General features: G+C 43.4%; 3 protein-coding genes across 7 annotated transcripts; all 3 read right to left on the reverse strand.

Annotated features, from left to right (window-relative positions):
• Positions 1-15783: 15783 nt before the first annotated feature.
• On the reverse strand, positions 15784-69481 carry LPCAT2 (lysophosphatidylcholine acyltransferase 2). 3 transcript variants are annotated; one of them, XM_075281876.1, is made up of 16 exons: positions 69261-69481; positions 66821-66859; positions 63822-63944; positions 62149-62291; positions 61431-61648; positions 60278-60390; positions 58029-58089; positions 56119-56177; positions 51726-51760; positions 48025-48079; positions 47818-47900; positions 33694-33819; positions 31134-31287; positions 29239-29337; positions 20098-20239; positions 15784-16074 (listed from the first exon to the last, which is right to left on the reverse strand). In XM_075281876.1, the coding sequence occupies exons 2-16, from the start codon at positions 66854-66856 to the stop codon at positions 15872-15874; spliced, it is 1650 nt and encodes a 549-aa protein (XP_075137977.1). In that variant the 5' UTR covers positions 66857-66859; positions 69261-69481; the 3' UTR covers positions 15784-15871. The 3 variants fall into 3 exon arrangements, with proteins under 3 accessions (XP_075137977.1, XP_075137978.1, XP_075137976.1); XM_075281877.1 differs by having other exon boundaries at positions 63822-63941; positions 66821-66877; positions 69257-69481; XM_075281875.1 differs by having other exon boundaries at positions 66821-66877; positions 69257-69481.
• Positions 69482-73820: 4339 nt separating this feature from the next.
• Positions 73821-108934, reverse strand: MMP2 (matrix metallopeptidase 2). Its single transcript, XM_075281871.1, has 13 exons — positions 108633-108934; positions 104918-105141; positions 103268-103416; positions 103060-103188; positions 101772-101945; positions 96618-96791; positions 93344-93517; positions 93006-93161; positions 90348-90501; positions 88600-88736; positions 76783-76942; positions 76043-76152; positions 73821-74143 (listed from the first exon to the last, which is right to left on the reverse strand). The coding sequence occupies exons 1-13, from the start codon at positions 108771-108773 to the stop codon at positions 74040-74042; spliced, it is 1986 nt and encodes a 661-aa protein (XP_075137972.1). The 5' UTR covers positions 108774-108934; the 3' UTR covers positions 73821-74039.
• A 7725-nt stretch (positions 108935-116659) lies between these two features.
• NUTF2 (nuclear transport factor 2) lies at positions 116660-133765 on the reverse strand. Of its 3 annotated transcripts, none has more exons than XR_012717234.1 (6): positions 133664-133765; positions 128034-128156; positions 126587-126658; positions 124928-125026; positions 120250-120379; positions 117011-117133 (listed from the first exon to the last, which is right to left on the reverse strand). XR_012717234.1 is itself a non-coding variant. In XM_075281847.1 (6 exons), the coding sequence occupies exons 2-5, from the start codon at positions 128130-128132 to the stop codon at positions 120273-120275; spliced, it is 381 nt and encodes a 126-aa protein (XP_075137948.1). In that variant the 5' UTR covers positions 128133-128156; positions 133664-133765; the 3' UTR covers positions 117011-117133; positions 120250-120272. The 3 variants fall into 3 exon arrangements, 2 of the variants coding, with proteins under 2 accessions (XP_075137947.1, XP_075137948.1); XM_075281847.1 differs by having other exon boundaries at positions 120250-120383; XM_075281846.1 differs by lacking the exon at positions 120250-120379 and having other exon boundaries at positions 116660-117133.
• Between the last annotated feature and the right edge of the window lie 10414 nt (positions 133766-144179).

Here is a 144179-nt window from a genome sequence, read left to right on the forward strand (position 1 = left end):
TTCATGTCCCCCCATCTCTGCCTCCAGATTCATTTCCCCCATCTGTGCCCCCAGTTTCATGTCCCCCCATCTCTGCCCCCAGATTCATGTCCCCCCATCTCTGCCCTAGTCTCATGTCCCCCATTTCTGCCCCTAGATTCATGTCCCCCTTCTCTGCCCCAGATTCATGTCCCCCCATATCTTCTTCCAGATTCATGTTCCCCATCTCTGCCCCCAGATTCATGTCCCCCCATCTCTGCTCCTAGATTCATGTCCCCCCATCTCTGCCCCCAGATTCATGTCCACCATCTTTACCCCCGGATTCATGCCTCCTATCTCTGCCCCAGTATCATGTCCCCCCAGCTCTGCCCCCAGATTCATGCCACCCATCTCTGCCCCAGCATCATGTCTCCCCATCTCTGCCCCCAGAATAATGTACCCCCATCTTTTCCCCAGATTAATGCCCCCATCTCTGCGCCAGATTCATGTCCCCCATCTCTGCTCCCAGATTTATGTTCCCCCAGATTCATGTTCCCCTATCTCTTCCCCCAGATTCATGTTCCCCCATCTCTGCCCCAGATTCATGTTACCCCATCTCTGCTCCAGATTCATGTTCCCCCATCTCTGCCCCCAGATTCATGTCCACCATCTTTACCCCCGGATTCATGCCTCCTATCTCTGCCCCAGTATCATGTCCCCCCAGCTCTGCCCCCAGATTCATGCCACCCATCTCTGCCCCAGTATCATGTCTCCCCATCTCTTCCCCCAGAATAATGTACCCCCATCTTTTCCCCAGATTAATGCCCCCATCTCTGCGCCAGATTCATGTCCCCCATCTCTGCTCCCAGATTCATGTTCCCCCAGATTCATGTTCCCCTATCTCTTCCCCCAGATTCATGTTCCCCCATCTCTGCCCCAGATTCATGTTACCCCCATCTCTGCTCCAGATTCATGTTCCCCCATCTCTGCCCCAGATTCATGTCCCCCAATCTCTACCCCCAGATTCATGTCCCCCCAGCTCTGCCCCAGTTTCATGTCCCCCCATCTCTGCCCCCAGTTTCATGTCCACTCCATCTCTGCCCCAGTATCATGTCCCCTATCTCTACCCCCAGATTCATGTTCCCCCATCTCTTCCCCCAGATTCATGTTCCCCCATCTCTTCCCCCAGATTCATGTTCCCCTATCTCTTCCCCCAGAATCATGTTCCCCCATCTCTGCCCCAGATTCATGTTACCCCATCTCTGCTCCAGATTCATGTTCCCCCATCTCTGCCCCCAGATTCATGTCCCCCCAGCTCTGTCCCAGATTCATGTCCCCCATCTCTTCCCCCAGATTCATGCAACCCATCTCTGCCCCAGTATCATGTCCCCTATCTCTACCCCCAGATTAATGCACCCCCATCTCTGCGCCGGAATAATGCCTCCCATCTCTTCACCCAGATTAATGCCCCCCATCTCTGCCCCAAGTTTCATGCCACAGATCTCTGACCCAGCATCATGTCCCCCCATCTCTGCCCCCAGCATCATGTCCCCCCATCTCTGCCCCCAGATTCATGTCCCCCCATCTCTTCCCTCAGATTCATGTCCCCCCATCTCTTCCCTCAGATTCATGTCCCCCAACCTCTGCCCCCAGATTCATATCCCCCCATCTCTTCCCCCAGATTCATGTTCAACCATCTCTACCCCCAGTTGCATGTCCCCCCATCTCTTCCCCCAGATTCATGCTCCTCCATCTCTGCCCTAGTTTCATGTCCCCATCTCTATCCCCAGATTCATGCCACCCATCTCTGCCCCAGCATCATTTCCCCCATCTCTAACCCCAGATTCATGTCCCTCATCTATATCCCCAGACTCATGTCCCCCATCTCTGCCCCAGATTAATGCCCCCTCATCTCTGCCCCAGATGAATGCCCCCATCTCTTCCCCCAGTTTCATGCACCCCCATCTCAGCCCCAGATTCATGTCCCCCATCTCTGTCCCCAGATTCATGTCCCCCATCTCTTCCCCCAGATTCATGTTCCCCCATCTCTGCCCCAGATTCATGTTCCCCCATCTCTGCCCAAGATTCATGTCCCCAACTCTTCGCCAGATTCATGTCCCCCCATCTCTTCCCCCAGATTCATGTCCCCCCATCTCTTCCCCCAGATTCATGTCCCCCCTATCTCTGCCCCCAGATTCATGTCCCCCCATCTCTGCCCCCAGATTCATGTCCCCCCATCTCTGCCCCCAGATTCATGTCCCCCCCATCTCTGCCCCCAGATTCATGTCCCCTCATTTCTGCCCCAGATTAATGGCCCCCCATCTCCGCCCCAGATTAATGCCCGCCCATCTCTTCACCCAGATTAATGCCCCCCATCTCTTCCCCCAGATTCATGTCCACTGCATCTCTGTCCCAGATTCATGTCCCCCTTCTCTGCCCCCAGATTCATGTCCCCCCATCTCTGCCCCCAGATTCATGTCCCCCCATCTCTTCCCCCAGATTCATGTCCCCCCATCTCTGCCCCCAGATTCATGTCCCCTCATCTCTGCCCCAGATTAATGCCCCCCAGCTCCGCCCCTGATTAATGCCCGCCCATCTCTTCACCCAGATTAATGCCCCCCATCTCTGCCCCCAGATTCATGTCCACTGAATCTCTGTCCCAGATTCATGTCCCCCTTCTCTGCCCCCAGATTCATGTCCCCCCATATCTTCCTCCAGATTCATGTTCCCTCATCTCTGCCCCCAGATTCATGTCCCCTCATCTCTGCCCCCAGATTCATGTCCCCCCATCTCTGCCCCCAGATTCATGCCACCCATCTCTGCCCCAGTTTCATGTCCCCCTATCTCTGCCCCAGATTAATTCCCCCATCTCTGCCACTGATTAATGCCCCCCATCTCTACCCCCAGATTCATGTTCCCCCATATCTTCCCTAGTTTCATGTCCCCATCTCTATCCCCAGATTCATGCCACCCATCTCTGCCCCAGCATCATTTCCCCCATCTCTAACCCCAGATTCATGTCCCTCATCTATATCCCTAGATTCATGTCCCCCATCTCTGCTCCCAGTTTCATGTCCCACCAATCTCTGCTCCCAGATTCATGTCCCCCCATCTCTGCCCCCAGATTAATGCCATCCATCTCTGCCCCAGATTTATGCCCCCTCATCTCTTCCCCTAGATTCATGTCCCCCCATCTCTTCCCCTAGATTCATGTCCCCCCATCTCTTCCCCCAGATTCATGCCCCCCCATCTCTGCCCCCAAATTCATGTCCCCCCATCTCTTCCCCCAGGATCATGTCCCCCCCATCTCTGCCCCAGATTCATATCCCCCATCTCTACCCCCAGATTCATGCCACCCATCTCTTCCCCAGTATCATATCCCCTATCTCTGCCCCCAGATTCATGTCCGCCATCTCTGCCCCAGATTATTGCCCCCTCATCTCTGCCCCAGATGAATGTCCCCATCTCTGCCCCCAGTTTCATGCACCCCCATCTCTGCCCCAGATTCATGTCCCCCATCTCTGCCCCCAGATTCATGTCCCCCATCTCTTCCCCCAGATTCATGTTCCCCCATCTCTGCCCCAGATTCATGTTCCCCCATCTCTGCCCCAGATTCATGTCCCCCATCTCTTCCCCAGATTCATGTCCCCCCATCTCTTCCCCCAGATTCATGTCCCCCCAGATTCAAGTCCCCCCTATCTCTTCCCCCAGATTCATGTCCCTCCATCTCTGCCCCCAGATTCATGTCCCCCCCATCTCTGCCCCCAGATTCATGTCCCCTCATCTCTGCCCCAGATTAATGCCCCCCATCTCCGCCCCAGATTAATGCCCGCCCATCTCTTCACCCAGAGTAATGCCCCCCATTTCTGCCCCCAGATTCATGTCCACTGCATCTCTGTCCCAGATTCATGTCCCCCTTCTCTGCCCCCAGATTCATGTCCCCCCATATCTTCCTCCAGATTCATGTTCCCTCATCTCTGCCCCCAGATTCATGTCCCCTCATCTCTGCCCCCAGATTCATGTCCCCCCATCTCTGCCCCCAGATTCATGCCACCCATCTCTGCCCCAGCTTCATGTCCCCCTATCTCTGACCCAGATTAATTCCCCCATCTCTGCCACTGATTAATGCCCCCCATATCTTCCCCCAGATTAATGCCCCCATCTCTGCCCCCAAATTCATGTCCCCCCATCTCTGCTCCCAGATTCATGTCCCCCCATCTCTGCCCCCAGATTCATGTCCACCATCTTTACCCCCGGATTCATGCCACCTATCTCTGCCCCAGTATCATATCCCCCCATCTCTGTCCCCAGATTCATGTCCCCCCATCTCTGCCCCCAGAATAATGTACCCCCATCTATTCCCCAGATTAATGCCCCCATCTCTGCCCCCAGATTCATGTTCAACCATCTCTACCCCCAGTTGCATGTCCCCCCATCTCTTCCCCCAGATTCATGCTCCTCCATCTCTGCCCCCAGATTCATGTCCCCCATCTCTGCCCCAGATTAATGTCACCCCATATCTGCCCCCAGATACATGTCCGCCCATATCTGCCCCCAGATAAATGTCCCCCCATCTCTACCCCCAGATTCATGTTCCCCCATATCTTCCCCCAGATCCATGTTCTCCCATCTCTGCCCTAGTTTCATGTCCCCATCTCTATCCCCAGATTCATGCCACCCATCTCTGCCCCAGCATCATTTCCCTCATCTCTAACCCCAGATTCATGTCCCTCATCTATATCCCCAGATTCATGTCCCCCATCTCTGCTCCCAGTTTCATGTCCCCCCATCTCTGCTCCCAGTTTCATGTCCCCCCAATCTCTGCTCCCAGATTCATATCCCCCCATCTCTGCCCCCTGTTTCATGTCCTCCCCCATCTCTGCCCCCAGATTCATGTCCCCCCTATCTCTGCCCCCAGATTCATGTCCCCCCATCTCTGCCCCCAGATTCACTTCCCCCCATCTCTGCGCCGTTTCATGTCCTCCCCCATCTCTGCCCCCAGATTCATGTCCCCCATCTCTGCCCCCAGATTCAAGTCCCCCATCTCTGCCCCCAGATTCTTGTCCCCCATCTCTGCCCCCAGATTCATGTCCCCCCATCTCTGCCTCCAGATTCATGTCCCCCCATCTCTGCCTCCAGATTCATTTCCCCCATCTGTGCCCCCAGTTTCATGTCCCCCCATCTCTGCCCTAGTCTCATGTCCCCCCATCTCTGCCCCGAGATTCATGTCCCCATCTCTGACCGCAGATTCATGTCCCCCCATCTCTGCCCCAGTATCATGTCCCCCCATCTCTGCCCCCAGATACATGTCCCCCCTCCTCTGCCCCCATATTCATGTCCCCCCATATCTTCCTCCAGATTCATGTTCCCCATCTCTGCCCCCAGATTCATGTCCCCTCATCTCTGCCCCCAGATTCATGTCCCCCCATCTCTGCCCCCAGATTCATGCCACCCATCTCTGCCCCAGTTTCATGTCCCCCTATCTCTGCCCCAGATTAATACCCCCATCTCTGCCACTGATTAATGCCCCCATCTCTTCTCCCAGATTCATGTCCCCCATCTCTACCCCCAGATTCATGTCCCCCCAGCTCTGCCCCCAGATTCATGCCACCCATCTCTGCCCCAGTTTCATGTCCCCCCATCTCTGCCCCCAGTTTCATGTCCACTCCATCTCTGTCCCAGATTCATGTCCCCCATCTCTACCCACAGATTCATGTCCCCCCAGCTCTTCCCCCAGATTCATGTCACCCATCTCTGCCCCAGCATCATGTCCCCCCATCTCTTTCCCCAGATTCATGTCCCCCCATCTCTGCCCCCAGAATAATGTACCCCCATCTTTTCCCCAGATTAATGCCCCCATCTCTGCGCCAGATTCATGTCCCCCATCTCTGCCCCCAGATTCATGTTCCCCCATCTCTTCCCCCAGATTCATGTTCCCCTATCTCTTCCCCCAGATTCATGTTCCCTCATCTCTGCCCCAGATTCATGTTCCCCCATCTCTGCCCCAGATTCATGTTCCCCCATCTCTGCCCCAGATTCATGTTCCCCCATCTCTGCCCCAGATTCATGTTCCCCCATCTCTGCCCCAGATTCCTGTTCCCCCATCTCTGCCCCAGATTCATGTCCCCCAATCTCTACCCCCAGATTCATGTCCCCCCATCTCTGCCCCCAGATTCATGCCACCCATCTCTGCCCCAGTTTCATGTCCCCCATCTCTGCCCCCAGTTTCATGTCCACTCCATCTCTGTCCCAGATTCATGTTCCCCCATCTCTACCCCCAGATTCATGTTCCCCCATCTCTGCCCCAGATTCATGTCCCCCAATCTCTACCCCCAGATTCATGTCCCCCCAGCTCTGGCCCCAGATTCATGCAACCCATCTCTGCCCCAGTATCATGTCCCCTATTTCTGCCCCCAGATTAATGCACCCCCATCTCTGCGCCGGATTAATGCCTCCCATCTCTGCCCCAAGTTTCATGCCACCCATCTCTGACCCAGCATCATGTCCCCCCATCTCTGACCCAGCATCAAGTCCCCCCATCTCTGCCCCCAGCATCATGTCCCCCCATCTCTGCCCCCAGATTCATGTCCCCCCATCTCTTCCCTCAGATTCATGTCCCCCCATTTCTTCCCCCAGATTCATGTCCCCCCACCTCTGCCCCCAGATTCATGTCCCCCATCTCTTCCCCCAGATTCATGTTCAACCATCTCTACCCCCAGTTGAATGTCCCCCCATCTCTTCCCCCAGATTCATGCTCCTCCATCTCTGCCCCCAGATTCATGTCCCCCATCTCTGCCCCAGATTAATGTCACCCCATATCTGCCCCCAGATACATGTCCCCCCATCTCTACCCCCAGATTCATGTTCCCCCATATCTTCCCCCAGATCCATGTTCTCCTATCTCTGCCCTAGTTTCATGTCCCCATCTCTATCCCCAGATTCATGCCACCCATCTCTGCTCCCAGATTCATGTCCCCCATCTCTGCCCCCAGATTCATGTCCCCCATCTCTTACCCCAGATTCATGTTCCCCCATCTCTGCCCCAGATTCATGTTCCCCCATCTCTGCCCCAAATTCATGTCCCCCCATCTCTTCCCCAGATTCATGTCCCCCCATCTCTTCCCCCAGATTCATGTCCCCCCTATCTCTTCCCCCAGATTCATGTCCCCCCATCTCTGCCCCCAGATTCATGTCCCCCCATCTCTGCCCCCTGTTTCATGTCCTCCCCCATCTCTGCCCCCAGATTCATGTCCCCTCATCTCTGCCCCAGATTAATACCCCCCCATCTCCGCCCCAGATTAATGCCCGCCCATCTCTTCACCCAGATTAATGCCCCCCATCTCTGCCCCCAGATTCATGTCCACTGCATCTCTGTCCCAGATTCATGTCCCCCATCTCTGCCCCCTGTTTCATGTCCTCCCCCATCTCTGCCCCCAGATTCATGTCCCCCATATCTGCCCCCAGATTCATGTCCCCCCATCTGTGCCTCCAGATTCATGTCCCCCCATCTCTGCCTCCAGATTCATGTCCCCCCATCTGTGCCCAGAGTTTCATGTCCCCCCATCTCTGCCCCCAGATTCATGTCCCCCATCTCTGCCCTAGTCTCATGTCCCCCCATCTCTGCCCCAGATTCATGTCCCCATCTCTGACCGCAGATTCATGTCCCCCCATCTCTGCCCCAGTATCATGTCCCCCCATCTCTGCCCCCAGTATCATGTCCCCCCATCTCTGCCCCCAGATTCATGTTCCCCATCTCTGCCCCCAGATTCATGTCCCCTCATCTCTTCCCCCAGATTCATGTCCCCCCATCTCTGCCCCCAGATTCATGCCACCCATCTCTGCCCCAGTTTCATGTCCCCCTATCTCTGCCCCAGATTAATACCCCCATCTCTACCACTGATTAATGCCCCCCATCTCTTCTCCCAGATTAATGCCCCCCATCTCTGCCCCCAGATTCATGTCCCCCCATCTCTGCCCCCAGATTCATGTCCCCCCATCTCTGCCCCCAGATTCATGTCCCCCCATCTCTACTCCCAGATTCATGCCACCCATCTCTTCCCCAGTATCATATCCCCTATCTTCCCCCCAGATTCATGTCCCCCATCTCTGCCCCAGATTAATGCCCCCTCATCTCTGCCCCAGATGAATGCCCCCATCTCTGCCCCCAGTTTCATGCACCCCCATCTCTGCCCCAGATTCATGTCCCCCATCTCTGCCCCCAGATTCATGTCCCCCATCTCTTCCCCCAGATTCATGTTCCCCCATCTCTGCCCCAGATTCATGTTCCCCCATCTCTGCCCCAGATTCATGTCCCCCATCTCTTCCCCATATTCATGTCCCCCCATCTCTTCCCCCAGATTCATGTCCCCCCATCTCTTCCCCCAGATTCATGCCCCCCCTATCTCTGCCCCCAGATTCATGTCCCCCCATCTCTGCCCCAGATTCATGTCCCCCCATCTCTGCCCCCTGTTTCATGTCCTCCCCCATCTCTGCCCCCAGATTAATGCCCCCCCCATCTCCGCCCTAGATTAATGCCCCCCATCTCTGCCCCCAGATTCATGTCCACTGCATCTCTGTCCCAAATTCATGTCCCCCCTATCTCTGCCCCCAGATTCATGTCCCCCCCATCTCTGCCCCCTCTTTCATGTCCTCCCCCATCTCTGCCCCCAGATTCATGTCCCCCCATCTCTGCCCCCAGATTCATGTCCTCCCCCATCTCTGCCCCCAGAATCATGTCCCCTCATCTCTGCCCCAGATTAATGCCCCCCCATCTCTGCCCCAGATTCATGCCCCCCCATCTCTGCCCCAAGTTTCATGCCACCCATCTCTGCCCCATTTTCATGTTCCCCCATCCCTGCCCCCAGATTCATGTCCCCCCCATCTTTGCCCCCAGATTCATGTCCCTCCATCTCTTTCCCCAGATTCATGTCCCCTATCTCTGCCCCCAGATTCATGTCCCTCCATCTCTTCCCCCAGATTCATGTCCCCCATCACTGCTCCCAGATTCCTGTCCCCACATCTCTGCCCCAGATTCATATCCCCCCATTTCTGCCCCCAGATTCATGTCCCCCATTTCTGCCCCAGATTCATGTCCCCCACCTCTGCCCCCAGATTCATGTCCCTCCATCTCTTCCCCCAGATTCATGTCCCCTATCTCTGCCCCCAGATTAATGTCCCTCCATCTCTTCCCCCAGATTCATGCCCCCCATCTCTTCCCCCAGATTCCTGTCCCCACATCTCTGCCCCAGATTCATATCCCCCCATTTCTGCCCCCAGATTCATGTCCCCCATTTCTGCCCCAGATTCATGTCCCCCCATCTCAGCCCCCAGATTCATGTCCCTTCATGTCCTCCCATCTCAGCCACCAGATTCATGTCCCCATCTCTTCCCCCAGATTCATGTCCCTTCATGTTCCCCCATCTCTGCCTCCAGATTCATTTCCCCCATTTCTGCCCCCAGATTCATGTCCCCATCTCTGCCCCCAGATTCATGTCCCCTCATCTCTGCCCCAGTCTCATGTCGCCCCATCTCTGCCCCCAGATTCATGTCCCCCATCTCTTCCTCCAGATTCATTTTCCCCATCTCTGCCCCCAGATTCATGTCCCCCAATATCTGCCCCCAGATTCATGTCCCCCCATCTCTACCCCCAGATTGATGACACCCATCTCTGCCCCAGTTTCATGTCCCCCCAACTCTGCCCCAGGTTAATGCCCCCCCATCTCTGCCCCAGATTAATGCCCCCCATCTCTTCCCCCAGATTAATGCCCCCCATCTCTGACCCCAGATTCATGTCCCCCCATCTCTGCCCCCAGATTCATGTTCACTCCATCTCTGCCCCCAGATTCATGTTTCCTCCATCTCTGCCCCAAGATTCATTTCCCCCATCTCTGCCCCCAATTTCATATCCACTCCAGATGTATTCCACCTATCTCTGCCCCAGCATCATGTCCCCCCATCTCTGTGCCAGATTCATGTCCGCCATCTCTGCCCCCAGATTCATGCCTCCCCATCTCTGCCCCCAGATTCCTGTCCCCCATCTCTGCCCCAGATTAATGCCCCCTCATCACTGCCCATAGATTTATGTTCCCCCATCTCTGCCTCCAGATTCATGTTCCCCCATCTCTGCCCCCAGATTCTTGTCCCCCATCTCTGCCCCCAGATTCTTGTCCCCATCTCTTCCCCCAGATTCATGTCCCCCCCATCTCTGCCCCCAGATTCATGTCCCCCCCATCTCTGCCCCCAGATTCATGTCCCCCATCTCTACCCCAAGATTCATGCCACCCATCTCTGCCCCAGTTTCATGTCCCCCCATCTCTGCCCCCAGTTTCATGTCCACTCCATCTCTGTCCCAGTTTCATGTCCCCCATCTCTACCCCAAGATTCATGCCTCCCATCTCTGCCCCAGTTTCATGTTCCCCCATCTCTGCCCCCAGATTCATGTCCCCCCATCTCTTCCCCCAGATTCATGTCCCCCATCTCTACCCCCAGATTCATGCCACCCATCTCTGCCCCAGTATCATGTCCCCTATCTCTACCCCCAGATTAATGCCTCCCATCTCTGCCCCAAGTTTCACGCCACCCATCTCTGCCCCAGTTTCATGTTCCCCCATCTCTGCCCCCAGATTCATGTCCCCCATCTCTACCCCCAGATTCATGCCACCCATCTCTGCCCCAGTATCATGTCCCCTATCTCTGCCCCTGATTAATGCCCCTCATCTCTGCCCTCAGATTTAATGCCCCTCATCTCTGCCCTCAGATTCATGTCCCCCATCTCTGCCCCAGATTCATGTTCCCCCATCTCTGCCCCAGATTCATGTCCCCCATCTCTTCCCCCAGATTTATGTCCCCCATCTCTTCCCGCAGATTCATGTTCCCCCATCTCTGCCCCAGATTCATGTCCCCCATCTCTGCCCCAGATTCATGTCCCCCATCTCTGCCCCAGATTCATGTCCCCCATCTCTTCCCCCAGATTCATGTCCTCCCATCTCTTACCCCAAATTATTGTCCCCCCATATCTTACCCCAGATTATTGTCCCCCCTTCTCTGCCCCCAGATTCATGTCCCCCCATCTCTGCCCCCTGATTCCTGTCCCCCCATCTATAACCCCAGATTCATGCCACCCATCTCTGCCCCAGTTTCATGTCCCCCCATCTCTGCCCCCAGATTAATGCGCCCCATCTCTGCCCCAAGATTCATGCCACCCATCTCTGCCCCAGTTTCATGTCCCCCCATCTCTGCCCCCAGTTTCATGTCCACTTCATCTCTGTCCCAGATTCATGTCCCCCCGCATCTCTGCCCCCAGGATCATGTCCCCCCCATCTCTGCCCCAGATTCATGTCCCCCATCTCTACCCCCAGATTCATGCCACCCATCTCTGCCCCAGTATCATGTCCCCTATCTCTGCCCCCAGATTCATGTCCCCATCTCTGCCCCAGATTAATGCCCCCATCTCTTCACCCAGATTAATGCCCCCATCTCTTCACCCAGATTAATGCCCCCATCTCTGCCCCCATTCATGTCCCCCCATCTCTGCCCCCAGATTCATGTCCCCCATCTCTTCCCCCAGATTAATGCCCCCCATCTCTGCCCCCAGATTCATGTCCCCCATCTCTGCCCCCAGATTCATGTCCCTCGATCTCTTCCCCCAGATTCATGTCCCCCATCTCCGCCCCAGATTCATGTCCCTTCATGTCCCCCCATCTCTGCCCCCAGATTCATGTCCCTTCATGTCCTCCCATCTCAGCCACCTGATTCATGTCCCCCATCTCTTCCCCCAGATTCATGTCCCCCCATCTCTTCCCCCGTATCATGTCCCCTATCTCTGCCTCCAGATTCATATCCCCATCTCTGACTGCAGATTCATGTCTCCCCATCTCTGCCCCCAGATTCATGTCCCCCCATCTCTTCCTCCAGATTCATGTTCCCCATCTCTGCCCCCAGATTCATGTCCCCTCATCTCTGCCCCCAGATTCATCCCCCCATCTCTGCCCCCAGATTCATCCCCCCAGCTCTGCCCCCAGATTCATGCCTATCCATCTCTGCCCCCAGATTCATGTCCCCCCATCTCTGCCCCCAGATTCATGTCCCCCCAGATTCATGTCCCCCCCATCTCTGCCCCCAGATTCATGTCCCCCCATCTCTGCCCCCAGATTCATGTCCCCCCATCTCTGCCCCCAGATTCATGTCCCCCCATCTCTGCCCCCAGTTTCATGTCCACTCCATCTCTGTCCCAGATTAATGTCCCCCCATTTCTGCCCCCAGATTCATGTCCCTCCCATCTCTGCCCCCAGATTCATGTTCCCCCATCTCTGCCTCCAGATTCATGTCCCCACATCTCTGCCCCCAGTGTCATGCCGTCCCTTCTTTCATCTGCCCCCACTTAAACTCACCTTTTCCTCGCTACCCCGCCGCTCTCTCCACAGTCTCGCTAACACAGATGTAGGTGCGATTTGACGTCATCACATCGCGCCTACACAGCCACTAGCTGGAGTGCAGCGGCAAAGCAAGGAGCTGAGCTGTGACAGCTCCTTTCTTTAGTCACGTATGTATTCAACTCAGATCTGCATCCTGCAGACGCAGATCTGAGTTGAAATTGGGACATACCTCCCTCCAACTGGGACCGCGGGACATGTCACCGAAATCATGAATGTCCCACTGAAATAGGGACGGTTGGGAGGTATGGGTGTGTATACACTCCTTTCTACCCAGAGGGCAGTAGGGCTACAGTTTGCCACTTCTGAGACTGTAGACTATAAAACACCTGCTCCCTCTATAACCTTTCTCTCATAGACTGTCAGCCTTGACGGGCAGGACTTTGTATTCCACTTTACTATTTGGTCACTGATAGTATTGTACTTCTTTTGTGTATTTTGTATATAAACCCTCAAATGTACAGTGTTATGGAATTATATAATAATGTACATCACCATGGAATGATATAATTGCAGCAATATGGAATTATGTACAGCACTATGGAATTATATAATAATGTGTAGCACTGTTGAATTATATAATAATGTACAGCACCATGGAACCATATAATAATGTGCAGCACCATGAAATTATGTAATAACGTGCAGAACCATGAACTTAAATTATAATGTACAGTACCATGAAATTATATAATAATGTACAGCTCCATGGAATGACATTATATAATTCCATGATGCTATACATTATCATGTCATTCCATGGAGCTGTACATTATCATATTAATTCCATGGTACTGTACATTATTATATAATTCCATGATGCTATACATTATTATAACTAGCTTCTGCCCACGACTGGGTGTTATTGGGGTTGATGATCAACCTATATTCAGCAAATTGCTGCCGTCAATGGATCACCTTCTCTGGCGTTACGGCAGCACACAAGCTGGCCTGCCGCTGAACTTGTTCCTCGCTCCATGCCTGTGATTCTTCCGGCATCTCAGCAGCTCGCTGGGACGCCATATAATGAGCTTGAGTTGTTGGTGTCGGTGATCTGTCTGCTCCAGCATTTTGGCAGCAGGTGGATCTGCTCTCACTCATATCTAGTACCTGTATCCATGTCTTAAACATGTAACCATGTTTAGTTCCTATGTCTGCAAAACACTGGAGCTAATACTAAAATGGAACATCCAGGACCTTATACTGTGAGAATAATGTCACTAAGGTCCTGCACCAACTCCTGCAGATAACACTTGGAAAAGTAATAGGGGCATGGTGACTTGAATATGGGGGGCAATGTACAGTAAATGAGTGAGGGGGGGCTATAGGTGGCAGCTTATGTGAGAAACAGAAGAGGCATTTTGACAAAGAAATAGACTGACAACTGAAAAATCTGCCCTTATATTATTCCATTCTATGTTAAGATAGACACTTAGTTTATCCCAGGCATGCTTAAAGAGGACCTTTCACCACTTTTGGGCACATGCAGTGTTATATACTGCTGGAAAGCTTACAGTGCGCTGAATTCAGCGCACTGTCGGCTTTCCCGATCCGTGCCCGGTTTAAAGAGCTTACGGTGCCGGTACCGTAGTGCTCTATGGTCAGAAGGGCGTTTCTGACCATTAGCCAGAGACGTCCTTCTGCCTCGCGGCGCCTATCGCGCTGTACTGTGGAGCGGGGAGGAACTCCCCCCTCCCTCTCCTGATAATGCTCGTCTATGGACGAGCGCTGTGAGCAGAGGGAGGGGGCGTTCCTCCCGGCGCTCACAGTACAGCTGCATGTGCCCAAAAGTGGTGAAAGGTCCTCTTTAAATTCGCTTAGTGTAGATTTCCCAACTATATCTGCCTGAAGGTTGTTTGAAGTCTCACCTACTCTTTGTACAGTAATATTTCCTGACATTGCTTCACTATAAGCAGAGTAGTGGTAGTGGTGTGGGGATGGTCTTTCGAACAATATAATTTGGAATTTTCATATGCCATTCTTTATTAATTACCCAACCGGTGCAAAATGTGTCTGAACTACTGAGAGGCTCCGACATTAATAATTTCAGAATTGAAATCTAAGCCAATCAAGGACTGCCGTAGATCTTAGGTCTAATTCACAAGTTTTTTGGCATAAGTTAAAATATATAGTAAAATTGAAAAATATACAGAACAAATTAGAATACAAAAATGTAAAGTATTTTTATTGGTACACACTGCAAATAGTTATATAAAAAACCAAACAAGGATATATAAAATAAAAAGACGCAATAAACATATTAGCATTACAGCAACGGGGAAGATAAGAGGGCGTGTGCTAGTTGTCAGTCAATGAAATTGCTGGTGTAGATCATTGGTTTTACATGTAAATATATTTGCATGGTTTGTAAAGATGATGATGATGATCACAGCTATGTAGGCAAATGTGGTAGAAACTGAAAGAGGGTATGCCACAAAAAGTATTTATCCTCTATCCATAGAATAGAGAACAAATAGCTGATCGACAGGGGATCGCTGAAACCCCCACCATTCCTGAGAACAAGAGGTATTCTCCTTCCATTGTGAATTCAGTTTCACTATAGTCTGGCTGAATGTAGGCATGTCCATGTAGAAGGGGCTGCATCCAAGATCACAAGAGCATAGGAGATAACCAAGTGCTCTACTTCAGCTATATAGCATAACCCCATGTAAAGGAACACTTTAAACAATAGATTTTATTGTCTGGTCCATTACAAAGATACATGATGTAAACTGAAGTGAAGGTCACTTTCTTACTGATGAAATCTACTTTATTGTGTCATTGACACTCTGACTCCCTAACTGATACCATTGGAGAGATGTATCAGGCCTCACAGTCAATAGCTACCATAGCATAAAAGGAGTTTAGCAGCAGGAGGTTGGTTATCATGGCAGTCGGTAGTCTCTAAAAGGATTCTGTAACTGATAGCTGTATTTGCCTGTTGGAACGGCCACATTAATTCATTGCATGTGAATGGTCCGTTGTCATGTACTAACTTTGTCCGTTTTAACAAATCCCTCCATACACTTCAATATATGAGGGATCCGTTTTTCAAGGCCGTTTGGAACGCGGTTGTGTGAATGTAGCCATAGACTGATGCCAGTCCCAGAAGCTGTTGGTATTCGTATGTCTCTCCTGCAGGTTGTTCAAATGAGCAGACATTCATATGAAGGCTCCCTGTGGGGCAACCATAATCTATAAAAGGGCTAGTCTTGATAAGAAAAACCTTTTATGGTCCCGTTCACTTAGTCCGATTTTAGTCTAATTCTTGTTTTTGGGACAGGAGGGGACATAAAGATTCACACCTTAAGGGAATGTTTTGGAAAAATCTAACGCAGATTTCCAGTCTTTTAAAGACCCAACATGCCTGTAAATGATGTCCAATAATAGTTTACTGCAAAGGCAAAAAATAGTTAAACCCAATGCATCTTCATACATAAAAAACCTAAACATTAAAAAAAAGTTATGCTATTCAGTTTTATTCAGTCTTCTTTTTTGTCTGACGAACTAAGAGCTTCCTCTGTGCTGCTGTTGGCATCATGGTTTACAGCTAGGAAGGGTTCTAAATTCTTGTCTTCCTCCTCCTCCTGCTGCAGTACATGCAAGTAGTATTTCTGGTGGTCCAGGTAAGTGGTAAACAATTTTGCATATTCTGGATGTTTGAGAAAAAAGTTTTTGAACTCCTCTGCAAGAAATAAAAATAAAATATAAATGTGTTATCAAGAATTTTGGTACGCATCCATATACATAGCACTGCTCAATCTTATATACATGTAATAAAAAAAAGTGTTTTTTCACTGAATTCAAAAATATATATGACTAGAGGGAAGACCCGTTTTCGCACGGGTATATTACAATTTATGTTTGTGTACTGACCCCATAAGAATTGTCCAATTTTGCACTGGTGTATTTTGTAATGTGGTTTGTGTGTATGTCCATAAGCGTCATGTGATTATGTGTATCTCATTTTGGATGTCAGTGAAAAACCTGTGATCAGTTGTTATGGATACCTGGAGTAAAGCTGTATCTAATCCTTCCCCGTGTAGTACTGTGTTTAGATGCACATATCTAATCCTCCCCATGTGATATTGTGTGAAGAGGCGCGTATCTAATCCTCCAGTAAGTGAAACTGTGTGCAGACGCGCGTATCTAATGACTCTGGCGTGTGGTACTGTGTGCAGATGCGCATATCTAATCCTCCCCCATGTGGAACTGTGTGCTGAGACGCGTATCTAATTCTCTGGCATGTGGTACTGTATGCAGAGGCCTGTATCTAATCCTCCCCTGTGTGGTATTGTGTGAAGAGGCGCGTATCTAATCCTACGGCGTGTGGAACTGTGTGTAGACGCGCGTGTCCAATCCCCCGGCATGTGGTACTGTGTGTAGACGCGCGTATCTAATCCTCCCCCGTGTGATACTGTGTGCTGAGACGCGTATCTAATTCTCTGGCTTGTGGTACTGTGTGCAGAGGCATGTATCTAATCCTCCAAAGTGTGATACTGTGTGCACACACATATCTAATCCTCCCCCGTGTGGTACTGTGTGAAGAGGCGCGTATCTAATCCTACTGCATGTGGTACTGTGTGCAGACGCGTGTATCTAATTCTATGGCGTGTGGAACTGTGTGTAGACGTGTGTATCTAATCCTACGGCATGTGGTACTCTGTGCAGACGTGTGTATCTAATCCTATGGCGTGTACAACTGTGTGCAGACGCGCGTATCTAATCCTCTGGAGTGTGGAACTGTGTGTAGACGCGCGTATCTAATTCTACGGCATGTGGTACTGTGTGCAGACGCGCGTATCTAATCCTCCCCCATGTGGTACTGTGTGCTGAGACGCATATCTAATTCTCTGGCTTGTGGTACTGTGTGCAGAGGCATGTATCTAATCCTCCAAAGTGTGGTACTGTGTGCACACACACATATCTAATCCTCCCCTGTGTGGTATTGTGTGAAGAGGCGCGTATCTAATCCTTCGGCGTGTGGAACTGTGTAGACGCGCGTATCTAATCCTACTGCATGTGGTACTGTGTGAAGACGCGTGTATCTAATCCTATGGCGTGTACAAATGTGTGCAGACGCGCGTATCTAATCCTCTGGAGTGTGGAACTGTGTGTAGACGCCTGTATCTAATCCTTCGGTATGTGGAACCGTGTGCAGACGTACGTATCAAATCCTTCAGTGTGTGGAACTGTGTGCAGAAGCGTGTATTTAATTCTCTGGTTTGTGGGACTGTGTGCAGACCCATGTATCTAATCCTCTGGTGTGTGATACTGTGTGCTGATCTGTGTATCTAATCCTCTGATGCGTGTATCTCAGTTTGGATATCAGTGTTGGGTTGTGCATGTGGAGTGACCGTGTGTATTGCAGTTGGAATATGAGTGAAAGTCTTGCAGGTTTGTATTGGCTAAGGGGGGGGGGCACTGTGTTTGAAATGCTGTATCTCAGCAACGGTACGTGCGAGCGAGTTGGAGTCTCGTCTTAAACCTTCCCGGGTATCTGAAGTATCTCTGTACCAAATTTGGTGAAGATCGGTCCAGTTTGGTTCGCATTAGAGTACAGACAGACAGACAGAAATTCATTTTTATAATATAGGGAGATATTTTACCTATGGCTTCTTCTTCCAAGCATATCTGTGCTACCTTTAATTTTTTTATAGCAAAGTTGCATACCTATAAAATATTATATGGCAAATATATAATCAATCTAACATTTAAAGGGGCTCTATCACTGGATTTCCGCTATTTTAGATAAACATATGTCTGAGCAGCCTTTAAAAGGCTATTCAAGTCCTGCTAATCGTTTGTTGAAAGACCCCCCGATTTAATGAACTACCTTTTAAACGTATATGTAAATGAGTCATCCGTGCACAGTGGGCGTTCCCGTGCACCCCTCACATCATACTCTGTGCATGCCCTCCTTTCTTGGTTCTTCTATGTAATTCCCTCTTCCTGCTTCAATTGACCTGCTCCAACTGTCTCTTCCCTGCTTCTGGAAAAGGACCTGTGATGACGTCACTACTGCTCTGTGATTGGCTTGTCCCTGTGATGACTTTTAATAAATGATTAGCAGGACTTGAATAGCATATGTTTATCTAAAATAGTGAAAGTCCAGTGATAGAGCCCCATTAAGGCTTAACATTTATGGCAATTTATGGACATCTATGAATCAAAGTAACATAACAAGGTGGACTATATATAATAATATTACAGCAGCAGAATAGGAAGTCACAAATTCAACAAACTCTGTATAAATCAATAATACAAGTGAACTTACAAAATGTTATGCAAGCTTTTGTTCGGGGCCCCCTCCCTGTACTGTATTCTTGATAGTTTAGATACTTGCAAGGGAGACAACTTTAGAACCCACAACTGCAGTTATCAAGAATATTGTGAGTGAGCAGCGCAGCACCTGACATGTAAAGAATAATGGGATCTGTATGCTGTGGGAAATATCTGATCTGCAGGGTTCTAACAGTCTAAGAGATGTAAGAGATCAGTGTGGGTGCCCTGCTGATCAACTGTTTGAAGGTACTGTGGTGCTTTTGTGAGTGCCGTGACTCCTATACTATTTACATTGCACAGGATCTGTTTTATAATCACCATGCAATGTTACTACAGTCTTTGATAATAGTGCACATCTATAAAACAAATGGCATGTGATGTGAATAGTGAAGGGTCCCCACAAGTGTAATATGCTCCACAGTAGCCCCCACACAGCATAAAATGTTCCCAAGAGCATATTTAGATGAATTCCATGGAATTCGGGGAAGGGGAAGTGATTACAAATAGCAAACACTTATGTTAACGTCTCTTGGGCATCCTCACTCGTTCTGGCTGTCTTCAGCACCTGGCTCTTTTCTTCAGTCCTCTTCTGTCTATGATTGAGGTGATGCTCCCCAGATGTCACTTCATGGGCCTATGATTGGGCCTCATTGGTCATGTGACTGCTGAGGCCCAATCACAGGGCCAAGTAGTGATGTCTGGAGTGGTTGTTACCTCTGTCAAAAGCCAGAAGAACCACAGAGTGGATGCTGAGGACTGTCAGAAGCCCAGGAGAGGTGATTATAAGTATTTCTTCTTTTTAGTAACCTCTCCTGGACTGGCATCTATTGGAAACAGGCCCAGAAACATGCCAGGCCCCTTCCATTAACAATATTTACAGCAGTTGGGATATCAAGCTGTCCCCAACTGCTATCATGGTTGCCCGGTGCCCCAGTTATCTCCAGCTGGCCCCATAGCTCATAAATGTGGAATACGGATGATTTTCCACATTTATCCGCTGTGACACACTTATCGATTACGACCTTTTTTTACGTTGGAATTCTGGAGGGCAGTGATTGTTAAATTGCCTGTACTGAACTGATTTATGCAACATGGGGAAGATTTATGTAGACTGGTGATACTCAAGGAAAACTGAGCATCTGGAGGGAAAAAAGACAGACAAATTTCTGGCATAAATGATTAAAAAAAAATTGATGCGGTGGCCCATGCACCTTGGCCACACCCCCTTTTCAGGAAACCGCCAAAGGCGGCGGAAATTTCAATCACCACATTCATCAAAACCACATTTTATGATTTTCACGGCACAAAACTGACATGCAGTGCATAATAATTCTGGGCCATAGTATTGAAATGTTAGATACACTTGACTTCATATGTTATTGCATGAGTTGTTCACTACTTATAGATTTTTGGGGCTTCTTACCATAAGAGATCTTATCTGATTTATCAGCGTCCATATCCTGGAAAAGTTTGGAAACATCAAGGTCTGGAACACCCAATGAAGATCGTAATAGGGAACTAAATTCATTCTCTGTGATGCTTCCATCTCCATCAATATCGAATAACTAGGGTACAGAAATATTATTATAAAGTTTTATGACAAGATAATAGCAAACAGCATAACTGAAAGGAATTATAATTATATCTCATAGAAACAGAAAAAATATTTTAAAAAACTGCAGAACTGCAATAACCGGTGATTCATATAAAATTAATTGGATCCAAAATTTGGTCCCCTTTATGATGGACCACATGCAGGGGTGAACCTGCTCCTTTCGCCGCCTGAGCGAAGTACAGAAAGCCGCCCCCCTCCCTGCGGGGAGGAGGGGGCGGAGCGGGGGCGTAGCTTAGCGGAGGGGCGTGGAACCTCAAAAGGGGTGGGGCTTAGCGCTGTTCGCCGGCAGAGAGCAGGCCCGGAGACTGCCTGCGCTCTGCCTGAGCGTGAGGGGAGGCTGCTGGAGCAGCGCTGCTCCAGTGGCCTCCCCAAACCACCGCTCCGTGCTAAGCCAGTCCAGGACAGCTTGTCTTGGACTGGCTTAGGTTAGCAAAAATGCCGCCCTCCCTGAGGCCCTGGCATAGTGCCGCCTGAAGCGCTCGCTTCAGATCGCCTCATGGGAGGTGCGGCACTGACCACATGTATGTGTTATATTTAATATGTGTAATGTGTAAGCATAGCAGTAATGTGTCTGATCTTTAAAAATGTTATCCGAAAATTATTTTAAGTAGCTCCACCTTTGGTTCGCCCTAAACATTCCAAAATTATGAGCGAATTTTGAATGAACGTAAACTGGATAAAATGGTGGCTACCATGGGAAAGTACGAAATAAGCAGGAAAGAAGAATCACATGTCTTCAAGGAATGGGCAAGCTTCCACCATAATGCCATGGTATGGAACAGCCAGTCGTGATGGACTGCGTGTGATGTGTTACTGCCATCAATTTCTGAATAAGTAAAATTTTTCGAATTAATTGAAAATTGGCCACCGTTCTACTTCGGATAGGTGTTCTGTATTCTACTGTCGATAAAATAGAGTTACAGGAAATTTCCAAACCATTGCATTCTTGTTTTATTCACAGCTTATACAGTGTCCTACCTATTTTGGAACTAGGGTTGTATACTATGTTTTCAAATTAATTATTTTTCATAAAGCGTTACTGTAAAATGTGTCCTTTTTTGCCAAGCACAAAAAACCCAATGAAATTTTAAAAAACACAAAATATTTATAGTTTAGAGTGTTTTTTAAACAGGCTCTGTGTTACCACTGGTTATCAACATTTGGTTATCAACCTTTTAGCTATAGCTAAACCACGTTCCAAATTATTACACAAATTATATTTTACTCTGATTTTATTAAAGAGGACCTTTCATGTCTTCGGACACATGCGGTGTAATACATCGGCTTTCCTGTTCTGTGCCCCCACTGCAGAGTGTCAGAAGGGCGTTTCTGACAGTCTAGCGATGATGCTGAGCAGTGAGGAACGCACCCCCAGTACTAGTCTATGGACGAGTAGTATCAGGAGTAGGGGAGGCGTTCCTCTCCGCTCAGCATCATGGCTGGTCGGTAAGGAACACCCCCTCGCACAATAGACGCTACCATGAGGAGGGGCATTCAGTAAGCGGAGATATGCACCAAAACCAGTGGACATCCAGGGCATGGGCATTGAGATAATCAACTCATATAAGTATCTGGGTGTGCTCCTCAATAATAAGCTGGACTGGGCTGATCACATGGATGTGCTGCACAGAAAGGGTCACAGCAGGCTCTACCCTTCTTAGGGCCTTTTTTCAACTCTGTGGTAGCATCAGCATACCAGCCAGGGATAGAAATAGACTTGACAGGCTGATTAGAAGGGCCAGCTCTGTCCTGAGGAGCCCCCTGGACCCAGTACAGGTGGTGGGTGATAGAAAGATACTGTCTGTGGTGAGCTTCATGCTGGAGAACTACTCCCATTCAAGGTATGAAACCGTGACAGCACTTAAGTCAGTGACCGACTGCTTCACCCAAAGTGTGAGAGAGCACTATCAGAGATCCTTCCTCCCAACCGCGATCAGGCTGTATAATCAACATCAGACTAAGTGGAGATCACTACCCACATAGAACTAAATGATCCTGAGTCCAGTTTGGGCCCTTTCCATTAACAATATGTATAGTGGCCGGGGAACAAGGATTTCCCTGATCATTGTGTACCGGGGCCACAACCATTTCCAACTGGCCGCGGGCCCCATACCTGTCTGGGCCTGGTCACAGTCGCACTCCCTGCAATCATGATTGTTACGCCACTAATCCAAAGGTTCTCAATAGAGTGGAGTGGAGTGACATGGTGGCCTTTCACGAACCATTCGCTGCTCCATCTATTTGGACTATCTAGGGTTACATGGTGGTCATGGTGATCAAGGTAGTCAACAACACTGTTTCAAAATTAGTCTTCATGTATGTCTGGGCCCACTGCAACCACTTATGAGCACCATCCACATTATTCCTTTATCTGCACAAACCCATCTGTGCTCTGAATCTCTTCACAGTATAATGATCATGCTTAAACTTTCATGACATATAAAATGTTTTTATACCTTGTCCAAAGCATTGCACTATTTCATGCTGCTATGGGACATTATACTGTGTGGGGCCCTAAGGGACATTATACTGGGTCGGAGGAATGCTATGAGAAAATATTCTATCACAGGGACTTTTGCCATGAACAGGAGGGGGGCCAGGACCTTCTGAACAGCCCAGAGACTATGGTACTCTTAATCAGGCCCTGAAAATATTGCAACTACAGCCATTGACCCTTTATTAGATTATAGAGGCAAAAAAAAATAGTTTTGGCCTACATCAGGGTGGCATGCTTTAGTATCTATATCACACAGTGTACTAACCAATAACTGATATGTGAGAGACATGTCAGAGGGAACAGTCCAAACAAATACCTCCAAAGTATACAAATATTGTTACAGTATGTGAACAGAACCTGAATGACAATGAATGCATTGCAGCGTTGATTCTGCTTCCGCATTATCTATAGGGCTGAAGCATGCAAACTAATGGCCACATACAAGTACAAAAGTATAAGTAAGAGAGAATCGCCACCTAGTGTTACCACAAGAAAAATCACTTTTGGCTATACACGAACTTGAATGGCAGATATCTAGACTATCTTACTTTTTGGAGTAACAGCAACATCTCACATCTGTCCCAATGCTCTACTATACTGCTTGATAAGTACCCCTTCATAGCCTAAAAGCCCCATCAGAACTGATTTGGTTCCTTAAAAAATACTGGGTTTTGGAAATATTCTTGGTCTAACGTCCTAAAAAAAATAAAAGGACATTAAAAAAAAAAAAATCTGTCAGTATAAATAAAAATATAGTAAAGAATTTTTAGTAACTAAGGGGTCGTTCACACTTGCGCTCGTTGTCCAGTTTGTACATTCCGACGAGTTTCCGTCTTCAGTCCCCGCGAAACTGGACAGGGGACAGAAACCCAGCGGTCAGTTTTCAAACCCATTCACTTGAATGGGTTTGCAAAGGCGACCACCCGTGTGTGTCTTCTGCCTGTCCACAGGGAAATCGTTTTTTTTTTTACCCAGACAAAAAGTCCTGCATGTCTGCCTGTGCCCGGGACCGTGAAAGGTCCTTTTTAAATACTCGCATGACTTCTCAAGATGCATTTGCCTACAAGAGAGCCACTACAAGCTCCTATCACAGTGGTACTGTACCCCAGAATGGCTATTTCAAAAAAAGATTGGCACCACGGATAGATGCTGGAGATGCCTACAATCTACTGGCTCCTACCTACACATATGGTGGTCATGCCCACGTATTAAAGAGGACCTTTCACCACTTTTGGGCACAGGCAATTCTATATACTGCCAGAAAGCTGACAATGCGCTGAATTCAGCGCACTGTCGGCTTTCCCGATCTGTGCCCGGTGTAAAGAGCTTACGGCCCGGTACCGTAGCTCTTCTATGGTCAGAAGGGCGTTTCTGACCATTAGCCAGGAACGTCCTTCTGCCTCGCTGCGCCAATCGCGCTGTGCTGTGGAGCGGGGAGGAACGCCCCCTCCCTCTGCTCACACAGCTTGTCCGTAGACGAGTATTATCAGGAGAGGGAGGGGGCGTTCCTCCCCGCTCCACAGCACAGCGCGATTGGCGCCGCGAGGCAGAAGGACGTTCCTGGCTAATGGTCAGAAACGCCCTTCTGACTGTAAAGCGCTACGGTACCGGGACTGATAGCGCTTTACACAGGGCACGGATCGGGAAAGCCGACAGTGCGCTGAATTCAGCGCACTGTCAGCTTTCTGGCAGTATATAACACTGTCTGTGCCCAGATATGGTGAAAGGTCCTCTTTAAACCTTACTAGAGCAATGTCTAATCCTTTATCAGTTCCTTAGGGTTTTCGGAATTCAAGATCACTACCACAGTTTTGTTCCTCTCAAGGCCTTCAGCAGTCTACAAACCATCTAGGCATTTCTTTGGTCTCTCATCTTCTGTCAGCAGCAAAGTCTTTGATTCCTTAATTTTGGCTTCAAAAGGATGCTCCCTCACTCGCTCTTTGGAAAGAGAAAGTCAATGAGTTGGCGAGGTTTGAGGAACTTTTGAGCTGGGCTGGAAGATCTTCATGAAGATTTGGTCTCCTTGGATCCGTAACTCCGCGAGATAAGCTGATTCTGAGTGTCTGCTCTCATCCCCTCAACTGTGACACCTCTTCTTTCTATTTTGTTAACTTTGCACTCAACTCTCTATCTTATCTTATTGCATGAAGGCCAGTAAATATGAGAAATCCTGCCCTATAAAGTGAATACCCGTGCGATATTACCATAGTGTTACACAGTATGTCTCTATGTCTACATTGCATTAAAGAAAGGGAAAACCACATTACCTGGAAGGAAGAAAATATCTCTGAGCATTACCCATCAGACGCTACAAGTGAGGTGATGTGCGGAGAGCGCTTGAATTGCCTACCTGCCTGCAGGCCTAAAGCAATGTATGAAGGTTGCCCAGACAACAGATGGAAGGTCCACATTAGCCAGGTATTAACACATTAGTGCATTAGAAACAAAGGTCGCCAAAACCTTCAGGTTATCATTAGGGATATTATATGGAAAATGCAGCTGGATTCTCCGCTAATAAAAAGCCACATTGCTCTTAATAAAACAAAGGTCCAATGGATTAAGGCAAGGTGGTGATGGGCAGAAAGACTGAACATGGACTTTCAGTAAAGACAGACCATAGCCATGAACACATACTATATAAAATAATCCTATTGCAAATATGTGAAAGAGAAGAACAATGGCTACAAAATCCAACCTATATTTTTCCTATGATGGATTTGTGTCTGCTTAATTCGTTTATGAGTATTGAACTTTTCCAACCTTGGCAGGAAGTTTGTGCCATTGTGCTGAAAGATGGCGTAGAAACAAACCTTAGCACACAGCCTGATGTATGTGAGGGGTTAAACCCCTGTCCTGACTGTAAATCCAGAGACAGCATCACCAGTATTGATAAGGGAGCCAGCCCCAGGATACAAGGCAGGCAAAAAGAAAAAGTAGGCAGCGCTCCAAAAAATAGGGAAAAACTGTTATTAGCTTTTATTGCCCCATACAAACACACAATATTTCAGTGCTGCTCGGACCATGTAATAAAGCGGTCATGTGGGTTTGTTGATGATCACATGACATCAGCTAGATCGTGTGGGATATGTTCGGTTAGTGGTGCCGTTACCATTTTGGCTCCTTTATATGTTTTGTTTATATAACATACATTGATTTTTTCAACAATGTGAATCTTATAGTAGTATTTATATCTATATACTCTTCATTGTTGTTGATGCTGTCAATGTGTTTTGGCATTTATGTACTTTAATCATTAGAGTGTTTTGATGACGCGATATTGTTATCGCCGATTATAACACTCTTATTTTCTAGGTTGGTCATTTCTTTCATCCGATCCAGGTTCATTTCACTTATATGAGTATCATTGCATGGATTCAAGTCTTTTATGGTGCTTTATATTGGATCTAGTTCATATTCAGCAATTGTTCTGCATACGCATCAGTTTTTGTGCAGTATTTATATGTATTTTTTCGTTCACAACCCTATACTTATACCTATTATTATCATAGTTAATGTGATTATGTAGTAAAATGTGCATATGTGTATGTATCAATATTTATGATCTTGTTGGTTAATGGATATTATTTATGGGGTTAAATCTTTTGTTAGGAGGCGGGACCTTGTCTGTTGTTTTTAAGCACCTGTGTCAGTGCATTGAGCTGAGCCGAGACGAAGGAACGTGTAGTTCCGAAACGCGTCGCCTTGTATACAGCAGGCCAGACTCCAAGTTACTATGTAACTGTTTTAACCTATGGACGAAAATAAAAGTTAAATTTTAAAGCTACAGATATTTGTTTTCCATTGAAGTCTCTTCGGCAGTAGCTGGCAAGTTTTATCTTGGATTTTTTGGAAATCATTACCAGCAGGGTTGTGTCCACCTGCAAGCCGTGCTCCCCGGAGGACTCTATATGATCAAGTTTTCTATACGGTGAGCTGATACATACTTTTTTTCTTTTTGTAAAAAGAAAAAGTAGGCAGCGCTCCAAAAAATAGGGAAAAACTGTTATTAGCTTTTATTGCCCCATACAAACACACAATATTTCAGAGCTTGAAAAAGGCTCAAGCATGAGCTGACACGCTGTGTGTTTGTATGGGGCAATAAAAACCCTTCCTGGTCTCTGTTTTAGTACTTTCTGGAAGATATATCATACAATGACTCCTTACAGACAGAACATAGTTGCACCTATGAGTTGCATTGTAGGAAAAGTTGTCTGTTACTTATCCATGGTCTGACTTACTGATGTCAGGAGTTGCCCAGGACACCCAGGGCAGGAATGGTTCCCTATTTAAGGGCTAGTTTGTGCACCCCAAGTTGGGGAACAGCTTGGAAGGAGAAACACTTTTTGAAACATAGTTAGCTTGAAGTGTGACCAACTTGGGAGAGCTTTATACAGCTTAAGAAGGAAGCCTACTTCTTGCAAGATGACAGGTCCTCCGATGATGGGCAGTGACAGAGGAAGGATACTGATCATTGATATAACTGCCATCTTTTTCAGTAAAGAGGACTTCAGTTTGAAAATATTGCCCATGTGCTTCAGGTACCTGCAGGATTGGGTGTCTGGGCAGCAGCTCAGAAGGAAAAGGCTAGCACATTGGCTACAGAGGAGTGTGGAGCCGGTTTCTGCCATACTACCAGGCAGGTGCTTTGTGATGATGTCATTATGGCTACTACTTCAAGTAAGTGGCAACACAGACCAGAGGAACCAGCTCTGGGGAACCAGTCGAGCTAGGCAAAGCTTCTGTGTGCAGACACTAAGGAGGCATTTTAGGGAGGATACTGAGGGAGTATTATACTGTTTGGGGCCTATAAAGAGAGCATTATACTGTGGGGAGCCACTAAGGCAGCATTGAACTGTGTGTGGGTTACTAAGGGAGTATTATACTGTGTGTGGATCATAAGGAGACATCACGCTGTGTTGGGGCATCTAAACAGATAGTATACTATGTGGCATACATGGAATAGCCTTATTACTGTGAGACAGCACAAAAAGACTGGACGGGGCCAAATGGGAAATGAGTGGGGTTAGGTGTTTTGCTGAACACAAACAAATTTGTCACAGTCTGAACATGTCACGGTTATTTAGATTCTGCCTTCTTTCTTTTGCACTTCAACCTACTTTGGAAAGTGTCAAGTTTTGTTTGTTTCTTAATGGGGTTGTCTTACGAGGTTCGGGACACAGACCATCTATCTTCATACTGTATGTCCTATTAGGGCATATAGACATCAAAGAGAGCATAGAGAGGGATCCTTCAATTAGAAATTCATGAAAAGGAACGCAGAGAGCAGATGTGGACTACGGCCACCATGTAATACTACAGAGAGGACTGATAGGGTGTCCTCAACTTCCTCCAGCAATAACAGCTGACCTGTAGTGATCTGATCACTATACCATCTTCATTGCCAGATAGAGTTGACAGGGTCAACCAACCCATTTATCATTATTAATATTTTTAATGTTTAACATATACACATGTTACATTAAAAAATGTACCAAAAATATCACATCAAAACTGCATAGTTTTTCAAGTGCAGTTTTAAATGCACTGTGTGAATGCATCCTTAAAGCTGCAAAATCCTATACAATCCAGAGCATATCAAAATTCAACTTCCACTCCATTGCGTCACATTCACCATTTCACATCCCCCCTTCTAGCACATTCACTTTTTTCTCCACCTTGATACAAAATCAACATTTTTCTCTCCCTTGATGCAAACTGACCTTTTTCCACCTCAAAGTACATGAACAAGGGTGAAAAAAAAAATAAATCATCGCTGTCTGTTCTCTCCCTCCAAACTGGCCCAATACTCATAGATTGTAAGCCCTCGTGAGCAGGGCCCCCCTACCCCACTGTGCCAGTCGGTCATTGTTAGTATTATATCTACCTGTATATTTTGTGTATTGTATGTAAACCCCAGATGTAAAGCACCATGGAATTAATGGTGCTGCATAAATAAATAAATAAATAATAATAATGCATGAACAGCAGTTAATTCCTTCCCCCTGCAATAAGCACACTGTATTGACGCTGCCATGCAAATGAGCTGTTCGATATGCGGGGGCGGGGCCTCATCTGCTGGAGTATCCATCAGCTTTTGTGGTCGCCACCCTATACCACCATCAAAACAGAAAGTATGACATGTCCTATGGACAACGTCTTCAGCAACTACAAAAGAAAATAGAGCTCCATCAGATGTGGCCCAAGACCCCTGAACAGCTCATTTGCATATGAAGTCAAATCTGAATTTCTCAGCAGAAAGATTGCACATTGACACAAGTAAGGTATGTGCAGTAATGTGAATAACCAGCCTTACAACAGCACGTACATGGGTTATAAGTGATTTTAGCAGCAGAAGACTCTCTATATGTTTTATGGCTTTAATCATTTTAACAAGTATTGGGAAAAACTATTCTAATAATAAATGTAAAGTTTTACACAAGAAAACTCTGTACCTTAAATGCCATTTGGATAGTTTCCTCAGAATTGGCAGGATTGCAAAGAATTGCTATACCAATGACATACTCTCTGAAGTCTATGGTGCCATCTTTGTCCTAGAAGAAAGAAAAGAATAAACACAGGGCTTGTATTGGGAATTAAACATATTCCATAGTCCTTGCAGAATGTAGCAGTGGTCGTGTATTCGGGACTGCAAATAAGGAGATGAATGGAGTACATATGCATAAGTGCTGCTTCATCCAAATGGGGCGCCCCAGTAGTTAGACCCCTACCATTAGGACACTTATCCCCTAACACGTCTCTAAATCAAACTATTCACATCATTTTTTGTGAAAACATTTTCAATACTTGATAGTCTTCACTATTTTCAGGATTTCTGCCTGCTATCCATCCATCAAATTAGCCCCATCCCCAGGCTCTAAACCCTAGCTCTTACCTCAGCATACCTTGCTGACAAGACTGTCCTCGATGGTTGGGCTTTAATGAAACAGTCAATGGGGTCCTCTGAGCTCCGCGTGGTTTTGCTGTGTTAACGAACCGCCTCTCCGTCGTTCAGACGAAGATTTGAATGACAGAGGGGCGAAGCTCTAAATGCAAACTTAGATTTAGAGTCAGGAGGGTTTAGAGAGAGTCATAGGTCCTAGAGGTATGACCCGCATCTATAACACCAGGGGCATAGCTATAGGATCATGAACGTTCAGTTTGGGACCCCACCCCCCTCACAATGTCATACATTTTTGACACACCCATCTGTGACTTTCAACTGCCTCACTGGGTCTTCAGGTACGTTCACACTGCAGCATTTATGCAGCAGAATTTGCCAAATAAATTCCACCTCCCATTCATTTCAATGAGAAGCAAAATTTAATTTACCGCTTGCTGAAAAAAAAAATCAGAAAACAAGTGTCCAGCCCTATCTTTGGGCGAACCGTCTATTGAAGGGCAAAAGGGTAGGAAATCGTTCTGCCGCTGGATGGAACATTCCCACAGTAGATTTTGTATTGCATCCTCTGCAAAAAAAAGTTCAGCCTCCAATTCTCTTCAGTGGGAAGGACATGCTTCTTTTTTCACCGGCTGAAAAAAATTTGTGGATATAGAAGGGTCCGGACTGATCTTTCAGCAGATTCTGTCCAAGCTTCCCACTGAAAGTGAAGAGGAGTATAATTCCTGCAGAAAGGTTTCCAAGATAGATTTTATGTGGTGATTCCCTCTGCAAAATCCTCTGAGTGAACTTCTCCTAAGTGACCCATTGATGCAGCACTATCCAGAGACCTTAACCCATGTGCAAGGTAACAGTGACCTCCATGTGCCCCCAATAAATTAATGACAACTTCCTTGTGGCCTCGGCAAGATAAGAGTTCCCTGTGTGCTCTACATGGAAATAGTGCACCCCACATATGTAATAGTGCTTGCTTGTAACCCTCATGTACTTACACACACATAACAATGGCCCCCACACACATAACTATGAGTGCCCCCACACATACTTAACTAATAATGACACGCAACATAGATAACAATGCCCACACACGTGTTTACTGTCCAGACCCCATATACCACACTGCTGCTGTTGGCTACTAATAAAGTCTACTATCCTGTAGATATACCATAAATGTCCTTAATGGACCTGTGTGTCTCCGTAATACCTGACTTCAATAAAGCCTGCTTAGTCTAATCTTATAAACATACTTCCTTCCATCTGTCCCATACATCTTGCTAACCTATGGAATATATTTGGGTTGGCTGCAAGCTTAGAGAATATAAAGTTTGGTTGTAATATTTTATCATGGAGCCACCATACTAAGCTTACTTCATGCTGTTGATATTCTGAAATGTACAATTGATAGTACACAGTATACTCCTAAGCTCTCCCTTTATAGGTCTTACATACCCTGTCGAAGAGTGCAAACAGCTCTTTCAGTAAATCGGACACTGGTAGTTTTAGGTGACTGGCAAACTCTTCAATCCCAATTCTTCCTCCTTTTGACAAGTCAGCAATAGATGCGTACCGTTCTAGCTGCTTCTGGAAATTGTCCCATTTTAGGCTGAAATTGAAATGGTAAAAAACACAGCAATAAATACACAAAAAGATACTGGGGCACATTTCCAGAAACAGACCTGTTTTGAGCCATATATAGGGAGCTAAAAACAATGCAAGCTTGTACCATAATTACAAAAAGTGATCTATTTGTTTGTAAAATGTATCAATATAAACATATTAAAGGGGATCTTTCATCACCAATTCCAACTCTTTGCATCCTTCAATAGGTGCTGCCTCCATGGCCAACTGCATCTAGTCTTGTATCCTTGTTAGAGGTGTCCTAATAGAGCACTAGAACCTCCTTTCAGTCGGGTCCATTCACACGGAGTAACGCGAGGCGTTTTTTGTGCTTATTTTGTGCTTATTTTTACGGCCGTAAAAAGACGTTTCCATTGAGTTCTATAGTAAAATACACCTGTATTTTTACGGACGTAAAATTACGGACGTAAAAATACAGGCGTATTTTACTATAGAACTCAATGGAAACGTCTTTTTACGGCCGTAAAAATAAGCACAAAATAAGCACAAAAAACACCTCGCGTTACTCCGTGTGAATGGACCCCTGTTGTAATCAATTCCATATATCATCATAACAGTCACACAAGTTCTTTGCAGATTGAAGTGAAAATAGCTGGCCATCTTGTGTTTATTGCATCAGGTAATTGAATTATGCCATGTTATGATTTTGACCTCTGGTCCAATATAAGTAAGCGCTGCCCATGATCATGGCACTTATAATGCCCAATAGCCTTACTCCAATGCTGAATATCAGGATCCGAAGCCCAAGTTGTGAAGTTGTGCATTCTCATACAACCTAGTGACAGTCCATTCAAGTCACTTAGAGAGTGCCTGCCAGGGTGTAGAGAATGTACTAGTACCTGAATGAGAGGACAGTGGAGTAATGTACCCACTTGTTCAGGTAACACATGGCCTTGCAAGAGTCCTGCAAGCACATAGGAATATAACAGTACTAACAATGAAGAAGGAAGGGACGCTGGGAGGGTTCTGCTTTCTATCCCTGTCTGTCCTCTTGTTCCACCCGCACAACTCTGCTTGCAAAGTGGAGGGGCAGATAAGGATGGATATCAACCATTCCTGAGTCCTGCTTCACAGACAACAGAAGGGTAGACAGGGATGGGAATCTCCTGCTGTTGATTCCTGCTTCACAGACAGATGGTGTCAACGGTCATAGTCAGTATGAGTGACGAGCAGGTTGAACTAACTGGCTATAGTGGAGGGCGGTAAATGGATGTGGCTAATCCTTCTTCTCGTTCTCCTGCTATCTGCAACTAGAAAAGGTGGTGGTGACAGTGCCGGATGCTCAGTGTCTCTACAATCTGCCGCCTGAAGCAAGATGCTCATTTCGCCTCACAATGGATTCGGCCCTGCTTACATATTATCAGCCTGACGGACAGACTGCCAGTCAGGTAGTTGGCCTTGATTTCCTTTGCTTACGCAAGAAGAGAGTATTCTTTTTCGGTATTGTGCATGTTCACAAGCTTAGCAAACTTATCCTGGATGAGATCAATATAATGTCCAAGTAATTGATTGCTAATTTGCATGAGGACAGAAGTTTTAATAGTTCGCAACCACTGTTTTATCTCTTGATATACAGTATCTCAAAACTGATGATGAAACTTCAATAACTTTTACATCTTACAATTCATCCTATCATCCTTTCATGTCCTCGGGCCTATGCAGTGTAATACACCACTAGAAAACTGACAGTGCGCCATTAGCGTAGCTCTTCAGTGTGTAGCTCTGTACTGTAAGGGGGCGTTCCTTACCACCCAGCCATGATGCTGAGAAGTGATGAATGCCCCCCCCCCAGTACTGGTCTATGGGCGAGTACTGTCAGGAGGGGGCATTCCTCACTGCTCAGTGTCATGGCTGGGTGGTAAGGAAAGCCCCAGCACAGTACAGAGCTACACACAGTACCGTGAGGAGGGGCATTCTTGACAGACTGTCAGAAACGCCCCTCTGACACTGATGAGCTACAGTAACAGCACCTATAGCTCTTCCTTAGGGGCATAGAACGAGAAAGCCAGCAATGCGCTGAATTCAGCGCACTGTCAACTTTCTAGCGGTGTATTACAAGGCATGTGCCCAAGGACATGAAAGGTTCTCTTTAAGCCAATCAATGATTCTATAGCTTAGCAAAGCCACAGTGTTGATCGCTGTGATCATATTCTGTGGTTTCAGTTCTGTTCTGAGGATCAGGAAGAGCCAATAACATTTCAATACAATCTTCGTCTTCATCCTTGTGTACTTAAAGGGGTTGTGTAGGACTTGTGAAAACATGGCTGCACATGAGTTTTAGCTGTAGTAGTTTCTCTAAATGGATAATTAATGGCAAGGTTCTAATGTAACTTTTAGGCAGAACAAAATAAATAATACATCTATATCTCACTTTAACTTTCTGCTGATCTTTGTGAACTCCACGAGGCCGGCCTCCATGGGTAATGTCAGATCTCTAGCTGTTAACATTAGTCTGCAGTCTTCATAGGTATGATCAGTGACTGGTACTCCAAGAGACCTGTAAGACATGAATTGTACTTATAACTCAACACAGTTATGGCAGGCTCAGGACACTGGCAGACCTCACTATACGTCTATGAGGTTTGTCTCACACTGTGTAAATGAGAATATAGCTTGATGTAGTCTAAAATTGTCGTGGAAAAAAAAAATGGCAGTATAGAACCATTGCACGGGGGGGGGGGTCATAAAAATATTTAAAAGTGTCCACGCTATTGGACCTAAAAAAATGACTAAAGTTTAATGCATACATATTTTTATTAGAGATGAGCGAACAGTGTTCTATCGAACTCATGTTCGATCGGATATTAGGCTGTTCGGCATGTTCGAATCGAATCGAACACCGCGTGGTAAAGTGCGCCATTACTCGATTCCCCTCCCACCTTCCCTGGCGCCTTTTTTGCTCCAATAACAGCGCAGGGTAGGTGGGACAGGAACTACGACACCGGTGACGTTGAGAAAAGTAGGCAAAACCCATTGGCTGCCGAAAACATGTGACCTCTAATTTAAAAGAACAGCGCCGCCCAGGTTCGCGTCATTCTGAGCTTGCAATTCACCGAGGACGGAGGTTTCCGTCCAGCTAGCTAGGGCTTAGATTCTGGGTAGGCAGGGACAGGCTAGGATAGGAAGGAGAAGACAACCAACAGCTCTTGTAAGAGCTAAATTCCAGGGAGAAGCTTGTCAGTGTAACGTGGCACTGACGGGCTCAATCGCCGCAACCCAGCTTTCCCAGGATCCTGAATGGAATACACTGTCAGTGTATTCCCGTATACCCGATATATACCCCGATACCCGTTCCAACGGTGTGCCCCCCCACCTTCACCCCAGAAATACCCTGCAAGTCCCCTAGCAATAGAATTGGGGCTATATACACCCACAATTTTTACTACTGGTATACAGTGCCATTGTCTGACTGGGAATTCAAAGAATATATTGGGAATACAAATACCCTCATTTCTTGCTACTGCCATATAGTACCAGTGTCTGACTGGGAATTCAAAGAATATATTGGGGTTACGTGCACCCACAATTTTTACTACTGGTATACAGTGCCATTGTCTGACTGGGAATTCAAAGAATATATTGGGGTTATAAATACCCTCATTTCTTGCTACTGCCATATAGTGCCAGTTTCTGACTGGTAATTCAAAGAATATATTGGGGTTACGTGCACCCACAATTTTTACTACTGGTATACAGTGCCATTGTCTGACTGGGAATTCAAAGAGTATATTGGGAATACAAATACCCTCATTTCTTGCTACTGCCATATAGTGCCAGTGTCTGACTGGGAATTCAAAGAATATATTGGGGTTACGTGCACCCACAATTTTTACTACTGGTATACAGTGCCATTGTCTGACTGGGAATTCAAAGAATATATTGGGGTTATAAATACCCTCATTTCTTGCTACTGCCATATAGTGCCAGTTTCTGACTGGTAATTCAAAGAATAAATTGTGGTTACGTGCACCCACAATTTTTACTACTGGTATACAGTGCCATTGTCTGACTGGGAATTCAAAGAATATATTGGGAATACAAATACCCTCATTTCTTGCTACTGCCATATAGTGCCAGTGTCTGACTGGGAATTCAAAGAATATATTGGGGTTACGTGCACCCACAATTTTTACTACTGGTATACAGTGCCATTGTCTGACTGGGAATTCAAAGAATATATTGGGAATACAAATACCCTCATTTCTTGCTACTGCCATATAGTGCCAGTGTCTGACTGGGAATTCAAAGAATATATTGGGGTTACGTGCACCCACAATTTTTACTACTGGTATACAGTGCCATTGTCTGACTGGGAATTCAAAGAATATATTGGGAATACAAATACCCTCATTTCTTGCTACTGCCATATAGTGCCAGTGTCTGACTGGGAATTCAAAGAATATATTGGGGTTACGTGCACCCACAATTTTTACTACTGGTATACAGTGCCATTGTCTGACTGGGAATTCAAAGAATATATTGGGGTTATAAATACCCTCATTTCTTGCTACTGCCATATAGTGCCAGTTTCTGACTGGTAATTCAAAGAATAAATTGTGGTTACGTGCACCCACAATTTTTACTACTGGTATACAGTGCCATTGTCTGACTGGGAATTCAAAGAATATATTGGGAATACAAATACCCTCATTTCTTGCTACTGCCATATAGTGCCAGTGTCTGACTGGGAATTCAAAGAATATATTGGGGTTACGTGCACCCACAATTTTTACTACTGGTATACAGTGCCATTGTCTGACTGGGAATTCAAAGAATATATTGGGAATACAAATACCCTCATTTCTTGCTACTGCCATATAGTGCCAGTGTCTGACTGGGAATTCAAAGAATATATTGGGGTTACGTGCACCCACAATTTTTACTACTGGTATACAGTGCCATTGTCTGACTGGGAATTCAAAGAATATATTGGGAATACAAATACCCTCATTTCTTGCTACTGCCATATAGTGCCAGTGTCTGACTGGGAATTCAAAGAATATATTGGGGTTACGTGCACCCACAATTTTTACTACTGGTATACAGTGCCATTGTCTGACTGGGAATTCAAAGAATATATTGGGGTTATAAATACCCTCATTTCTTGCTACTGCCATATAGTGCCAGTTTCTGACTGGTAATTCAAAGAATATATTGTGGTTACGTGCACCCACAATTTTTACTACTGGTATACAGTGCCATTGTCTGACTGGGAATTCAAAGAGTATATTGGGAATACAAATACCCTCATTTCTTGCTACTGCCATATAGTGCCAGTGTCTGACTGGGAATTCAAAGAATATATTGGGGTTACGTGCACCCACAATTTTTACTACTGGTATACAGTGCCATTGTCTGACTGGGAATTCAAAAAATATATTGGGGTTATAAATACCCTCATTTCTTGCTACTGCCATATAGTGCCAGTTTCTGACTGGTAATTCAAAGAATATATTGGGGTTACGTGCACCCACAATTTTTACTACTGGTATACAGTGCCATTGTCTGACTGGGAATTCAAAGAATATATTGGGAATACAAATACCCTCATTTCTTGCTACTGCCATATAGTGCCAGTGTCTGACTGGGAATTCAAAGAATATATTGGGGTTACGTGCACCCACAATTTTTACTACTGGTATACAGTGCCATTGTCTGACTGGGAATTCAAAGAATATATTGGGAATACAAATACCCTCATTTCTTGCTACTGCCATATAGTGCCAGTGTCTGACTGGGAATTCAAAGAATATATTGGGGTTACGTGCACCCACAATTTTTACTACTGGTATACAGTGCCATTGTCTGACTGGGAATTCAAAGAATATATTGGGAATACAAATACCCTCATTTCTTGCTACTGCCATATAGTGCCAGTGTCTGACTGGGAATTCAAAGAATATATTGGGGTTACGTGCACCCACAATTTTTACTACTGGTATACAGTGCCATTGTCTGACTGGGAATTCAAAGAATATATTGGGAATACAAATACCCTCATTTCTTGCTACTGCCATATAGTACCAGTGTCTGACTGGGAATTCAAAGAATATATTGGGGTTACGTGCACCCACAATTTTTACTACTGGTATACAGTGCCATTGTCTGACTGGGAATTCAAAGAATATATTGGGGTTATAAATACCCTCATTTCTTGCTACTGCCATATAGTGCCAGTTTCTGACTGGTAATTCAAAGAATATATTGGGGTTACGTGCACCCACAATTTTTACTACTGGTATACAGTGCCATTGTCTGACTGGGAATTCAAAGAGTATATTGGGAATACAAATACCCTCATTTCTTGCTACTGCCATATAGTGCCAGTGTCTGACTGGGAATTCAAAGAATATATTGGGGTTACGTGCACCCACAATTTTTACTACTGGTATACAGTGCCATTGTCTGACTGGGAATTCAAAGAATATATTGGGGTTATAAATACCCTCATTTCTTGCTACTGCCATATAGTGCCAGTTTCTGACTGGTAATTCAAAGAATAAATTGTGGTTACGTGCACCCACAATTTTTACTACTGGTATACAGTGCCATTGTCTGACTGGGAATTCAAAGAATATATTGGGAATACAAATACCCTCATTTCTTGCTACTGCCATATAGTGCCAGTGTCTGACTGGGAATTCAAAGAATATATTGGGGTTACGTGCACCCACAATTTTTACTACTGGTATACAGTGCCATTGTCTGACTGGGAATTCAAAGAATATATTGGGAATACAAATACCCTCATTTCTTGCTACTGCCATATAGTGCCAGTGTCTGACTGGGAATTCAAAGAATATATTGGGGTTACGTGCACCCACAATTTTTACTACTGGTATACAGTGCCATTGTCTGACTGGGAATTCAAAGAATATATTGGGAATACAAATACCCTCATTTCTTGCTACTGCCATATAGTGCCAGTGTCTGACTGGGAATTCAAAGAATATATTGGGGTTACGTGCACCCACAATTTTTACTACTGGTATACAGTGCCATTGTCTGACTGGGAATTCAAAGAATATATTGGGGTTATAAATACCCTCATTTCTTGCTACTGCCATATAGTGCCAGTTTCTGACTGGTAATTCAAAGAATAAATTGTGGTTACGTGCACCCACAATTTTTACTACTGGTATACAGTGCCATTGTCTGACTGGGAATTCAAAGAATATATTGGGAATACAAATACCCTCATTTCTTGCTACTGCCATATAGTGCCAGTGTCTGACTGGGAATTCAAAGAATATATTGGGGTTACGTGCACCCACAATTTTTACTACTGGTATACAGTGCCATTGTCTGACTGGGAATTCAAAGAATATATTGGGAATACAAATACCCTCATTTCTTGCTACTGCCATATAGTGCCAGTGTCTGACTGGGAATTCAAAGAATATATTGGGGTTACGTGCACCCACAATTTTTACTACTGGTATACAGTGCCATTGTCTGACTGGGAATTCAAAGAATATATTGGGAATACAAATACCCTCATTTCTTGCTACTGCCATATAGTGCCAGTGTCTGACTGGGAATTCAAAGAATATATTGGGGTTACGTGCACCCACAATTTTTACTACTGGTATACAGTGCCATTGTCTGACTGGGAATTCAAAGAATATATTGGGGTTATAAATACCCTCATTTCTTGCTACTGCCATATAGTGCCAGTTTCTGACTGGTAATTCAAAGAATATATTGTGGTTACGTGCACCCACAATTTTTACTACTGGTATACAGTGCCATTGTCTGACTGGGAATTCAAAGAGTATATTGGGAATACAAATACCCTCATTTCTTGCTACTGCCATATAGTGCCAGTGTCTGACTGGGAATTCAAAGAATATATTGGGGTTACGTGCACCCACAATTTTTACTACTGGTATACAGTGCCATTGTCTGACTGGGAATTCAAAAAATATATTGGGGTTATAAATACCCTCATTTCTTGCTACTGCCATATAGTGCCAGTTTCTGACTGGTAATTCAAAGAATATATTGGGGTTACGTGCACCCACAATTTTTACTACTGGTATACAGTGCCATTGTCTGACTGGGAATTCAAAGAATATATTGGGAATACAAATACCCTCATTTCTTGCTACTGCCATATAGTGCCAGTGTCTGACTGGGAATTCAAAGAATATATTGGGGTTACGTGCACCCACAATTTTTACTACTGGTATACAGTGCCATTGTCTGACTGGGAATTCAAAGAATATATTGGGAATACAAATACCCTCATTTCTTGCTACTGCCATATAGTGCCAGTGTCTGACTGGGAATTCAAAGAATATATTGGGGTTACGTGCACCCACAATTTTTACTACTGGTATACAGTGCCATTGTCTGACTGGGAATTCAAAGAATATATTGGGAATACAAATACCCTCATTTCTTGCTACTGCCATATAGTGCCAGTGTCTGACTGGGAATTCAAAGAATATATTGGGGTTACGTGCACCCACAATTTTTACTACTGGTATACAGTGCCATTGTCTGACTGGGAATTCAAAGAATATATTGGGAATACAAATACCCTCATTTCTTGCTACTGCCATATAGTGCCAGTGTCTGACTGGGAATTCAAAGAATATATTGGGGTTACGTGCACCCACAATTTTTACTACTGGTATACAGTGCCATTGTCTGACTGGGAATTCAAAGAATATATTGGGAATACAAATACCCTCATTTCTTGCTACTGCCATATAGTGCCAGTGTCTGACTGGGAATTCAAAGAATATATTGGGGTTACGTGCACCCACAATTTTTACTACTGGTATACAGTGCCATTGTCTGACTGGGAATTCAAAGAATATATTGGGGTTATAAATACCCTCATTTCTTGCTACTGCCATATAGTGCCAGTTTCTGACTGGTAATTCAAAGAATATATTGGGGTTACGTGCACCCACAATTTTTACTACTGGTATACAGTGCCATTGTCTGACTGGGAATTCAAAGAATATATTGGGAATACAAATACCCTCATTTCTTGCTACTGCCATATAGTGCCAGTTTCTGACTGGTAATTCAAAGAATATATTGGGGTTACGTGCACTCACAATTTTTACTACTGGTATACAGTGCCATTGTCTGACTGGGAATTCAAAGAATATATTGGGAATACAAATACCCTCATTTCTTGCTACTGCCATATAGTGCCAGTTTCTGACTGGTAATTCAAAGAATATATTGGGGTTACGTGCACCCACAATTTTTACTACTGGTATACAGTGCCATTGTCTGACTGGGAATTCAAAGAATATATTGGGGTTATAAATACCCTCATTTCTTGCTACTGCCATATAGTGCCAGTGTCTGACTGGTAATTCAAAGAATATATTGTGGTTACGTGCACCCACAATTTTTACTACTGGTATACAGTGCCATTGTCTGACTGGGAATTCAAAGAGTATATTGGGAATACAAATACCCTCATTTCTTGCTACTGCCATATAGTGCCAGTGTCTGACTGGGAATTCAAAGAATATATTGGGGTTACGTGCACCCACAATTTTTACTACTGGTATACAGTGCCATTGTCTGACTGGGAATTCAAAGAATATATTGGGGTTATAAATACCCTCATTTCTTGCTACTGCCATATAGTGCCAGTTTCTGACTGGTAATTCAAAGAATATATTGGGGTTACGTGCACCCACAATTTTTACTACTGGTATACAGTGCCATTGTCTGACTGGGAATTCAAAGAATATATTGGGAATACAAATACCCTCATTTCTTGCTACTGCCATATAGTGCCAGTGTCTGACTGGGAATTCAAAGAATATATTGGGGTTACGTGCACCCACAATTTTTACTACTGGTATACAGTGCCAATTTCTAACTAGGAATTCAAAATGCGCAAGGCTCCCGGAAAGGGACGTGGACGAGGCCGTGGGCGAGGTCGGGGGAATGGTTCTGGGGAGCAAGGTAGCAGTGAAGCCACAGGGCGTCCCGTGCCTACTCCTGTGGGGCAGCAAGCATTGCGCCACTCCACAGTGCCAGGGTTGCTTGCCACATTAACTAAACTGCAGGGTACAAACCTTAGTAGGCCCGAGAACCAGGAACAGGTCTTGCAATGGCTGTCAGAGAACGCTTACAGCACATTGTCCAGCAGCCAGTCAGACTCTGCCTCCTCTCCTCCTATTACCCAACAGTCTTGTCTTCCTTCCTCCCAAAATTCTGAAGCTTTACAGAACAATAACCCAAACTGTCCCTGCTCCCCAGAGCTGTTCTCCGCTCCTTTCATTGTCCCTCAACCTGCCTCTCCACGTCACGATTCCACGAACCTAACAGAGGAGCATCTGTGTCCAGATGCTCAAACACTAGAGTCTCCTCCATCTCCGTTCGATTTGGTGGTGGATGACCAGCAACCCACCCTCATCGACGATGATGTGACGCAGTTGCCGTCAGGGCATCCAGTTGACCGGCGCATTGTGCGGGAGGAGGAGATGAGACAGGAGTTGGAAGAGGAAGTGGTGGATGATGAGGACACTGACCCGACCTGGACAGGGGGGATGTCAAGCGGGGAAAGTAGTGTGGATGTTGAGGCAGGTGCAGCACCAAAAAGGGTAGCTAGAGGCAGAGGCAGAGGTCAGCAGCTTAGGCGAAGCCAGGCCACACCCGGAATCTCCCAAGATGTTCCAGTTCGTACCCAGCCCCGAAAAACTCCCACCTCGAGGGCACGTTTCTCGAAGGTGTGGAGTTTTTTCAAGGAATGCGCCGAGGACAGATATAGTGTTGTCTGCACAATTTGCCTCTCGAAATTGATTAGGGGCTCTGAGAAGAGCAACCTGTCCACCACTTCAATGCGCCGTCATTTGGAATCCAAGCACTGGAATCAGTGGCAGGCAGCAACGGCAGGACAAAGGCCGCCTGCCTTTCACGCCACTGCCACTGCCTCTGCCACTGCCTCTGCCTCTGCCACTGCCACTGCTGACTGTGCTGGCGATGCACTCCAGAGGACGAGCCAGGACACCACTTCATCTGCCTCCGCCACTTTGTTGACTTCTACCTCATCCTCCCCTGGTCCTGTCTTATCTCCTTCTCCTGCACCATCAAAGGCACCATCAGGCGTTTCTTTACAACAACCCACCATCTCTCAGACATTGGAGCGGCGGCAGAAATACACTGCTAACCACCCACACGCGCAAGCCTTGAACGCCAACATCGCTAAACTGCTGGCCCAGGAGATGTTGGCGTTCCGGCTTGTTGAAACTCCCGCCTTCCTGGACCTGATGGCAACTGCGGCACCTCGCTATGCCGTCCCTAGCCGTCACTACTTCTCCCGGTGTGCCGTCCCCGCCTTGCACCAGCACGTGTCACTCAACATCAGGCGGGCCCTTAGTTCCGCGCTTTGCACAAAGGTCCACTTGACCACCGACGCGTGGACAAGTGCATGCGGACAGGGACGCTACATTTCACTGACGGCACACTGGGTGAATGTAGTTGAGGCTGGGACTGCTTCCCAAACTGGCCCGGTGTACCTCGTCTCCCCGCCTAACATTCCTGGCAGGGACACGAGAAGAACACCCCCCTCCTCCTCCTCCTCTACCGCCTCCTCCTCCGCCACCGCCTCCTCCTCCGCCACCGCCTCCTCCTCCGCTGTTAGATTGACCCCAGCTACGAGTTGGAAACGTTGCAGCACTGGCGTTGGTAGACGTCAGCAGGCTGTGCTGAAGCTGATCAGCTTGGGGGACAGACAGCACACTGCCTCCGAGGTGAGGGATGCCCTCTTCGATGAGACGGCAATATGGTTTGAGCCGCTGCACCTGGGCCCAGGCATGGTCGTTTGTGATAACGGCCGGAACCTGGTAGCAGCTCTGGAGCTTGCCGGACTCCAACATGTTCCATGCCTGGCCCACGTCTTCAACCTAGTGGTGCAACGTTTCCTAAAGAGCTACCCCAATGTTCCAGAGCTACTGGTGAAAGTGCGGCGCATGTGCGCCCACTTTCGCAAGTCGACAGTAGCCGCTGCTAGCTTAAAATCTCTCCAGCAACGCCTGCATGTGCCACAACACCGGCTTTTGTGCGACGTCCCCACACGCTGGAACTCAACGTTTCAGATGTTGAATAGAGTGGTTGAGCAGCAGAGACCTTTGATGGAATACCAGCTACAAAACCCTAGGGTGCCACAAAGTCAGCTGCCTCAGTTTCACATCCATGAGTGGCCATGGATGAGAGACCTTTGTGACATCCTACGGGTCTTTGAGGAGTCCACAAGGAGGGTGAGCTCTGAGGATGCGATGGTGAGCCTTACAATCCCGCTCTTGTGTGTTCTGAGAGAATCCCTGATTGACATCAGGGATAACTCAGATCACACAGAGGAGTTAGGGATAGCATCCGATCCATCACAGCTGGAGAGTAGGTCCACACATCTGTCCGCTTCACTGCGTTTAATGGAGGAGGAGGAGGAGGAGGAGGAAGAAGAGTTGTCCGATGATGTGATGGTGATACAGGAGGCTTCCGGGCAACTTCGAATCGTCCCATTGTTGCAGCGCGGATGGGTAGACATGGAGGATGAGCAGGAAATGGAGATTGAACTTTCCGGTGGGGCCAGAGGAGTCATGCCAACTAACACTGTGGCAGACATGGCTGAGTTCATGTTGGGGTGCTTTACAACCGACAAGCGTATTGTCAAAATCATGGAGGACAACCAGTACTGGATCTTTGCTATCCTTGACCCCCGGTATAAAAACAACATCTCGTCTTTTATTCCGGTAGAGGGGAGGGCCAATCGCATCAATGCTTGCCACAGGCAATTGGTGCAGAATATGATGGAGATGTTTCCAGCATGTGACGTTGGCGGCAGGGAGGGCAGTTCCTCCAGTAGGCAACCAAGTTCTCACCGGTCCACACAAACGAGGGGCACACTGTCTAAGGTCTGGGACACCTTGATGGCACCCCCTCGCCAAAGTGCCGCCACGGAGGGTCCTAGTGTCACCAGGCGTGAGAAGTATAGGCGCATGTTGCGGGAATACCTTTCCGACCACAGCCCTGTCCTCTCCGACCCCTCTGCGCCCTACACGTATTGGGTGTCGAAGTTGGACCTGTGGCTTGAACTTGCCCTATATGCCTTGGAGGTGCTGTCCTGTCCTGCCGCCAGCGTCCTATCTGAGAGGGTGTTCAGTGCAGCCGGTGGCATCATCACTGACAAGCGCACCCGTCTGTCAGCTGAGAGTGCCGACCGGCTCACTTTGATAAAAATGAACCACCACTGGATAGAGCCTTCATTTTTGTGCCCACCTGTGTAAAGCACCCCAACATGAAACTCCATGTCTGTACTCAACCTCTCCAATTCCTCCGCATCCTCATACTCATCCACCATAAGCGTTGCACAATTCTGCTAATACTAGGCTCCCTCCAACATGATTTCCCCCAACTCTGCTGGTTAGAGGCTCCCTCCACCCTGATTTCCACCAACTCTGCTGGTTAGAGGCTCCCTCCACCCTGCTTTCCCACAACTCTGCTGGTTAGAGGCTCCCTCCACCATGAATTTGCCCAAACTGGGCTGTTTAGAGGCTCCCTCCACCATGAATTGGTCCAAACTGGGTTTTTTAGAGGCTCCCTCCACCATGAATTGGTCCAAACTGGGCTGTTTAGAGGCTCCCTCCACCATGAATTTGCCCAAACTGGGCTGTTTAGCGGCTCCCTCCACCATTAATTGGTCCAAACTGGGCTGGTTAGAGGCTCCCTCCACCATGAATTTGCCCAAACTGGGCTGTTTAGAGGCTCCCTCCACCATGAATTTGCCCAAACTGGGCTGGTTAGAGGCTCCCTCCACCATGAATTGGTCCAAACTGGGTTTTTTAGAGGCTCCCTCCACCATGAATTTGCCCAAACTGGGCTGTTTAGAGGCTCCCTCCACCATGAATTGGTCCAAACTGGGCTGTTTAGAGGCTCCCTCCACCATTAATTGGTCCAAACTGGGCTGGTTAGAGGCTCCCTCCACCATGAATTTCCCAAAACTTGGCTGTTTAGAGGCTCCCTCCACCATTAATTGGTCCAAACTGGGCTGGTTAGAGGCTCCCTCCACCATGAATTTGCCCAAACTGGGCTGTTTAGAGGCTCCCTCCACCATGAATTGGTCCAAACTGGGTTTTTTAGAGGCTCCCTCCACCATGAATTGGTCCAAACTGGGCTGTTTAGAGGCTCCCTCCACCATGAATTTGCCCAAACTGGGGTTTTTAGAGGCTCCCTCCACCATGAATTTGCCCAAACTGGGCTGGTTAGAGGCTCCCTCCACCATGAATTGGTCCAAACTGGGGTTTTTAGAGGCTCCCTCCACCATGAATTGGTCCAAACTTGGCTGTTTAGAGGCTCCCTCCACCATGAATTGGTCCAAACTGGGGTGGTTAGAGGCTCCCTCCACCATTAATTGGTCCAAACTGGGCTGGTTAGAGGCTCCCTCCACCATTAATTGGTCCAAACTGGGCTGGTTAGAGGCTCCCTCCACCATGAATTGGTTCAAACTGGGGTTTTTAGAGGCTCCCTCCACCATGAATTGGTCCAAACTTGGCTGTTTAGAGGCTCCCTCCACCATTAATTGGTCCAAACTGGGCTGGTTAGAGGCTCCCTCCACCATGAATTGGTCCAAACTGGGTTTTTTAGAGGCTCCCTCCACCATGAATTGGTCCAAACTGGGGTTTTTAGAGGCTCCCTCCACCATGAATTGGTCCAAACTGGGCTGTTTAGCGGCTCCCTCCACCATTAATTGGTCCAAACTGGGCTGGTTAGAGGCTCCCTCCACCATGAATTTGCCCAAACTGGGCTGTTTAGAGGCTCCCTCCACCATGAATTTGCCCAAACTGGGCTGGTTAGAGGCTCCCTCCACCATGAATTGGTCCAAACTGGGGTTTTTAGAGGCTCCCTCCACCATGAATTGGTCCAAACTTGGCTGTTTAGAGGCTCCCTCCACCATTAATTGGTCCAAACTGGGCTGGTTAGAGGCTCCCTCCACCATGAATTGGTCCAAACTGGGTTTTTTAGAGGCTCCCTCCACCATGAATTTGCCCAAACTGGGCTGTTTAGAGGCTCCCTCCACCATGAATTGGTCCAAACTGGGCTGGTTAGAGGCTCCCTCCACCATGAATTTCCCAAAACTTGGCTGTTTAGAGGCTCCCTCCACCATTAATTGGTCCAAACTGGGCTGGTTAGAGGCTCCCTCCACCATGAATTTGCCCAAACTGGGCTGTTTAGAGGCTCCCTCCACCATGAATTTGCCCAAACTGGGCTGTTTAGAGGCTCCCTCCACCATGAATTGGTCCAAACTGGGTTTTTTAGAGGCTCCCTCCACCATGAATTGGTCCAAACTGGGCTGTTTAGAGGCTCCCTCCACCATGAATTTGCCCAAACTGGGCTGTTTAGCGGCTCCCTCCACCATTAATTGGTCCAAACTGGGCTGGTTAGAGGCTCCCTCCACCATGAATTTGCCCAAACTGGGCTGTTTAGAGGCTCCCTCCACCATGAATTTGCCCAAACTGGGCTGGTTAGAGGCTCCCTCCACCATGAATTGGTCCAAACTGGGGTTTTTAGAGGCTCCCTCCACCATGAATTGGTCCAAACTTGGCTGTTTAGAGGCTCCCTCCACCATGAATTGGTCCAAACTGGGGTGGTTAGAGGCTCCCTCCACCATTAATTGGTCCAAACTGGGCTGGTTAGAGGCTCCCTCCACCATTAATTGGTCCAAACTGGGCTGGTTAGAGGCTCCCTCCACCATTAATTGGTCCAAACTGGGCTGGTTAGAGGCTCCCTCCACCATTAATTGGTCCAAACTGGGCTGGTTAGAGGCTCCCTCCACCATGAATTTGCCCAAACTGGGCTGGTTAGAGGCTCCCTCCACCATGAATTGGTCCAAACTGGGGTTTTTAGAGGCTCCCTCCACCATGAATTTGCCCAAACTGGGGTGTTTAGAGGCTCCCTCCACCATGAATTTGCCCAAACTCTGCTGGTTAGAGGCTCAATCCACCCTGATTTTCAAAACAAATGTTGGTGCCAACCTCAACTTACTACAAGGGCCAAATTCACTGCTGGTGACAAGCTCTCCTCACTGCAAGTGCCAAATACACATGTTTCAAGGTGTTTTCCTACTGTCAGAGAGGTGGTATTGAGTGTGTAAAGTGTGTAGTTGTTAGGCTGTGATGTTGGGGTAATAGAGGGTCTTTGGTGTGTTAGATGCCCCCAGACATGCTTCCCCTGCTGTCCCAGTGTCATTCCAGAGGTGTTGGCATCATTTCCTGGGGTGTCATAGTGGACTTGGTGACCCTCCAGACACGGATTTGGGTTTCCCCCTTAACGAGTATCTGTTCCCCATAGACTATAATGGGGTTCGAAACCCGTTCGAACACACGAACATTGAGCGGCTGTTCGAATCGAATTTCGAACCTCGAACATTTTAGTGTTCGCTCATCTCTAATTTTTATACATTTCATCAGTAAGCAATGTGATAACATTTGGATCTAACATATATAATAATATCTACCGTGCCATGACGTTCCGGACATTGTTTGCATACAGAAAATAGTCTTTCTTCTCGTCTTCAGAGGGAACATAGACAGGCAGAAACTAAAGGGAAAGAAAAGCCAAGCTAATAAACAGGATCTTATTATATATTACTGCACATATAGTATCTGCGAGAACATCTAACATTATATTACACATCTTCATAGATAGTAGAAGCATTTCTTACCTCTACTTCTACATTGGTACAGACTTGGCACACAGTCATAAAAAGAAGTTTTGCCCTGTAAGATTTAAGTAGAAGAAAATATTAATAATAAGTGTAATAAGGTTTTTTTCTACCCTTTCTATTCCAGTTCAGTAGTAAAGTGCTTCTTTTAGTTTTCTATAAATCCCATACTTAAAGGGATTCTACCATGAAAACCTTTTTTTTGTGGATAAGACGTTGGAATAGCCTTTAGAAAGGCTATTCATCTCTTACCTTTAGACGTGGTCTCCACTGCGCCGTTCCTTAGAAATACTGTTTTTTACCGGCATGCAAATGAGTTCTCTTGCAGCGATAGGGGCGGGCCCCAGCGCTCAAACAGCGATGAGGGCGTCCCCACCGCTGCCAGAGAAGTGTCTCCAGCGCCGCCTCCTTCTTCGTTCGCAGTATCATCTTGAATGTCTTCTTCCGGCACAGGATCGTAACTTCTAGGTGTCGGGCCTTGAGCAGAGCAGACTGTGCAGGCGAACAGGCCACAGGAAAATAGCCACTAACAATACTGTGCAAGCAGCCATTTTCCCGTGGCTTGTACATCTGTACAGTTTGCTCTGCTCAAGGCCCGATGCCTAGAAGTTATGAGCCTGCGCCGGAAGACGAAATTGAAGATGACGCTGCGGACGAAGAAGGAGGCGCGCTGGAGACAATTCTCTGGCCGCGGCGGAGACGCCCCCCATCGTTGTTTGAGCACTGGAGCCCGCCCCCATCGCTGCAAGAGAACTCATTTGCATACCGGTAAAAAACGATATTTCTAAGGAACGGCGCAGCGGAGACCACGTCTAAAGTGAAGAGACAAATAGCCTTTCTAAAGGCTATTCCGACGTCTTATCCACAAAAAAAAGAGGTTTTAATGGTAGAATCCATTTAAGGTATAATAAGTATATTGTATTTCTGTACATTTTTCCCTTTTTAGTTTTACTGGTAACTGTGCTAACATTCGGTTCATGTTCTACATTCAGGGTGCATTCACACGATTTATTTTGGCTCGTAATCTGGCACGTAGACGCCGCAGGAGCTTTTGCGGGCCGTATACGCTCCCATTGATTTCAATGGGAGCGTGGATCGTATATGCGGCGCTATTTTGCGGCCGTGATTTTGAGTCTACGTGCCAGATTACGAGCCAAAATACATCGTGTGAATGCACCCTCAGGTTATGTATATATCACATGCTATGTAACATGGAGTGAACCGATTCTGCAAGGTGCGGAAACGCAGCTTCTTTTGTTGCAGATTATGCTGTAGATTTTTGAGCCAAAGCCATGACTGGCTACAAAAGAAATGAGAAATATATACGAAGAGCAATATTTCTACCTTCTGCTCAATCCACTCCAGGCTATGGCTCTAAAAAACTCTGTAAAATCTGCAACAAAAAAAGCTGTGTTTCCGCAACGCGGGGCTTTAGCCTTAAGCCACAACTATTTCCAGCAAGCCATACCATTTTCCCATTAAGTGATCTCAAGGCATAAAAATACATAATAGATATGATGTGTAGCATGTACCCCAGGCTTGCTACAAATGAAGCCAGAATTCTGCCGCATTTAACTTAGTAAATCTCCCCTTTATAGGTTTTAATCTAATTAATTAAACTAAATCTAATCATCATTGTGTCCCCTCCATTCTCAAGATCAGTGGGTGTCCCAGAGTAATAGTATACACTAGCAATACGCCATAAAGATGTGAAGAACCATTATATATATTGGTGATCTAGAGAGCCCTTGTAACAATCGCTGCCACCCAGGCATAGAAAGAAAGCTGTACAAGAGCCAAAACACCAGGGGTGTAGTGTGAAAGTATTTCTAACAGTGGCGTATAACATCATCACAATCCATACCATAACATCATCCCTAAACTATTCACACATGGCAACCTTTGGCAGTGTTTAATACACTGAGTAGCTTTGATACCTCCATAGCTTTGTTCTTATTTTTAGACTTTTTTTTTCATATTTTAAATAACTATTGAGACAATCCATGTAGTAACAGAGGTAAAAAGTAACACGGCAATACTGTACAAGAAGTAATGTGGCAGACGTGCAGCTATCTGCCATCCAGATAATAAAAAATATTAAGAAAGAGAATTGTATTGTTCTTTATCAGCAAGATTACATTATAGTAAATGCAGGGGTAAAATGAGGGGTTGGAGGTCGCTTTAAAGGGGTGCTAATTATTTACGCATTTGGAAAAAAAACAATGTTCTGTTTTTTAACTTTAACCAATAATTTTCCCTATGGGTGGTGTGGAAAAGAGCAACAGGAGAGAGTTCTATGAATGACTATTGATCATCAAATATCACGCTTGCTTGTAAACGCACTGAATATGAGAAAATAATAATAATAATTAGAGATGAGCGAGTAGTATTCGATCGAGTAGGTATTCGATCTAATACTACGGTATTCGAAATACTCGTACTTGATCGAGTACCACTCGCTGTTCGAATGTAAAAGTTCGATGCAGAACCAGCATTGATTGGCCGAATGCTATACAGTCGGCCAATCAACGCTGGTTCTTCTCCTACCTTTAGAAGTCTTCTCTGTGCAGCTTCCCCGCGGCGTCTTCCGGCTCTTCATTCACTCTGCCAGGCATCGGGCCTGGGCAGAGCCGACTACGCATGTCCGCTTGTAGTGCGAGCATGCGCAGTCGGCTCTGCCCAGGCCCGATGCCTGGCAGAGTGAATGAAGAGCCGGAAGACGCCGCGGGGACGCTGCAAGGAGAAGACTGCTCGGAGGATCCAGCCCGAACCTCACTCGTGGACTTGGTAAGTATAATTTGATTGAACGTTGCCTACCCCTGAAACGAGCATTTTCCCCCCCATAGACTATAATAGGGTTCGATATTCGATTCGAGTAGTCGAATATTGAGGGGCTACTCGAAACGAATATCGAACCTCGAACATTATACTGTTTGCTCATCTCTAATAATAATAATATTTATAGGGCCCTCCTATCATATGCTTAGAGAATACCAGGCAGAATTCTTCTCTTAAGCTGAGGCCCCACATTGCGGAAACACAGGTTTTTTTGTTGCAGATTTTGCTGTGGTTTTTTGAAGCAAAGCCAGGAGTGAATTGATCAGAAGGTAGAAGTATAAGAACTTCCTATATATTTCCCATTACTTTTGTAGCCATTCCTGGCTTTGACTTTAAAAAAATGCAGCAAAATCTGCAGCAAAAAAGCCTCGTTTATGCAATGTGGGGCCTCAGCCTTAAAATTTGGGATATTTTCACAGGTAACAAAGACTTACCTTTAATGTGTAAAGGCGGTAATACACTTTCAGTAAGTAAAACTTTGTATTTTGTGATGAAGAGTTATAAAGTTTTGTAATGTACTTTCTCTAGCAATTCGTTTTGGATTTCAAGATCTTTGCTTGCTGTAATGCAATAGGATCCTTTTATTGTTTACTGTGATAGACACAGATCATTACAGGACAATTATCAGAGTTGTGCCACGTACCCAGTACCCGTACTATCTGTGTACTCATCACATGACCAGAGCTGATTTTTTTGTCCCCACTACAGTTAACAGGTTCCTATTGAACAGCATCAGGCAGAAATCTAAAAAAACTATTTTAGAATTAAAATTATAATCCAGAAAAATACTATTGTGTATTGTGTATACCTTATTCATGTAGAAACAGTTTATATGCTGTTACCTTCTACAACTTGAAACTTACACAGTGTATCCCTGCCATGTCCACGTTACTGTATCCTATGGAAACAAAATTAGATTTTTCGACATTATTCAATACGTTATAATTTTCTAGAATTATAGATCATAATAGGTATAGCACCACAGCAAATTTCCCAACATCACAATGCCACAGGGTCAGTGGGGGGCCCATGTCAAATTTTCACCTTGGGGCACAACCATTTCTAGTTATGCCACTGATCTGTAGCTTTCACAGTAGCCACTAAGCCTAATAATAGGCAGCTACTTCCTGCTCTACAGGAGATTTCTATGCGGGAATCACGTCATTATCAGCACAATAACAGCCTCCTGACAAGTACCATCTATATATAGATAACATAGATAGCACCATTCACATCAGGTGAACAACACAACTTTTCTCTCTTTTAATGACCTCTGGACTGGTCATAGAGCATGTCTAGAAATTCTCCCATGAAACCCAATGAACATCTCTAGCAATATTATATCTATGATCCATGTGACTACTGTAAAGCATATCTCTAAATGTAAAGAGAAGCTTAAGCAAGATGGCAGTCTTGTGCAGAAAAAAGAAAAAAAAAACTACAATAAGAAATTAAAAGTAGACTACAAAAAATAATAATGTTTCACTTTCAAGTTTTAATAAGTAAAAAATATAATCAATACATTCCCTTTAAATTACATGTGTAAGTTTCCAATGCCTATACAATACACAATGCAATATGGGTCCTAAAAGGTTTTCCAGGTTGTTTTATTTGTGTCTAGCCCTGGACATATTGTACAAAGCTTTGCATACAGCTGCTGAATATAATATTAGTGCAGATTCCAGACTAAGATATTTTCTTAATATTTCTTTATACAGAATTTATCCTAATACTTATCTACAGTCCTATGAAAAAGTTTGGGCACCCCTATTAATCTTAATTAGAGATGAGCGAACAGTGTTCTATCGAACACATGTTCGATCGGATATCAGGGTGTTCGCCATGTTCGAATCGAATCGAACACCACGTGGTAAAGTGCGCCAAAATTCGATTCCCCTCCCACCTTCCCTGGCGCCTTTTTTGCACCAATAACAGCGCAGGGGAGGTGGGACAGGAACTACGACACCGGGGGCATTGAAAAAAATTGGAAAAAGTCATTGGCTGCAGAAATCAGGTGACCTCCATTTTAGACGAATAGTGGATTTCAAATCCGGGTCATATGAGAATGTGAACTTTGTGACTATGAGACAGGGATAGCTGTACAGGCAGGGATAGCTAGGGATAACCTTTATTTAGGGGGGAATGTTATTAAAAATAACTTTTTGGGGCTCTATCGGGTGTGTAATTGTGATTTTTGTGAGATAAACTTTTTCCCATAGGGATGCATTGGCCAGCGCTGATTGGCCGAATTCCGTACTCTGGCCAATCAGTGCTGGCCAATGCATTCTATTAGCTTGATGAAGCAGAGTGTGCACAAGGGTTCAAGCGCACCCTCGGCTCTGATGTAGCAGAGCCGAGGCTGCACAAGGGTTCAAGCGCACCCTCGGCTCTGATGTAGGAGAGCCGAGGGTGCACTTGAACCCTTGTGCACCCTCAGCTCTGCTACATCAGAGCCGAGGGTGCGCTTGAACCCTTGTGCACACTCTGCTTCATCAAGCTAATAGAATGCATTGGCCAGCGCTGATTGGCCAATGCATTCTATTAGCCCGATGAAGTAGAGCTGAATGTGTGTGCTAAGCACACACATTCAGCACTGCTTCATCACGCCAATACAATGCATTAGCCAGTGCTGATTGGCCAGAGTACGGAATTCGGCCAATCAGCGCTGGCTCTGCTGGAGGAGGCGGAGTCTAAGATCGCTCCACACCAGTCTCCATTCAGGTCCGACCTTAGACTCCGCCTCCTCCAGCAGAGCCAGCGCTGATTGGCCGAATTCCGTACTCTGGCCAATCAGCACTGGCTAATGCATTGTATTGGCGTGATGAAGCAGTGCTGAATGTGTGTGCTTAGCACACACATTCAGCTCTACTTCATCGGGCTAATAGAATGCATTGGCCAATCAGCGCTGGCCAATGCATTCTATTAGCGTGAACTGAGTTTGCACAGGGGTTCTAGTGCACCCTCGGCTCTGCTACATCAGATTGCTACATCTGATGTAGCAGTGCCGAGTGTGCATCAGATGTGTAGTTGAGCAAAACTGACTCAGCACTGCTAAGTCTGCATTCGCATAGGAATGCATTGGCCAGCCTTCGGCCAATCAGCGCTGGCTCTGCCGGAGGAGGCGGAGTCTAAGGTCGGACCTGAATGGAGACTGGTGTGGAGCGATCTTAGACTCCGCCTCCTCCAGCAGAGCCAGCGCTGATTGGTCGAGTTCCGTACTCTGGCCAATCAGCACTGGCCAATGCATTTCTATGGGGAAAAGTTAGCTTGCGAAAATCGCAAACTGACAGGGATTTCCATGAAATAAAGTGACTTTTATGCCCCCAGACATGCTTCCCCTGCTGTCCCAGTGTCATTCCAGGGTGTTGGTATCATTTCCTGGGGTGTCATAGTGGACTTGGTGACCCTCCAGACACGAATTTGGGTTTCCCCCTTAACGAGTTTATGTTCCCCATAGACTATAATGGGGTTCGAAACCCATTCGAACACTCGAACAGTGAGCGGCTGTTCGAATCGAATTTCGAACCTCGAACATTTTAGTGTTCGCTCATCTCTAATCTTAATCATTTTTAGTTCTAAATATTTTGGTGTTTGCAGCAGCCATTTCAGTCTGATATATCTAATAACTGATGGACACAGTAATATTTCAGGATTGAAATGAGGTTTATTGTAATAACAGAAAATGTGCAATATGCATTAAACCAAAATTTGACCGGTGCAAAAGTATGGGCACCTCAACAGAAAAGTGACATTAATATTTAGTAGATCCTCCTTTGGCAAAGATAACAGCCTCTAGTCGCTTCCTGTAGCTTTTAATCAGTTCCTGGATCCTGGATGAAGGTATTTTGGACCATTCCTCTTTACAAAACAATTCAAGTTCAGTTAAGTTTGATGGTCGCCGAGTATGGACAACCCGCTTCAAATCATCCCACAGATGTTCAATGATAATCAGGTTTGGGGACTGGGATGGCCATTCCAGAACATTGTAATTGTTCCTCTGCATTAATGCCTGAGTCAATTTGGAGCAGTGTTTTGGATCATTGTCTTGCTGAAATATCCATCCCCGGCGTAACTTCAACTTCGTCACTGATTCTTGAACATTATTCTCAAGAATCTGCTGATACTGAGTGGAATCCATGCGACCCTCAACTTTAACAAGATTCCCGGTGCCGGCATTGGCCACACAGCCACAAAGCATGATGGAACCTCCACCAAATTTTACAGTGGGTAGCAAGTGTTTTTCTTGGAATGCTGTTTTTTTGGACGCCATGCATAATGCCTTTTTGTATGACCAAACAACTCAATCTTTGTTTCATCAGTCCACAGGACCTTCTTCCAAAATGAAGCTGGCTTGTCCAAATGTGCTTTTGCATACCTCAGGCGACTCTGTTTGTGGCGTGCTTGCAGAAACGGCTTCTTTCTCATCACTCTCCCATATAGCTTCTCCTTGTGCAAAGTGCGCTGTATTGTTGACCGATGCACAGTGACACCATCTGCAGCAAGATGATGCTGCAGCTCTTTGGAGGTGGTCTGTGGATTGTCCTTGGCTGTTCTCACCATTCTTCTTCTCTGCCTTTCTGATATTTTTCTTGGCCTGCCACTTCTGGGCTTAACAAGAACTGTCCCTGTGGTCTTCCATTTCCTTACTATGTTCCTCACAGTGGAAACTGACAGGTTGAATCTCTGAGACAACTTTTTGTATCCTTCCCCTGAACAACTATGTTGAACAATCTTTGTTTTCAGATCATTTGAGAGCGGGCTGTCCATGCTCGGCGACCATCAAACTTAACTGAACTTGAATTGTTTTGTAAAGAGGAATGGTCCAAAATACCTTCATCCAGGATCCAGGAACTGATTAAAAGCTACAGGAAGCGACTAGAGGCTGTTATCTTTGCAAAAGGAGGATCTACTAAATATTAATGTCACTTTTCTGCTGAGGTGCCCATACTTTTGCACCGGGCAAATTTTCGTTTAATGCATGTTGCACATTTTCTGTTAGTACAATAAACCTCATTTCAATCCTGAAATATTACTGTGTCCATCAGTTATTAGATATATCAAACTGAAATGGCTGTTGCAAACACCAAAATATTTAGAACTAAAAATGATTAAGATTAATAGGGGTGCCCAAACTTTTTCATAGGACTGTATATAATAACATTTATATTTGGTTAAGAAATACAAATAACATGGCTCAGTTCAAGGATATCATCATAAATCAACATGGATTTTCAGTCAACGTCATTTACTTCTTACCAAAGTGTTGGGGTAACGCAGAATAATGGGCTGAACAGGAACTAGGGGAAGAAATGCACCTGAAAACACAAATGTATGGGAATAAGATGAAATCCAGAGAATGTCTTCTGTAACATTTCACGGCAGTAACATTGCCCTCTATATAGTAGTATTATGGATCCTTGTGAGAGATTATACATTGCTATAAGTTTATTGCACATGGATACACGCACATACTATAATTTATTGTGTCAGGCCTGGACATGATGTATGTATTAAGGCTTTAAGGGGTTGAGTAAATGATATATGATATATGTTTTAAGGCTTTGGGGGATGAGTAAATGTTATGAAATTAAGAAAAAGAATATTGTCCAGCTGTTACCTCCATGATGGCTGCTTATTTTTTCTTAGGGTTGAAACTCTGTATCAGCACATGGTCAATGTAGCCAATTACTGACCTCAATGGTTACATGTAGTACATATTAGCCTCACCCATAATGCCAGTGATTGGCTATGGCAGTCACATGTCTATAGGATCAGGGGATAGTCATACGCATTAGGGAGAGTGTGTATGGAGACTTACAAGTCATTCCTGCTCCACTAGGGAATCTGGGTAAAATATGCAAATCTATTCTCCAGGATGTAATTAGGAGAACAGTGCCTCTGTATGCTGCCCTCTAGGGGCAGCTCCCTTAACATCATACATGACAGTTAATAAGCCTACTGATATGATGTGGGATTTATTGCCAAACCAATATTACAGAGGAACTGTTCTCCTAATTACATCCTGGAGAATAGATTTGCATATTTTAACCAGAATCCCTAGCAGAGCAGGAATGACTTGTATGTCTCCGTACTGCCTATGTAGGCACACACTCTCCCTAATGTGTATGATTATCCCCTGACCCTGGTCTATAGTCTCTCACGCTGCCAAACCAGTATCCCTATGCTATGCTGACGAGGCCCAATAGGTCGAAACAGCGCTGTCCATAGCTGGGAATCTGTTCCTTTTGGAATAGAAATATTGGTTTGGCAATAAATCCCACATCATATCAGTAGGCTTATTAACTGAGTCATGTATGATGTTAAGGGAGCTGACCCTAGAGGGCGGCATACAGAGGCACTGTTCTCCTAATTACATCCTGGAGAATAGATTTGCATGTCTACAGAGTAATCCTTGCCATACACATAAGATGGATATCATCTTTCACCCATGTCACCTGATTTCCCCATCCACATGTACATTCAGCTTGGTTGAGCATTGCCTATACAGTATATTATGTAGTGCATATATATTGAATGGGAAAGGGGAGCAAGCTGCTGACAGTCACCTCTATGGCTTATATGCCCAAGAACAAAAGAATCAAGCTGTTGAATCCAAGTGTAAAAAACATATCTCTGCCAACATCTGCTGCCAGGGAACAGTGGAGAGGCCCCATGATGACTATCATCTGTGTTAAGGTTACCAGTTTGCATTTGCGCAGTCTAGCAGCACTTATTAGGGACTATGTGGAGCCATTTTCTTTTCACCCACTGAACTGCCCCCAACCTATTGTACATATGGTTAAGAAAAAAAAAACAACAAACTTCTTGAGCAACTTTATATTGTATATTAAGTGCAACAAATATTTGTGTGCTTTGGTTTTGTCCATCCATTTTGACATGCCTATTTTCCAAGTGTGATACTACAGTATTATTAGACGTCTCCCCACTTCTGCCCCCTCCCATCTCACAGCATACAGTCTAACATACAAACATCAGCTGCATATATTCTTTTACACTATTACTCTATAGAGCTCTCTGGGGAGAAAAGAGACATGGAGAAGTTTTCTGATCATTTACAGAAGGGGAAGGGAACTACAGGTTCAATGCATTTGTATAACTATCTTTTATGTAAAGTACTATAAAAGCAAAGAATATCAATAGCCTACCTGGTTTAAAGGAAATCAAACAGGAACGATTTGTACAAGTCCCTTCAGGAAAAATTAAAACCTATCAAGCAAGAGAGATTTTGGCAAATATACAAAAACGTGAATATAAATTGTAAGTTATATACAGCAAGTATAGTTTATGTTCTTAACAAGATAAAAGGGAAAATCTACCACACAGAGAAGCATGAAGAAGACATGTCTTGGCTTGAATGCAAAGATCTTAAAGAAAAAGAATCAATAGAACAAGAAACAGAAGCAGAGTGTGATGAGGAGACCCTCAGTTATGTATCTTTTTTTAAAATGTATTATTCCTTGTTCATATCAGTGCTACACATACCTTTAGGAATGTTGTGTCAAGCTGGGTTTACATTGGTGGTCAATTCGCTTCAGTGGATTTATGTGTATACCATGGGAGATTGGCCTTTGTGGCCAGCCAGTTTATTACCCCTGGGCAACAGATGTCCAGGGGGAGAGAGGGGCCTATTGACCCTAAGTCCACCCCAGACACACATATTTTCCAGCACCTAGAAGACATCCCTCTTTCCCAGGGTTCTGCAGTAGGGGAAAGTGGAGGGGGCCTATCTGGGGGGGAGGTGTGGGTAGTGCACTAGTCATATGCTAGTCTCTGCAAAGGAACTACACACAGGCCACCTACCTGGAGAAAATATCCCACCCCAAACACAGACAAGACTGAGCGCCCACAATCTAGAGATTGAAATGGAACGGCACAAGCAGACATACAAGCCACGGGAGAACAGACTGTGCCAACACTGCAACCAGGGGGCCATATAGGAAGGCCCACTTCTTGCTACACTGCACCAAATACTCAGCTGTGAGGGCCGTCTACTACCAAAGACTCTCTTCCCACATCCCAGACTTCAGATCTACAAACAAGAAGAGGAAACTCTACATCCTACTGGGAGAAGAGGAGTCCACCGTGGAGATCATTGCCCAATACGTGTCCAGCTGTCACGAAACAAGAGGAAGATGAAATCCCAAGGACCCCCCACTCACCATCCAAAGAACTTTAAGCTCCCCATCGCCCTTCTAGGGTCTACCCCATGCCCACCCATACCCCCAAACAAGAACCATGAGACCCCAAGGACACACAAACCCCCAACCCACACACCCCTTAGCCACCCCCAACCATTCTTTGCTTTGGCAACACCAAATGTTTTTCTTCGGCAATGCTAATAAAGCACATTTGTATTTGTATTTGGAAGACCTAGATTCTTGGTCACTAAGCAAAGAGGCAACAAGGAGAGTTCTGATTCTGGGAAGCATATGAGCACAGGCTCAGTTACTGACTGAAGACAGTACCCTGAGGCCTAGGAATGAAGTCCTAGAGAACTAGACCACAACTTTGTTTGGCATTATCCTTTTCTACTCTTTTATTCCGTTTTATTTTCTGTATTGTAATGTGTTTTGACCTGTATTTGCTTGCCGATCCTCTGATGTATACTCTATCTATGTTCGTGTTTAGTACCAACTCACTCGGGTTGATAAACATACAAAATTTATAAAGCTCGTTTCATATTATCCTATGAATCCAGGCACTCATGGGGCGTGAGTGGAAGGTAAGAAGGATGATCACAGATGTGCCAAGCGGCTTTGCCAGGAGATATTCTTCACACAGACTAAAGAATAGAACTTTAACTCAGTGGAACAACATTACTGTTTTTAGGTTAAGGCCCCCACATGCTGTCTCGCAGCAAAAAAGCGCTGAGGAAAAAAACGTGGCGGAAATGCGTCATAATTCTTCCAGCAGCGCTTTGGACAGAACGTTAACAAACGTTTCCTCTGTGAACTTTCTGGTTCAATTATACCTGTAGGGAACCTGCCAATGCTTCTGTAGGTATAATTGACATGCTGATATTTCCAAAATATCGAAGTGTGAAATCGCAATGTGCCCACTGCAGATATTTTATCGCAAAGTGAGAATGAGATTTGCTAGAATCCCTAGACTGAGGCCCCACATTACGGAAACTCAGCTTTTTTTGGTGCAGATTTTGCTGCATTTTTTTAGCCAACGTCTGGAGCGGATTGAGCAGTAGTATGATGTATAAGCACTTTATATATATTTCCCATTCCTTTTGTAGCCATTCTTGGCTTTAGCTCAAAAACGCAGCAAAATTTGCAACAAAAAACTGCGATTACTCAACGTGGGGCCTCAGCCTTAGGATGAGTTAGCCCCAAAATGCAGTTTAACAAATTATGAATATGCTACATACAAGAGGTAAACCTTATACCTGAGGCCATTTGCCTCCTGATGTTGCTCGCTTTGTTATCTCATTTATAGTATTTCGACGAGAATCAGGATCAACTCGTGATACCAACACAGGCTGTAAGGCACGAAAAATACCTGCAAGACAAGAGTAACAGAATATATTGCTGCCATACAAGACCAAAACTATTGCATAACATGAAAATATTGCCTTACAAACTATACATAGTAACACTCTCTGCTTGCATATGAGTAGACATACTCACGCTCAATTTATACTGACATGTATGCGCACATTCATCTATAGACTTACTACATATACACTAAAACAACCATAGATTTTATAATTTATCAAGGACATACACATATATATTATATTTGTGGCAGCACGGTGGCTCAGTGGTTAGCACTGCAGCACTGGAGTCCTGGGTTCAAATCCTCCCAAGGACAACATCTGCAAGGAGTTTGTATGTTGTCCCATGTTTGCGTGGGTTTCCTCCAGGTACTCCGGTTTCCTCCCACACACCAAAGACATACTGATAGGGAATTTAGATTGTGAGCCCTATATGGGACAGTGACTGTCAATGTCTGTAAAGTGCTGTGAAATAGGATGGTGCTATATAAGTAAGCATAATATAATATATATTTGAGCCTGCATTGCTGACTATAAAAACATGGTCCAATGGAGGTAACTTCTAGAAAGGGGGATTGTTGTGTTGCTTCGGGGATGTGTAGGGTCTGAACACAACTATAGATCTCAGCACCTAAGTGTAGAGCTGGGACACTGGGTGGCCGCATTACATATTCAGAGCCCATAGGAAGTTTAATTCTCACTTGGTGTTCTAAGAGGTCAGCTTAATATGAGATGCCGCTGTCCAGCTGTCCTGCCATACAATAAGAAAAGCTATTAGAAAGCATGGGTAATAAAAGTAGGGCCCCATAACTCCAATGGATGCCATATTAATTATTAGGTCCCATTACAACTTTAAGAGTGTATGGGGTTAACGTGTTTTTTTTCCTTCATACTATTTCTTTCTGACCTTACCATGGTCAAGGATGGCACGGTTTTCATGAAACAAAGTGAACCATTTTTTCTAACCACAGACAACGCCCATCATTTAAAACAGGTAAAATAAATAAATCAAATATGTAAAATAATATACAAATGAGTCTCTTACTTCCAAATATGGGCACTGACACATTTTCTGCTCTGGATACCGTGGAAGGCATCCCTGATACGATAGCTGCAATACCATCAAAGAAGGTAGAGTGCGGAGCAACCACAAGAATTGGAGCCTCCAGTGAGCTTGCAGGTTTTCCAATGACCCGAACATGAAATCCCATAGACAAGAAAAACACACGTCCAAGGCAGCCAAGACAATGCTGTGCCAAATTTCTGAAAGATATTGTATTATTATTATGAAAATTATTATTATTATTATTAATAATAATAATAAAATATTATTAAAAAACATTTTCAATGATCTCATAATACAGGAAAGAAATGATGTGGCTTAAAGGAGAACTCTAGTTTGTGTAATCGGTGAGATTTCCTTTGTCTGTCTTCTCTACTTGTCATAACAAGATGGATTCATTCTTTAAATAGGACCTGGCACTTCTCCTGACATTTCAGTTTTAGCAAGTACTTCTGGAGCATCTTTTCTTAGACCTCTATATTGTGATATTTTTTAAAATTATACCAATACATTGGCAACACTTTTTAAAAGGACATGTTCCTACATAGTCAGCACTGACTGGACAAGGAAACACCCTATTGACAAGCAGAATGGTAACACCCAATTGTAGGAATGAGCAGTCTTGTACAAATACAGTATTTGGGAAGGAGTTAACGCCCCTCTGCTACATGCTTGCTGAACAATATTTAAGGACAATTACCTCCTCCATCCTTGTAATGGCTCCGCCGTTCTGTCTTTCGGAATACAACTAGTGGCAATGACTGCGACTAACCAGGACAATAATAGTGCAGTCAAAAAGAGAACTATTCGAAATGGCAGAATAAACAGGCCACATATTACCATCTGCAAGATAAGAAAATAAGATTACAGACAGACAGGAGTAGCCTATACATAAATGCTACAGAATATTAACTTTGGAATATTTTATTTGAAAGAGAAATTTCTCAACAAGATATTCATACTTTAGACATGTATGGCAAATCCACAGGGTACATAGAGTACAGACCAAAAGTTTGGATGCACCTTCTCATTTAAAGAGTTTTCTGTATTTTCATGACTATGACAATTGTAGATTCACTCTGAAGGCATCAAAACTATGAAGTAATACATGTGAAATGATATACTTAACAAAAAAGAAAATACGTCTTATATTCTAGGTTCTTCAAAGTAGCCACCTTTTGCTTTGATTACTGCTTTGCACACTCTTAGCATTTTCTTGATGAGCTTCAAGAGGTAGTCACCAGAAATGGTTTTCACTTTGCAGGTGTGCCACTCTCTTCCCCTGAAATATTTGCCTTCATTATTGTAACAGTGACAGCTCTGGTCTATTAACCTGTATGTATTACCTAGTAGCAGCCATGCATAGGCATGCAATTCAGATGCAATGTCTTGCACCACCGCTGCCAGGTACACAGTGTGTAGATAGTAGAGACTGTTATTTGGTTTAGAATGAATCAGATTCAACCTATAATTTGTAAAAACATCTGATCTGAATAAACCCAAACCTTCTGTGAACAAACCAGGTAAAATGGTGGTTACCACTTGAAAGCATAGAGATAGCAGAAAAGAACAATCCCATAACCTGGGGCATCAGACAGGTCTCCCTTATCACAGGGGACAGAACAGTCATGATGGACTATAGACAAGATGATTCATAGGCAGTATAAAACACCCAGACAAAAAGAGATAGAAGAATCTCAGGGAGTCAGACAGAGAGATAGGAAGTAATACACAAGTAATGCAGCGTGTGCACATATCTGGTATCACTTGGACATTTTTCCTTGCCAAACGCCAAAACCCAGTGATTTTTTTTATCCTTAACAGCTTTTCAGTAAGGTATGCACTACACAAAGATTGGGTGTAGCTCTTTAATATAAAATAAAAGTCGTTCAGCAAAACATGGCCTGTTTTTTTCTTCCTAATCACCAAAACAACCCAGTGACACTAGTACCGGTTTATATGAGGAGATAGGATGATGATGATGACAGTGACACAGTGACTCTAAAGAGCACCTTTCATGTCATCATCAAAGTTTTATTACGTACTTTACGTATTTTAGTATTACGTACCGCTATAGAGTCGACAATGCACCGAATTCAGCATACTATTGGATTTCCCAGTAGGAACCCCAGTGCTGTAGATACAGGTGCCATTAATTTTGGCAGTGTCAGGAGGGAAGTCCTTACAGCCTAGTGTCATTGCTGGTCTGTGAGGAACCCCTCTTCCCCGACGGTACTCTAACATAGCTTTGTACAATTGAGAGGAGGTATCATCGCTGAAGGTTGAGGAGCAGAATATTTCTAAAAACAAAGGACTATTGTAGACGTCATAGAAGCTTCCACAATAAGGATGACACAGAATATACGTTCTTACTCGTATCTTGTCAGTGAGAGTTAAGTTGAGTTCATGGATAAAAGGGTTTGGAATCTGTGGTGGAATAAAGGATTTTTGCCGTGGCAGTAATGGTGTCCGCTGTTGTAATACCATTCCAACCTGCTAAAAAATACATCAAATTTACTTTCAAAGTTAAAATGTACTTATTGAAACATTACAGCACACATATGTATAATAACATACAGTATCATACACCAAGAATACATTTTTAAGGGGTCCTAGAAGAATATAGAAAACATATCCCGTGGATATCCCACAGTGTGTCTGTAGGGAATATACCTTTAAAGATAAAGCAAACAGTACCAATATACAGGGCTGTGACACATTTTACAAGGCAGTTGTTATAGTTGACATTTACAAAGGCGAGAACCATCAGCAGAATCCGCCTCCTTCCAAGCATGTTCCAACAAGCTCCTATTTACCCTATCATCCCTCCTTGCCTTTGTCAGGCTTTAGTCAGGCTTTCCTTCAGTTTTTTCACTTACGATATCCACACTGTGCTTTCCCAAGGTCGGAGGAGGACACTTTTGCATTTTTTTGTGACAGATCTACATGTCTATACTTGAATAGCTTATATTCTACTGAAATTCTGCACCCTCAGCAATACACTTGCTCTTGTTTGCCCCTTTCCTAGCAGCTGGCTTTAACCTTACTGTATATCCTCCATAAATTAACCCTTCCGTGAAATTAGAAATATAAGACTCCTACAGTGTAAGACTGTGGCACCATATTGCGGAAACACAGCTTTTTTTGTTGCAGATTTCACTGCGTTTTTTTGAGCGAAAGCTGGGATTGGATTGAGCAGAAGGTGCAAGTATAAGAACTTCCTATATATTTCCCATTTCTTAAAAAAAAAAAAAATACAGAAAACCTGCAACAAAAATGTGAGACCTCAACCTAAAACTTTCAAACATTCTTTAATATAAGGAAGTAGGAGAGAAACAGTAAAAACCTGAGAACCTAAAATATTCTTAACTCCTGCTCTTATCATACGCAGAAGATTTTATCTGTTACCAAGTAGCCTATGATCAACACCAGGATCTATACGTTATGTGCAGACCTTCCTGCAGAGTTTGCAGCATATTTGACCCTTTGTATGCCGTTTCTTCTATTGCATGTATATAGGCTTTACATGCATTATACAGCTGTTTTAGTACTGTTTAGTCTGTAGCTAGTGTGTAGTAACTCCACTGCAAATAGCCAACAAACCATCGGGGTTGTGCAATGTTCATGCCTTACATTCTTCTTAAAAATTCAAGACTGATAAAGAACTTCCTGAAATCACATGTGATAACACATTGCAAAATGCTAAAATACTATGCAGAGGTGTCAGTCTGACATTACCACACACCCTATGTGTAGATTTATATAGTAGGATCAGAGCCACTGCACCAGCATAACACGTCTGTATGGCTACAATGTGCCAAGCAAATGACACAGATATTACGAGAACTGTAATGCAGGGGTTCAGGAAAAAAATCTAACATAAAAGGATAGCAATGTACTTTAATGCAAGTACATGAAGTCACATATCCATGGCTATAGAAAGCCCAAGTGTTACAACAGCTGCTATATAATACCCATCGCCCTCACCACATTTCATACTATTTGCAGGATGAGGAAGCTGACGTCTGCTAGTTTCTTGCATTGTTCCTTTTAGAATACTGTTAGAATTAGCCTCATACTAAATGAATGTATTGGTAGCGGAGAAGTCTACATTACTCAGATCAGTGTTTCTGCATTTGTGGCCCTGGGTCAGTGAAAGACTTTAGGCTAGGGCCCCACGGGCCGTATCCGCAGCACTAAAGCGCTGCGGGAAGAACCACTGCGTGAACACATTGCGGTTCTTTCTGCAGCGCTTTTAAGAGAAAGATCACAGAGTTTTCCTCTGCGGACTTTCTCTTAACATTATATCTATGGGAAAGCCATCGGCGTTGCGGCTTTCAAATCACAGCGTGTCCACGCTGCAATCTTTTCCGCAAAGTGGGGATGGGATTAGCATGAATCCCATCCACTTTGCCTGCACTGTACAATGCCGCAATTTTTCCCGCAGTGTCTCCGCTGCGGGCAAATCACAGCGTTTCCGGTCCGTGGGGCCCCAGGCTTAGGGAGGAAAAATGAGGGAAAGCCCTAGGGTGTCTGGGACCTACTTCCTTAGGTTATAATGGGTCTTGCCCTGCACAGTAGATTCTGTTGCCCCCTACCTTGGTTGCTATCATACAATCTGCACTCGCAGGGGGTTGGACCCGATGGCCCTTGAGGTCCCTTCCAACTCTACCAAAAAGAAAAAAAAAAAAAGAAAAAGAAAAAATCTACAAATAAACATACAGTGTCTATTTGTCAGCATAATGCTGTATGGTAATCCAATAATAGTGCCAAATGTTGTCCAAATACACAGCTGTGTAACAATACTATCGCCACCATATACTGCAAACATATGTCCACTGCTGACTACCATACAGTGCCATTCATTTATGAATGCTGTTAAAAATTGACTGGCCATGTATGGCATGTCTTATAGCATGGTGTAGACACACTCCTACATTTTTTCAAGCGTAATTCCAAAAATATTAAAGTTTTACAATGTGGCACCTCTTACTATGGTTTATTTGTAGGGGTCAGAACCCTGTTTTTCTGCCTGTACTAGTAAGGTAAGGTTCACATCTGCGTTCAGATTCTCCCGAATGGAAACCTAATCCACATAAAAAAGAGGCTACCTTAGGAAACCCACCGACCCCATAGACTAAATTGGGGTCCATGTGGTTTCCGCTTGGTTTCCGCATGAAAACTTCGGAGAGAAAAGTGCTGCTTGCAACATTTTCTTTCTGCATTTTTCATGCGGAGAGGGGAACGTATCCCTGAACGAAGTTGTGAACTAGGTCTAAGCACAAGATAAAGTGCGCAAGTGTCTATTGCAAAGGTGACTTTGCAATGCTTAGCCAGATACTCTGATATCTATACAATAACATGCTAAGTACCTGTGTGTTGACCACGTGTTCAGGGCAGATCTTCATCCACTGGATTAAACAATAAGGCTCCTATTGAGTGACAAGCAAGCAGAGATCTTGAATACCAGGAGTAGTTCATATAGAAAGTATTTTGAAATATTATTTAATACTGTTGAAATTTATAAAATTGTAATAAACCTAAAATATTTGCTTTATGGTATTTGTATCAGTTTTGAGCTATGTCATTATTTTTCCATATTCAGATTTCTACCCTTTGACCTTAGCAATATTTTAGCTCCAGTCCAGTCAGTGCCAAACATGTCCACCAGCTCTGTGTAAGCTCTTTTCTTGGCCCAAAAGGATAGGACAAAAATTACATAGTGTTTTATTGGGCTCAGAATATTACAAAAACAGCTCTCTTAGGATGACAGGGTGGCTCTGTGGTTAGCACTGCAGCCTAGCAGCACTGGAATCCTGGGTTGGAATCCCGCCAAGGGCAAAAAACCATCTGCAAGGAGTTTGTATGTTCTTCCCATGTTGGCATGGATTTCCATCCCATACTCCAAAGACATACTGATAGGGAAAAATATACATTATGGGCCCTATGTGGGGCTCACAATCTACAAAGAAAAAAAAAAAAAAAAACAGCTCTCTTATCAGAAGTTAACCATGGAATAATGGAGCCTGCAAGGCTTTTCAATACAGCAAATAACTATGTAATACAAGTCAATGGTAGAAACATATATATGACCATCTACCTTTCATGTAGTTACCTACAATTGAGTATACATTTTTTGGGGGGAACATATGACCAAAGCATTGTGTGAAAGAGACCTGTCATATGCAATGTGCTGTAGCAACAGGAAACCACCAGAATTTTGACATTAGCTGAAACCATCATGAAACATAGCAAAGCCATATTGACCTTAGAGTCTCTCACCTCCCCGAAGCATATTTAACTATCATCAACATACTATAGAGCACATTGCAGTGATAAACAACATATCTTTGCTGTATTGAGGCCCGCCCCCAGTGCACTAAATGGTTCATTTGCATAAGACTTCAAAGTGGTGTTTCTCCAAATATATATATATATATATATATATATATATATATATATATATATATATATATGTGACGTATATAACAAAGATATAATTATTGTCACTGTAATGTACTCCATAACATGGTGTTGGAAGCTGATATTCTTAGGAGAGATGGTAGACCCCTATAGTTATATGAAGTGTTCAGGTTTTGTATTACATTGAAGTAAATGGAGATAAGTTGCAATACTACACATGACCTGTGGACAAGTGTGACACTGTTTGTAAAAAAAAATAGTTACATAGTTTCCAGTATTGTCTAAAAAGGTGCCTGCTACCATCAACATTGCTTCTAAAACACGTATCAGTTATTGTAAGGCTGGTTAGTGGAATAGTGAACATTCCTTTCTATGTGAAAGTACAATGCTGCTGCTAAGAAAGTCAACATGTAAGTTTTAGATATTAGGTTGATGTTGGTGGACTCTTTTTCAGCTGACTATACAATATAGATTTCTCACAAACTTCTCATTCACATTTGTTGTGCAAAGTGTATTCGGTATATTTTGCCACCCCAAAAATTGACACATCTGCTTTACACGTTCATTTCAGACTGTCTCAAACACTTTCTCAGTGTCTGCACCTTACATGACATGGACAGAGATTATTGGGAAAAGGGCAGGGCCTTAATATGTGACATGGTGCACCGAAATGTTGGTACATTTTTTAAAGAAACTAAGCCAAATAATAAGTGGCACAAAGTTAGACTAGACAGTCTAAAGCCAGGGGCCCCACTAAGCGTAAACGCTGCGATTTGCCTGGTAATAGAAATCTGTGATGCAGATATAAGTGGGCAGGCACATATTCTGTATAGATGGAGGGGGGCCATATTATTCTGTTGAGGCTTTAACACTGGTGCATGTTTTCCTTGCTTGTATAACTTGACAAGTATTGACAATATCTGCACCTACACCTAAAAATTCCAACATGGCATATACTTATCTATAAGGTTATAATCTTATTATCTAAAGGATAATCTGTTTTTATGGAAAACATAAATCAGTCAAAATAGTTCTGGATTAAACATATGGAATACAATGTATTGAGTGGAAGCCAGTAATGTAGAGTAAAATCTATACGATTAGAGACAGAAGAGCCTGCTGTACTGTATGTCACACTTACACGTGCTCACATAGGTTACATTTATGCTATGCACCTGGAGGATGTGGATTTGTCTTATATGAATACATGATCTTTTCACATAGAAGAGCAGTGCACACAAACAGACTGAGCTACAGCCCCTAAAATTGGTAAATCACAGACACACCCAAAGCAGATACAGACAAGCATTTGTTACAATCAGAAAGGCAATGCAATCCAACACATATAAGGAAATATATATAGTAAAGTCCACATTATACGGCACTTACAGATAGACAAATTTCTTGTATCGAAGAGAGTAAGACAAGTGAGGATTTGTTTGTAACAGTACAAGCGTTCTCCTGGTATCACTTTCCTCCTCCTCCTCCCTCTTCTACTTCCTCTAAGCATTGGCTCTCTCCTCCCCTTAACCTGCTCTTACCTCCTAAGCCATAGCATAAATCCTATCTTTCCTGATGTCATGTGTAGATAGAAATCCACTGTCTCAGTATTAAATATCATATAGCCATGTATTGACAGATAGCAGCTGCATGCATGTTAAAGTGACTTACTCTTTTCAGAAACCTACAAATCTAGCATTTTTCTATGTTACGCCTTAAAAGGGGTCGGGTTTGTTTTCCAAAACAGAACAACTCCTGTCTATAGGTTTTGCCTGGTGTCAAACAGCTCAACTTCCTACACTTAAATGGGGATTAGCCATATGAGCTAAGAAGCAACAATGTATGGAAAAGAGTCACAGTATTACCAAGGGAAAGGCTATTGGCAAAACGCAATTTAAAATTAGAAGGGTGGAAGATCAGAAGTAACATTAAGGCTCTGTTCACACTGGAGCAATAGTGACATATATCGCACATTAGCCTCAATGTAGCCTCAAAAACCCCAAAACACATCATGTTTTGTTTTTTTGCAGTGGCCCAATGTATTATTTTGGTCTTCACTTGGCGAGTAGGGGCCTATGGCTACATATTGCATATGCTTTGGGAGCTTTCCAGGAGCAAACACTGAATACCATTCACATAAAGTGATGTAAAGAGAGTATAAGGAATAGAAACCACACTCATGTTACCTGGAGAAATGATATGAAGGATTATAGGTAATAAAATGTAAAAAAAAATATATAAATATATGTCTCAGTGTCATCTAGGAATTTTAGACTAGATTGATATTTCATATATTTTAATATTAATAATTTTATATTCCAGAGCTTATATATCGCAGTGTTTGATACCTTGTTATTTCAAAATAGTGTCGGACAGAATTTGTGGACCCCTAGAAGGGTTGCATACTATTTCATCCTCGAGGTCCATAAGGATTAGAACCTGTATCCCTACCAGGAGGTCTTCTGACACTTTGGGGGTCCAGCAAAACCCTGATGGTCAAAGTAGTGGTCATCTATTATTTTGCGTATTATTCTAATTTTAGAAAAAATGATAAACATTTGTGAACAAAAATAGAATTCCAAATACCAAAAGTTCCTAAATCAGACACGATAATGGACCCCAACAGTCCACACTTTATTTGAAGCTGGTTTTAGAGCCAAAGAAAACACATGTTCGAATACCCTATTAAATGAATACAGGAGGGCCCCAATCCAATTATCTTACCAGAATGGAGAGTAGTTTACAGCGGAGTATGGAGGGTCCCAACATTGGACTACACAGAAATGATAGAGCCCCATAACAGATTTAGAATCCTCCCCCTTCATGTGGTCGCACAACCCTTCCCCATCCAATTGGCTACCTTTTATATGATATTTAATTGGTGATACCCTTTAGATTTTACATTGTCATTACTCATTAGAAAAGAAATGCGGATGATTGTTCGTACGGCCAAGTGTCCCCAACACATGAACAACCACGAAGTTTCAGATGAACACTCAACTACCGTTCAATGTTAATGAAGTGTTAAAAATTGGATATGAGGGACACCTTGTGGATGTGTTAGTAGTACAAACACATACAATGCAAAAATCACCCTCAAGGCTTTCAGTCTTGCCCATAAACAATAGATCAGATTTTGGCCAATGGTTGCTATATGGGACAATATGTCATAGGTTTATGTACAAACCACCATCAGCTGACTGTCACTTCAGCAGTTTACAATCTAATGTGTATGGCCGGCTTATGGATACAATCACACATTCAGATACTTAGTCAAGCAAAGAAGTAGAAAGAAACAGGAGAGGTATCTTTCTTTCCTTTATGATCTATTCCTCCATGTTTGGTTAAAATAAAAAAACAAAAAAAAAATACAATATTATGAATTCTGGATTCTGGATGTGTGCGGTTACAGCTTATATACAGACCTGTCTGTCTTTATAGAAATAGACTACAAACAAGAAAAGAAGGAATGTGAGTCACAAATGAAGATCCTCGCACAACTGGGACTTCTAGTTTGATGACACCCTGCAGAGCAGAACAGTCTATAGCAAATCCACAAAACCTGCGGCACTCCCTAAGAGTCCAAACCCCACATTCAAGGAAGTCACATCCAAAACCCATATATCATTTTTAAAGAATATGTGATGTCCATCAATAGATGACTTATTATCAATTATTCTATCAGTTTTCTCCATTCTTGAGAGACTACACACAAATCCTGCACAGTCTGATCTATCAGACTACACAAGGCTTGTTTGTAGTCTGTTTCCCAAAGCCGTCAACACATAATAACAGGAAATGTTTTCAACTTATATGTACGGGGGCACTAAACAATTGGTTGTGAATGTGTACATAGCCTTTAAGAACAATCCCATCCTAAAATACGTGTGTGTGAAATAATATTACATTCCAGCCATCATTATTGACCATTATGTGAATGAATGGAGAGTAATATAAATGCATGACTAACTACAGAGGATGGAACGCTTAGGTGTGACTACATTATAGATTAGGCATATTGACACATTGCGCCCCCTAACAAGTCATTATCATATTACACTTAAATGTAAAGGAAAGTCATAAATTAGGAAAACATGTATACAACAAAGCCCAGTACCTTGTAGGGCTGAGTCTCCTGTTTGCGAATGTGTCAGACTTATCCAGCTCTAATGTTCCATGTAAATCACAATTTTCACAATATGCAAATGAAGGTAAAGTGGTTTTGGATGGGGTATTATAGTTTGCTACAGTGTCCATTCTAGCTTTCCTCTCCTATACTCATCCAGCTCCACCCGCCTGTACTTGATTGACAGGCTTCCCCCACGGCTTCCAGTATTAGCAGCTTTCCTGGCTGTGCTGTAAGGGTTCATTCACAGGGAAGAAAATGGTGAGGAATTTGGTGTGGAATTTCAGTGTTGAAAAAAAAAGCCTCCCATTTACTTTAATGGGTTCCTGTTTATGCTAAAACGAACCCATTAAAGGGGCTCTATCATTGGGAAAAGTCATTTTTAGCTAAGCACAACCTTGCATAGCCTTTAGAAAGTCTATTCCACACCAACCTTTAGTATGTAGATTGCCTCAGTGGTTTCTGAATAAGTCCATTTTTAATTCATATGCTAATGAGCTTCCAGCCAGCACAGGAAGTTCCCAGCAGCACTCGTCTCTGCTATTATCTCCTATGTGTGTGTGCAAACAGGAAGCTGAGTCATCAGCAGCAGCAGCCTGTGCCATAGGAAACAATAGCAAAGAGGGTGCACGATGCATCGTGCACTCAGTCTAATTAGCATATGAATAAAAATAGACTTATTCAAAAACCACTGAGGCAATCTACATACTAAAGGTAAGTGTGGGATAGACTTTCTAAAGGCGATGCAAGGATTTGATTAGTAAAAAATGACTTTTCCCCATGATAGAGCTCCTTTAAAGTCAATGAGAGGCTTTTTTTTTTCAGTGCTGAAATTCCACACCAAATTCCTCACCATTTTCCTCCATGTGAATGGCCCCTAAGGGTATGTCCAGACGACGGAATCTGAATAAGAATATGAGGCAGACATCCAATTTTAGGTTTCTCCTCATCTGAGAAGGGGGCCTAAATAGCAGCAGAGCGCAGCAGCTGAATCCATCTTGGAGTCTGCCACAAGAACAAGAAGTACGCATTTTTTTTCGGCGTCCTGCTCCAATCTCTGATTCCCATTGAATACAATGAGAGGCAGAATCAGGGTGGAATTAGCTGGCTATTTTGGGGCAGAATCTTCTTCGAAGGAATTACAAGTGTGACGTTAGGAAGGATTATTTGTGTTTTTCTTTAAGACATGACAATAAAGGCTGGTAGGTATCATTGTTGTATTGTTTATTTTATACTGCACCTTCTGCTTTGTTTTTCCTGTAAAATTGCTTTAAAGGAAAGGTAATTGTACAGTTTTGATACTTTTACACAGTTATTGCCAATGAGCACAAACATCACATTTTACAGCTAAATAGTAACAATTGGATATCAGTCAAAGAGTTGTGTAGGGTTAGAAAAAGAGTCTGCTTTTTTCCTAAACTGCGTCACTCTAGTCCATGTGCTATGTATGATAGTGCGGCTCAGTCCCACTTACTTAAATGGGGTTAAACTGCAATATCAGGCACAAAACATGGACAAGTGGGGCGCTGTTTCTGGAAAAATAATAGCCCCTCTTTTTCTAATTCTGGACAACCCCTTTAATTCAGAAGATGGACTTCATATTATACTGACTTATATCTGTCTACAGTGTTACTTATATCATTTACAGGAATCTTCACAAGTCTGCAGGCAACCTGTGCCTCTGTTCACGGGTATGTGCCCTTACTATCAATGTGTGAATGACACAGGGATAATTTATATAGTTAAGGTGAATTAATCTAGCATTGAGATGATTCACTGGTTGGAAAAATAAGAATTATTCCTACAAATGATAACCAAGATGCTTGAAATGTTCCCACTTCCACGTTTCTTATATGTTCTTCTTGGGTACACAACATATTAAATTATCAAATGATAAAAATGAGGTGCACTTGCACATACTGACAAGATACCAGTGCCAGACTGGTCATTTAGTACAATTCGGTAACCAACAATAAAATCATACACAAATGGGCTGGAATACACACAAATGACAATATATGGTTAATGCAACATGGTATAATTCAGCAACCAAGCCAATCAGTTTTTATATTTCCAATTTTCACAATCTTCAAGATCTTATCTTCCATCTCATGGTAGTACTGGTCTTTGAAGAAGTAACTGTAGCCTAAAATGTAGGAGGAGAAAGTATGAGTGGTGGAACAGTGGCTAAGTGATCCATCCATAGAAAACCAAAAAAATACAGGATTAAATTCATTTTTGCAAAAACAGTGACACTCTTTCCCATAGGCTGTATTTGGTATTGCAACTCAGCCTTATTCACTTTGCAGTGGATGAGCCGTAATATCAGATATAGACCAAGGCGCAAATTCTGGAAAAATTGGACTATATTTCTAATTTTGTAATAAACTTTCATATGGAGTCTCTCACTAAAATTTCTGTTGTTGAAAAGTTAAGTTATAAGATGTTACAACCTTAGATTGACGTATATAAATTTTCTTTAACTGGTCACTGGGAGCAGCTTCATTTAGTTATGCAATCATTGCACTAAATAACATTGTGTGTGGTGTGGTCCCCGCTCTCTGTAACTAGTTAAAGGGGTTATTCAATTTAAAATATATATATATGGGCCAAATAACAGGATGCATCAATACAATACTTTCTAATATTTATCCTGTTCACTACTGTTTGTCTAATTTATTTTCCAGTCATTGACCACAGCTATCATTGACAAGCTCGCTACCCCTACCTGTGAGCAGTTCAGACAGCAAACGAAGCGTCACAGCAGCCCCTAACCTCCTTGCTGCTTGAAGCTACTCGTACAGACCTTGGGAGGTGGGAGTGATTTTTCACTCAGTCAGCTATGTGGAGAAGAGCAGTGCTCCATGGATTGAAGAAAAAAATGTGACAACGCAGACCCCAAGGAGTTATGGCAAGGAGATACACACAGATAACTTGGGTCCAGCTAATCGGGTATTCATGTCTGACAAAGCCAGTAATATCCATCACTCTATCTGAAATGTGCCACTATTTTCTTTCATCCAGTCCACTTTTCCTTCTCAAGTGACCAATTGTTGAGACTCCCCATCTTCATGACGTGTTACTGTCCTTAATTTCCTATTTATATCTGCAGTAATTTTGGCTCTGCGGACTTTGACTGGGCCTGCTTTTTGTGCTTTCCATGGGACTGCTACCTCTGTTTCTTAACCACTCCCCGAGTCTTGGGTAAAGTGTTTTGCAGAGCAGGAGCCATTTATGATCCAGTTCTCCAGTTTAACTAATACAGTAAATTCTGGACTGGGGGACCAACCCTAGATTAACTATTGAGTTTATGGTAGATTTCTGGGGTATAAAGCACACAAACATCGAAAAAAATTGGCACAGCTGGCAGTTTTGTGCCTCCCATGCCTCTGCTGCTTCCATTAAAGTGTTGTAGGAGGCAAAATAACACTAGTTGTGCTACTTAAATTAATATAAGTATAATTTACTGGCACAAATGATCAGCTACAGACTGGCATAGATTGTGTCACAGATGCCCTGCATGGCTGAGGAGTCGTCTTATTTATGAAGTGACCTGCCCCACCTTAAAGAAAACGGCAGTTCCACCAGCATAAGGGATGTGAAAACATATATATATAAGACATACATATACAGATAACAAGTGTATGCATACATCCTCTTCTACTACAAGATGGTTGCTTTATCATTGCAGGTGTTATATGCATAATGACTGACCACAAATTTCTTTGCCTTCCATTGAAGGTAAAGCTACTGACACGCTAAAGATTTTGGATGGTGGATGATTTAGACAACTTTCTGCTGATCATCGTGTCTTATTGTTACTAAAAGAAACATGACAGTTGCGGACAAATGGTAGGTATCTGTCAAAAAGTTGATCTGTCCTGTTGGATTTCTCTGTCATTATCAGGTTGTGTCCCAGACACAGATCACGGCAGAGATCCATCAGTGATTTGTTGTCAACCTTCACAGAACAATCCAAAAATCAAGTTGTTCAGGAAATAGCCATTGGTAGTATCTAACACATAAATAGCTCAGGTTTTCTTACCATTTCCACTAAGATCAAATACAGCATCGAGATTGTCATGTACACCATTCCAGGAATCTGCAATTAATTTAGGGAAGCCAGTATCCATTTTCTTCTTTACTTCATTGTATCTAAAAGAACAAGAAATATATAACTAGTGATCAGAGCAATCCCATAATAGTCACACTGCTTCTATATATTCATACAAAGCCTTATGCCACCATTGATACTTATTGGTGAAGGTTCAAGCTGTAGCTCTTTGCTTGAAAGGAGCAATGGACACCATACTGCTTAGCTATGTCAGCAATTCTATAGACTGCGAGGATAACTTACATTTGGAAAACTTCTGATATGTCTGGTTGAGGTCCAGTTTTTTTGTCTAGAACCAATTGCTGAAATAAAGTGTCCCTTTGTCTCAACAACTGATGTGGGTTTCAGGATCTAGATATCCAAAAATCATAATTTCTCCGACAATATTATTATTATTTTATGTATTTTCTAAAGGCCATTCAGAAGTGTTAGATAAGAGGCCACATGGAATTATACTGCGCCACTATAAACTGACTGAGAACCTTTAGAAATTGATACTAAGAGTATATTGCTAAAGTATATACACTTTCCATATACACAGAGTAACATTTTGCTGAAACTGGAATACTCATCTAATATAAGTATGTGTCACCGGGTCTTGCTTAGGGCATTTGATACTATTAGCTGAGAATGACTATACTGTAACCATCTTAAAGAAATGTGAACATTACCTCCAAAATTTGTCCCCTGCAAAAATGTAGGTTTTTTTGTTTTTGCTCCAGTTGAATGCAGCATCCACACGCTGAATATCAGATGGTAGTCCGAGGCTAGTTATTTTTTTGGGATATCCTCTTTCCAGTGTGCTTGAAGTATAAACCCAGTACTCATCACCTGTTATAAATACAGAGAATCACAAAATTGATATAGAGAGATGTAATATATCATTAATAAAATATATTATTATTATATAATTATAGCAAATAGCAAGTTGATTCATGACAGCCTTTGATCCCTCCGGGTCTCTCCGCTCCTACTCCCCCAAACTCACAGGTAATTCATTACCTGTTCTATAAGGCCTAATAGTTGCTGCTGAAAAATTCCCCAAACCCTTGTGTGGGATTCTGTTCCAAAGCTTACTCCATATATTTATTACAAGATTAGGGCGGGTTCACACTAGCACCCGGTCTCCGCTTTAGCCAGTCTGTCGGGTTTCCGTTTTCTTCCCCGAGAAACTGGACGGGGGACAGAAACCCGGCATGTCCAACTTTGTGTCAGGTTAAAAAAAACTGTTTCACTGCGGAGAGGCAGAAGACGCACACGGGCGGTCACTTTGCAAACCCATTCAAATGAATGGGTTTGAAAACTGACCGCTGGGCTTCCATTCCCTGTCCAGTTTCTCGGGGCAGAAGACGGAAACCCACCAGTTTAGTTAAAGCGGAGACTGGGCACAGGTGTGAACCCACCCTTAGCTAGGAGACACTTGTGGTCCCAGCTGTGAACTTGTGGTATATAAGCATTATGGTACCATACACATGACACCTCTCAGCCAATCAGGTCAAGACTTCCTTTGATCTGCATATAGCGCTTCCTATGCATTGTGTTCAGTGCATACTACAGTTAATACCATGTAGGTAATAACAGCAGATATTAGTATATCAGTGACCTGACATAGAACCCATGCTTACAACTAAAGGTTAATTCATACTGGGCTTTACCTTTGTATTATTATGGGATACATGCATCATTTCCCTATTTGCATTATTTTTACTCAGTTCACCAATTTCTTTTACTCAGTTCTGCAAATAAATCTGTCAATGGCATTTCCCTTATCTTTTGTGTGTACACAGGTGTGTACTCAGTTCCCTGGCAGAATAGGAAGACCCTGCTGCATTCCTACAAAGCTATCAGTTGGGGGATGAGAAGGACAATACATCCTGCCCACAGAGCTTGGCCCATAAGGTGTTACATTTCATTGCCCTACAACTGGCCAAATATTGAGTTTCTTCTGCTTTCTGTAATGGTCTACAGCTGCTATACTGTAGGATCTGTGACCAGAAGCAACAAAACAATATTAATGAGGTGTGGACATGAGTTGTGAAATCCGCTGAAAGCCAGGAACATGAACAACAACTGAGCAGTCACCAAAACTATGTGGAATGTCAGATCGAGTTTCTGACAGATATCTGCCTAAGGCCAGCATCAGACATGCATGAGTTAAAAAAAAGAAAAAATTGGTATAACCGACTGAAACAATTGATCTAAACATGAATGATCTTTATGTGCTGCAACTAGAATGTGTCAATGGGAGGCTAGGTCACATCTGCGCTGGGATCTCTGTAGTAGGGGTTCACCAGGGAAACTGAACCACGGAGAGCCTGTCCGCCAAAACAGGAGTTACCTGCAAACACCGATGGATCCCTATGGTTCTCTATGCAGGACTTTTCTCTCTGATGTTTTATGGCAGTTTCTGTAGTGGAGTCTCCAAGGATGTGAACTCAGAAGCTATAGCAGGTCTTTTCTGCAAACTGTTTTACTACCATATATACTCGAGTATAAGCCGACTCGAATATAAGCTGAGGCCCCTAATTTTACCACAAAAAACTGGGAAAACTTATTGACTCAAGTATAAGCTGAGGGGGAAATGTAGCAGCTACTGGAAAATTTCAAAAATTAAAAGTTTTTGGGTGCAGTAGACGTTGGGGAAGGGGAGGGGGTGTTTTGGTTGTCTGTCTGCCCCTTCCCTGAGCTTGAGGACTGGGTTTTTTCTTCCCCCACGTGGAATTCAGCCTGGATGAATATAGCGTATCTGCAGTGCTCCTATTAATAGATTGTAAGCCCTCGCTGGCAGGGCCCTCTACTCCACCGTGCCAGTCGGTCACTGTTAGTATTATATCTACCTGTATATTCTGTGTATTGTATGTAACCCCCAAATGTAAAGCACCATGGAATTAATGGTGCTATATAAATAATAATAATAATAATAATAATAATAATAATAATAATAATTAACCCCTTACCGACGGAACAGGAGCACTGTAAATACCCTATATTCAGCCTGGCAGTCTCATTGAAGGGGCAGTTAAACAACTTTTTTTTCCCGCTATGGCATTTACCATACAGGAAAAATATTTTTATAGATTTGTAGAGTGGGCGTTTGTGGACACAGGGAAACCTAACGTGTATGTGTTTCACAGCACTAACAGTATTAGTTTTATATGTGTTCTAGGGAAAGGGGGATGATTTGAATTTTTAATACTTGATTTTTTTTTATTTTTTTTTATTTATTAGACCCCCTAGGGGTCTTGAACCCCAGGGGCTCTAATCACTAATGCAATGCATTACAATGGTAATGCATTGCAATACATTGTAAAAAGTCATCATTTCTTTTGCAGGCTGCATAGAGCTGTAAGAGTTACAGTTGAGGTTGCTATGGCGACCGCTCTGGAGCAGAGCGGCGCCATTATAGTTACAGACCCGGCATCCGGACCCGGCATACAGACACCGGTGCGGGTGCTAGGGCCCGAAGCATCGCCACGCTCCTGCCGCTGCAGGAAACCAGCAGTGGCAGGATCTTGGCGATGCTGTTCATTTCAAACAGCAGAAGTACTTACGGTACTTCTGCTAGCAGGCCAGGAACACAGATACACGCGGGGTGTGGGCCTGAGCTTACGTGGCCACGTCACCCGTCGTCTGATGAGAGGGAAGCAGGGTCTGCGTTCCGGGCCTGCTAGCAGAAGTACTATAAGTACTTCTGAAGTTTCAAATGAACAGCATCGCCAAGCTCCTGCCACTGCTAGTTTCCTGCAGCGGCAGGAGAGTGGCAATGCTGCGGGCCCCGGCACCCGCCCCGGTGTCTGTATGCCGGGTCCAGATGCCGGGTCTGTAACTATAATATTACTGATTTACCATAATGACTCAAGTATAAGCCAAGGCGGACTTTTTCAGCACAAAAACTGTGCTAAAAACTCAGTTTATACTCGAGTATATACAGTATCATGTGGCAGTATTGGTACGGTCTAGGAGCTCTGTCTCCACCATTACTCGTGATTGAGTCTCTATTCTAGCAGTTAGGAGAAGAGATAGAGCCCTTTAAACTCATGTCTAATAGAGACCATGGAAAACTAAGCAGTTCACAGGGGGAGGCGACTCCATCTAAGTTCATTGGTGACCCAAAGGCAAACCCTGAACAAACAGGAGATTATGTACTTTTGTACTTTTATTTATAGCTCTTTATTCTTCAAATTGCAAAGAAATACTAAAATAAAGTGTTGATATGGGTTCCACTGGTTTATTTATTCTGAATGTACATAGGGGCACATAGTGACAGTTATCATGATGGTTTTGATGGGTGGTGTATGTTTTTCCCTTTATTTTCGTATGTTATTTTAGTGCCTTCCATGCTACATTCACTTCTAAGGGGGTCATGTTCTGATTTCATGGAGCAGGATAGGTTGTGCTCTTATCAGTGCCCCCTCGGATGACACACTCGGTCGTGTGCATGAGGCCTGAAAGTTCCCATAAAAGGCTACTGGAAGACATTCATATTTTGTCATCTTTTAAAACAATTGTATCAGTGGCGTAACTAGGAATGGTGGGGCCCCGTGGCGAACTTTTGACATGGCCCCCCCCCCTTGACCGACACCAACGCCGAAGACCTCGACCGACCCCCTCCTACGCATTCCTGCGCACTCTATTGTGCCCCATAGTGGCCCCTTCACACAGTATTATCCCCCATAGTGGCCCCTGCACACAGTATTATTCCCCATAATGGCCCCTGCACACAGTATTATCCCCCATAGTGGCCCCTGCACACAGTATTATTCCCCATAATGGCCCCTGCACACAGTATTATCCCCCATAGTGGCCCCTGCACACAGTATTATCCCCCATAGTGGCCCTTGCACACAGTATTATCCCCCATAGTGGCCCTTGCACACAGTATTATGTCCCTTAGTGGCCCCTGCACACAGTATTATCCCCCATAGTGGCCCCTGCACACAGTATTATGTCCCTTAGTGGCCCCTGCACACAGTATTATCCCCCATAGTGGCCCCTGCAGAGTATAATAATCGGAGACCCGGAGGAATAAAAACATAAAAAAAATACTGTTTCTTACCTGTACCCCAGCTCCTACGCTGTCGCCCTCCGCTGCCGTCCTCAAAGTTGTCAGACGTCACATGACCCGGGACGCAGGACGGGTTCATGTGACGTCAGAGACATCAGATAACTAGGAAGGAGGCCTGGCCAGGATCGTGGAGAGGTAAGTAACAGTGATATGATAATGATAGCAGCGGTAGCAGCTGTCACCAGGCCCCTAATGTCCCGGGCCCTGTGGCAGCTGCCTCTGCTGCTATGGTAGTAGTTATGCCACTGAATTATATCTATAGGAGCCTCAGTTAAATGGGATAAATGCCCCACGTCATGACTTCAGTCACTTACAGAGCTGATCTGGGTCTTATAAAATGCAGCAGCTATGCTAGGTGTACCTGCGATCACTTGATCTCCTTGATCACTTGATCTTCTATTAACTAAGTAGCACTTATAGAACATTATGTAGGCTGAAAACAAGAAGACAGCAGCTGTAGCCTTCTCATCTCTGATACTTGGACACCCAGGCTGTTCCTGCTAAGTGATGCCAGGAGAGATTGCCATAGACTTAGAACCTGGGTCACCCGCTGTAAAACGACAGTGGTTGGTCATTAAACTTTATGGCCTGGGCCCTAATGGCGAATCCCATCCACACATTACAGAAAATTATGCAGTTTTGGAAATCGCAGCATATCAATTATACCTACAGAAACAGCAGCGGTTTGCCTATAGATATAATGGAAGCAAAAACTCTGCAAAGAAACCTCTATGGACTTTCTGTCTGCAGAAAAAACTACAATACGTTGCTGCCGCGTTTTTTCCTACAATGCTTTTTTAGTGCAGCCCACTACATCGGACCTTAGCCTTAAGTATCACAAGGGTAGAACATATTAAACCAACAACACAGATAGGTCACAAACTGGACTAAGAACTTTGCCTACATGGTCATTGCATTTTCAGAGACATTAGCCCTAAAGATGGTTGACATACGTACATTTTAGGGCAAGTTCACACGGAGTTAACAGGCGCGCATTCTGGCATGTATACACGTGTCAGAATGTGAGCGCTCAAAACAGATACCATTTATTTCAATGTATCGTTACGGGTGTATAACGCACATAATTTTGCAGGAAAATTACGCGCGTTATGCGCCCGTAACGATACATTGAAATGAATGGGATCTGTTTTGAGCGCTCACATTCTGACACGTGTATATGTGCCAGAATGCGCACCCGTTAACTCCGTGTGAACTCACCCTTAGATCCATCAGCACAATATCAGTATCTGGACCATAAGTCTGATCCAGCTGTTTACACACCAATATTGAAATTAGGGCACTTTAGATCCCCATCGGCACCCCCTGAAGCATTTTTTTGTGTCATTACTATTGTTGGATGATGAGAGCTATCTGTTTATTAATGGAAATGATCCTGGTACTGAATAGTTTAAGGTCTGAATTATCTTAAAACTGAATTTTGCGCTATAAAAAAAGTCAGTAGTTCATAAAATAAATTGTAGTTGTTAGGGAAGAAGCTATTTAGACACAAAGTAGCACTGAAAATAGGTCTGTAAAAATAGCAGAGAAAACAGTATATATCAGTTCTAAAAGTTACCAGCAGAGGGAGCACGGAGACCACACACAGTATGGCCCATCTATTCTAGAAATTACGGTAAGTAATAAGTAAAATGGATGTGCAGTAAATTAAACATATGAAAGGGAACAAATCCATACACAGTTTTCAACACTAGTTTTGCTTGTTGCTGAGCTAGAACACATGGCCACATTATAGCTGTGTTTAAGACGTAATACGGCTCTCATGCATGTGCATGGGCCCTCTACTGCACCTCTGTATGTCTCCAATGTCATACAAAGACACTCAGAACTTTTTTCCTGTATGATTTTATATGACTTCTACAGTCCCATCAGACATCGTATGTACAGAGATTTTCTCCTTAGAAGAATTGTTTAGGGGAGACTATATCAGTACATATGGAGCCCCCTCCTACAGCAGCCAAGTGCGGCCCCCGCCTGTCTTACCAGACTCCAAGCACTGAGTTATGTCATGTGCAAGTCAGCGGCTGTGTGAATTTTGGGTTCTGTCTTGTTACTATCTTGTATTATTACCATAAATATTCCTGTGAATTCACAGATACCAGCTGGCTGGAACATTGTACCAAACAAGTCCTCTTACCACCCCTATGTCTTCATAGATGGTAAGCAGGGCTCTCACTCCTGTCTAATATGTTAACTGTTTAGTTACATTATAATGTCTGATATTGTCTGTTTGTGACCCCTCCAATTTGTAAAATTATTATTTATTTATTTATTTATTTATTTATTTATTTAATGTTGACAGACTCCTCAGTTCTCCAGAGAACTACACCAAAATGGCCGCTTGGACATGCAATACTGTGCATGTCCGAGAGGTCATTTTGGAGTAGTTCTCTGGAGAACTGAGCTTTGAACTGAGGACTGAGGAGGAGGGCAGACAAAGGAGGACGAAGAGTATCCGGGGAGTAGGAGGGCAGATGGAGGAGGAGGAGTATCTGGGGAAGAGGAGGGCAGACGGAGGTGGAGGAGTATCCGGGGAAGAGGAGGGCAGACAGAGGAGGAGGAGGAGTAGCCGGGGAAGAAGAGAGCAGACGGAGGAGGAGGAGTATCTGGAGAGGAAGAGGAGGAGTATCTGGGGAAGAGGAGGGCAGACAGAGGAGGAGGAGGAGTATCCGGGGAGGAGGAGGGCATATGGAGCACAAACAGTGGAGGGACGGTATTAAAGGTATGACAGGGGAAGGGTGCTCAGAGGCCTTAGTGAATGCCCAGGGTGCTCCGTGGGGGTCATTAGTATAAAAGAAATAAAGCGGTTTAAAAAGAAACGGCAGCGGGGCAACACGGTGGCTCAGTGGTTAGCACTGTAGCCTTGCAGCGCTTGATTCCTAAGTTCAAATGCCGCCAGGAGCAACATCTGCGAGGAGTTTGTATGTTCTCCCCGTGTTTGCGTGGATTTCCTCTCATTCTATAAAGACATACTTAAATGGAAAAAAAAAAAAGTACATTGTGATCCCTATATGGGGCTCACAATCTACATTTAAAAAAAAAAAAAAACGGCGGGGACAACAGAAAAAGTAAAGGTAGTAGTAGAATAACCTTTTTAAAGATGCAGAGTCAAAGGCCGATTTTGGCTGTGACATTTGTTAAGTGACTAAAGATCACTGTATTACCCTGCAACATTACAAGTAAGAGAATGTGGTCACTTTGTGAATAGAAACATTTGCACCTTGTTATTTTCTAATTCTTTCTTACTGTGCACAAACCAAAATATTATTAACCAAAAACTACCCTTGTTGAATTAAACTAACAAACCATAAGTGGATAAGTCTTGAATCAAAACCACATCATAGGAGCTATAGATCAGAAGCACCCGGCCGAATAGCACCTATCTGGCAGCCTATAATTCTGGTAGCACTAACCCTATGTACAGGTCTTCATAAGTATTTGAGATGTACACTCTTAGATTGTTAGAGTGGTCACCGATGCACTAAAATGAAGCCTGACATCTGAGACCAAATCTAACGCGTTTCTAAATTTCATATTTACAATCTGTTATCAGAGCTATTAAGTCCCTGTCCTGAAATTACGGAGCAGGGAATTTGTAGCCGGACCGGGTGCTTCTGATCTATAGCTCCTATTAGGCTGCTATCTCGGTGCTATTTTGTATTCAAAGTATCTGATAGATCGCAATCACTAAGCAGATGGGAGAAATCGCTATATGATAGATGGTAGCCATTAATTATATGGGAGAAATCGCTATTATTACTACTCTATTCAGATACTCATTTTCAGACTAGGGAAGCATTTTTCTAATTACTTTTATCAATATACTAGAGTTCAACACACGTCTAACAAATCAGAATTTCAGTGTTAGCGCTCAGGACTTAGTATTTAGAATTACCCCTGAGATTCTCTAGATAATTATATGGTCGACTATTATATCCCTCCTGACTGATTCAATAATAAGAGGGATTGCCCTGGGTCTCAAACCACACTATGCATTAGGGTGTGGGCGGCTTTATTTAAAACGGTGTGAATCAATAGGCAGCTTAAGGCTCTTTTCCTGGTCAGCGCTAAGAGTGTTTTAAATCACTTTAAATCACTTCAATCATTTTTTCCTTTGTGAAGGGGCTTGTTTTTTATAAATATTTTTAAACCTAAGAAATTAAGTTTGTTGGTTTTTAAATAATATACAATGCCTTTCTAGTGGTTTTGATTCAAGACTTATCCACATATGGTTTGTTAGTTCGTTCTTGCTCTGGGCTCACAAATACAGCTCCAAAATACTGACCAAAATACTGGCAGACAGTGTGAATGGGACCAGTATGATGGTCTAAGGCTAAGGCCCCGCGGGCCATAAATGCAGTGATAAAGTGTACGGGAAGAAACGCTGCGTGATCACATTGCGGTTCTTTCCGCAGCGCTTTGAAGAGAAAGTTCACAGAGTTTTCCTTTGCGGACTTTCTCTTAACATTATATCTACGGGAAAGCCGCCAGCGTTTCCGTAGATATAATTGACATGCTGTGATTTGCAAAGCTGCAACGGCTTTGCAAATCGCAGCATGTCTGCGCTGTGATCTTTTCCGCAAAGTGGGGATGGGATTCACATGAATCCCATCCACTTTGCCAGCACTGTACAACGCTACGATTTTTCCCGCAGCGTCTTTGCTGCAGGCAAATCGCAGCGTTTCGGGCCCCAGCCTTAGGGGGCATTCACACGGAGTAACGCCCGGCGTGTATCACAGCCGTACACGCTGGCGCTACGGCAGGCTGCCGAACACTTCCCATTCACTTCAATGGGAGCGCTCGTAACGCCGCCGTTATGAGCGCTCCCATTGAAGTGAATGGGAAGTTTTCGGCAGCCTGCCGTAGCACCGGTGTGTACGCCTGTGATACACACCCAGTGTTACTCCGTGTGAATGCCCCCTTAAAGTATATTTTATTGGCCATAGGACAACATTTATTTTCTGCACTGTTCATGAAAAATGCTATTCATTTTTTTCTATGAGCAACATAGTTCACATATCGTGAAAAAAAAGATGCTTTTTTCCCTTCTGCTAAATCAATTCCTGACTCAAAAACACACAGCAATATCTGCAACAAAAAAGCAGCTTTTCAGCAACATGTGGCCTCAGCCTTAGGTCCTTTTCACATCTGCGTTCGGGTTTCCGTTCAGGGAGACCGCTTGGGGACCCCCGAATGGAAACCTATATGCATTAAAAAAAACAGGCCTTAGGCCTTCTTCACATCATCGGATTCGGTGTACAGGTCAGTGAAAACAGCATGTTTGACACACATTGGTATCCGTCTGTCATCCATACTTTTAACTAATCCATACATTGAAGTGAATGGCACAAGCCGCAAATATGGACAGGTATAGGACCTGCTCCATATTTGCAACTCTACACTATGGCTCAGATACACAGCCACAAAAACTACACTTATGCATATGGGACCATAGATCTGCATGTGTCCGTACTTTGATCTGCAACTGTGGATCTGCAATTGAGGATCAAAAGCATGATTGTATGAAGGAGGTCTTAGACTAAGGCTCAACATAGCAGAAATGCAACGTTTTTGGCTGCTGTAGAAACGCAGTGGAAAAATAGCTGCATTTTACAGTACCAGCAAAGTGAATCAGATTTTATCCTCATTGAGTTTTTGCTACGTTTCTCTCTGAGCATTTTCTTCCTCTATTAAATCTATAGATAAAATGCGGTAAAAGATGTATAAAATCTCTTTTTGATGGTGCTGTAAAATGCAACATTTTTTCCCCTGTGTTTCCACAGCAGCCAAAAACACTGCGCTTCCCGCAACATGGCGCTTTAGCCTAAGACAGTTTTTCTAAATCTGATTGTGCCATGGCATTTGGCCAGCGGTGAGGCCCATTGTAACACATTTGAGAAGACCCAGGTCTAGCTCGCTCATGCAGACTCTTCCAGCTTTTGTTTAGAACAGTGGGCTGTCTGGATCTTGCCTATGAATCATGCTTTGGTAATTCAGAAATATATCTGATCTCCTGGCCCATGTGGAAAACATTAAAAATCTGGTCATCCTGCAGACTTGTGGTTTTGAATAGTCCTAGAAACTATCATAAAATGACACCACTTCACCACTGTTTTCTCCACAAGGAACATACAGTACTGCAACAAATATGTAAATGAAAATCATTACAACATCCTTAATACTAAAAAAGGCAATTGTTGAACAAAGAAGGTTCAAGTAGATACAACAAGGATTGCGCCCAGATGTGCCTGTTAAATGTAATGTCTCGCCAAGTGTCCTAAACTAAAAATACATAGTCACAGTCCTCTACATGGATACACCCGACCAAATTGTGAGGACTATGAGCAGGTCTTTAAATACAGATTTAGTCCCCTCAAGTCTTTTTAGAGGGACATAATTTAAAAAAAAATGGGGCTGTTTTATCCATGCCTTGGGACATACTGATGGGGCCACGTAGCCTGTCTACCATACTACCACAGTGTCTCTCAATAAGGCTAAGGCCCCATACATAGGGCCGCAGCAAAAAAGTGCTGCAGGAAAAACTGCCGTGGCAACGCATTGGGGTTCTTCCCACAGAAAGTCTGCAAATGTTTCCTATGTGGACATTCTGCTTCCATTATACCTATAGGGAGACCACCGGCGTTTCCATAGGTATAATGGACATGCTGTGATTATCAAAACCGCAACAGTTTTGGTAATCGTAGCATGTCCGCTGTGCGTATTTTTCCACAATGTGTGGATGGGATTCACTAGAATCTTATCCACTTTGCAGAGACTGTAAAACGCTGCGGTATTTTCCAACTCCAAACCACGGTGTTTGCACAACGAAATGCTCTGGCCTAAAACAGATATCATTGTCATAAGTATTTATTGCATATTCTCAGGATATTCCATACATGTTTGATAACTGCATCAACTATCTGTGATCCGAGTTTACCCACATTGGCCACTCTCACCATAGTAGTGAGCGAAGAGATGGCTGCATTAGTGTTCAGTCCTGCTCAATGAAGTCTATGGAAGTTACAAAAAGCACATACCATAATTGTTTCCTTAATGCTTATTGTCCCCCTTGTCGCAATCTTAACTATCAAAAATTTACATTACAATACCATCATTGTGTATGATTGCCATGTCCCTTTTACATCGATAGCGCTTCTTCAATGGGGTATCATTGGAGTAAACTCTTGATAATTCTGTGACTTTTGACCACGTCACTGTTATTGCACAAGGCTTAGGCGGCTGTTCCCCATTTCTTATACAGCTGGTTTTTGGTAATGATTTAGGTGTTGTTCAGATTGTCAGTGATTAATGAATATTGATCACTCTTTACTTTCATTTATACACAGACTGTTATGTACATAGACACATATGCACAAATATGGAAGACAATAAAATGTATGTTCACCTGCAAAGAAGATTGTCTTCTCGTCTTCAGGATCTTCATAAACAGCATCAATTTTGTCAGGTAGCTCTGGCCAGAAAGTAGCAATAAGTAAGGGACCTGAGGGCCTGCTCCTGCGACTTACTGATCGCCATATAAATCTTGAGAAAAACAGATATTATTTTAATAATATTTTAATAAATGCATATATATTCCTGGCCTAAGCTGTAGAGGATTTGTAATATTTTTTAAATATGGTTGTCATGTGCAAAGACCCTTTATGGAGACCCTATGAAATACCTATGAAAAATCTCTGTAATTTACCATGCAATGAAGCCACATACTTTCCTAGGAATACATACTGAAAAAGTTAGTAAAACTCTGTATACCGCAGTATGTAATTCAGAGACACATAGAAGTACAATATACACCTAGAGTTCTATGAAAGCAGTATTATGGTTCTGTACCCTAGTAGGTAGACCCTGCCGGGTGCTCTAGCTTACTTGAGACCCCTAGGGCCCATTGCAGAATTTATAATGGGACACTTATCTACCTTGTGCAAATAGGAATATTTTGCATTACTTATGTGGCAGAGTCCAGGGACCAGTAGCGTCTGTTAACACTACATGCCCTATGTTTTAAGTCTAGTATTTTATATATATATATATATATATATATATATATATATATATATATATATATATTATTATTATTTTTTTATTTTTTTTCCCTCAGGTTGCAGAAAACCCCTTTAGGTCGGCACCACACTACAGAAGAAAACTCAGCATTTTACAGTCAATGCAAAGTGGATGAAATTCTAGAGAATCCCATTCCACCCATGCAATTATATCTATGTATAATGGAAGCAGTAAGTCCACAGAGGAAAGGAAACCTCTACAGACTTACTGTGTTGTGTGAAAAAACACTTTTTTGCTGCGACCTGCTAAGTGGGGCCTTAGCCTTAATTTCTTAATACAAGGTGGCTTATGACTTAGGATATGCCCTGACTTTCTGATCAATGGATTCATTCCCTGTACAGTGGTGCTCCCATCTGCCTGATGTGCACAATAGTGTTTTGTAAAGGCCCTTTCTTTGTATGGATTGATTGTGGTTCAACACCGAGATTGGATCAAACCAACAATATAATTCAATGTCAAGCATTCTTCTTTATTCTGCACCTTTATGCACAATTTTTGTAAATTCTGGAACAGATGAGAAAGCATATATCTGAGCTAGCAGCTTTAGAATCCATTCTGTTTTATCTGCAATTAGTTTGCCCTTGTGTTAACACTTTGGAGTATGGATTCCATCAGTCATATCTAGAAATGAGGTTTACTAGTTTCTTTTATTTTCATTGTTTATATGTATTATACATAAATGTATTATTATATTTGAATAGCTTAGGTTCTGTGCTAACGCCAAAAATGTCATTCATTCTGAAAGCTGTGATGCTGTGCCATTGTATGAAAAGTGGTGAATGACTGTCCCCTTTGAGTTGGGGGTCTATTGGAATCCGTCAATGACTTGCTGTGCTTCTCATGCAGCCAAAAGTGATGGAATCCGCCATAGAACCCTTAGCAGAACATGGCATTCATAGTTCACAGAAAACCAATACTTGCCAACATCTGAGTACTTCTAGCCTCAGAGATTTGCCCTGTCATCCAAGAGTCCGAGAGGTTACCATTCTTTTTAGAAAACACCCACATGTTACAGGAGAGTTATCAGGTATGAGAAAACCATGTGCAAACTACGGTCACGTCCAAATTCCTTACCTATCTTTGAAAAAGAATATCTCTCCTCTGATTTGTGAAATTCCATCGAATACAATGTCACTTTTGCAGAGCTCTGGAGTAACAGGGCCTAATGTGGGGGAAGGTCCAGGTTCCGGTCCTGGTCCTGGTCCAGGTTTACTCTCAGATCCCCTGCCTAGAAGATATAGGTACGATTATGAAACCATAGTAACATAAGAAGAACCAAACATTCATTACTGTAGCTCCCCAATTTACAGGGGCACCTCAAAAAGTGATCATTATCAGTTATGATAATGAATATGATCTGATATGATATGATATGAATATCGGGTTGGCCATGATCAGTAGTCAACGTGTGATTGTAGCAGCAGCACTGACATGTGGTACTGTATACCCTATTGGCTGGACTGGGATTTCATCTCCAGTCTCATGATGCTGTGGAGTCCATGCCAATTTTGTGTGGAATTGGAGTTAGAATGTGAAAATAGCTACTGACTCCGACTCTAACTTCAAAATAAAATGAATAATTATTTCTAGTTATATTATACAATTATTGACTGTGCATAATTAATTAGATGCATAGCTTGGACTGAATCACTATTTTTTTCCGAAATTAGAAGAGCTTTAATGCTTCTGTCTGACAATGGCTATCAGCCATTTATGAAAAAGTTGGAATCAGGTTGTGGAAAAATAGAGCTATCGAAGTCAGAGGGAGTAGCTTGCCTTACTGATCCCACAGACCTGAGTCGCACAGTACAATGAATTTAGAAGTAGCCAATAGGGTCTGAACAACCTAACTTCTGAGCTGTCCGTTTTCTAAAAAGGACCACACCAATAGGTCAAAAGAAGACTCCAAATACTGTGTTTAAAGAGAACTGCCTATTCATAGATACTCCATTGAAATTACCGTATTTTACGGACTATAAGGCGCACTGGACTATAAGCCGCATTGCCCATGAGCGCCTTATAGTCCATCTCGGTTCATATATAAGGCGCACCGGACTATAAGCCGCAGTCCGGTGCGCATTATATGTTCTTGAAAGCGGCGGCAGGCAGACTTTGCCAGCGGCCGCTTAACCCCCCGCGTGCCAGCCGCTTCTATTGGAAGCGCTCGGCAGGCGAGGAGGGGCTCTATCAGCAAAATCATGCTGATAGAGCCCAACCGTAATGTTGTGAAACTTACCGAGCGGTGCAGGGTGGGCGGGCATTCAGGCCTCCTCTTCCTCCGATGTTCCGTCCTCCTCCTCCGCCGCTCGCTGATAATGGCCTGGGCGCATGCGCAGTAGTAGAAGCATTATGATATTGCGCATGCGCCCCGGCCATTATCAGCGAGCGCCGGAGGAGAAGGACGGAACATCGGAGGAAGAGGAGGCCTGAATGCCCGCCCGCCCTGCACCGCTCGGTAAGTTTCACGTTCTGTTTCAGCGTGACAGCAGGGCTGCCGGACACTTCCTATTCATTTCTATGGGAGCCGACATGCGAGCGCTCCCCATAGAAATGAATGGACTGCTTTTTTCCATTCATTTCTATGGGGAGCGCTCGCATGCCGGCTCCCATAGAAATGAATGGGAAGTGTCTGTCCATTCATTTCTATGGGGAGCGCTCGCATGTCGGCTCCCATAGAAATGAATAGGAAGTTTCCGGCAGCCCTGCTGTAACGCCGGCGTGTACGGCTGTGATACACGCCGGCGTTCCGTAGTGTGAATGCACCCTTACGGTGCCTTTTATGTATGTATGGAAGCGGCACGCAGACTTTGCCGCCGCTTCCATCCATATATAAGCCGCACCGGACTATAAGCCGCACTTACGATTTCTGAGGAAATCGTAGGTTTTTATGTGCGCCTTATAGTCCGGAAAATACGGTAGTAGGAGTTACATGCCAAGTAAGAGCCTTGTATTATGGCTTGTGTACTAATGATCTGAATATAGGTCTGAATAAGAATGGAAAATCGACTTACCGTATTTACTCGAGTATAAGCCGACCTGAGTATAAGCCGAGGCCCCTAATTTTACCACAAAAAACTGGGAACACTTATTGACTCGAGTATAAGCCGAGGGGGGGAAATGCAGCAGCTACTGGAAAATGTCAAAAATTAAAATGGTCGGAGTTTTTGGGTGCAGTAGATGCTGGGTGCTGGGGAAGGGGAGGGGGTGTTTTAGTTGTCTCTCTGCCCCTTCCCTGAGGACTGTTTTTTTCCCCCCACTTGGAATTCAGCCTGGCTGAATATAGGGGATCTGCAGTGCTCCTATTAACCCCTTCCCGATGGAACAGGAGCACTGCAGATACCCTATATTCAGTAGACCGGGCACTTTTAGACACAGGGATACCTAATGTGTTTTTGTTTCACAGTCATTTTCTACTTTTGTATGTATTCTAGGGAAAGGAGCGATTTAGAACTTTTATTTTTTTTTTTAAACTTCTTTTTTTCCCCCACTATTTTATGGGAGATTCTATACATTAATATTGCGGCTGGTCATAGACCCCCCACCCCCACCCCCCTAAAAAAAAAATTATTATTTTTTTTTGCTGACTCGAGAATAAGCCGAGGGGGGCTTTTTCAGCACAAAAACTGTGCTGAAAAATTCGGCTTATACTCAAGTACATACAAGTATATTAAATCAGATTTTATTTTTACTACTGTTACTTTCAGGTTCAAACTCTCCAGTAGAATAACTCACCGTAAAGTTCTTGGATGCCATTGACATCGTCTTGTGAAAGTCGGAAGTTTTTGACATAAGTGTATATGGGAGCCATTAGAGCACCCGGGTCATCAGAATGTTCAAGTCCAAGAGCATGTCCAAACTCATGGGCAGCAACAAGAAACAAGCTATAACCTGAAAAATATAGTGTATGAGATTGTTACTGATGGAAGAACAAGTAAGGAAGGACCATAGGACCTTATATGGAGGACCATAGGACCTTGTATGAAGGAATACCTGCATATCAGAGGCACATTTATCATTAGACCGTACACTGATTCATTTGATCAATTACATTCTCCCTGCCACTTGTGTACCTTGATCAGGACAGAAACCCCATTTGCGGTCATCGTCATAGCTGCTGCTGGTGGCACACCACAGTTTTCCATCACTTCTTCCAGCACTGGTGCATGAATTATATTTATTGCCAAGGAAGGTAAAAGGAAAGACACATGGGTATCCTTCTGCGTTTCCTCCGACTGTGGACAGTGCTGTGAAAATAGTCAAACAAAAGTTATGTATAAACCACTTGAAAAAGGTATTAATGGAATAAACCCATAGTAATATACTTTTTCACCATATTGGAGGGCTGCCTGTATTACGGTTATGGGCCATTTAACAGACGTTTCCACAAATGTGATGGCCTATTACTAATACTGTACTGATCTACAAATGCTGACTGACGTCCTCTTGATTTCCTCTCGGAATATCCACATAATGTATTCAGTGCTGGAGGGAAGAAGCCACTTATGGTTCACCAATTGTTACCGGATTGCCTAATCAATAGCAAGAATCATATATTCCTATACAGATGGTCAAGAGAAACAATGGAGCATGTGTATCCACCAGTACTGTACTTATTAGGAGGGGAAATCAAAGGAACACCAGGGGGCACCATAACAAAGCATTTTGTTCAATATTTCATTACCATACAAAGATGGTTAACAAAAAAAAAATAATAATTCTAGATTATTAATTAACATCTATATCGAAATAGGATTTCACATCTACATCTAATTAGGATTATAGCCTAATAGGTTAAAGTTTGGAGGCCTTAATGGCATCTTATACAGTATATTCATTGGTCCTTGAAAGACTTATCTACATTTCTGCATAAGTATGATTTACAACTACATTTTTAAATAAATCCTAAACAGATTATTTGGATTATAAAATAATCCAAGATGTTTTAATCACTGGGATGACAATCAGATGTTATTGGGTGAAATGTTTTATTTAAAGAATAGACAATAACTGGGACTTTTAGGACAGTGAAATCTGATGTAGTTTTAGGTTAAATTTATGCAGAACATTCTTTCAAGCGCTATTGAATTGGTCATTATAGTACAATCTAAAAAGCCCCGTCATTGATCCTATGTAAATCCCTGCTGCGCCAAAATCTACTGACCGTATCTTATTAATTTATTGAAGAATAGATGTGTGATCTGAAAAAAAAAACCTCTTCGAAAACAGGAAAGAAAGAAAAATATATATGTATTTCCTCTGAAAATAAAAGCCGACTAATCTCTCGATTCTACTCAATAGTCGCTGTGGAAATAAATTAGGTTAGAAAAATACAGCATTGGCAAGATAGAAAGCAGCAGCCTTGTTCCTACGGGATCACAAAGTGAGAGTCGGTGACCTCCCAAGAAATCCTCACAGTGGCTTTCTGTTTGCATTCTCAGCCAGCTTAGCCCAAAATGCCCTGTGTTATTGGCTGGGCACGGAGCGCTTTCCGGCAAGCCACACTGAGTCATCCTTCTGCTATTCTTTACTCTCTATGAACGGTATAATGATTTACTTATATCTTCACTTTGCAACTCAGCAAGAGCTAATATGTCTATAAAAGACACCCCATGACCCCTACTAATAATTTGTCACTAGTGGACAATATTTGCCTTAAAAGAAGCCGCCTGAGAAATTCAGTTCTAATACACTATCCAACCTAGTAAAGTGAGCCAGCAAAAACAAAAGTGTGGATTTTCTTTCGTAAATGGTGGCTCCAGTCAAAACCAATGAGTCATTTATACCTGGCTCCAAAACTGCAAAATAAATAAAGAATAACCTGGCTTTCTTAAGTCACCCCTGCCCCTTTCCTGAATACGCTGTCTGATACTGAAAAGTAAAGTTATAACAGATTATAATGTTTCTGCACTGTATGTGAATGTATTATAACTGGTTACAGGGTGGAGATTCGGGGCCACCTATTCATGCCCTGTGAGACATGACTAACATATTACTGGGCTCTAATGTCAGCTGAAAGATTTCCAAACTCATGCCAAAATCTCACTCCAGCACTGTTGTGCCCATTTCTCCCATCATGTGAACCAGCATGGTCTAAAGTCCTATAGTCTTGTCATGTAATGCAGACCACAGTGCACCCATAGCCGTATACAAGCATACAATATCTGACTTCACATCTACAACTGTATTCAGAATTCTGCTGGTCATGGTGCAAAACTTTCCTCTCGAAGGGTGTGTACAGTGGAACATAGCATGGCATTGGGCTCTGTACTATGGAGCCACTCTGTGTGTCACCATCTCATACTCCATGGGACGTTACATATTTGAGGTATTTTTTTGAGTTAGGGTCCATTCACACGAAGGAAAAAGAAACCCATTGAAGTCAAAGGGAGGCTTTTTTTCAGCCCTGAAATTCCGCACCAAATTCCTCACCATTTTTCTCCGCGTGAATGGACCCTTAGGCCCCGTTCCCACGGAGTAATGCGCCGCTCATTCTGACACGTAAACGTGTGTCAGAATGAGTGCTGTAAAACAGAATGCCATTGACTTCAATGGGTGCCGTCTTACGTGCGCTACACATTGAAATCAATGGGTTAAGAAGCCTCCCAGTAAATTCAATGTGTAGTGCGTGTAAGATGAAAGAGGAAACTCTACATCCTACTGGGAGAAGAAGATGCCACTGTGGAGATCGCTGCCCAATACGTGTCCAGCTGTCACCAAACAAGAGGAAGATGAGACTCCACGGACTGTTATACCCCAAAACACCCACCCCACCCCACCTCCCCATATAGCGGTCACCAACGAAGAGGAAGATGAGACTCCACGGACTGTTATACCCCAAACCACCCGCCCCACCCCACCATACCCACCACTCACCCACCCGAGTCCAACTGGCCCCCCCGAACCACTACTTTACTAGCTTTGGCAATGCCAAATATCTATTCAGACGTGCCAATAAAGCTTGTTTGATTTGATTTGCGATGGCACCCATTGAAGTCAATGGTTTACATTTTTACAGCGCTCACTCTGACACGTGTTTATGTGTCAGAATGAGTGGTGTGTTACTCCATGGGAACGGGGCCTTAGAATATCTCAAATATATCTGATGGAATTTGCCCCCACTTTCTTTTGTTTTTGTAAGCATCTGTAAATATGTACCATTTTCTAAATCTTGATGACCACATTCACTTTTCATTCACTTTAGAATATTGGTGAGCGCAAACAAAATTTGGTGTTCATAATATAAAATTGTTGCAAGCCAACACTTGTTTGGGTGCGATGAAAGTCAAAAACTGCATAGTAAATGGGTCAATTTTTTTAGACTAAAATATGTCCAAACATATTTACCTGTCTCTGGGCAGAATCCATAAGTTTTATCTTGGTCATAGTCTTCTGTTGTTGCACACCACCTGTAGCCATCTGACCGTCCCTCGGTGGTGCAGCTGTCATAACTTTTGCCTTGAAACTTAAAAGGAAACTTACAGGGTTTGCCTTCTGCATTTCCAGCTAAAGTGAACAATACTGGAAAAAAAAGAAAGAGAATTAGCTGCTGATTGTATAGCTGATGTATCTAAGCAAGAATTAGGATACAAATAGAAGTATGACTAAAGGATCAGACTACACAGGGTTTGTTTGTAGTCTGTTACCATGGAGGCCACCTCTTTGAGAAGACTACTAGAGATGAGCGAGTACTGTTCGGATCAGCCGATCCGAACAGCACGCTCGCATAGAAATGAATGGACGTAGCCGGCATGCGGGGGTTAAGCGGCCGGCCGCTGTCAAAGCGGAAGTACCAGGTGCTTCCATTCATTTCTATGGAGCGTGCTGATCCGAACAGTACTCGCTCATCTCTAAAGACTACCCATTATCCACACCAGATTTTGTTAAATGGATTTTCTGTTCCACCATATATTATGTAGACTTGTCATATTCTTTGAGATGTGAATATGTCCCTAGAATTCTTTACTGTATTTTTGAGTGGTTGTATCAAAGAGCTTTTACTGAACTAAACTGAGACTACATAAAATGCTCCAGATTATTTACCAGCCAGTATTATTTATGTAATGCAAATATTGGTGTGAAGTATGCCAACAAAGTGGTGGAGTCAAGAAAGGGTTTGTGTCCATCAATGTTTTGCAAGTTTTGCTAAATTTATCATAGAACATGCATCATTTGACAATATGAGATAGTTCTGGTACCCCTGTTGATCGCTGCCTAAACTGTTTACCAAATACACTACCATACATTTCTGTTTCTAAAGCCGTGCCAGTCAGTGGCCTCAGCGGCCGCAAGAGTATTCCTGGTATTGTATGTTTGTGATGTCACTGAGTCCTTGCCAGCCACGACTGAGGCCACGGATTGACCTCAACAGTCTCGTGTGATGCAGGACTTCCAGTGGTGAAGGTACAGCGTGTGCCCAAATGGAAAGCAGTAGCGAACAATGGGGTGCTGGAGACAGGTGAGATTTTTATGTTACGCCTTCATCGTCCTCTTCTATTATTTTTCCAATTCCTGAAAACACCTTTAGGCCGGGGCCCCACTGGACAGAAACGCGAAAAATCGTGGTATTTTCTAGCGAATCCCATGCCCACTTTGCGGTAAAAACCACAGTTTTGAAAGTCGTAGCATGTCAATTAAGCCTACGGAAATGCCAACAGTTTCCCCATATGTATAATTGTAACAGAAATTACACAGAGGACTTTCTGTTTAAAGCGCTGCGGGAAGAACCATGTTGTGTTGCCGCCATGGTTTATCCCACAGCAATTTTTGCTGTGGGATGTCCCATGGGGCCTCAGCCTTAGGGAGCCTTCACACGGAGTATACGCTCCGCTCATTCTGAACGTAAAACTCGTTCAGAACGAGCGCATAAAAACCAGCTCCCATTGACTTGAACGGGTGCCAGCATACGAGCGCTACCCATTGAATTCAATGGGAAGCTTTTTTACCTATTGCTTTCAATGTGATACAAGCGTATACTCCATGTGAAGGCTCCCTTAGGCTGAGGCGTCACGTTGCAGAAATGCAGCTTTTTTGTTGCAGATTTTGCTGCAGTGTTTTGTGCCAAAGTAAGTGGAGTGGAGTGGAATGGAGTTAACAAAGGGAAATTTCTTAGAGCTTCCTTCATATTTTCCATTCTTTTTCAAGCAACTCCTAATTTTGGGATTTAACCTTAGGCTAAGGCCACACATAGCAGAATGCAGCTATAAAGAAATGTACACAAAAAATGCAGCAGAAATGCAATGCAGCAAAAACGCTTGTGTTTTTCACTACTTTTCTGCCGCATTTTTCATTTTTACCTTCCTTACTATAAGTCTATACAAAAAACTCAGCATTTCAGCAAGCAGAATTCACATGCTGTGTTTTTTAACCTGCAGTGTTTCTGCAGCATTTTGTGTAGATGAAATCAAGTAAAATCTTATTCACTTGGATGGTAATGTAAGACACAGCTTTTTTCTGATACTTTTCTGCAAAAAGTTGCATTTTTGCAACAAATAGCCTTAACTTTAAAGAGATTGTACAGGATTACAAACACATATTCCTTTCAACCAGAAACAGCACCACACCAGTCACCTGGTTATGTATGGTATTGCAGGTCAGCCTCATTCCTTTCTTAGTGGTTCAGTCACATTTCCAGACAGAACCCATAGAGAGCTGTTGCACAGTTTCTGGATGAAAGCAGAACAAGAACTTTAATAAATCAGCTCCATTGTTTTTTAACATTAAGGCATTTATTATCTACTGGCAATATCCGTTTGGCCATGTGATGTTAACCAAATGGTGTGTTTTTTGCTGACACCACTTCCAGACCACTGTGGTCCACATTGTTCTTGGATTTAAAAAAAAAAAAAAAAAAAAAAAAAAAAAGCCTTCCTTGTTTTCTAAGTTAAGGACACTGACTCATGCAGGCTGCCTTGTAACTACATAGGAGTGTAGCAAGCCTTGGAAGGAAAGGGCCTTTCTAATGAGAAACATATGTCCTTGCTGTCTACAGAAAAGTCCCTAAGAAATGTTTGGAAAGATCAAAAACTGCTGCAAATCGAAATATACAATTCAGGGAAGTCACTCCTCACAAGGAAAGGGTTTAACCCCTTTCTGTTATCCAACATACAACAAAATGTCTATCTTACCGACTGTAGCTATTAAATAATATTATGGTTTTTATGTTACAGCAACTTGAAGTTCCTGGGCACCTATACAAAATCTGTAACAGAGCCCCCCACATCTTCACTTATCATGCACAATAATGGGCTCCTTGTATGGGGCGTAGGGACTTATTCAACTCTTGCAGATCCTAAGGGAGGCAAAACTGAACCCCCTCTGGGGTTATGCTGTAATCGCAAGTTTTATTTCAGGCCAATATAAGTAGGTGGGAGACCAGGCGACTGGTCTGAGCAACCATTTCGTAAAGGTACTTAAGAAGAAAACATTTTTGATACACTGTCACTGCAGGGTGCTCATTTACATTGCTTGTATTAGTTAGGTAAAGTATGGCGGTATTATGAGGGCACTGAAAAGCAGGATAGTGTGGAGTGATCAAAGCTCTATATCGTAGCATTCTATGGGACCATATGTAACACTCACATAACTGAAATGGATTTATACTCCTTATAGATTCCTTGAAAATCCACAACTGAACATGCTCCATCACATGCTAGATAATCCAGGTAGTATCCACAGAAAACACATGGTACCATAAAGAGGTACCCAAAGCAACGATAATATAATATAAGAGTATAAGATAAGATAAACCTTTACTAATAACACTATGGGGAAATTCTAACACTATGGGGAAATTCTAACACTATGGGGAAATTCAGTGTGTTACAGCAGCATGGATAATACAGTAATATATTACAAGAAAGAACACATACAAGCTCATACCAGATAGAAAAGATACTAGGTGTCATAGCAGCTAAGAAGAAAAGAAGACTTCAGGATCATTTAGTTTTCTGTGCAGAGTGATCTTTGCTTAGCCTGATGTAGATTATACAGCCTGACTGCGGTCGAGAGGAAGGATCTTACTTCCATACATAGCACAGAGACTTTCGTATATACCATGCAGGGTGCAATAATAATGTCTTTCAGCACTCATTCCATGGTGTTCTGTTTAATATTTTATATTTCACCTTAAACTGCAAAACTTTACCAGACATTTAAGGATTATACTAAAACTAGATGTATAGTGGCAGAAACTTTGTTTTTTATCCCCACATATGTTACTTTTATGTCACTAAATAAACTAACAGATCTACATACTGTATGAAAAAATAAATCTACAGGAAGAATGTATTTTCTTTCACAATGTGACATCCTGCATGTTTTTTCAGCACGCAAAAAGAATGTTGTGTAATGTTCCTACACATTCATTTCCATTGTCAACAACCACATGGCATTTTCATTAGAAAGCTAGTTCATACTGGAATTCTATGTAACGTGATGACTCCAACAATGGTCATCTTCCACCAATTAATATAAATCTGATAGTGGAGGATGAAGTTGGCAGATCAGGCTGTACCGACACAACCATAAAATGCTGAAGTTTGCATTGGACCAGAGGCTTCAAGCTTCAATTGTATCAGACCAGAGGCTTTCTGCTTTCTGATCTGCCATCATAAGATTAAACTTTTCAGAGGAGATATGAAGAGCAACATCATTGGAGGTAACCATTTTCGGCCATAAAAATCCATTTTTAAGGTTAAACCATCACTGAGAAAATGCAGCGTTTTTGCCAGATTGGAAACACTCAGAAAAAAACTGAAATAAATCAGTAGTGGAAAAACTGCTTTATCAAAAGCTCCTGAGTTTATATATGTAAATGTATATGTAAAATCGCTGGTGTTTTCTGTATAGGTATAATAGGGGCAGAAAATCCGCACAGGAAAATTTTCCTCTACAAAAATGCAATGAAAAATGCTGCAAGGAAAAACATGTTTTGTTTTTTTTGCTGCTTTTGCTAAGTGGGGCCCTAGCCTAAGGCTAAGGCCCCATGGGACATTCCACAGCTAAAAAGCGCTGCAGGAAAAACCGTGGCGGCAACACATCGCGGTTCTTCCTGCAGTGTTTAAAAACAGAAAATTTGTGGAGTTTTCCTCCGCAGACTTTCTGTTACAATTATACCTTATTATACGGCGTTTCTGTAGGTATAATTGACATGCTGCGATTTCCAAAGCTGCCAAATTGCCTGCACTGTAAAACACCACGATTTTTCCCACGGCGTTTCCACCCCAGTCAAATTGCGGCATTTCCATCCCGTTGGGCCCAAGCCTAATAAAGGTGTTTTTTTCAGTGTGGCTTTTTTTTTAGCAAGATGCATTTTTTCTGCAATGCAATAGAGAAGTTTTTATGAAAACACAAGGAAAAAAACATACCTAGAGCATCCTGAATATAGAAAATAACACCATGGCACCAACAAATGCACCATAAGTAGAAAAAAAAGCTGTTGTTTGCTTCCTAACACAGTTTTGCGTAAATCATTCTAAGAAGAAACTAAAGAACACTTACATTCATGAGGACAAAAGCCATATTTCCCATCTTTATCAAAGTTGTAGGTGGTTGAACACCAGAGAAATCCATCAGTCCGTCCGGAATCTGTGCAGCTGTTGTATTCCTTGTCATTGAAGAGGAACGGAAATTTGCAGAACTCGCCATCAGCATTTCCATATTTGACTTTCACAACTATGGTGGAGAATAACAGCTGTTTAACAGAGCTAGACAGACAGCAAAAATAAAATCACGGTAGTAATACGATGTGATTAAAGGGGACTTCCAGCCCAGTAACATTTTGCAAACAACTGATTATGGGATGAATTACCATAAGGAGTCATGCTTGCTTTTCAAGAGAGATTGCATAGGTGAGTACAGAGGCTATACCATAGCACCCAATTGTTATATTATGAATTTTCTGATGTCATTAAATAAATAAAAAAAATGTATTATTATTATTTTCCTACATTCTCTCCCTCTATTGGTGAATGCAAGAAGCCATAACCTCATCTCCATGAAGGGTATTTGGAGTTTTGCGTGGAAAATAAAAAACAAGCTCCCATAACTATAGAGCTATATTAAGAAAATGATCAGCATAGTTACATAGTAGATGAGGTTGGATGAAGACATCAGTCCATCAAGTCCAACCAGGGGTGAACCTAGTCTTTGTGCCGCCTGAGGCGGAGCCCCGGCATAGCGCCGCCTGAAGCGGTCGCTTCAGGTCGCCTCATGAGAGGTGCAGCACTAAGTCCAACCTATAACCCTAAAATCCCTACAGTGTTGACTTGTTGACCAAATAATGCCATGACATCAGCACCTTTGGTCTTTGAATTAGGGATTCAGTAGGCAAAAATGCTTAAAAGTGTTAGTTTATTTTTGTAAATGAACAAAATATAAATGAAATGAATATTTGGTGTGGCCAGCCTTTAGAGGAGGAGTCCTGAAGGTGAAGCTATGGACTCCATGGAGCCCTGATCTCAATGTCACCCAGTCTGTCTAGCATTACATGAAGAAAGAGAAGGATTTGCCCAAGATTACATCCGCAGTAGATCTATGGTTAGTTCTCCAAGATGTCTGGAACAAGATCCTCCAAAAACTTTCTGCAAGTTTACCAAGAAGAGCTTTCTGTTTTGAAGGTGAAGGCTGGTCACACCAAATATTGACTTGATTTAGATTTTTCTTTAGTTGATTCATTTTGCATTTTTGCAATTATAACTATTAATAATTCTATTTCTGAAAGCATTCTTACTTTTTTCCATGTCTGCCTAAAAATTTCACACAGTACTGTAGATCCATGTTACGGTACCTTGTCCTTCTCCTAAAGTCCAAAGCTCATCATCATCAAAATGAGAATCGCCACCAATTCCTGATCCTGGTGCAAAAGCATGAGCCAATAGTCCATCTTTACCATCAAATGGATAGCCATCTCCATGCTCTGAAAAACAGACAACTTACATAGATAAAGAGATCTGTGGTACAGCAAAAACATATAGAAAGAACTAAAAGTGAATTACCCCAGCGGCCAAAATTGATCATGATATCAGCTTCCCCATCCATGAGTCGAGTAAACTTCAAAGGAGTGACATCACTCCAGACTTGGAAAGCCCGAGCAAAAGCATCATCCACGGTTCCATCATCCAGATCTGTAGTATACCCCAAGATCCTAAAGAAAACTATTAAATGTTTAGTGAAAAGCATATTTTGAAGAGGTTCTCGGCTCTGGACAATCCCCATAAGATTTCTTTACGATGAGCGGATCATAGTTTTCGCCAATACTGGGACCCCACTATCAAGTGTATTAAAATCTGACCGTAAAGACCCCCTTATATGGCTGTTTTATCAGACCAATTAAAAGCTATGTAAAGAGATGTGCAAAGGAATAGTCTATAATCAAGAATATTCCCCATGTCCACAGGGTGATGTGCTGCCAACTAGTGCAAATTGTAAATGCAGCAAACTAGCAGCAATATCAGGACTGATGTTCATTTCCAATCATTGCCTCCAAGACTGACCCAGGTAAATGGGGCCTTAAAGGGGGTCTGTTAAAGGGAAACTCAATATCAAACCAATCACAGAGCATTGTAGCACCACCATCCGTTATATAGGTGCACCATTTCCTTAAAATGCCAAGGGCAATAGGAAGTGTCAGAGTCTCCAAGGGTTCCAGCTGGAAAACACTAGGTACTAACAAGCAGCAAGATAGCTATAGGATAGGAAAGGACTGTGAGTTAAGTATACAGGGGTCGAGATACACACTAGGATACAGAACCTTTGAAGGCTCTTGCACACCCTCATTCCACTTGAACCTCACTTGCCTATTTCTAAATGAAGCTTTTTAAGGACATGGCAGATCTATTTGACTATCTAAAGGAATGATGATACCGAGCATAATATGCCCAACGTATGGGGTGTATGTATGGCTGGTTTGAAGTCAAGTTTACTTGTGGCAGTTTTCCTTTAAGTGTTCAGTATCCCCATAGTGCCACCACAAGTATTACACCATGAACACTTATGTGAATGCTTTGTCTGTGTAATACATGACAGGACAAATCCTCCAGAGTAAGAGATACTTTTTGTACCCACTTTACATAATGGCCAAGAAATGAGGATACCAAACAGAGGACTGAGAGTTCCCTAATTCCCTATAAGTAAGGGTATAAAATATGAGGTTTTCTGCACTAGACAGTGTCTTTAAATAGGACCCTTTACCACCTTCATCAAATCCAGCTCTTAGCATCTGTTATTAGCTGCTGCTCCACTGATTCCAGCACAGTTGGATTTTTTTTTCTAGCCCACACCATTCCTGAGCAATAAGTGCTGTTACTTTTGGTGCTTGATATGCTATTTACGCTCTGTACTGTCAAGTGGGGGGTGTCAGGCATGGGATCCGAGTCTGAGCTCTCATTGTCTATTCTGATCAGTATTCTGAATCACGCCCATCTTACCAGCTCTTGCCTGACAGTGCGTCTAAATAGCATATCAAGCACCAAAAATAACAGCACTAACTGTTCAAAAACGGTGGGGTCTAGAGAAGAAACATTCCAAATGTGCTGGAATCAGTGGAGCAGTGGCCATTAAATGATGCACTTGGCATAGGTGATGAAAGGTCCTCTTTAAGAGTACACCTTACATAGCAACATTGCATGGACAGGTCATTGACTCACCTGTATGTTATATCATTTTTTTCCCATTTGGGCTTTCTTGGGAAGAACTGGTAGTTGGACACGTCTGGGTTACCGCATCTAGGTTTTTTCATAGTTTCAATTGTCTTTTGATCCATCTCCCCTGTCTCTGGAATATGAAAGAATTTCTGCATTTTCTTCAGGGTATCCTTTAGCACCATCAGGCATGTGTCTTTAGGGCAGCCATAGTATTTTAGTAGGTATTGCTGTCGGAAAAATATATGAATAACAAAGCAATTAGGAATATGACATGGTAACATTTTACACTCAATATAATTGTACACTATAGTCTTCCTAGTATGGAACATTGTGAATACATTTTGAGTGGAAATGCCCAAATACATACAGTGTGTGTATTAAGATCCACATTTTACAAAAAAAAAAAGCATGCGATTTTTGAAAATCACAGGATTTTAAATTGAAGTACAAAAAACTGGGAGCGTTTTTCCTATAGATTTAACAGGGAACAAAAATGCAGAGAAAAATGCAGCAAAAACTCAGAAACTCAAAAACATCTTTTTCGGCAGTATTTTTTAGGTGTGTTTAGCTATGTGGGGCTCTACATCCCGGTCTCACCTCAACACCCCAGACGTACCAGCCCAGCTAGTGGCAGAGGTAGGTCACTGCCACAGCTACTCATTCACTGAGACATCATTTCCAGTGTGCCATGACAGGACCTTAGGGTAGAGACCAATGAGCAATGGCATCCCTCAGATTGGTGGTATCAATGGATCTGTATATCCAGTAACAGAAGTAATAAGTGATTAAAAAGAGGCAAACTGATGAAAATGTCTAATGCCATGTTTACATGAAGCCAAATAGTACTGACATGGCCAGTGGCGTAACTAGGGCAGGGCCCCGTGGCAAACTTTGGCAAACCCGACCGCCACTGACGCCGAAGACCTCGTCCGACCCCCTCCTACGCATTCCTGCGTGTTCTATTATGCCCCATAGTGGCCCCTGCACACAGTATTATCCCCATAGTGGCCACTTCACACAGTATTATCCCCCATAGTGGCCCCTGCACACAGTATTATGCCCCATAGTGACCCCTGCACACAGTATTATGCCCCATAGTGACCCCTGCACACAGTATTATGCCCCATAGTGGCCCCTGCACACAGTATTATGTCCCACTGTGGACACCCATAAACAATTATTATACTCTGGGGTCTTTTCAGACCCCAGAGTATAATAATCAGAGACCCGGGGGAATAAAAACATAAAACACTACTGTTTCTTACCTGTCCCCTACACTGTCGGCCTCCGCTGCCATCTTCTTCAATGACGTCGGACGTCACATGACCCGGGACGCAGGCCAGATTCATTTGAGGTCAGAAAGGACGTCAGGAAGGAGGCCTGGCAGGATCGTGGAGAGGTAACAGTGTTTTTTATGTTTCTTACCTCTCCCGGTCCGCCCGTCATTATACTCGGTGGTCCGAAAAGACCCCCAAATATAATGATAGCAGCGGTAGCGGCTGTCACCGAGCCCCTAATGTCCCGGGCCCTGTGGCAGCTGCCTCTGCGGCTAAGGCGGTAGTTACGCCACTGGACATGGCGCCATGCATGTCCACATAAATCTAAACAATTACCAGAGAGTGTTTATTTTGAGCCATAGAATAATCCTAGCTAGGTCGATGACAGACTACAGAGGTTGGGACTTGTGCATGGTCACACTCTGATGGATTTTCTGTACACTGCGGATCCTATGATTTCCATTTCTGTGATGATGACATGGTTGCCAGAGAGAGTTGTAACTTGAAGCTCCTGGGCCCCAAAATATGTAAAACTGTTCTGCATGTCCTCATACATGTTCTTCTGTGTTTTACAACTACTACGGTACAAGTGCTTCTTATTTTGGCTGTAGTGATGGGCATTCTGCCATAGTCTTCACTATTTTCCAGATATGTTGTGTAACCCGCCTAAAGGGATAATCTGGGAAATGTCCTCATATCATGTGACAATATTGTTTCAACACTACCGAATGTGCGATGTCTGTATACCTCTAGTGCTAGCGGGAATAGACAGGAGATATATCTACAATTATCAACATATCCACATTTGATTGCTAAGAAAGCTAATCTGAGTGAACTGAAGTTGACTGGACAGCCAATTCGAAGAATGGTTCTAGCTCAGGTAGATTCACAACTTTGTCTTCCATGTCCGTCCATACACTATTTAATACTAAGTGTAGAGCTGACATCCGCATAAAGCCTGTGGTGGCAATGACAGTAGATTAGTAGGGGTTAAAGAAATAGGGCTTTCTGCTCTGATGTTAGTTGGTTGTTGTCCGGATCCAGGATTGACTGCACATATGCAATTATTTTTCATTATATACGATGGAAAATATTGGAACAGTGAGCTGAGTACATGTATCATGGCCAGTCTTAAAGGGATTGTCCAGGAATTACAGATTTCTCAAAGGAGTCCAGGGAAGGTGAAAAATAATTTTTTAAAAAAACATACTTACCTGTACTTGGCGGCCTGATGTCCCCCCATGGCTTTCCAGTCCAACAGTGTCCAGAGGCTCGGAATAAGACAGTGGGTGCTGCTGGACTGGACGACTGCGGGTTACGCCGGTGCGCTGGGGACAGGTGTCACCTTCCTGGATAACCTCTTTAAGGCCCTTTTCCATTTCATAATACAAGATCACCTTAGCTAACCCTGACGTTTTTGTCACTTTTCCACACTGTGAAAAGGACCAGAAATGACCCAGTACCAGGTTATTTTTTTCACCCACTTGGCCAAAGCTATACTAGAAGGGCATGTGTCCAAACACTACGATTAAGAACCAGCGACTTTCTGCGGCGGCCAATAAACCTTAGTATACCCATGATTCCAAGAAATGTTAGTAACTTTAGATCATAGCAGTGTAACAATTGTAAAGCTGTGTTGTTGGTACCACCACAGCTTTGCATTTGTAGTATCCACCCTTGTTTCGTAACAGAATTACAATTGTTAGTGTGCGTTGTTTTTTGGTACCGTCATGGGTTACGATTAGTCATGGCAACCCTTGGTTTATAACCGTTTTACAATTGTTAATATACCTATGGTTAGCACGTGTGCCGCCCACTGTTGGTTAAGCGCAGAACTACAATTGTTAGTGAGCTGTATAATTTGGATCCACCTGGGGCTTAAATGTATGGTGCCCACTCTTGGTCCAAGGCAGTATTACAAGTGTTTGTTTTCTAAAAGACATTTGAATCACAATTTTTTTCATGACAGATACAATTTTACCATCTTCGATAACGTCTCAGCTTACATTGGCACACTACTTATATGATACAATATGCATGGGTGGCATGGATGATTTCATGAGTTCTATATTGTAAACTCTTACGAGCAGAGTCCTCCCTTTTTTCTATTGTTTAGACTGTTGCTCTATAGTATTCAATTCCATTTGTGAATGTACCCTATGGGGCTACAGAATATGTTGGTGCTATATAATGATTATTATCATTGTCATACTATAATTATTAAGGATTGTTTAGTTAGTTTGCTACTCTGATATTGTAACATCCATGGTCAGCTGAAGTACTTGGACTTGGTTTAAGGAAAGAAAACAGCTTTCAACAGGTCTTTATTTCCAATGTAACAACTGGAAATGTTTCGGAATTGTTTGTTAAGAGTAAAGTTCACCACTAGGTAACGTATACTGAGAGAGTACAAGAAAAGCCATTGGCATAAGGTTACTCACTGTGACCATTTCTTTGTCTGTCTTGGGCGAGCTGTCTCCAGGAAACTTTATTATGGGAGAAGGTGCCGCTGTGTTCTGATCAAACTGAACAAAGAGCTGGTAATAAAAGGCACAGAGCTGAAGAATATAAAGGGGCTTCATGTCTTCTGGGCACTGCCACGTCTGTAGATATTCTGAAGAGCTTCTACCCGAAGCTCTGGGCACTGGAGAGGTAACAAATCCCTGTGTGTGGCTGCTGAGGTTTTTGGTCGGGCTAAGTTCCTTTGTATGTGAAGGATCCAGATGTACTGTGCATTCTGCAGAGGAAACAGGAGAGGAGGGGGCCGGCCAGATGTGGTGAGTAGGATGTCCTTATTAACCCTCACAGCACAAGTTTACTGCTGGACTGAAAATTTCTCTTTGTAGGTGAATCCTGTGTGAAAACCTATGGGCAAATGTATGACAAATTCTGGCAATTCAGGGTAATGTATCTAATGCACAAATGTATATCAGGGTTGACCTTACATAATCTTCTGATATACCAGTCTATAAAAGCAGCCTTTGATGGTGATCTGGAAGAGCTGCGATGCTTACGCCCTACACCCTATTAATAATACCTGCCTAATAGTTCCCTATACACCCCCTATAACTACATCCCTGCTTGTAATACTATCAACCCCAATTCCTTCATAAAGATGAAAAAAATGTTTTGAACTGTCAGGTAATGCAAGTACCCAATTCTACACCTTCATAGGGACAACTAGGGTCACCCCATAACAAAAGGCGCTTCCATAACAATGCCACATTATTCACAACCACTGTGACGCAACAGTGCTCCCATATCGGTGCCAGCCAGAGTGCTGCCATAATAGACTTATCCACAGTGCATGCATTGCTTTTTCTGCCATAATGGTGCCCACATTATGGCACCAGCTACAACTACGGTGTGCCCCCATAATAGTAATGCCAAAAATTTAACAATGTTGCCAAAGTGCAGAAGTCTCCCATAACAGTACTACCCACAGATACTCCATATGTCTTAATACCAGTTAAATACCTATGTAGAGTTATACCTATAAAAGTGCCACAAATAGTGCCTTTTTAGAATCACGTATAAAATAACTAGTGTGTGTGTGTGTGTGGGCGGGGGGGGTCATGGGTGATGTAAAAAAAAAAAAAAAAAAGTACTTACCTGATCAGGGTCCTCCATTCCAGTGTAAGGTCACTGTCACTTCTGGGACCAATTACTGGTTTCATGTTGAGTCATGTATTAGAAGTGACATCATAGGTACCCAACATGTGACCATGTAGACCAATAGGTTGGTTGCAGCAGTCACCAGAGACGCTTCACTTCTGGCACGGCCAATGGACAGACCTTGGTGCTGGAATGAAGGACCAGGGATAGATGAATATTTTGTTTATTGTAATCTGCCTGCTGCCCCCCTGGACTTTACAGTTTGCCAGGACAAATGCTTTAAGAAAGAGGCCTCTGATCGTAGGCATTCGTACTGGCTCTTTATTGTGTAATACCTCAGAGACCTAGTGGCTATGGCACCCACCCGATCCTGAGTGGAAGTCATGTTGAAAGTGCTGACATCCGCCGCAGTAGTAAGGCAGATGTATCAAGGGGACTAATACATTAGAATTTACTAAAAAAAAACATTTTTTACTTTGCGACACACTTGCCAGTATAATACACTGCAAAACTTTTGCATTGCAGTGAATTATACCATAGAGATCATAAGAATTTACTAAAACAGGCTTGTCAGGTCCTGTTTAAAGTCTGGGTGAATTCTTATGTATGGCACGTCAAATGAACAGACAACTTGCGTCTACTAGAGAGACCACATCTATATAATCTGAGTTTCAGAGCCATAATCATAGGTCCCATAGCAAAATTTTGGAACATCGGTTCATTCCTATCTGAGCATCTTAAAGGAGCTGCCCAGGATTTTAAAAATTATATTATATTATAATTATATTTTTTGGCTAACCCATAAATATCTGATTGGTAGAGGATCTCACTGATCCCACTGATCAGATATGTCCTATGCTAAGAACAGGCCACAAATAAAAAAAAAAAAACACATTTAAACAGAAACTTCAATACATGAAAAGCTTAGGTTGGGTTAACATTTCCATCCATATTTCCATGGCTTGTTCTGTTATAGTAACAGAAAAACAAAAATATCAGTCGTGCCACATCAGTCACGATTGATACCACCAGTGCTCAATTTGTCCCAATGACTATCATGGGGTCAATCAAAGTTTTGTGAACACTTACTCACCAAACAAGCACATTTGACGGTGGTTGTGATTGTAAAGGGGGTCACTTCCATGCTTTCCTAGACTACAAGGAATGGCTTGCTGTGACATGGTCCTTGTGTAGAGTGACAGGCTCCCATGAAGCCAACGTCTCTTCTCAACCAACCACATGAATTGTCTGTGGTCTGATCTAAATCACTTCTAACTACATTACACCAGTAAGACTTGAGATCCATGGGTAACTGCTGGTTAAAGATGGACAAACCTTTCAAGATTTGTTTCGTTTCGGGTTCAGATGACTTGAGACCAAGATTTGTTTTGAGTCAAACAAGTTTGGTACAATGCACACCATTATTTGGCTTAAAACATAATGTAGAACACTCTTATTGCTCCTAGGAACCTATCTATCCAATGACTAGCTCTCTAAACACAGCCAAAGCTATGTCACAGCGACATATATGCTTATGGGAAAATAGATGGTATGCAGTGGACACAAACTCTGACTTTAGCCATAAAAACACTTCAATAAGTTACCCTTTATTGGGGTCAGGGCCGCCACCAGGAATTTTGGGGCCCCATACACCCTAAGTGTCTGCCCCCCCGGACGGACGCCGATGAGCTGAAATCGGGACAGGCAAGTGCCGGATGGCTCCAAGAGGCTCTGTGGGCCCCGGCACTTGCCCGACTATACTATAGTGACGCCGTCCCAGGGCACAATTGCTGCTGCGGGCGCCAGGGGGCCGGCCAAAACCGCCCCCCCCCCCATTTTTCAATTTGGCCGGGCCCCTGACACCAGTAGCGGTAATACTGCCCTATCAGCGGCCCTGATTGGGGTAACACAGTGGCTCAGTGGTTAGCACTGGAGTCCTGGGTTTGAATCCTGCCAGGAACAACATCTGCAAGGAGTTTGTATGTTCTCCCCGTGTTTGCGTGGATTTCCTCCCATTCTACAAAGACATCCTGATAGGAAAAAAAATGTACATTGTAATCCCTATATGGAGCTCACAATCTACACTAAAAATAATAAATGACCATTTTTTGGGGGAAAAGGTACTTACCCATGGGGTTTTATGCACTTGTTGCAGTTATATTGCGAAAAGCTACAAGAATATTGTTATTTGGGAGACACAGTATTATGTCCCTTAGTGGCCCCTGCACACAGTATTATGTCCCTTAGTGGCCCCTGCACACAGTATTATGTCCCTTAGTGGCCCCTGCACACAGTATTATGTCCCTTAGTGGCCCCTGCACACAGGATTATGTCCATTAGTGGCCCCTGCACACAGGATTATGTCCCTTAGTGGCCCCTGCACACAGTATTATGTCCCTTAGTGGCCCCTGTACACAGTATTATGTCCCTTAGTGGCCCTGCACACAGTATTATGTCCCTTAGTGGCCCCTGCACACAGTATCATCCCCAATAGTGGCCCCTGAACACAGTATTATCCCCCATAGTGACCCCTGTACACAGTATTATCCCCCATAGTGGACACCCATAAACAATTATTATACTCTGGGGTCTTTTCAGAGACCCGGGGGAATAAAAACATAAAAAATTACTAGTTTCTTACCTGTCCCCCGGCTCCTATGCTGTCTTCTACGCTGCCGTCCTTCTTCTATGACATCGGACGTCACATGACCCGGGAAGCAGGCCGGGTTCATGTGACGTTAGAGACGTCAGACAAGTAGGAAGGAGGCCTGGCAGGATCGTGGAGAGGTAAGTAACAGTGTTTGTTACGTTCCCTTACCTCTCCCGGTCTTCTGATCATTATACTCAGGGGGGTCTGCAAAGACCCCCGAGTATAATGATAGTATTTGTGGGGCCCGCGGTGTCACTTACCGATCCCGGCCCAGCCAGGATCGGCAAGTAAATAGGGCCCGTAACGGCCTATTAAAAAAAAAAAAACGCAGTGGTAGCGGCTGTCACTATCCAATGGTAATCCTATTACCATAAAAAAGTTCAGTGTCTATAGACAAAAGATGTAATAAAAAGACATAAATACAAGTAAACAATGTACAAAATATAAAGGGAATAAAACAAAAACAGACCTTTTACAACTGGACAGATCTATAGGCTGGGCTGCATTTCCAAGTGTCTGACAAATCTATCCATCTTTCCTTTTTGAAGGACCTTAACCCAACCCCTTTCTTGGAACCTCCCACCTGTGACTGATGCTGGCTAACTACATGCACCAAATAGAGATATGACATGTTTTGGGACTATTACATAACTCTGGATGGGTACTTCATATAGGTATGATATGCTCAGAAAGTGATGCCAAATATTTTTTTTCCAAGTACAGGCATACCGAACATGAAGATTAAATCATACTCCCTTCAACTGATTCAATTTGGGATGGTTATTAATGTAACCACTCCCCATACTTGTCCCCCATGTCAGAGATTTGTCTAGGCATCCTAATCAAACTTCTGTATACAGATGGTTATCAAACATGAATTATTACCCTTGATTAAGCCAATACGCGTGGGGATCTCCCTGCTGTATCCTGTAAGCCATCTTTGATACCCATATCAGTTCTTCGTGTTAATATCTATTTTTCTGGTATTGTCTGCCTGTTATGAACAATTTATTCACAGTCTCTGACATATTATCATGGTTTCCTCTTGCCCCTATACTGGGTATTACACAGTTATTAGAAAGGCCAACACATTTACAGAGGGCAAGTATCTTTAAACTAGGCGTGCCTTTATGAGACTGGCTGTTGTCATTACATTTGTATACGTCCATGGACATTGTTTGTTGTTTTAATAGGTTTTTAACAGTGTGCAAATAAAGATTATTTTTTCTATATAAGGGAGATATATCCTCTACACAGCTATGTATGCTTTTCTTGTTGGTTTTGTACATAAACTGAGATGATCCTCGCCTTTTAATATATTTAGTGATGCCCACTGCATTTATTTATCAAATCTGAATTAGGATATCCATGCCTTGATGTCATATGTTCCCTTGTCACTTATACAGAGTTAGGACCATGACTGTACCTCACTGTGAGATTACTATGAGCTCTGCACCTTGGATCACTAGGTCCTTCTTCTAAATATCCTCTGATGAGCACTTATGTGAAACGCATTGGCCGGAGACATAAATAGGGCTGTTAGGGTAAGTTTTGGGACCGCCCTTATTAGGGCAGGGGCTATTTTGAGGGTAATAGGGTGTTTTAGTATTGTTCTCCCGCACCCAAGGTGTTTCTCTTGCTACTGATAAGCTGCGTGACCCTAATGTGTGATGCTACTTTACCTACTGAAAGTGGTAAGAATGTTCCATTATTTTTTTAATACACCTTTTTATTGATTATGGGGTTGTTTTTTATTGAGACTCAATAAATATTGTTTTATCTATTGTATATTATATTGGAGCATCTGTGCTTACTAGTTAGAGTTATGACCCTGGGCTCTATCCAATAGCCTGGCTTAATTCATGAACTGCATCCTAACCAGTGTGTTGGCATAGACAGGAGCCGAACGCAAACTCCACCCGATGTACAAAGGCATGGACTGCGAATAATTCAAAATCTTAACACCGGTTAACACTGCAAGGAATTTGTGCGTTTCCCCATTCCTGTGATTTCCTCCGTGTACTCCAGTTTCTTCCCACATTCCAGACATACTGATAAGTTTAGATTGTGAGTCCTACTTGGAATAATATTAACGATATGTATAAAGCACTGCGGAATATGATGGTGCTATATAAGTAAGCAAAATTATAATGGAAAATTTAATGTTTTCTGGTATGTTCTTCTGATTTCCTTTGTTGTCTTCCTAGGCTGCAGTATCAGTCTTGAACACTATGTGGCAGCAGAATGCTAGTTATGCTTCAATAAGACATTGTTGCTCAGAAAACCTAGCTTTCAAAGATGAAGGCAGCAGTAATAAGGTATGAATGGAGAAGTAAACGGATATCTCCCAGATTTACCATTGTACTCTCTGCATGTGAAGACCGCAAATAGAGTTGAATTCAGGACATAACACCAGTTTCTGGGAAAAGTGGGCTAGCACCCTATAATCTGTGAGTGTCCTGCTGAATCTCACATGGTTGGGAGAAACGTGCTTCACTAAAGGTGTTATCCAAGGAGCCAAAACTACCAGGAGTGGAGGAGACTGCTCAATGCATCTGGAGGAGACATTTATGCTAGGTTCACAGTAACATCGCCTCTCCAATGTTCTGGTTTATTAGAGAATCAAAACAATGGAATAGTGATCACTTTACAACTGAAGTCAGTGCAGGAAAGTTCTCCAGGCAGGACTTTTTTTTTTCTCCGACAATTTTCAAGAGGAAACTGCCATAGAATGGAGACTCCAGAGCAAGATGTAAATGGCGTCTTACATAGATTTCAGTGGGGTTCAAACCACATTCAGGTACCTGTACCAACCTTTTGGGTAAAGTTTGGCCAAAACCAAACCCAAAAAAGTTTTGCACCCTTGTCATCTGAATGTATGCTTATGGAAAGAACTTTTTTTTTTAATCGAAAAATAAAGTGCGGCTCATGAAGGGTGATCAATTCATTCCTAGGTTTTCATTTAAAAACTACGTTGAAACAACTGTAAAAGTGTCCTTATCCTAAGTATTCTCTATTGGGGAGTGGCCTGGTAACTGGGCAAGTGGAGTCAGGAGGAGGAATTTTTTTTTTTTTTTTATGTAGTTAATTCTAATAAAACTCTATTAGAAAAAAACTGCAGCTTAAATATAACAAATTCCATATCTACATCTAATAGATACATCTGAACCATATTTAAACTCTCGAATGGAGTACACACGTGTTTAGCCTGTTGGTTTCCACAACACGATGCAGTTGGTACACTGTATAGTATATGTAAGCTTACTAATCATAAGAACTCACCCTATGGCCATATCGAAATCGAAGTCTCCTTTGCAGTGTTGATTGCTGCACATTTCCATCCACAACGTTCAATTAAAGAGAAGAAAGAAGGGGGGGGGGGGCACAGAGGGACCCAATTGTAGAGAATGTTCCATTTCAGGCCACTATTTTAGCCGTCTGTTGCTCTGGTCCTCTGATGGACCCCCAACAAACCAATGCAGGTGTGCACAGGATATATTTAGTTTGTTCTTCTGTTCCATCATATAAGAAAAGAAAGAGCTGAACAGGAAATGAAGTTCCAAACAAATCCTGAAAGGCCCCTTTGACTATAATGGGATTTGCTGGGTATCCGCTATACTCCCTGTATGAATAAATCTGGGATTTTAGATAAACTTTTCCCTTGATATTCTAAACTATTAAATTTAGGCCAAGGCTTTCACATTACCCGGTATTGTTGCATGCCCTAATTGCACAACTTTATTTTAAAATGTATTTGGAACAAAGAACACTACAAAAGCAGGCATTATGTTCTGGGATTCAGGGAAAATTGGCACCTTGCTAGATGTGGAATATATCACGTAAGTAAAATACTGCACATTCGGCATTAGATTTAGTATTTTATATTCAAAAATGTTCTCATTCATTGCTAGTGAAGGTTGGAGATGTGAAAGAGGAGACATACGCTGAAAATAAACGTATACATGGGTGGGTAGTGTACTCGGGCCCTTTAAACCATCCATTGTGTTGATGTGAATGTATATATGCATAGCTGATGGGAAAGATTTCCAATACTTTACCAATTCTTGTAATACTCTACATCTGCCGAACAGAAAACATTCACCGACAGGATAAATTGCTGTAAATTAAGACTTTGTATGAGCAGTGTTTTCATTTCCTTTTGTTACACTGAAAATACAAAGAAAGACACCACAAAGCAAAGACAACAGGGCCATATTTCTTTTATTTCCAATTTCTTTGGATCACTAGATAAATGAACTTACATAAAAAGCAATCCAATTCAAAAGCCAAATGCTTGGACACTGTTAAATGCAAAACAACTCCAAAAGTCACACGTTTATGGCTAGTATACAAATCGGTAGCCATGTCAGAAACTAGGCTGCGTCAGGCTTAATACTTTCATGCCCAGTTGTTATAGCTTTCAAATGCTAAACAGTGTATGGTGTTTGTATTGTTCTGTGGATGTGGAGAATCCTTTGTAGACACAAAAGAAACAGGAAGAAAAAAAGAAAAAAAAAAATTTGAAGGGCAGATAAGTATTATCCTGTCTCCTCTTGAGGCAATTCAACCAAAGTTATGCAGTGCTAGCCGGAACATGTCATTTGTACAGACCCAGGCATCTTGTACGTTCTTTAGTAGAAACATTTGATGAAATCCAATAACTGGGTCATCATCTGCCTGAAATAAAATACAACAGAATAAGCCTTGGCATGCTGGATTATACGGGCACTACATATGTAGCATATAAACATGAGAGAGCAAAAAGATTGAATAAATCTAAGAGACTTTTTATTACCACCTGAGACTAGAGCTGAAAAGTTCATTCATCAGTCTATAGGAAACACTGGACTCCAACTATTTTCCCGAATTTACCAAAGGAAACGTTACCAACCAGCATGTGTCCCCTCTATAAACTGCACATCTAGGGGGTTTTGTTTATTGTGGATTCGCTTTTATAGGCTCCTTTAGAAATTAAAAATCACTTACCTTTGTTTCGGGCAAAACATGTAGTAAAGCAAAAGCGAAAAATAAAATGGCAACATCCTTAGATCTTTATTTGGAGGCTTAGCCTTCACAGCCCATCCACTCGTGCTGCATCTTCCTCCTAAATCACTAATATAAGTCATGACCGCAAACTGGAGTCATTGACCAAGCTGATGTGGTGGCAAGTTCTGCCCACGGACACACAACACGCTTTTCATTCTCACTTAGGAGTTTGCAGAGGATTTGGGGAAGGATTCTGCCTCCCATTGTTCTTAGTGGGAGGCAGAGATTGCAGCAGGACATCGGAAAAAAATAAATTGTCCTGCTCAATCTTACTGTGGATTCTGCACCTCGAGACTCCCAGCCCACCCCATGTGAACGTAGCCGTAAGGTATAAAGGTTATTTTTGGATAACCCATCTCTTGTCTCCTACTATGGAGTGCACATTCAGTCAGCTGTAAGTGCTATGCTGACAAGCTGATGATACTTGTGGATTTAGTTACCGATTTGCACCAATTATACTGCATTAGATGAAACTTTAAGTATAAACCCCCAAGAGATAGGGATGACCATTGATATGAAAACTGTGGAATAAGAAATCCAATGTGAATTTTAGTAAAGATTTTGCTATCAAAATTCCAAAATACCATAGGTGATATAGGAACGCAGCTAGAGACAGTCTTAAAGGGAAAGGGTCACTATTTTTTGGTGATCTTTTTCCATTTTTAAAAATTTTGCAATTCCATTTCTTGCCACCAAGCATAAACTAGTTTGTGTACCCATCAGATAACCCATGAGCCATACACAACTGTGTCGCTGACCCTATTGACTTTCTAGGCATCTGCAGAGGTCGGAGTAAAATCCTCTATTGTAACTGGTGGATTATGTCTCTTATCTAAATATACAACATAGCGTTGATTATCACTGTGCTGAAAAATAAATAGTGTTTTACCATCTAATCATTGGATATTCAGACATGGTCTTGGGACCACACGTGCACAGCCATCTTTTCATTCACAGTAGCCATTCCCTGACCACTGTTTGCCACATCAGTGACACACATTTCTAACCCTATGAATGCAGGAATGAAGTCTTTGGTCTGATACAGATTCTCGTGTGAAATACAGAATGCAGGCTAACTTTCTTACGTAAGCAAGTTGTATTGCAATAAATCAGAGGAACCATCCTGGGAACTGTGGCCATACATGTGCTGCAACTCCACTGATCTTATGGTGGGTACATGAGGAGTGAAGCCATGTTCCAAATTCCCTCTATATCTTCAGGACATACATACAACAACCCTTAAGGGTGGATTCACACAGATTGTAGCTTACACTTTTTAAGTCAACGCCAGAAGTAGATCCAAGACAGGGTCAAGTAGAACAAGAAAAAACTTTTTTTGCTCCACTGTGTTTGGCTAAAAAATAAAATGTACGAATCCAATCTTAAAAAGTAAAGGTTCATTTATGCACACGTTTTATTGTTCCAGTGCACTTAAAGCAGTTTTCTGGGACATATTAAAAGGGAGTCTATCAGTAGTAAATCGATATAAACCCAACCACCGTACATTGCAGAGGTGATTTCCCAGTTTCCAAATAAACCCGTTATTCAGTTATTCCATGTAAAATACTGTTTTATTGATAGGCAAATGATTGTACAGTGCTTTGCCTGTGGATCTAGAGCTGAGACTAAAACCCAGACAAGCTACGCATGTCCCCTGGGCACATTTTTGCCTATGGGGGGTTTACATTAAAATACAGCTCCAAAGCTGAACAGGGGCATATTTGGAAGCTGCAGAATCACCTCTTCCTTGTACCGGGATTAGGTTTAAAACTAATTTACTGATGACAGACTCCCTTTAGCTGATGACCTGTCCTAAGCATAGGTCATCAATTAAAGATTTGACAGAGGTCAAACACCTGAGACCTCGGCCAATCAGCAGCCTTATAAGCACTGCAGCTTCTTCAGCACTTGCCAATCACTATGCCATACACAATTGCGCAGTGGCTGTGCGGATTCACTGGAATGGGACTGAACTGTGATCAATGAATGTCGTATCACATGGCCTGTGATGCAACTAATCCACAGTGGCCCCGGGTGTCAGACTCCCAGGAATCTTTAATTGATGACCTGTCGTAAGGATAGGTCATCAATTTAAAAGTCTTGGAAAATCCCTTTAAATAGAAAAAGAAGCAATGTTGTAAGTGATTTAAAGTCTATTAAGGCCCAGTTCACATCAGAGTTCAGGGAGTCCGCTTGGGGACCCCCGGAAGGGATACCTATATACATTACCTAAGAAACTACATGGACCTCTAGACTATAAAGACATCCATGTTGTTTCCGCACGAAACATGTGGAGAGCAAAGTGCTGCTTCCCAGGTAATGTGTACAAGTTTCCATTTGGGGGTCTCTAAGTGGACTCCCCGAACACTAATGTGAACTGGGCCTAACATTTTGTGTATACAGCATCTATGTAGACCTGTGTCTCGGATAAATTTTGCAGTCACATCCCACGTAGTCTCCCTGCCATCTTTTACACATTGTTCATGCCTATAAAACCTAGAAATCACATTTTAGTTAGAAGTTGGGGACAGACTCATAACATGACTGCATGCTCATGGTTACCATGAACACACATAGGTCTATACAGTAGCTGTAGACTAACAATACACTTTATGTGCAAATTTGCTCACTTTTTGCCCCTATTTTAGATACACTGGAACTATAAAAGTCATCTGTGAAGATGGACATATCCTTTAAGAAAGGTTATCCAAGGAATATCACATAAATCAACCAAAGCAGGCACACACCTCTCATCCGGAACAGGAATCAGTTAAATGTTGTGCAGGGCTAGCCTGAAGACCTCATTGGTACACACCCAAGCACCATTAAAACATTTCAATAAAAAGATTTGCTGAAATCCCAGGATTTGGTCATCATCTGCCTGAGCAGAAGGTATGAATGGGGGAAAGAAAAAAAGAGTTAAGAGAAATGAGAGAAGTAATAGGACAGAAGAAAAGAATGAAAATTTCACGTAAAGTTAGTGACTTCAACCAGCAGTACACAAGTCGCCACAACAGAAAACGGGCAATCGAAAAGTTTTAGACAGAAAAAAAACCTGAATTTTAACAAAGTCAGAAACATGCACAGACAGGGAGACCACAACACAACTGCACTTCCAGGTCAACAGAATGCTGTGAAATGACACTTTAGTGTATCAAGGGACATAATGTGCTTACCGTGCTATAAAGACTGGCAATGCTAGATTTTTAATTATTTTTGCTAAAGTGTTTTAACTTTAAATAGTCTACATCTTTGAATGTGGTTATGTTCAGGGGAAACCCCCTTTAGGATGAGGCCCTTCATTGTGGAAACGCAGCTTTCGTTGTTACATATTTTGCTGCAGTTTTTTAAAGGGATTCTACCACTAAAAGACATTTTTTTTTCTAGTTAACACGTTGGAATAGCCTTTAGAAAGGCTATTCGTCTCCTACCTTTGGAAGTGCTCTCCGCCGCGCCATTCGTTCAAAATACCGGTTTGTATCGGTATGCTAATTAGTTCTCTCGCAGCGATGGGGGCGTCCCCCATCGCAGGAGCAGCGATGGGGGCGTCCCCATTGCAGCGAGAAAACCGACCGCAGCGCCGCCTCTATGGTCTTGGGTATCCTCCCCTTCCTTCTTCAGCATCCTGTCGGACGCCTGCGCAGTACGCTCTGTTCGGCGAAGATTGCCGAACGTACTGCACATGCGCGAAATTGCAGTGCCCGCACTATGGCTGGGACCGCAATTTCGCGCATGCGCAGTACGTTCGGCAATCTTCGGCAACTAATTAGCATACCGGTACAAACCAGTATTTTGAACGAACGGCGCGGCGGAGAGCACTTCCAAAGGTAGGAGACGAATAGCCTTTCTAAAGGCTATTCCGACGTGTTAACTAGAAAAAAAATGTGTTTTAGTGGTAGAATCCCTTTAAGCCAAAGCCAAGAATGGCTACAAAAGGAATGGAAAATATAAAGGAAGTTCTTATTCTAATACTTCTACCTTCTTCACAACTCAATTCTGACTTTGGCAAAACAAAACCAAACAAAAAAACCGAAAGCTGCTTTTCCACAATGTGGGGCATTTTTTTTTCTCCCCAACACGTAGGAATAGCCTTAAGAAATGCTATTCTTCTCTGCGCCGCCGTTCGGTAGAAGTCTGGGATTTCTTCAGTATGCAAATGAGTTCTCTCGCAGCACTGGGGGCGGTCCCCAGCACTCAAACAGTACTGGGGGCGTGCCCAATGCTGCAAGAGAACTCATTTGGATACAGAAGAAAAACGGGATTGCTACCAAACGGCGGCACGGAGAAGACATCTAAAGGTGGGAGAAGAATAGCCTTTCTTAAGCTATTCCTACGTGTTAGGTAGAGAAAATGCCATTTTAAGGATTGAATCCCTTTAAAGTGTAATTACGCTTTTTTTTCCCCCATAAATCACCAATGCAAATGAAGGGGAAAAAAACCCTGTATACTTCACTAAATAAAAGAGCTGGTGTTTCTCAGAGGTATGGAATTAGAGCTGAAAAAGTTACAGACTCCAAGCAGCTTCAAAATAAAATAACTATAATACAAAGTTTGTTCCCTCTGCCTGCAAAATATATTTATAAAATAAATGTTTACTTGCACTTTAAATGCCTCCTATTATAAACTTACATTGAAACAATCTTATGTTTAGGGCCCTTTTTTTAAAAAAAAAAAAAAAAATAGATACCTGAGATATTCAGAGAAAGCAAGCTGAAATTTATAGAAGTCTATGGAGATGGAAGAAGGCAGAGGAGCTGAGCTGACAGGTTGCTGTAGATAAGGGCGGGTTCACATCTGCACCCCGGTCTCCGCTTTCAGTTTCCATCTTCTGCCGACAGGAGACTGAAAACCGGAAGACTGTCCACCTGTGAGCGTTTTGTGGTCTCTGCAGAAAAACAGGGTTTTTTTTTTTTAACCGGACAGGACAAAAAGTCCTGCATGTCCAACTTTGTGTCCGGTTTAAAAAAAAAAAAACAAAAACCAACCACTTTTGCCGTGAAGTCCATAAAGCGCTCACGGGCGGTTACTTTGAAAACCCATTCAAATGAATAGGTTTGAAAAAGGACTGCCCGTTTCTGTCTCCTGTCCAGTTTCTTGGGCAGAAGATGGAAACTGAAAGCAGAGACTGGGCGCAGATGTGAACCCGCTCTCACAGTGACTTTCTAGCAGTAAACACTGAATTGGAAATAAATGGATATCTTATAATAAAGTTTCAACAACTTGTGTGTGTGGTCTGTCTGAAAATGGATTTGAGCAGTTTTGGAGAAACCGGATAATAGGAGACATGTTTGACAAGTGAAGAAAGCAGCATTTTTTTCTATATTAAGAAAATATAGTAATAGTAGAAGTGTTCTTGAAATAGAAGTATGGGAGAAAACTGAAATAGCTACACTAAGGTGTGGCACAAAACTATGACTTGCATTATACCCATTTCCAGTCCTGTCAACAGAAGACCGCATGGGACCTATATAAAACAGGATGCAATATGTGGCGGTTATGGGTTTTACTCATGACACGGCTTTCTTAGCTGCCCCTAAGGCTGTAGGATTCTGCTGTCTGTGTTGGCATAGGCATTAGACGCTGTAGGAGGATGTATTACATAATAGCCATTGGAATGGCAAAAACAAACCAAAAAATACCCTTGTATTTAGGCTAAGGCCCCATATAGCAAGTGGCAGCCAAATACAGATGCGGAATAAACCACAGTACTTTTCAGAGAAAGTCCTCAAAGTTTTCTTGTGCTGACTTTGTCCATATTATACCTGTACAGAAAACACCAGCATTTCCATGGATATAACAGACATGCTGGCCATGATATATAAAAATGCAATAGCAATTTTTCTACAATGTGTGGCTAGGATTAGCCAGAATCACACCTACTTTGCACGTACTGTTAAACACTGTGTTTTTTGCCACACCATTTTAACTACGTGAGGGGCCAGCCTTAAAGGGATTTTAAAGGATGTGTGGAAATGCGAGGTCTTAGTTAGAGGAGCAGTCAATGCTATATTAAAGTATAGCCCTGTACAGTACCAACTAAGGAACGACTTACTTACCCTCTACAATTGAAATGAAAACTTCAGAATCAATAGTTAATTTTCCACGGCTGAAGTTTTGTTAAAAATAGTTTCTATGGATAAATGTGTATGGAAAATAAAACAATTGTTTCATTGATAAAGCTTTCCTTATTGACTTCAGAGGAAGAAAAGGGAGGCAAATCTGCAATAGATGAGGGATGCTGAAGTCTCCAAATAACCTGCATCAGGTCCGGAAAACTAATGAATTTACTGCAATGTAACATCTGGCTGGGCTATGGCACAACAAAAATGGTTCACGTGAACTTGTGGAGGTTGACTGAGTAGTTAAGATGACAAATCACTTTGAGGACACATGCTGGATGTAAACACTGAATGTATGTATCATGCACTCAAGCCTAACACTCATCTATAGATATGGTCAAAGTCTAATATAACACTACCCAACCCTGCAAAGAGTCATCGAGATCACAACTTGGCAACCAAACAATGTCAAAATCTGACATTATCTACACAACACAAAAAAAAACAAAAAAAAAAAACCCACTTTCTATATGAAAGGTCTTAATTTCATCCCCCACCCCCACTCTGGGGTGTCTGGTTGCTGTGGCCAGAAGGAAGTTGGCTTACAAACCAGAGAGGACACATGTTAGGCGTCATGTTAAATGGGTTGCCCACTTTATTTTTCTGGAACGGATATACTTGGGCTACTTACAAATACAATAATAAAGTGTTCAGCACCGATTTGCTGTACATAGCGCTGTCCCCACGTTTGTACAGTTTTCTTAGCTGCTATCCTAAACATGGATTTTGGTAGACAGTCATGTGACCTGAAGATGGCCGACTACCCTTCACAATACACATGCACTAGTTAAATATACATAAAGGTTTTCAACAAAGGCTGCTGATTGATTTATCGGCCATGTTTAGGATGGTCTTAAGCAGAAAGTAGAGGGGACTATACAAAGGACCATTAGAGATAGCTATAATAAACAGTGTCATTTTTCTTTATATAAAATACCTCTACCAGTCTCTGTAAAGCCTCTGTCACATCCACCATCTTTAGCAATTCTTATTCATGGAAATAAAAACTAATTTTTACAAACACTTTGGTGGTTTTCTTCAACTCACAGCCAGATCATGCTGCATTTTGTAAAAAATAAAATGACACAAAACAGCAACCCTCCCCCAAACATACTAAAAATAACTGCAGAAAAAGAAAACTATGTGAAACCTCCCTAAACGCAGCTCCCACTGTCTTTATAACCCACTGAATGGAATAACTAAATATTACTTTGGAGATGAAGTGACTGTCACAAGCCATGCTCAAAAACACACACAAAAAAAAAACCAAAGAAACAAAATAGAAGGGTGAAACAAAAGGGGTTACCTTGAGCTGACCTACAACCATACTGACAATACAGTTGTCAGGTGTTGGCTGGTGGTCTTGTGATGTAATGCTATGTTGGATCTTCTGAAAAGGAAGCATCTGCAAGAGGAGATACATGAGGTCACACAGAATAAAGAGAAAATAGCAGAAAAAAAAAAAACTCCACAAGATCTAAAATATCAGGTCATTTAACTGGAAACTGATCAATATCATCATAAACAATCCTTTTACGTCACACATCAATATACAGTATGTGTAAAAATAGGGATGTTTGTCATTTTGTAACACACTTTTTGCTCATCAATCACAAAGCTGTTAATACATTTATTACTTGTGATGTCCTAATAATCTGTTTTAGCAATAAAAAGTAACAATGATTATAAATGGTGATACAAGCCAAGTGACAGAAAAAAAAAAAAAAAAAGGCCAGGTTCACACTAGTGCCGGGTTGTTGTTCGGGTCAGTCGGGATCCCCCAACGAAAGAGCCGGACCACTAAATCAGCGGTTACAAACAAAGCCTGGCGGACCCCAATGACTATAATAGGGACCGTTGTTTTGAAAATGAATATGGCGGCGAAAAAGGTCCTCCATACAGGACCTTTTTCTGCAACTGTTTTCAGCAGTTGCTACAAACAAGTCTCCAACTGAAACCCCGAGGTAGATGTGAACCCAGGCTTACCAGTGATGGCAGGTGTCTTAGGAAGAATTCATTTGGTAAAACTTAAAGAGGACCTTTCACTTCCTAGGGCACATGCGGTAATACACCGCTAGAAAGCAGACGGTGTGCTGAATTCAGCGCACTATCGGCTTTCCCGTTCTGTGCCCCAGGTGAAGCGCTATCGGTCCTGGTACCGTAGCTCTTCACTGTCAGCAGGGTGTTTCTGGAGGTCAGTCAGGAATGTCCCTCCTCACAGTAGCGTCTATATCGCTGTACTGTGAGAAAGGGTCCTCCTTACCACCCAGCCATGTCACTGAGGGTCAGGAACACCCCCCCCCCCTCCCCTCTTCTATGGATGAGTGCTATCAGGAGGGGATGAGGCATTACTCACCGCTCTCAAAGTACCACGCAATAGACGCTACTGTGAGGAAGGGCGATCCTGACTGACTGCAAGAAATGCCCTTCTGACAGTGAAGAGCTACGGTATCGGCACCAATAGCTCTTCACCGGGGGCACAGAACAGGAAAGCCGATCGTGCCCTGAATTCAATCTGCTTTCTAGCGGTGTATAAAATCATATGTGCCCCAGGAGGTGAAAGGTGCTCTTTAAGGCTGCATTCACACAGAGTTTTATGGTCAGGATTCTGACTCAAATTCTTCCTCCAAAAAACACCTCACCATACAGTCCTATGGTGAGGCATTTTTAGGATGAGGAATTTGAGTCAGTTTCCTGATCAAATAACTCCATATGAAGGCAGACTAAGAGTGTTTGTGTTATTTTGTCCAACCCTTGTAAACTCACAAGGTCAATTTGTTAGTTACAATGATCACACAGGAGACACTGTACTCTGCAGTAGGAGTCAGGGGACAGAAAGGTTTGTGATTTATCATTTACTGGAGTAAGTGCAGGACAGAGATTGATATCAGGAATGGATATGTTATAAATATCTGATAGGAAAAAGTGTGTGAACAATACTTAGCGTCTAAGGAACAGTACTTACTGACAACTTCTCAATAATTGCATCTTTGCCTTGATATTGCTGGCCTTCCCATGTTAGACATGAAGCATCAGTCTGAAGGGGGGGAAATGATAGGCAAATAAGTCCTCTTCTGTATAATACAAACTTGTGTCACGAAATTAGGATATATAACATTGTAACTCAAGAGGGTATTCCCATCTTGTATCAAAGGGTATTTTCAGATGTGGGAATACTTTATTTTATATCAGATTTGGGGGCGGAGGAGCGATTTGAATTTGTAGAATAAGTTATTTAGCCCCTGCGGGTGGCATGAACCTGCAGTCACCAAATTACTTGTCCCATAGACTGCAATAAAACTGTATTGCAGACTCCCTGTATAAATATTGCGACCTTTCACAGGTAAAACTCTATATAGTTATTTTGATTTGACAGCCCTGGAACGCACACCTGACAGCTCCTGCCATATCCGCACATGGAAGCCATACCTCTGCACTAAATGCCCAGGTCCAGAAAGGATTCCGATTGCTGGTGTTAGTGCCAGGCGGCTTTTGGCAAAGGTTTATTGATTAACCCGTTACCTGCCATTGGTGAACAGGTTAACAGATGCTGTAAATAGTTTAAAGCCATTTAACAGTGAAGTGCATGAACTCTGGTCTATGCTCAAACACTGATGGTATAGAGCTGCTGCACACTGATGTTAAAAGGGACGTCCTCTTTCAGACCAATTTTGAGAGACAAACATTATTGTTTTTATAATAAGTTATGATTCAGAGCTCCAGTCAGAGGGAGCCAGTGTCAGAGCTCAGAATCACACCCCATGTCTGCTACTGACAGAGCTTAAAGAGGACCTTTCATGGTTTGGGGCACAGGCAGTTCCATATACTGCTGGAAAGCCAACAGTGCGCTGAATTCAGCCCACTGTCGGCTTTCCCTATCTGTGCCCAGGGTAAAGAGCTAGCGGTCCCGGTACCGTAGCTCTTTACAATCAGGAACGTCCTTCTCCACAGGCGCTGATGTGGAGAAGGACATACCTGACTGACTGTCAGGAACACCCTTCTGACTGTAAAGAGCTGCAGTACTGATAGCTCTTTACCCGGGGCACAGATAGGGAAAGCAGACAATGCGTTGAATTCAGTGCACTGTCGGCTTTCCAGCAGTATATAGAACTGCCTGTGCCCCGAACCATGAAAGAGCCTCTTTAAATAGCATATCAGACACCAAAACCAACATCAATTGCTTAGGAACAGTGGGAACTAAAAAAATTCCAACTGCGCCAGAATAGCGATGCCTGGGATCCCTACCGATCAAAGAGGTCTAATTTGCATTATTCATTGTAAGATCCAGTGAATGAGTCGCTATAGTCGGACCCCACCAATGAGGAAGTGAAGGGATATCCTCGAGGAAGGCCATCAGTTTGGATAATAAATATACTATACATAAGTAGGGTACTCTCTTATCAGATACTCACATATATTGCTTTTAATTGTGTTCTATCATTGTCAAACACCTGATAATAATGTTGTACAAAGCTACAGCCAATCTGTTCCCAAATCTGCTTCTCGTCCATTCTGAACGCTTACACAACTGAAACCTGAGCAAAAACAAAAAGAACACAAGAGCTGTGAATATACAACTAATCATACATGTTACATCACTTATGAGATACAGAACATATACTGTAGCAGGTCGCATATAATCTGACACTAGAGCTGAAAATACAGCTAATGCAAAGAGAAAGTTTAAGCAGAAGTCCGCTTCACACTCCTCAACCATTCCCAACGTGTGAAGAACGGATGTCCCACAAAGGAAAGTGAAAGGATTTTCTTGTGCTCCATGTTCATCCTGGCTGTGGTCAACTTGAATGTGGAGTACAAGAAAGGCCCTTTCACTTTACTTTGTGGGACAACCCCTTTAAGGGTTTTTTTTTTAAAGAGGCCTTTTCATGTACATGACATTGGTGAAGCCGACAGTGCCATGAATTCAGCTTTGCTAGTGTGGACCCAGGTGACAGAGTTATCTGTGCCATTATCTCTCCACTGTCAGAAGGGTGAGACTTAAAGCCAGTTTACACGGGCATAGAGGGGGAAGATTATGGCGCGTAATCCATTTCATAATCTGCTCCCTCACAATGGTGGTCTATGGAGACCGCCAGGCTTTTTCCATGAGCAGCATGTTGCCGCTCACGGAAAAAAGAACGCAGCATCCGCCTCACGTCAGCAACCTCCGGAGTCGGCCCATTTATTTTGAGCCTACCCCGGAGGGGAAAGCCGTGACTGTTGGAAGCTGGTACAGTCGTATTTTGACCCGAGTGTGTCTCGGTGCCAAAATCCGCCTTACCACCCCCCCATGTGAACTTAATCTTACAGCCGAGTGCCATCACTGGGCTGTGAGGAACGCCCCCCCCCCCCCCCCCCTAATGGTGCACTTCTATAGCCTTGTACTGTTTGAGGGCGCACACAGCCCTGCGATGATGCTGAGCTTTAAGGCCCACCCTTCTGACAATGAAGGGATCTAATCATGAAACTAACAGCAGTAATATCTCTGGTACCGGGCCACATAATGGAGAGCTGTCAGTGTGCTGATTTCAGTATACAGTGTTGGCCAAAAGTATTGGCACCCCTGCAATTCTGTCAGATAATACTCATTTTCTTCCAGATAATGATTGCAATCACAAATTCTCTGGTATTATTTTCATTTAATTTGTCTTCAATGGAAAACCACAAAAAGAATTGTCAAAAAGCCAAATTGGATATAATTCCACACCAAACATAAAAAAGGGGGTGGACAAAAGTATTGGCACTGTTTGAAAAATCATGTGATGCTTCTCTAATTTGTGTAATTATCAGCACCTGTTACTTACCTGAGGCACCTAACAGGTGGTGGCAATAACTAAATCACACTTGCAGCCAGTTGAAATGGATTAAAGTTGACTCAACCTCTGTCCTGTGTCCTTGTGTGTACCACATTGAGCATGGAGAAAAGAAAGAAGCCCAAAGAACTGTCTGAGGACTTGAGAAGCAAAATTGTGAGGAAGCATGAGCAATCTCAAGGCTACAAGTCCATCTCCAAAGACCTGAATGTTCCTGTGTCTACCGTGCGCAGCGTCATCAAGAAGTTTAAAGCCCATGGCACTGTGGCTAACCTCCCTAGATGTGGACGGAAAAGAAAAATTGACGAGAGATTTCAACGCAAGATTGTGCGGATGGTGGATAAAGAACCTCGACTAACATTCAAACAAGTTCAAGCTGCCCTGCAGTCCGAAGGTACAACAGTGTCAACCCGTACTATCTGTCGGCGTCTGAATGAAAAGGGACTGTATGGTAGGATACCCAGGAAGACCCCACTTCTTACCCAGAGACACAAAAAAGCCAGGCTGGAGTTTGCCAAAACTTACTTGAGAAAGCCAAAAACATTTTGGAAGAATGTTCTCTGGTCAGATGAGACAAAAGTAGAGCTTTTTGGGAAAAGGCATCAACAGAGTTTACAGGAAAAAAAAAAAAAAAAGAGAGGCCTTCAAAGAAAAGAACACAGTCCCTACAGTCAAACATGGCGGAGGTTCCCTTATGTTTTGGGGTTGCTTTGCTGCCTCTGGCACTGGACTGCTTGACCGTGTGCATGGCATTATGAAGTCTGAAGACTACCAACAAATTTTGCAGCATAATATAGGGCCCAGTGTGAGAAAGCTGGGTCTCCCTCAGAGGTCATGGGTCTTCCAGCAGGACATCGACCCAAAACACACTTCAAAAAGCACTAGAAAAAGGTTTGAGAGAAAGCACTGGAGACTTCTAAAGTGGCCAGCAATGAGTCCAGACCTGAATCCCATAGAACACCTGTGGAGAGATCTCTTGATGGCAGTTTGGAGAAGGCCCCCTTCACATCTCAGGGACCTGGAGCAGTTTGCCAAAGAAGAATGGTCTAAAATTCCAGCAGAACATTGTAAGAAACTCATTGATTTTGCAAGCAAAACAAATGAAGCTATTAATACCAAAGAGTTTGTGCTTGCAATCATTTTCTGGAAGAAACCGAGTATTATCTGGCAGAATTGCAGGGGTGCCAATACTTTTGGCCAACCATGTATGTACGTATAAATATATATATATATATATATATATATATATATATATATATATATATATATATATATATATATATATATATATATATATATATATTACCACCAATGTCAGAGCACATGAATCTTATCTTTTCAACAAACTTTGGATACATGAACAGTACAGCATATGAAATTTTGCAATATGTCTATACAAAGAAAAATTATTTTCTCCACAATCAAACTACTATTCACCCTGGAATCCCTTATGAATCTGTCAGCCAGAGCAAGACAGATTGGACTCCTGGATGCATAAGATTACATAAATGTCTATGGAGAGACAAGAGCGGGAGCAGTGAGCCAGAGTGACAGAAAAGAGACAGGCACAGACTGCTGAAGGTAAACAGCAAGTTTCTATGTCACCCAAGTACTTTATTCACATTAGTACAAGCCAGTACTTATCTATAATGTCCTGTATGCAGTTATGGGCAGATTGTCCTCTAACTTCTGTGTGCAGTGTATGAAAGAAATCACAGCAATTAGTTTATATTAGAACTGAAGATGGCGCTGCAGAGGGGAAAACTGCTAAAGAATGCAGAACACAAGTCATATAATGGCCAGAAATAATATTACTCCTCACATGCACTCACTCCGCAGTTGTGACACATTAGACTATCAGAACGGACATTAAGGGTATGTTCATATGGAGGAAACCTTTCCTGCCTTGTGAACATTCCACGCGGCTAGCTGCAATGGGATGCCGAAGCAGCATTGGCATTATGTCGCGGAATCTCACTCCTGTTTAGGCCCGAATGAATGGGCCTAAACAGGAGCGTGTCTCGAGCCGCAGCTAACTCAGCTGCGGTAAAATAGGTCATTTCGCTTATTTTTCCCACTACTAGGTAGCGGGGAAAAAAAAGCAAGCAGCTCCCATTGAAGTCAATGGGAGTCATTTTTGTAGGTGGATTCCGCGTCAAAATCCGCGTGAACCCAAGCTGATGGACAATTTCCCATCAAAGGAATAACGGAAGACCCTTTCATCAGCTTTCTGGATTTTTTTGACGGAAAATAGTTTTGCTTTTCTCCGAAAAAACTAAGTGAAAAGCACAACATACGGAGCTTCTGCTTCTATTCCATCATTGCTGACAGACCGACTGAACACATGTTCACATCCATCAATCTGACAGTTTTAACCCTTCTCTGCACAGCCATTTTTCATTTTTACACCCCACCTTCAAAACCCATAACTTATTTTTCCTTTCACAGAGCCATAGGAGGACTTATTTTTTTATACCTCATAATGGTACCATTTAATATTTTATATGATGTATTGGGAAGATGGAAAAAAATAAATCAGAATAAGATGGGATTAGAAAAGGCACTGCATGTGCTCCATATTACTATGGGGTGTGTCTTTATGGCATTCACTGTGGAGTCAAAATGACATTACAGATATTCTGTGGGCCGGTATAGTTTTAATGACTTTACAAAAACACAACCATATAAAAAAAAAAAAAAATTATATATATATATATATATATATATATATATATATATATATATATATATATATATATATATACACACACACACTGTATAGGATACATATTTTTACTCTATGTATATGTTTACAGTTCAGACCTAAGAAAATCTAATGTACTGCAGTATAATAAATCCATTCATACTTCTATTACGGACAGGCTGTAATATAGCAATGATACGTCTGGGCGTCTATCAAAGAGGCTTTCTCATTACAGACACTATCTCCCCCTTCTCTGGGGCGTCTGACCAGACACATCCCATCACCACTTTAGAGCTGTCAAGCTAGGTAAGAACCACAGGTGCAGGTGCTAGTGCTGCCGCCCTTACCATATCATTCCTGTCCCCATCTTCTAACTCCTACAGTCATGGATCCCCCACATCCAGGCATACGTTTCTAGAAACACTGGGTTACATTCTAGGGGACTCCACCTGCTAGGAAAGCTCCTGGGAATGGACCATAGCCCAAAGCAGCAAGGTTCCCCCAAATGGTGCCCGTGTGTGCCCAAGAGCCAAGAATGAATGGAGCCTTGTAGGAGATGCAGACAGGACTAGATTAGGGATGTGACCTGTACAGACTACATGGTACAGCTGTAAATATTGTGCCAGCTTCCTGGTGTCATGCCACCACCACCCCTGCATTGGTCAGCTCTGGCACCACCATATATGTCTTTTTTTACTGGATTCTCTGACATATATGTTGGGCAGTTTCCTGGTGTACACATCCCAAATGTAAAGCACCATGGAATTAATGGTGCTATATAAATAAATAATAAAAAAAACTAATCTCATGGAAACAAAAAGTGACAGTGTCTTCTCACTTTAGAAGACTTCTATGTCCCGGGGGCCAGGACTGTGCAGTCTGTAGGCCAGAGCATGACACAGATTCTCATTCATGGCTGACAGTCAGTAGTAGGAGATCCTCTGACTCTTATGTAACAGACTATACAGCTATATATACTATATGCAGAGCTATACACAGACATCAGGTTATTCTGGCACTGGGGAAGGTAACTTTTCTCCAACTCCACAGCCCTGCCAGTAACACAATGAGAAGAGTCTAGTCTAGTATGTAATAAGTAATACTAGTGTCTGTGTAGGCTGGTGTCACTTGTAGCAGAGCCCCCCGCCGCCCCCTACCACAGCCCTGAGGTGCACAGCGCCCCCTGCACGGCCTGGCCACCTAGAAAGTTCTTTGTAACGTGCAGCTCCATTTATTGGTTACAACTATGGCCAGAACCCTGGAAAGATGAAAAAACGATTAAAACAAACGCTGAGGTATCGCACAGCCCCCCGCAGCGGGGACCCCGGCCCCTACAACTAGTCCCCCCGGCTCCCCACCGTCAGCCAGCTCAGGCCCACAGCTCCGCCATGCTTCATACAAAAATACATGGCAGCGGGGTACACCGGGCACACAAGCCAGGCCACGCCGCCGTCTAGCGGGCCTGCAGGGCCACTACTGGAAGGAGCCAAGGCCTACAGACCGGGAACCGGGACTTTCGCCTTACCCCTCACGAGGTCCTGCCCTGCAAGGTCCCAACGAGCGCGCAGCTCCCGCCACCGCCCTCCTCCTCAGCAAGCGGCTTCTAGACACGGCCCCGCCCAGCACCGAGGACTGCCGGGACTTGTAGTCTCTGACAGGCGAGGTCTGGGCAGCTGCCCGCTCCGGGCGGCATATAGCTGGGTGCGGGGTGTGGGCAGCGGCGCCTGGTGCATGGACTGGCATGTGTACTGTCCGTGCAAGTGTCCTGTTTGCTATAAAATGACAGGACTGGCCTGGGCCTCATGAGAAATTCTTCTAAAAACAATGTGTTTCCCCAATGTAGAGAGGCAGCGTGTATAAAGAATAGTAAGCCTATGGTGTCCTGCAGCTGAGGTACTAGATAGGCAGCCATGGCAGGTTTAAGGCTGGCATATTCTAAGTTGTGAGGTAGTGGCTATTTCCTTTCTTCACATGGCTGCTGGATTCAGATTGGACCCTAATAAAGTATACCATTGCCTTTAGGCTGAAGCCCCACCAGGCAGCAACGCCATGGCAAAAAAACACAGCGTTCTGTGGTCTATGCACTGCGCAGAAAAATACCCTCAACGGAAATGCAGTTTTTTCCAAACCATTGCGTTTTTGGAAATCGCATGTCAGTTGTACCTGCGAAACAATGGCGGTTTCCCTATGGGTATAATTGAAGCAGAAAATCCGTTTAGGTGACTCACACCCTTATATAGGGGTCCATATTAGGGTGTGACACAGCTAAACTAATTTCTAAACTAATTAGACACGTAAAACTTATATGTCTACTAAAATATTTTTCATACCATCAGTGGCGTAACTAGGAATGGCGGGGCCCCAAGGCAATCATTTCACATGGGCCTCCCCCTCCGACCGTCCAAACCAGCGTGCACAAACCATTCCTGCACACACCATTATGCCCCATAGTGGCACCTGCGCACAGTATTATGCCCCATAGTGGCCCTTGCACACAGTATTATGCCCCATAATGGCCCCTGCACACAGTATTATGCCCTATAGTAGCACCTGCACACACTATTATGCCCCATAGTGGCCCCTGCACACAGTATTATGCCCCATAGTGGCCCCTGCACAAAGTATTATGCCTCATCATGGCCCCTGAACACAGTATTATGAACCATTGTGGACCACTCATAAACAATTATTATACTATGAGGCTTTTCAGACCGCAGGGTATAATACTTGGAGACCCAGGGGAGAATACAAACATAAAAAAACACTGTTACTTACCTCTACTGGGCTCCAGGGCACTCCCCACTGATGTCGGCCATCTTCAGTGATGGAAATGACGTCACTTGAGCCAGGCCTGTGTCGCACCACATTATGACGCAGGTGCAAAGAGACCCCCAAGTATAATGATAGAGGTTTTTGTGGGGTTCACAGGCCCGCAGCCTTACTTACTGATCCAGGCTCTTGCACACAGCCTCCGCAGAAGAGGAAGCTTCGGCAGCTATGAGCAGGAGTGTGGATCGGTTAGTAAATAGGGCCTGTTACCTGCTGGAGTTACTCCAGCAGGTAACGGCCTATTAAAAGAAAAAAAACATCAGGGGCCTGCCGGGTCCCTAATGTTCCAGGCCCTGTAGCAGCCGCTACCGCATACCATATATTGGTCCCTTCTTTGGTTCCTAAGGCTATTGCAAAAGGTAAGGGCTTTTTCACGCGGGACAAGAGGGGGCGGATTTTGACGCCGAATCCACCTCAAAATCCGCCCCCTCACAATAGAGGTCTAAGTAGACCGCTAGCGTCCTTTTTTTCGTGAGCAGTTTGTTCCCGCTCATGGAAAAAAGAAGCGAGCTGCCCTTTCTGCAGGCTGATTCAGCTGCGGCGTTCGCTTCGCAACAGCACCCTCCGGACTAGGCCCATTCATTTGGGCCTTCTCCGGAGCGGGAAGCCGCAATTGTTGGAAGCCGCAACGGTTACGGAAGGTGCATTTTGGTCCTATTCTGACACGGCTTCACATGTCAAAATCAGGACCAAAATACGCAGTTCTTAGCCCCGTGTGAACTAGCTCTAATGGATGATATTTACTATTCACTGATCCTGGCTCCTTCCAGGCCTGTCTCCATTTCGCCTCCAGGGTGTGCCACAAGCTACATCTGTTGCTGAAAAATATCAGGAGGGAATGTAAAATCCTGATGTTGTTCAGCATCACACATAGTGTTTGGCACCCACTGGGGCAAAACCAGAATCCGGCTGATCAGTGAATAGTAAATATCATCCATTACCTGTTGAAATAGCCTTAGTTACACTACGTGTAAGGTGTTTTTTTTATTCTTTTCACTTCCCCTGGGCCTTCACCATTTATACTTTGGGGGTCTGAAGAGACTTCAGAGTATAAAGCGGCGGCCATTTTAGTTCACTGGAGACAAATCTTAATTTGTTCAAATTTGTAAAAAAAAACAAAACTAGTTGGAATATTGGATTAAACCGATTCGCCCATCTCTAGTCATGATAGTGGAAGTGTCCTGTGTGTCACCAAGGCCTCTAAACTTGTGAACAAGGCCTTTGTTATACTGCTGCTGTTTCATCTGTCAACTAAAGCAACAACAACAAACATTTGTAATGTACTTTTCTCACACTAGGCTCAATCTTTATTCCACTGAAGTATTCCACCTGCTGTATTTCAACATCTCACCTCAATAAAAGGGAACTATAGTGAGGAGTGAGCGTTTGTGTGTGTTCTTCATCATGCAGATCGGGGGAAAATACACAATCAAAGCAACATGTAAGCTGCAAAGGAGTGCGGGGCCAGATGCAGTGGACTATCCATACTGTTCATGGTTGTAAATTGGTGTCTATTATTTGTCATACTTGGTATGATAGAAAACCATAAAAACCACAAGGTACTAAGGTTTTAGACAAAAATACAAAAAATATTTTTATTGTATAAAAAACTACATATAACAATACAACATATAAGAGATACATAAAGGGGCAACTGAAATACCCAATAGACGGAGTGAAGTTGGGAATACAGGTAAGTATGCACAGTACAAAACAAGTTGGTATAACTAGTATAATAATAGGCCAATAAATATAGGTATATATAAAAATAAATGTGCAAACGGATATACCACAACTGCAGCAAGGAAAGGGCAAAGTATAATGCTAGAATTGCAGCAGCCACATATCACAGTTGCAAGTCACCCGTCAAGGTATAACAAACCTAAAGGCCCATAAATGATGGAGAGATAAAGAGTTATGAAAACAATTGCATACAGACCGTATAGGCCCAAGGGCCAAATGTCCCACTCCACACCACACCCGACGCGCGTTTCGCCCGTTAGGGCTTTGTCAAGGGATGACAAGGGATGACAAAGCCTTGACAAAGCCCTAACGGGCGAAACGCGCGTCGGGTGTGGTGTGGAGTGGGACATTTGGCCCTTGGGCCTATACGGTCTGTATGCAATTGTTTTCATAACTCTTTATCTCTCCATCATTTATGGGCCTTTAGGTTTGTTATACCTTGACGGGTGACTTGCAACTGTGATATGTGGCTGCTGCAATTCTAGCATTATACTTTGCCCTTTCCTTGCTGTGGTTGTGGTATATCCGTTTGCACATTTATTTTTATATATACCTATATTTATTGGCCTATTATTATACTAGTTATACCAACTTGTTTTGTACTGTGCATACTTACCTGTATTCCCATCTTCACTCCGTCTATTGGGTATTTCAGTTGCCCCTTTATGTATCTCTTATATGTTGTATTGTTATATGTAGTTTTTTATACAATAAAAATATTTTTTGTATTTTTGTCTAAAACCTTAGTACCTGGTGGTTTTTATGGTTTTCTGTTCAATCACACCAGAGGTTATACCCATATGTGGTATAATTTTGTATATTTATAATTGGTATGATCCACGAGCCCACTGATAAAACCCTCATTTCTGTTTCTGGCTCTTGTCTGTTTCTGGGACTGATCATAGGAGTTCAAATGAGGAGCAAGATGCCTACAACAGTCGCTTTTGTGGAAGGAAAGATAGAAGCATGAAGAACCGTGCACAATGGTTTCACTATGACCTGGGACGAAATTACAGATTCTTGCAGAACAGAAAGACTCATAAGGTTAAGGCTCCACATTGCGGAAACACGGCTTTTTTTGTTGCAGATTTTGTTGTAGTTTTTTAAGGGAAAGGGACAATTTTTGAGGGAAAGTGGTTTTTTGACCTTGAGGTGTTTTTTGGAGCGTTTTCTAGGGCAGTTTTTGGTAAAAACTGCTTCAGTAAATGCCAGGAGTTTACTAAAGTGAATGGACTGTAAAAAAAACGCTAGGCGTTTTTCGTCTCCCATTCACTTCTATTGCTTTCCTCAGGCAGAATCCGCCTGAAGAAAGATCATGTCGCTTTTTTTTTCTGCTAACAGCAAACAACTGCTAGCAGAAAAACGAAAGCTAGCAGTCTCCATAGACCACCATTGTATGGAGGCAGATTTTGAGGTGAAATCTGCTGTCAAAATCTGCCTCATTGCCCTTATATGAACTAGCCCTTAGTCTTAGAAAATCTTTTACCCGGGATGTCTCTCATCGTCCTGGACTGCTTTTCTGGAAGTGCAGAATGTCAAGAGCATGCTATGACCTGGAGGTTGGTGAAACCATACAATGCTGTTGCATCATCAGAAAATACCATCATCAGACACGTTACTGCTGAGATAGTGACATTGCAGGCCCTTCGCTGATTGGCCTCAGTGGTCACGTGACTACCAAGGCCCATTAACGGCTTCAGCACAACTGCGGAAAAGACCCAGGAGACTCCACCAGAGCAGAACAACTGGGACGTGAGGGAGAACACTGGAGGGCAGATCAGTATACTTTTTTAACCTTTTTTTCACTGCCCCAGCTGACTTAAACTTAAACCCCTTTAAGTTCAGCACCACAGCTGTGATGTTTTGTTTACGAGTAGAGATGAGCGAGTACTGTTCGGATCAGCCGATCCGAACAGCACGCTCGCATAGAAATGAATGGATGTAGCCGGCACACGGGGGGTTAAGCGGCCAGCCGGCATCAAAGCGGAAGTACCAGGTGCCTCCATTCATTTCTATGGTGCGTGCTGTTCGGATCGGCTGATCCGAACAGTACTCGCTCATCTCTATTTACGAGATCTCTAGCCACCCCTCCCCCCAACACCTCCCAACTGTCCAGGATATAATGAGGCAGTACTGGATACCAGGTCCTGTCCCAGTCAATGTGAGGTATATCTCAGTTTCAACTCATATGAGTGAATAGTATGAATGAATGAAAATAAGCATGACTCCATGCTATACCATTCAGCCCTTGTCTCTGCTCTCGGAACTGTAGCCAAGATGTGATTGCCACAGCATTTCTCTTCCTCCAAACACAATTTTTGTCTCATCTGACCAATCTGGATGATTCTGAGAGTGATTGGGAGAAGGTGTTGTGGTCAGATGAGACAAAAATTGAGCTCTTTGGCATTAACTCAACTCGTCGTGTTTGGAGGAAGAGAAATGCTGCCTATAACCCAAAGAACACCGTCCCCACTGCCAACAATGGAGGTGGAAACATTATGTTTTGGGGTGTTTCTCTGCTATGGGTACAGGACTACTTCACCGCATCAATGGGAGAATAAATGGAGCCATGTACTGTAAAATCCTGAGTGACAACCTCCTTCCTTTCGCCAGGACATTAAACATGGGTCATGGCTGGGTCTTCCAGCAGGACAATGACCCAAAACAAACAGCCAAGGCAACAAAGGAGTGGCTCAAAAAGAAGCACATTAAGGTCATGGAGTGGCCCAGCCAGTCTCCAGACCTTAATCCCATAGATAACTTATGGAGGGAGCTGAAGCTCCGAGTTGCCAAGCGACTCTCTCATCTCTTAATGATTTAGAGATGATCTGCAAGGAGGAGCGGACCAAAATTCCTCCTGACATGTGCGCAAACCTCATCATCAACTACAAAAAACGTCTTACTGCTGTGCGCGCCAACAAGGGTTTTGCCACCAAGTATTAAAGGGGTATTCCCATAACTCTTGTTCTGCAGCCTCCAGGCTCTGTGCTGTCTTCACTTCCTGGATTTCTCGGCACATTGGTGGGCGGGGTTTCACTTGCTCTGCTATCTGCTATGTTTGCAGTGAGTAATGAGGGATTGGTTGTAAATACATTACCACAGTATGAAGCTGATGTGGAAACTGATGTAGCAGAGCTGGATTTGAGTCAGCTTGCATTACATACAGAGGTAACGGACTCCTTATCTCAGCCCTTATCAGCCAAATTCAATTAAACCGGCTGATAAATGGAAAAGCTGAAGATAGACAGCACAGTAATCCCAGAGCTGTCACCTCCCCCCTACCCTATCTGAGGAGCTCCGTTGCTTGTCAGCCCCATCCTCCCCCCCTGAGAGCAGGCAGCTACATCACTTGGGAACTGAGCAGATAAGCCCAGTGGCCATAGAATCGCAGTGTCAACAATGAAGTGAATAAATTAATATAGCGGCCAAACAAAGCAGTTTTGATAAAGCAATGTATTTAGGAAAAGTCTTAAATCCACATAAACTAGCAGCATAGATAGGATGCTTTTCATGGGACAACCCCTTTAAGTCTTGTTTGCCAGAGGGATCAAATACATATTTCTTTATGCAAAATGTAAAAATATTTATAAAATTTATACAATGTGAATTTTTAGATGTTATTTTTGATATTCTATCTCTCACTGATAAAATTAACCTACCCTTAAAATTATAGACTGTTCATGTCTTTTTCAGTGGGCAAACTTACAAAATTGGCAAGGGATCAAATAATTATTTCCTTTACTGTAGTTTGTCCACAGATTCACTGCATGTAACTAACAATGATAAAAGGAGCAGCAATTATAAAAAAGCTATAGAAAGGGTTCACTTGGGAAGAGCGAGTATTTTGCACTGCTGTGGATGTATTTGCAGATAAACTTTGGAAGCTGGATAACCCCTAAAAATATAGGTGTCCCATTCAGGAGTACAACTTTATAAATGCTAATTACTTTTCCTTACATCTCCTCACGTTTTTGTTTTGTATAAATGTAAAAACTTTGAAAAATGACAATAAATAAAGAATGATAAAAAAAACTATGCAAGGCGTGCATGCATCATCATGCAACAAGGTTCAAAATATTCCTTATTTAATGAAGAATTCATTTTGTTTCATAAAGAGGCGAGCACTATAGCTGGTGCCGCTACAGCGCGCCGAAGTGGTGAAAGCAAACATGCAGTATACTGTACCAAACAGTGGCGGATCCAGGATTTGCGGGGCCCTGGGCAATTGACTTTGATGGGGCCCTACTTACTGGGGTGTCTGGGGGTCCCGCCCCAGGATTTAAAAAAAAAAAATAGCCCTAAAAATGTGTTTTTGAGGCGTTTTTTTTAACTAGTTAGCTGTGTTTGACCAACTTATAAAACTGACCTTATTTGTGTACTATTATAGTAGTTTCTAATGTGCATGCATGTGCATCGGGAGTGCGCACGCAAGGCCAGCAGCATAGAAGCGATGTCATCTCGCTGCTGGCTTTGCATATGAAACCCCGCCCACCAATTGACGCAAGAAAACCAGGAAGAAAGAAGAGTTTACAGCAGCGAAGACTGGTGAGTAAGGGACATGGGAATACCCCTTTAATGGCCTTGTGCTTCTAACCCATACCTCCCAACTTTTGAAGATTAGAAAGAGAGACAAAAGGTGTGGCGCGCGCAGCGCGGCAAACTTGGCTCCGCCCACTTTTATGTTGACCAATTCTCATTCATTTTCATGAATAATCCTCCTACAGTCACCAGTAAATTATATGTCCCCCCTCCATCTCTCCCCCAGTTTCATATACACCCTTCATCTGCCCCTAGTTTCATGTCCCCCTCCATCTCTATCCCCAGTTTCATTTTCCCCCAGTTTCCTGTCCCCCCGTTTATGCCCAGTTTCATGCCATTCTCCTCCCCCCTTCATCTTCCCCAGTGTTATGCCGTTCTCCCCCCTTCATTTGCCCCAGTGTCATGCTGTTCTTTCCCCCTTTATCTGCCCCAGTGTCATGTCGTTCTCCCCCCCTTCAAATGCCCCAATGTCATGCTGTTCTCCCCCCCCCTTCATCTGCCCCAGTGTCATGCCATTCTCCCCCCTTCATCTGCCCCAGTGTCATGCCGTTCTCCCCTTTCATCTGCCCCCAGTTTTATGGGTCCCCTACATTATGTTCCACCTTAATGTTTAACACAAAAAAAACCACACTCACCTTCCCTCGCTCCCCTGCCGCTCTCTCTGCAGCCTCACTCGCTCACATAGTTGTAGGCGTGATGTGACGTCATCACATCGCGTCTACAAGTGCCGGATGTGATGACGTCACGTCAGCTCCTACTTTAAACGCCTATGTATTCAGCTCATCGAGCTGAAATTGGGACATGCCGACCGGGACCATTTTGTTAGGTCCGGGGCCCTGGGCGGTTGCCCGGCTCTGGATCCGCCCCTGGTACCACAAAGAGTGTTCATTGTGAAGACCTACTGGGTCACCGGGTCAGCAAAACAGTGTCAGAGGGAATATTTGGAGAGAGAAACCCGCCTACCTTCAAACCCATCACAAAATTGGCCAAAAAGTTGGAGGCAACAGGAAGCCTGGTTGATCAGCATTCTAGAAGATGACCTCGGATGTCAGATGAGACTGTACAATATGTTACGGACCGTTTCAAAAATTCCCTATAAATGCTGTAGTGCCCGCCTCTTTATGACAATAATCAATTCTTCATTAAGTAAGGAATATTTTGAACCTTGTTGCATGGTGATGCACGCACGCCTTGCAGAGTAATTAGCATCTTTAAAGTTGTACTCCCTAGTGGGACACCCAGTACCATAGATGCTGTTTCATTTGACACTCTGTGATGCTGCCACCTGCTGGTTGCAACAGTTATGTGTAATGCAAGATGGGGAACACAAAACAAGTGATGGCTGGTATGTCTTCATTCCGTGATAATCCCCTCTGCTCTTCGCACTGCTCACACAAAGCATAACAATGAAGAAGGGAACAATTAGGACAGTGACTGATTCTAGGACGTTAGCAGGATTTGCACCAACAACAGAGGTTTTCACAAGTGTTAAAAATACTCAGATCCTTTCTTTCTCACTGTGGTCTAAATGACAAGTGTACTACATGCTTGTCCTAAAAATGCGTCGTTTTTAATGTTCCACTGGGTACTGCAGTGTACGGAGTCTGTCAGCACATCCTATCATCCTGTCTGATTGATCCTGCCAGGATAGTACTGAATGAGTGGAGCGGCAGGGCCAGACTGTCTGATCAGACCCTGGGCTGCAATGGAAACAAATCAGTGGCATAGCATGACAGAAAACCCCTTAGATTAGTTGCATAACTACTGCTATAGCAGCCTTAGTGGCTGCTATGGAGCCTATGACCTTACGTACAAACTAAAACTGCTCTTATTATACTCCAGGGTCTCTTCAGACCCTGGAGTATAATAATAGGAGGCCCAGGGAAGGTGGGATACATAAAAAAAATACAGTGTTACCATAGCTCCGGCGCAATTCCCTGATGTCTTTGGGCCTCTTTAGTGACATCACAGACGCTATTGGGCCAAGCCGGCATTATGATGCATATGACGTTATTGAAGAGGGCTGAAGACAGCAGTAGTACCAGAGCCCAGGAGAGGTGAGTATCACTGGTTTTACGTTTGTCACCTCCCCTGGGCCTCCGATCATAATACTCAGGTAATAATAGTTTGTGGTTGTATTTGCACCATAGGGGCTGCTGTCAGACATTATACTGTGTGGAGGAGCCTCTATGGGGCATTATATTGTGTGGCGGGGCCATTATGTGACATTATACTGTGTAAAGGAGCTGGAGAGCTTTGTAATGTTTAGGAAGTACTGCAATACTGTGTGAGGGGGCCACTATGTGACACTATACTGTGTGAAGAAGCTGGGGAGCTTTAAAAGCCGTTGGAAGCACTGGGGAACATTATTTATATTGTGTGGGGGCCACAGGACTGGAAACTGCAAGATACATGGGAGGGGGGGGATTTGTGATTGCAGCCAGCCTGTATTAGGCCAGCATCACGGTTCCCTCACTATTATCTTGTGGATGTGTTGACTGCGCTATAACTGTCTGTGCATGAAGCGGCCATGGAGCCATTAGGGCATGCACAGTACTATAGGGGATGATAATAGAGGGAAAATGCTCAGTAACGCACAGCGCTGGTTGCCAGGCAGTCTGCACCTATGCAGGATTTCAGTTAGGGAGCTGTGATGTAGGCCATTACCAGAAAGTTGTTGGGTAGGCCTCCTAGAACAAGTTCCTCTGGTGGGCCCTAAGCCCTTCAGTACAACACTGTTCACAGATGTCTCATCTGAATTTTTTGCCTGGCTCACTATTAATAGGCCTCCATATAGATCTGACATTTTCACAGTTCTATTCATTGCTTTTATCATGTCTTTGTGTTTATCTTTTTAATCAAAAAACATTTTAATACAAATGATACATTTACACAGTAAAACAGGGGTCAGAAACCTATGGCTCGCGAGA

This window comes from Leptodactylus fuscus, chromosome 7 (genome assembly GCF_031893055.1).
Source record: "Leptodactylus fuscus isolate aLepFus1 chromosome 7, aLepFus1.hap2, whole genome shotgun sequence".
Lineage (NCBI taxonomy): Eukaryota > Metazoa > Chordata > Amphibia > Anura > Leptodactylidae > Leptodactylus > Leptodactylus fuscus.

What these genes read in the sequence shown, in the direction of transcription:
- LPCAT2 (XM_075281876.1), bottom strand. Translation starts at nt 66,856, where the DNA reads ATGAAGATCTGCCCTGAACACGTGGTCAACACACAG. An exon ending in CTCTCACTGACAAGATACGA is followed by an intron (nt 62,292 to 63,821) that starts GTAAGAACGTAT and finishes CTTATCTTGCAG; the next exon opens with ATGGTAATATGTGGCCTGTT. An exon ending in CTATCCAAATGGCATTTAAG is followed by an intron (nt 20,240 to 29,238) that starts GTACAGAGTTTT and finishes TCTGTACCCTAG; the next exon opens with TTATTCGATATTGATGGAGA.
- MMP2 (XM_075281871.1), bottom strand. Translation starts at nt 108,773, where the DNA reads ATGAAGCCCCTTTATATTCTTCAGCTCTGTGCCTTTTATTACCAGCTC. An exon ending in CAGACAAAGAAATGGTCACA is followed by an intron (nt 105,142 to 108,632) that starts GTGAGTAACCTT and finishes TTTTTCCGACAG; the next exon opens with CAATACCTACTAAAATACTA. An exon ending in GATCAATTTTGGCCGCTGGG is followed by an intron (nt 103,189 to 103,267) that starts GTAATTCACTTT and finishes TCTGTTTTTCAG; the next exon opens with AGCATGGAGATGGCTATCCA.
- NUTF2 (XM_075281846.1), bottom strand. Translation starts at nt 128,132, where the DNA reads ATGGACGAGAAGCAGATTTGGGAACAGATTGGCTGTAGCTTTGTACAA. An exon ending in CACAATTAAAAGCAATATAT is followed by an intron (nt 126,659 to 128,033) that starts GTGAGTATCTGA and finishes CCCCCCCTTCAG; the next exon opens with ACTGATGCTTCATGTCTAAC. An exon ending in CAATTATTGAGAAGTTGTCA is followed by an intron (nt 125,027 to 126,586) that starts GTAAGTACTGTT and finishes CTCCTCTTGCAG; the next exon opens with ATGCTTCCTTTTCAGAAGAT.